The 144,179-nt window shown below is 33.9% G+C and overlaps 4 pseudogenes; all 4 read right to left on the reverse strand.

The window, feature by feature from the left end:
* Positions 1-37,810: 37,810 nt before the first annotated feature.
* LOC149373642 (IQ motif and ubiquitin-like domain-containing protein) lies at positions 37,811-56,539 on the reverse strand (annotated as a pseudogene).
* Positions 56,540-59,821: 3,282 nt separating this feature from the next.
* LOC149373643 (IQ motif and ubiquitin-like domain-containing protein) lies at positions 59,822-63,534 on the reverse strand (annotated as a pseudogene).
* An 18,031-nt stretch (positions 63,535-81,565) lies between these two features.
* LOC149373644 (IQ motif and ubiquitin-like domain-containing protein) lies at positions 81,566-100,292 on the reverse strand (annotated as a pseudogene).
* Positions 100,293-103,550: 3,258 nt separating this feature from the next.
* Positions 103,551-106,243, reverse strand: LOC149373645 (uncharacterized; annotated as a pseudogene).
* Positions 106,244-144,179: the final 37,936 nt, after the last annotated feature.

The following is a 144,179-nucleotide window of genomic DNA, read 5'->3' on the forward strand; positions in this document are numbered from 1 at the left end:
GAAAAAAATAGAAATTTTTGTACCGTGGGTGTAAAGTGCAGAAATCTTATTTAAAGGGGGGACCTTTGTATGCTTGTGTATGCAATAAAGATTACAAGGTTAAAAAAATAAATAAACCTACAAGTTTTGTCAATTTCCTTTTTTATCGATAACCAATCAAATTATATTTACCAGAACAGTTGGGGCTCTTAATATTTAGTTCTTCTGATTTGATATCACAAATAATCATAGTTTTTATACTTTTGAGCTACATTGTATTCGAAAGTCAGTATGTTTATCAAACGCAAAAAAAAAGTTTTCAAGTTAAAAAATACTTATTACAAAAACACATTATTCTCGAAAAATGTAGTAATAATCTTCACCCCCTTCTCTCTCAAAAAGTAAATTGTTAATTTTTCAAAAACTATAAAATTAATATACAAATTTCAGTATATTTTATGTTTAAATATTTAAAAGGCCTGGGGCTTGCGAGGGACCGTAGGGATATCTCGGTTAGATCTTGATTGTGTGGCGAAAGCTATTTTTTCTCTTTTAGACGTTTTTTCTAACCCTTGGACCTTTACTACGCCTGAGTGAGAAAATTAAAGATCGCATTTAGTGTGCATCTGACCAGAGCCTGGTGCTTGCCATGAAGACATAAACCACCAAATTTTAAATTACTATTTTCTCAACATGAGTGCAAACTCTCTGTGCCCTTCTAAAAAAAAAAAAAAACGTTTGCTCCTTGGGCACAAACATACAGAAACCTTGCTTTTTTGGTCAAATTTTTTTACTGAAATACCGATGGTACAAGAACTACTATTTTGCCTTTTTTATTTATTTGATTTAACTACACTGATAAATTGTGAGCCACAAATCACTAACCTACCCACCGAAGTTCGGAGAGGAACGCTTCTGAAAAAAAAGGGTGATAAGAGAGTTAGAAAAAATTAAAAATTTTCGTATAAAATCATTGTGCAACCATTTTTTTAAGAGCTAGGAGAGGTCATTTTCGCACTAACTAAGTAAAACAACTTATCTGTACGTTGTATGTACAGGATACTTCTGTTTATACATGCATTTAGATTTTACATCATTTCTGGAAACTTGAACTTCAAAAACTGAAAATTATAAATAATTACTTAACTTTGCAAAATTTAAGACTATGTATTTGTTAAGCCATTACAAACTGTTAAATATAGTCTAGGAGTCCTAGAAATTAAAGATCAAATTTTATAAAATTGCTTGACTATAACTACTAACATTTTTTTAAAATTTATAGATGTGCAATTTAGTTCTTTGTCATCGAAAATAGCGAAAATATCGCTGTATCTGACAGCATACATTATCATTTCAATGTATTCAGGCTGTTTCACAAGTTTTGTGACAGTTGACATACCACACGTACCATTTAGAAATGTTCAGGAATTTCTGGAGGATGGCACACACAAGTTGATCATTTTCAAAGGCTCTCAAAATTTAAAAATTTTTTCGGTTATTGAACTTAAATTTAATTTAAATTCTAAACATAATATAAAAAAACTTATTTCGTGATATTATTAGAGCTCCAAGGACGATGTAAATGAAAAATTGAGCTTATTGTTGAAGGATAAGGATAGTATGCCTTCAAACATGGATGAAGTCTTGGATCAGGTAATTTAAAATATTGAGTTTGAGTGTTAATTAATTTTTTTTAATATTTGGCAATGCACTATTTTTCGAAAAAGTATTCAAAAATTGTTTATAATACTCTTTTTATAACATTTTGTAATTTTTCTTAAAATAGCGGTAAAAGTATTTCTCTAAGAATAAACTTCTTACATTCTATTACAAAGAATGATTTTTGTCCCCAAGATCTATTTGAAAAAAATTATTTTAAATATCCAAAGAATTCTACTTGAAAAATAGTAATACAAAGACATTGTTAAATATTGCAATGTACTAGTTCCAAGCTGGTACACTAGTTACAGGCTGATACACATCCGAGCGATTCCCAAAAGTTTTTGAAAGCTACAAAGATATAATAAACTAAAAAAGATTATTTTTCAGTGTATGAATCATTTAAAGTTTGTTTAAAATTTTAGATTGTAACGAAAAGGTGGCTTATTATTCTACTGATATAATATCAAGCTCTGTTACTTTAAATTCACGTTGCAAAGTCTATGCTATTCCACTAGGTAATTCTAGAAAAAGAGGCCTTGCTTTAAAAAAAGAAGATCCAATCCATACATTTTTGAGTCATTTGTAAGTATTTGTGAGTAAAAAACTATTTTTCAAGAATTTTAACAATTGTTTTTTCAGCCTGCAGAAGAACTGGGAGAATGGAATAGTGTCTCGAAAGATAAAGGCTTTTCGTAGCAGAATAAATCTTGTTCAAAAAGAAGTTTCATTTACATCATTTGGCATTATTGAGCTCGCTCCACTGTTTGTATTTTTACTAAGTGGATTTGTCCTTAGCTTAATCATATTTTTATTTGAGAAGTATCACAAGCTGTTAATATTGTATTTAGTGAGGAAACCATGTAAGAAAATTAAGAAAATAAGGAAACCAAAAAAAACCAACCGTTTGTACAATGATGGAAAGCCATTTTCAGTTTACTCTCAGTACAGGGAAACGCAGCCACGTCCTTTGTGGCCTTATACCCCATAAGACGGTTAAATCAATACAGCAAACCACAAAAATAAATTTTCAGATTATATGATTTTAATAAGAGAATTTTCGCACAAACTTTTTTAAGCGATTGTTAAACAAATTAACAGTGTTTTCTAATTCACTGTTCGCAATTGATCCATAATGAGCCGTCTGTGTTAAGCTATGTTTGATCAATAAAGGGAAAAAATAAGGTTGGACTTCTTAAAATTCTACTCCTTCTTTTGTAAAAATGAAAAAGTTTTTATAAATAATTTCGAAAAGGAATAAAACATTACAATAACATTCTTAAAATTTGTTCTAATAAAATACGGAACTGTAACCATAAACTTTTAATGAGATGCCTTTTATTGGTATTATAAAATATAATTAAACTTATCAGACAATTGCGAGTAAAAATCAATGACATGATAACAAATGTAATATGAGAACTAAAAATTTATACTGCAGATGAACGCTAACAAAGTGTAATCGAATTTTGTTTGTTGGTCAGATCATTATAATACTTACTTATATAAGTGTTTGAACAAAATTTTTTTTTTCTTTCACTAGGAATTACGACGTTAAGTATAAACTTTCTCTAGCTACTCTCCCTTTATGTCCCGTCTCCGCTCTTTCTCTTCTACAGCTTCTCTTAATTAAAAAAAATGTTTAACAGCAAAACAAGGAAAAATTTTTTAGGACATTTTTCTACAAAGCTTACTACATAACAGGTATTTTTACAGTAGACTCTCAAGTTATGAGTATCTGAATTGCGTGTTGGACAACAAAATTGATCTTAACATTATTAAACAGTAAATGGACGACTGTCAAAAGTGGATCAATTATTTTATATTTTAAAAAGATTGAATTGTGTTTTCAACTTTAAGTTGATATGATTAAAACTATGAGATAAATAAAATTGTTTTACTTAATTATTTGTAAATAATATAGATTATATAATAAAACGTCATTATTTATTTTTTTTCTTGCTACATTTTCTTTTATTGCCTGTAACAATAACTCATTCGATATTTTTAATTTTTGTAACAATCTGAAACATCGACAACTGACTCGATTTTAGCAGGAATCCAGATACATAGAACTTCGTCAGAGCAAAGTCTTGCCTCAATGCTATCCACATCGCACTCATCTGGGATGTTATATTTTATAATGAGTTGTGGAAAAGCATTTACAGAGTCGTCGTCTTGTTCATTTTTTTTTATGCCCGTTACTGAAATGGATTCATCAGTGACCTAAAATTCAACATATTTTTTTATTAACACTTGGAAATGTTTACTCCCAAGCATCACGAGACGTAAAATTGTTTACGCACCACGTTCAGAGATTAAGAAAGGCTTTAGATTTCATATTTACTATTTATTTATATGAAGCCTGAAGCTTTTTTAACTCACTCGCAGAGTGCGTAATGTACTATAACTGTATGTTCATAAAATTTCAAATATTACGGATCCAGTATTATACAATCTTAACAAAATATTTAGTACAAATTCTAAATGTTGTGATGTGTAACGTTTCATCAGTTGGTCAACTAGAAGGAATCAAAAAATTGGCAGTCGAAGGGTAGGCTTGTGATCACCTTGCCTAGAGTATCGGAGTGTAGCTAAAGACGCCATTCGCGGGACCGCATGGATGAGAGAAGCAGTGGAAAGAAAAATGCAGATTCACACGCACATATCTACAACTATTTTTTGCAAATTACCACACAATGGTCCTCTACTTAAGATAGTCACTCAACACTTTGAAAAAAGATGAGGGAAGGGATGATGGGTGGCCTTCGGTTACTGGAAGGAGGATAAAAGGAAAATAGGCAATTGTGTTCGAGAAAGCCACCTTAGTAAATATTACTATACCTTAAAATCGTGCGAGGCAAGCCGCTCATAAGTTTGATCGTTGGCGGCCAATTTTTTATACTCCCTTATTTATGGAAATACTTACTCAATTAAGAGAAATATTGCCATATCAAAAAGTTTTCGATCATCATCGCAGGATTTTATGTAATTTAAAATTAAAAAAAAAAAAAAAAGAGAAAAAGATATAAACAAAGAACTTTATACTTACGACAACGTTAAGTGAATCCATGATAAATTTCGTGCAATCAATTTTTTTCACGTCCTGCAAATATACCACTTTATTAAGTATTCAAGGAACAAAAAAAATAATATTTATACGCCCCAAGGGGCAATAGTACGGTATAGTTTTATTGGGTCGTGTCAACACCCCGAATGTAATACCGCACTTTTACTCCGTGTAGCGTACTAAATTTTTTACCTCCCTTTAACAAAATTTTTAGAATAGAGAGCGTAGCAACCTTTGAAGTAAAATTCGCATCATGTGCTTTCTATGAAAATATTGTGGCTAAATCTGCGTATAAATTGTATCTAGAGCCGTGTGCCCAGGTAGCGAATATGCAATAGTAACAAAACACTTTTGTATGAGCAGAGAACGCAAGTTTTACAGAAAAGGAATGTTGCACTTTCGTTCTTGAAAACAGAGACGAAACGTCGTCTTTTGAAGGAGGGTCTAATAAATTCATATTTGAGTATCATAGCTCATGGCCTTACTTTAGCATTGTACTTTGATGACGAATCAACGCTGAGTTTAACATCCAAATTTCTTGATATGCTGCTGGGAGACGTGATCTGATGTTTTGTTCCCGTTAGCTTGGGATCGAAAAACATTACTGAAGGCAAAGGAGGTTGGTTCATAGGATTTTCTTCTGCCCGTCTACTTTTACCAGTAATCGGATCTTCCCAATCACTCATTTTTGTAAAACTACTAGAATTTAACAGCGCAAATGCTTGTTTGAAAAAGTCTAAAGAGTCACTGACGAAAACCAAAGTAGATTCTAGTGTTACTACGTGTCGCGTGCGTGACATCACTGCCGTATTTGGCAAGATGAAAGGCGTCGGAGTCGCCGGCGAAACACGATCGAGGACGATCAAGTCGTCCATTCGTCAGACTGTGAGTCGTCGCGAATACTTTTTATCGTGATTCATTGGATAAAGTGAAGGATATAGTGCGCCCCGTAAATATAAAGCAATGGCCACGAAACGAACAGGTATTAATTGGTGGAGGATAATCATCATCATCATCATCATTATCATCATTATTATTGTTATTGGGTTATTGTTATAAGACAAGAAAAAAAAGAAAAAAAAAAAAAAAAATTTTTTTATTCGAATGATTCCAAATTAGGGCTTATTTTGCTCTATCTCAATTACTTACGGAGATACGACTGTTTAAAGTTTTGGCCATTGTTTAAACTCGAAATCTTAGATTAAAGGTGTTTTTACGGGTTCGTGTATATTTGCTATGATGTTTTAGAGTGCCTGGACACTCAACTGATGTATATTAATAATTTTTTTTGTAGTCGTAAAGACTAAATACAAAAAAAAAAATAAAAAAAAAAGTCTTTTAAATTCAAATGATTCCAAATTATGGCTGATTTCGCTCTATCTTCATTATTAACGGAGATATGGCCGTTTGAAGTCTTGGCCATGCATGAAAGGCGTTGGAGTCGCCGGCGAAACACGATCGAAAACGATCTAGTCGTCCATTCGTCAGACCGTTAGTCGTCGCGAATACTTTTTAGCGTGTTCGGTTGGCCGCCGTTGGGGTGACAGCATTTCTTAAGTAAAATCATAGAGGTCGTTGAGTTAATAACCTGAGGAAAAACAATCAAGTGCTACCTGTTGTAAGTAGTATTCAGGTTTGATATAATACTAACAAGTTGCTTTGTTAATATATATTTATCCTTTGATACGACAATCCACAGGTACTTTATTCTCATTTTTTTTTATGTATAGCTCAAGGTGAACATTGCTAAAAGCCGTCTTGATACTTTCGTCTCCCTATCGAATAAAAACAAGAGCCTGAGTCTTGCGCCAAATTGTAGCAAGCATGTGCATCAAAATTTTAACCACACGGTCCTTGTTTTCCTCTTTTGCAAGGAGCAAACCCGACAAGACATTAGCGTACTCCTTGGACTCTAACGAGTTATCATTGATCCGTTACACCTCAGCTATTCTTTACATCAACTTGCGTATGAACGGCTGTCCCCAGTAAAACTTTCCATGAAAGGCTATTGGAAGGTGAAAATGACGTTTCTTAACAAAGTCGCTGCGGGCTTTTTTGTCGCTAGTGAGTTGCTCTACAAGTTCCCAGTGATTTACTCGCGAATGCATGCATGCATGAAAGGCGTCAGAGTCGCCGGTCAAAGAAGATGAAAAGAGATTGAATCGTCCTTATGTCCAAAGCCGAGTTTAAGCAACTAATTTTTAGCGTGTTTGGTTGGCCGGCATTGGGGTGGTAGCGCGCCGTATGTGAAAATTTTCCGACGGTACCCCCCCGTTTCGATGAGAATAGCGCCAATTGAACCCGACGCGGTAATAAACAACGGTCCAAATTAAACGACGTTGGATCAAGTGAGCGCACAAACGTTGGAAACGCAGAACACATCGATGCAGCCGTTGTTTGTTTTTTTTTTTTCCCCACTATTGAACCACCACCACCACCACAAAAAGACACCGTGCGTGAAGGAGCTTGTCGGGGCAGAGTGTCACCGTCGTCATCTTAAGGATGCTTGCGCAGAGCATTAGCCCGGAACAATAAGGAGCCAGTGGTTTAACTGGGCTATTAGGGTTAACGGGCTATTGGGTTATTGATAAATCAGTAGCCTCAGTCGCAAGCTTGTTTCGTGCTCTCAAGTTTTCTTACGTTTGTCAAAGCGAATTGCTTATTCGAAGTTCCCCCCTCTCCCCCCCCCACTTAACGTTTTTACCGCTGGCTATCATCGTAAGACTCACTCGCAAAGGTATTTAGCTTAGCTGTTTTCGGGTTATTTCGCTGAAACTTCTGCTATATTCAAGATTTTCGCTTTCTTTATAGAATGCGCCCTGATTGAGTCCAGTCGGACTGACTTGGAATCTGCAAGCCGAACCTTTTAAAAACTCATAATCTTAAAAAATATAAAGTTTTCCGTGTGTTTAGCCTGGCTGCTTTTTATAAATCTCGCTTCAATCGCCGCCATATTGAATAAATTGTTTAAAATTGATAACAGTAAGTTTATCATGGGCCATGATGCTTTGGACGGCCTTGCCAACTAACTTGTGCAATTTTTATTATTTTTTGTAAAGATGCAAGAGCCTGATATGATGAGAAAAAAAGAACAAAAAAATTTTTTAAACTTTGATGATCCATAATTTAGGCTTATACAGCTCTAACTCCATTATATACGAAGATACGTCCGTTTTTAGTTTTGGCCATCTTTTTAACCCCAACATTCATAATTTTAGCGTTTCTACAGGTTTGTGATCATTCGCTGAGTTGTTCTGGTCTACCTAGACACTCGAATCATACATTGACGATAATTTTTGTGGAGTTGCAAAAGCCTGATGAAAATCAAGAAAAAGAAAAAAAAATTTTTTTTTAATTTTAGTGATCTTAAATTAAGGCCTATTTAGCTCTATCTTAATTTTTTACGAAGATACACCCGTTTTAAGTTGAAGCCATCTTTATAACCTAAAAATTCAGGTTTTTAGCGCTTCGACGAGTTTGTAATCATAAGCTAAGGTGTTCTGGACTGCCTGGACACTTGAATAATACATTTATGATATTTTTTGTGTAGTTGCAAAAGCCTTATATAAAAAAAAAAAATTTTCAAAAATTTCAAAAATTTTTATGATCCCAAACTAAGGCTTAATTAGCTCTTTCTCCATTATTTACTAAGATACGGCCATTTTAAGTTTTGGCCTACTTTTAAAACCGAAATCTCAAATTTTTAACATTTTTACGGGTTTATGTCTACTTGCTTTGATGTTCCCAACTGCCTGGATGCTCAATAACTACAATTTTATCATTTTTTGTGGAGTTGCAAGGGCCTAATAAAAAAAAAAAAAAAAAAAATTTTTAATTTAGATGATTCTAAATTAAGGCTTATTTCGCGCCATCTCTATTATTTACAGAGATACGGCTGTTTTAAATTTTGGCCATTTTTGAAACCTAAAATCTTAGTTTTTAAGCGTTTTTATGGTTTTGGGTCTATTTGCTTTCATGTTCTAGACTGCTTGGACACTGAACCACTACAATATAATTTTTTTTTGTGTAGTTACAAAGGTCTAATTAAAAAAAAAAAAAAAAAATTTTAATTCTGATAATTCTAAATCGAGGCTTATTTTGCTCTATCTTCATTATTTACAGAGTTACGGCTATTTCAAGTTTTGGCCAACTTTTGAACCCAAAATCTTAGTTTGTAAGCATTTTCACGGGTTTTGGTCTATTTGCTTATATGTTCAAGACTGCCTAAAAATTCAACAACTTTGATTTCATTTTTTTTTGTAAAGTTGCAAAGGCCTTATTTAAAAAAAAAAAAATAAAAATTTTTATAATTTTAATGATTCCAAATTAAGGCTTATTCTGCTCTATCTTTATTATTTATGAAGATACGGCTTTTTGAGGTTTTAGCTAATTTTTAAACCCTAAATCTTAGAATTTAATCGTTTTCACGAGTTTGGGACTATTTTCTTTGATGTTATAGACTGCCTGGACACTAAACTACAACAATATAATTATTTTAGTGCAGTTGCAAAGGCCTGACATAAAAAAAAAAAAAAAAAAAAATTTCTATAAATTTTGATGATTTCAAATTAAGTCTTTCTTTGCTCTATCTTCATTATTTACGGAGATACTACCGTTTTGAGTTTTGGTTATGTTTAAAGCCCAAAATCTTAGTTTTCCGAAATACTTATAATTTGGAATCATTAAATTTTTTTTTTTTTTTTTATTTCTTTAGGCCTTGCTTTTAGAAAAATAATCCATATAATAAATTACACTTCCCAACAGTCAAATAAATTCCTTTTAACGACTACATGGCCTTGGCAAGATCCAAAATCCAAAATTTTTAGCTAAATCAATACCGAAAACTTTAAACGCCTGTATCTCCGTGAATAATAACGATAGAGCGTAATGAGCGATAATGTGGAATCATTGAAATTAATTTTTTTTATTTCTAATTACTTTAGGCCCTGCCTTGCTTTTTAAAGATTAATTCATATATTGAATTACCCTTCCCAACAAAAAAAAGATTCCTATGAACGACTACAAGGCCTTGGCATAATCCAAAATCCAAAATTTCAAGAAAAATCAATACCCAAAAATTTAAACGCCCGTATCTTCGATCAAATGCGTGATCATAAGAAAATATGTCGTAACAAAGAAACAATGCTTTATTTGCATTATTGAGAAAATAGCAGTTACGGTCGTAACACTTATGTACAAAAATCCTACCTCACAGAGACATTCCCGATTTCAAGGGGTACCTGACCATTGAGTCGAAGTAAAGTCTCGCCAGTGCATTCATCCTCCTGAGTTTGCAAACCAGTTCTCCGTCATAGGCATTCGGTGTGCCCGAGGAATCACTCGCGAGCACCTCGTGCATCTGAGGCTTTCGTCTTGTCCCCAACAGATTATTCCAGGGCGTCCAGGGCTTGCGAGGGTCAAGCCTCGCGAGCCGCAGTCACTCGAGCTCGTCACACCCCGAAAAAATCGAGCGCCCGTGCCATATGTCATTTACCAGGTAACCAACTGCCTTTGGACCCACGACAAACGCAAGGCTGCTGTAACCGTCTTGTCTGCGGTAAACGATAAGGGAATTGAAGTGGGAAAAAAAAAATAATTTGGGATGATTTAAAGGGTGGGGCTACCTAACAGCTTCGTGCCTTCGCAGCTCTCTGAGCAACCTCTCGTAGATTTCTGGGTAGTGGCCAGGTCGGCGCCCTGGCCTGAGAGCCGTGCAGTCGACACACTTTCTTGAGACCCGCTCGCGGTGATCGGTCTCGAAAGCATTGAGTCCCCTGAGATGCCCGCATGACGGGCACAGTTGCGTCCGCGTTGATTTCTGTGAATTCATTAAAATTATTTTTCCCCCTGTATTATAGATACATTTCTAAAAAACGTGTATCTATATTTGTAAAAAATCTGTCCATATCTGACCAAACTTGGACTCACACTACTTGAAATTGAATTTATAGGAATACTGATTAAAAAATATCCTCATGTCTGGCAAAACTTGGACTCGTACTACTTAAAATCGGTTTGATGTGAAAACTAGTTTGAAATTATTATCCTGACGAATCTTACTTGGACTTGCACTACTGAAAATCGGACTAACAGGAATACTGATTAAAAAATATTCTTTTATCTTACCAAACTGGGACTAGTACTACTTAAAATTCAATTTATAGGAATACTGATTGAAAAATTTTCTTATGTCTGACCAAACTTGGATTCGTACTACTTAGAAGCACTACTCAGGGCAACCGTGCGAGAGTTTAAAGCCAAGATAGATAAAAAAAGGGGAATAAAATATATGGTAAAAATATTTCGTCTCGAGATATCCCACGTAGATACGTATTACGAAAATACACGTTTGAAAATGTCAAAGTTGGGTGAGAAGTTGGTTTGGTATCTCATTTATTTATCAAAAGATTGTATCTCGATTTTGATGCTATTGTCTCAGAAGTAGTTCTCTTTTTCCACTGTTACCTATGTTTAAAGAGACTCTTTCCTGTCAGTTCACGGAGTAAATTAATTCCAAACATGATGAGAGGTGTACTATACTTTGTTGTCTAACGTCCAATGCAATTAATAATCACCTCTGAGCAGAACAGATCTCGCGAGCACATGGGGAAAGTTGGCACTTGCACGCTCGGCTCTTCTTCTAGCGATGCTGCTTCTCGAGCTTTCTATCGCCCGCAAAGCCTCGACCTCCTGCTCCAGCTTCCTTGCTCGTTCCACAATCCTCGACTCGGCTTCGTTGATTGACTCGCGGATTCTCGCTTCCTTGGTGACTCTCCAGTGCTACACTAAGCTCCGCAAAATCGCGAGATCCAAGGGCTTGATGACCCTATTATTGGTTGCCGCTGGATTATTCATCAAGTGGAGTTGGCTAATGTTTTTTAAAATCGACGGAATGGCTTGTTTGGTGCTGCAGTGCATCGAGAAGTTCAATTACTTTTGCTCAAACCATTCGGACTATTGATTGGACAAATGAAAAATCACAACTTTCTCGTAAGGACGTTTCATTTTTATCCTTCTATGATCCCTTTAAGACATCTTTTCTCGACCATTCAAGATGGTTTAAAAAAATTGTTTTTATTAATGTCTCCAAGCCTTTGTCGTTGCATGATTTTTATTGTCTTATGTATTTTCAAGGCGTAAAAGAAACACTAAAAACATTTTAGTTTTTATTAATATAAACATCAATTGTATGAAGACGATTGTAAAAAGTTCTGACTGTAAACTTTTTTATTTTTTAAGTGTGCTTTTTACACTTGTTTACACGTGCATTTTCGTTGAAGTAGTAACGTTTGTAGAAAAATAAGCAAAGGAACCTTAAAAATGTTTTTAAAATAAGACATGTATGTTGTCGTAAGATTTTTCAATTATATGTGCTCATTGTTTTGACAAAATAGAAAATACATCGCAATAAAAAATAATCATTGGAAAAAAAATTAAAGATATCAAAATTATAACTGAGCAATTTTGAAATTATTAATCTTACGATTGAAAAAGAGTTACGATTACCACTTTAAATTAATTTTAAAAGATATAAAAAAATCCTTTAAAATCTTTAAAAACTACCGTAAAAATGTGTCATATATTTTAAAAAATTATAAAACTCATCGTGAAAGACTCAACTGAAAAAACAAAAATCGAAGCACATCCTTGAGAGGGACGCATTAAAAAAATATCGAGACCGCCGATAATAATCCTTCAATGACTCGAGGGTAGAAAGGGACGATCAATTGTTGGCCGTAAGATCCTCGTTCCCATCATCCGCGTCGAGTTTTCCAGGTAAACAATTCGAGCCGTCGCCATCCTTGTTTGTCCTTGAAACGCTGCTGACGACCACGATAACCTCTGTAAATATTTTTATTATTATTATTCATCCTTTTTTTTTCTACTTCTTCTCCCTTCCGTAAGTGCACTTATTTTATGTCTAGGGACCCATCGTGTTATTAATTTCTGCAGGGCAGAAAAAAGATGGATGCTGTGGAACGAGTCGTGAGGATTCAGACATTCATCAATGGATAAGTGTATTTCTAAAAAAATTGGAGTACACGCGTACGTATATGGAGCATTGAAATAGTTGCGCATCTCCCTTCAACTTCGATATCGACGAAACAAACCAAACAGAATCCATTATAGACTACAATGTGAGATCCGATATCTTAGTACCTACATACTGGTGTAATATTGATCGAATAAAAAGGGGATCATTCTTTTCTTCAACCAAAATGATTCAACCATTTTTTTTAAAGAAAGAGTTAGTAAGCCAGCTGACATTTCACAAATAAACTCTCGCTGCCATAGTTTTGATAATTTTGATGTTCATTGAGATACTTATTCTTTCGGCCATAATGGTCAGTCAATTTTTTTTTTTTTTAATCATAATGTCTGTTTTTAAATTCAACCGTGAACTCTACATAGTGAAAATTTGACTTGGTTTAATAAAATGTTTCCACATCAGTATAAAATAAGTAAAATAAGAAAACAAGTATTATATCAAAGTCGTTAACAATAACAATTTGGGTATCTCTCACCCCTTAAAAAATGATAAAATGAAATAAAATCTTTAAATTAAAAATTCTCACGGTACATAAAATCGTATGATATTTAAAACTTTTAAAGGGCATTCCTATTTTCAAATTAGCAAAAATAGAATATACACTATATTACATGTCACAGATATCGGAAACATCTCGAGCGTCGAAGAAATGAAAATCTGAAAATTTTAAGCAAAAGTAATAATATACTGTCGATGCAACTGTTTTGTAATATAAACTTACTTGAACCAACTTGAGATAAATTATTTGAAATTAACTTTACATTGAGTCCAAAATTATAATACTTTTTTCCTTCGTTCCTTTTTTTTTTTTTTTTCTTCAAAAAATTTTAACGCTGCATAAAATTGATTGCACCGATATGTTTTCCTAAAAAGATAATAAGTTACTAAGTTATACCAGTGTTTAGTAGTATTTCCTATTTGGTACTTTGAATCTGGTAGTGATATCTTGACATCTTGAACGACTTCAGTTTTAATAAAAATTCGGAACTTCTAGCTCTTTTCGAAACATGTGTATCTTACAGAGGTTAAAGTTGATAAAAATTTGCAGAATAAAATTATTGATCATTTCATCTGTTCTGAGACAATAACTTGCGGAGAGCACTATTCATGTGATAACACGATATAATCACAAGTCAAAGTCAAGCGATTGAATCTTTTTTACTAACTAAATAGTAAAAATTTATCGACTGACATCATTCTCATTAGAAACGCTATGGTCATCCGTGGTCTTTACGTAGAATCTTAAAATCCCAAACGACTTCAGTTCTTAAAAATTCGGAACTTCGGACTAACATTCAAGTGTTCGTATCATCTAGAGGTTGAAGTTTGTAAAAGTTTACAAGATAAAATTATTGACTATTTCAAATAAGAATGTCCCTTTCCTATTTAAAGTCATACCTAATACTGCACACAAAATAAAAGATTCCATTACGGGTAGAAATGTCTGGACGTCTACTAAATTTTCGATTCCATAAACTATCTGCAACAAAATCTCTTTATTGTTAACTTTTTTACGTACTATACGCAAAAGATCAATACATCGTTTGTACGCTCATGAATAAGTAGCAGAAGAGGCCAAAAATATCCAAATCTTGTGGTGGCAGGGGAAAAGAGGCGCTTGGTCAACCCTACCTTCGTTGGCGCAGGGAAAGTAGGAGAAAAAAGCTATCGAGTTTGAGTAGATTGGCTGTCGTAGTTAAAGGATAGGAGCAACAGTAGCTTTTATTTGCTGCGAGTAGGTACGTGGCATTACTTTGCATTGTAATTGGTTGGAGCAATAAACTTCATGTTTTATCGGCCTAGTTTGGTGGTGGTAGTCATGATGTTAGGGGTGGCTCAATATATTATTTACTGCAAACTATGTCATTGACATTAAAAATCACTGACGCACACGTTGGTTTACTCGTTGGAATATTTTCCATTGTAAGCAGAGACCAAAGAAAGAAGTAAAGGTATAGAAAATAAAAAAATTACGATTTTCTTTATTTTTGTTTCAACTATATGCAAAAGGTCAAAAATTTGTGTACTCTAAAATTGATAGGATGCTATGGTTAAAATTTCTAAATTGGTTCCTAAAACTCCACATCTGGATAAACTAATTTTTTTCATATTCGAAATAAAAATAAGAAATCTGGAAGCATGGAAAAAAAAACACTCATTGGTTGCATCCAAAATTTTTACTTGCTTTTTGAGATGCAGTTCACTGAAAAATTAAACTGCGATAGAGATGAATGCATAAATATTTTTTCAAGCGTCAAAATCAAAACGAGAATATTTCATCCAACTTTATTCAACATGTGCTAAACAAAATGTTTAGGTGTGTCTTATTGTTTATTTTTTTTCAGTTTCTGGTCGATAACAAATATTGATTTTTATTACTTTTTCCTTACCAAAAAAACAACAACGTGCTCATCGAAGCACTACTACATTGACGTTAAATATAAAAATACATACACATCAAGAAACAACTAGCTTGTTTTTTTTTACCAACATCCAAAAATGGGCACTGGATCAATGACATAAAATATTTACCAGTGGTTCAGTACTGGAAGAGAAACAGATTAGAGGAAAGATAAACAAGAAGAAAAAACACGCGCAGGACATACACGAATAATTGTAAATATATTATAAGCATAGCTGCGTGGTAGAAGGTGGTAAAATTTTATTGTCATGCACATTAAACGCATCAGTACGGACACGCGCTATACTAGGAAATTAAGTATTCTTCCTTGGCTCAATTCTACACAGTCACTAGTTTATTTTATGCCAGAAAGTAAAGATGAGCCATCGGAATTTTTGGCCTTGGCAAGGAAAAGCTCGGAGAAACTTTTATAAAAGCCTATAATCATATGTCCCTAACCGCTGGAGTATAGGGTGCGTTGAGGGAGTTTTGTATACGTATGTGTTCGGAAAAGAGCCTTATTTTTACATTACTCTTTTTTTTATTTTTATTTATATCAGTTAAGCGATTCATTAAGAAATAGCTGAAATAGAAAATGATGCCTCAAATATTAATGCAACATTTGATTTAATGTCTGTCTTCAAATAATCTTGCTTGTATATACACTTATAGCACGCAGATACAAATTAGCACAGAAAATACGTTTACTCGATGTTTTACTTTTAGGAAATAAAAATTTAAAAAAAAAAAAGAAAAAAAAAACTACTCACTTGGCTCAATCTACTCAAGACCAAGTTATTATTTTTAGTTTCCTTTTAATATCTATAAGTATTAATGTTTTCATCCTAAGTTTTTTCCATAAGTAGATAATACTGAATTTCTTACAATTAAGACAATACAAACTAACCATATTACAATTTTCAAGTTTAAAGAAAACTCAGCGTAGTTTATTCTTTTAAATTATTAATTTATAAAATTCATTCATAAAAATAAAAATAGAAAGTGATTATCACTTAAAAGGTATTATATTTCTTATTTTCTGATTTTATTGTACTACTCAATTTTCTTCTTGCCATATGAAGATTAGCAACTGTGCACCGAACTGCTTCTTCACAATCCGAAATAAAGTATCTCTTACGTTTTGCAATTTTTACCGGAAACCAAGTAAAATACGCTTATTCTCTCAACTACCCAATGATATTTCATAAAAGAAGACTAAAAAACATAATCGTCCCTGCAGCAGTAATAGAACATCAAATTTCTAAATTGCATAAAAAATGGATAAATCATGTTTCGTACGAAAATTGGTGGCAGAAATTTCGGTCATTCAATAAATTTGGCAGGCTAAAAACCAATTAAAGTTTTTAAAAATTAGCAACATCAAACTTTTTTGAATGTACCAAATAAACTTTTATTAACATATTTAAATAATTAATTGTTTTATAAAATAACAAAGTAATTGAAAAGTAAATTGTTAAGAATACTGAATCTGTATTAAAGGGATTCAAAAATTTGTCATTTGTTAGTTTCATTGTAACCCGTCCTACATGGATTGACTTATAATTTTTTTGTTTCCAAAAATAAAGAAAAAAGAGGGGAAGTGTAGAAGGGATAGAGTATGTTGATGGGCGTGACATTCCTCCCACTTGATGGCCAGTAAGTTTTGGTAGTGGGAAATAGAATACCATACCCTTCAAGGCACAACCCCAAAACGACAGTCTGTCAGTGAGCCAGCTAGACAACACTTCAACATAAAGTGATTACCGCATACAATATTTCCGATTCAGTTTAACGAAGAAGCCTAGCTTTCAACTCTATAGTCATTGGCGAGAAGTGTCTTGCAAAGCTCAAAATACCAAAACTCCCAGCATCGAAAGAGAGTCTATTCCAGCCGTGCCTAACTTGGTCCAAGGAGTTCCGGAAAATCATTGTTTGCGTCACGAGTGTCAAGTTATCAAGTAAGTGCATGTTAAAGTCTTCTCTTTACAGAACTATATTCATCTCATCATTAGCGAAATCATATTGTTTTTTATTAACTGATATATCGTTTTAAAACAGAAGCAGCAAAATACTTCTCAATTCATTAAAAGCTATAATATGTTTGAGATGATATTGATGAGTAAATCTTTAATTTTTAAGTTATTGTTTCTTTGCTTATTTTTATTATTGATACCATTATAATCACCACTCACATTATTAATTATTATTACTATTACGATTCTTTTTTATTATTATAATTAATATCATTATTGTTATTATTATTTTTATAATGATTTAAAGTGTGCCTTGGCAGAAACAAACATAAGATTTTCTCTTTCTTTACCATAAGCATATGTCAAAAAAAAGTTTATTTGGCGCCAATTTCAACTATTAAAATGCAGTATTAGCATAGAAAAGCTTGAATTTTGTTATATACGATACATGCAGTTTTTTACACATTAACGTGCTTAATGCAAATTAAGTTATCCTTAAAAAATTTATTTTCTTTTAATAACACTGGTGCTTAATCTTTGCAAATCGGCGCTAAATTTGCTTAATTTTTTTTTTATGTAAGTTTACACACTTAAACAAGCTTTTCTTCAACAAGAGATTACATTCGATAAAAAAATGTTACCAAAAGCTAAGCAGATTCCGGCGAACCCGTTATCTTATTTTTTGCATCCTTAGTATTTAATTTCAATCCAGGTTTTTGTTTCTTTAATTTTTCATCATAGATTTACGATAAAATTAAAATACAAAGGATGATACAACTGACATTGAAAGTGATTAATCAAACTAACGAAAATTGACTTTTAAAAAAAATGCAAAATTCATCTCTTTTTACTTTATTGTAAATTGTTTATCTCAAAATGCCTGTTAAGGATTTTTAATTTCAATGATATACGTAACAATTTTGCTTTGCTCTAATTTTAGATGCATGTAACTGTCAATACACGGAACTTTATGATATTCTAAATAAAATGAAGTCAAGCATTTAAAAAAATTTCATTGCCTCTGTAGATAACTCTTACATTATACTAAGGCAAAAATATAGTAAAAAGGTTAAAAAAAGTTTTGAAATTTAATCTTAAATTACGTGTAAAATTTTATTGTCTTGTGAGTGTGTACGTGTGTGTGTATATCACCTTGCACGACATTTCCATTTCAGTTTGACGGAGGAGCCTACCTTTTAACTCCGTAGTCACTGGCAAGAAGTGTCTTGCGAAGCTCGAGACACCAAAACTCCCAGCATCGAAAGAGAGTCCCTTCCAACCGTGCCTAGCTTAATCTAAGGAATTCTTGAAAGTCACTGTTAGCATAACCAAAGTCAAATTATTACGTAAGTACATGCTCAAGTACTCTCTGTTGCAGAAATATAATGATCTCGTCATTAGCTAAATCATGCTGGTTTTTTTAGTATAACTAAATGCCAAAACAGGTATAATACTGCACAATTTGTATATCAAAGCTATCTTTGAAGTTATATAAATAAGTAAATAGTTGAAAAGCAATTTTTTTCCTATTAATAACAGTAGTACTGTATTTTTGTAAAAACTTTTTAATGTAACTTAATACGCATTACCAAACTATTGGTTAACCGAAAGATTCTACAAAATTCCAACCACATCATCCACTATTTTATTATTCCATTAAGTGTTGAGTAAATTTTATAACTTATCCATGATTTAAAAAAAAAGTTTCTCTGAAATAATTAAATACTAGCCTAACCTACATTTAAAGCAATAATATAGAAATGCGTATTTTACAATTTTCATGCCTAATTAACCTTGGACCATGTAATGAAAATAGTATAGTAGTACAAATTTTATATTCTCATTCAATTCAATATTTGTTTTACTATGCATTAGAAGTTACGCTCTCGGTAAATAGTATCGCTTTTGCTAAGTCGCATAAAATGCGTTGTTCTAGTAATTTATCTAGTCCTGTGAACTAACGTTTATATTCTCTTAATCTATTTTTAGATAAAAATGATGATGCTTACGGGTATTATTATTATGTTAACCACTATGCCATTGGTGACATGTCATGCAAGCGATAACATGGAAGGTGACATCCCATTAATTTTGGGGGTAAAAAATTTTTATAAAACGACTAGCATAGGCATCGTGTATAGAAGCAACGAAGGTGAGCAAAAGTAAAGTGTAAATAATTAAAGAGATAAATACCTAAAATTAACAATTTTCGTCCAAATATTACAGAAATTCATTCAGTAGTTAACATGGTGAAGGCATTTTCGAAAAAACAGGTTTACTCGGTCGCAGTGACCATAGCGGATCTTACCGTGAAATACCCCAAAATAAAAAATTACTCAAAAACACTCTTCGTTGTATTTTTAAAGAGCGACAATGATTTTAAAATATTCTCGCACTTCTCCGAGGATCATAACCTATCGCCACATGTTTGGCTATTATTATTCGAGTCAGCTGCCACTGGACAAATAAATGACATATGTCGACGTCCTAAAAAAAATTATTTCCACCTAAACGCATTAAGCGAGATTTTAGTTAAATGTGGAGGTAATAGCGACATCTTAGAATGGTTTACCTTCAGCTCTGGAAATAAATTACAAGTTAACAAATTATTCAAGTGGAGCAAGGAAAACGAATTAATCCTCGAAGACAATCGAGTTTTTACTGAGAGACGGAAGAATTTGACCGGAGCATCGGCTAAAATTTTTGGAAAGGTAACGAATTTATTAAATAGAACGTTGGTTTGTTTTGAAACAACAATTATTGCGTAAAAAAAATTAATTATTTTTTGGCAAATTTTGCAGCCTTCTTCTTTTTGTTCTGAAGTAGTTGAAGATTTTGCATCTGACTCTGGATTAGCATTTGAGTATAAAAACTTAAACATGAAAAAAAAATCAAATTCAAGTGTTAAAAATACGTCAATTAATTCCACAAAATTGTTAAATGAAAGTATTATTGTAACTGACGAATATTTAACTGTCGAAAATAGCAATAAGGCTAAGAGATCAATTGATATCATAGATTTTCAAAACTATTTATATTATAAATCACCTGATACCAAGGAAATTCCATGGACAGCATATTTTAAGGTATAAAAATTGAGAGTATAAAGTAATCATGACTTTACTTCTTTGTAACGTTTAATCTAATTTTTGTTGAAAAGGTTTTCAGCAAGTGTATCTGGTACTTCTTGGTTATAGTCGTAGTTGTTTCATTAATATTGTTTAGTTTAATTTTAGTATTACATAATGATAGAAGAGGATTTATCCAAAAACTTTCGGATGGCTTTTTAAACGTATGGCGAGTGTTCGTCCACCAGGAATATACAGGTAAAATGTTACGAAATTTCTAAAAATATTAAAGCACTAATACTTTCTTCACGTTATTAATACTAGATCGTACACGATTTGTATGACAATTTATTCCAAGTTATCTTTATCGTGTTTATTTTTTCTCTTATGTTTTTGAAACAAAAAGTATTATTCCTTAAAAAAAAAAGGTGATGATTGAAACAAACTTATTTGTAACTGATTTTTATATTTTTTTTTTTTTTATATTAAGTTACCATGACAGCCTATTGGCCCAGTCGCCGGGGCCACCCACTCACCACCTATGTGTCGGGGTGTACTGCCACACCCATTTTACCCCAAATTTTTTCTTTAACTGTTACCATACAAATCATACCATGGGCACAGTGGAAGTATCTTCGGTGTAACACACCTTGTCAGTTAAGCTGTCTCTTTGCACCGGGGGGAAGTGCATCGGGTCAACTCGCCACTGTGTAGCCTGGGTCCGAAGCATCGGATCCAGGCTAATTAGCATCCCCGGAGAAGCCCCATGTTTCAGGGGCCACTCCTCGCCAGTAAGGCCGGCGATCCCTGCCTGGCATCGGGCCCACTAATCCCTATCTATTAGGCCCTAACACTGTTTCGCATTCACCCAGGCCTAAAGACCTGTGGAGCAAGGAAAAAACCCTGGAATTACTCTGAAGGAAAATTCCACGAAAAAACCCACCCCGAAACAGCCAGGGTTACATAGGAACTTTTTCCGGTAAAAACAGTTTCTGAAAAAATCTGCACTCACCGAAAAACGAACCCACGACCCCTAGTACAGCGTTGTATCAGTAGCAAGCACGCTTACCACTGAGCCAACGCCGCTCCCCAACTTATTTTTTAATATATATTGATTCATTCCGAAGGAACACGTTATAACTGTTTTGGTACGCTCTACCTTTTTCAATCCCTTGAAATGGGGCTTATTCTATTGACCATGTCATGTATTATAAGGAAAAAATTTTGATCACAGGTTCAATCGGTGGTGACATCTTTTTTCTGTGATTTACTTGCTGATAATATACCTAAACACATTATCTATATGGATAAAATTTTAACATGTACATCGTAAATAAAGGTTGTCACCTTCACTGAATTCTGTTGGCAAATCTCTTGTCATATAAAATAATATAGAAATTTTTGTACCGTGGATGTAAAGTGCAAAAACTTTATTTAAAGGGGGGACCTTTGTATGCTTGTGTATGCAATAAAGATTACAAGGTTGAAAAAATAAATAAACCTACAAGTTTTGTCAATTTCCTTTTTTATCGATAACCAATCAAATTATATTTACCAGAACAGTTGGGGCTCTTAATATTTAGTTCTTCTGATTTAATATGACAAATAATCATAGTTTTTATACTTTTGGGCTACATTGTATTCGAAAGTCAGTATGTTTATCAAACGCAAAAAAAAAGTTTTTAAGTTAAAAAATACTTATTACAAAAACACTTTATTCTCGAAAAATGTAGTAATAATCTTCACCCCCTTCTCTCTCAAAAAGTAAATTGTTAATTTTTCAAAAACTATAAAATCAATATACAAATTTCAGTATATTTTATGTTTAAATATTCAAAAGGCCTCGGGCTTGCGAGGGACCGTAGGGATATCCCGGTTAGATCTTGATTGTGTGGCGAAAGCTATTTTTTCTCTCTTAAACGTTTTTTCTAACCCTTGGACCTTTACTACGCCTGAGTGAGGAAATTAAAGATCGCATTTAGTGTGCATCCGACCAGAGCCTGGTGCTTGCCATGAAGACATACACCACCAAATTTTAAATTACTATTTTCTCAACATGAGTGCAAACTCTCTGTGCCCTTCTAAAAAAAAAAAAAAACGTTTGCTCCTTGGGCACAAACATACATAAACCTTGCTTTTTTGGTCAAATTTTTTTACTGTATACCGATGGTACAAGAACTACTATTTTGCCTTTTTTATTTATTTGATTTAACTACACTGATAAATTGTAAGCCACAAAACACTAACCTACCCACCGAAGACCTACAGTTCGGAGAGGAACGCTTCTAAAAAAAAAGGGTGATAAGAGAGTTAGAAAAAATTAAAAATTTTCTTATAAAATCATTGTGCAACCATTTTTTTAAGAGCTAGGAGAGGTCATTTTCGCACTAACTAAGTGAAATAACTTATCTGTACGTTGTATGTACAGGATACTTCTGTTTATACATGCATTTAGATTTTACATCATTTCTGGAAACTTGAACTTCAAAAACTGAAAAGTATAAATAATTACTTAACGTTGCAAAATTTTAGACTATGTACTTGTTAAGCCATTACAAACTGTTAAATATAGTCTAGGAGTCCTAGAAATTGAAGATCAAATATTATAAAATTGCTTGACTATAACTACTTACATTTCTTTAAAATTTATAGATGTGCAATTCAGTTCTTTGTCATCGAAAATAGCGAAAATATCGCTGTATCTGACAGCATACATTATCATTTCAATGTATTCAGGCTGTTTCACAAGTTTTGTGACAGTTGACATACCACACGTACCATTTAGAAATGTTCAGGAATTTCTGGAGGATGGCACATACAAATTGATCATTTTCAAAGGCTCTCAAAATTTGAAAATTTTTTCGGTAATTAAACTTAAATTTCATTTAAATTCTAAACATAATATAAAAAAACTAATTTCGTGATATTATTAGAGCTCCAAGGACGATGTAAATGAAAATTTAAGCTTATTGTTGAAGGATAAGGATAGTATTCCTTCAAACATGGATGAAGTCTTGGATCAGGTAATTTAAAATATTGAGTTTAAGTGTTAATTAATTTTTTTTAATATTTGGCGATGCACTATTTTTCGAAAAAGTATTCGAAAATTGTTTATGATACTCTTTTTATAACATTTTGTAATTTTTCTTAAAATAGCGGTAAAAGTATTTCTCTAAGAATAAACTTCTTACATTCTATTACAAAGAATGATTTTTGTCCCCAAGATCTATTTGAAAAAAATTATTTCAAATATCCAAAGAATTTTACTTAAAAAATAGTAATACAAAGACATTGTTAAATATTGCAATGTACTAGTTACAAGCTGGTACACTAGTTACAGGCTAATACACATCCGAGCGATTCATAAAAGTTTTTGAAAGCTACAAAGATATAATGAATTAAAACAGATTATTTTTCAGTGTATGAATAATTTAAAGTTTTTTTAAAATTTTAGATATGCAACGAGAAAGTGGCTTATTATTCTGCTGATATAATATCAAGCTCTGTTACTTTAAATTCACGTTGCAAAGTCTATGCTATTCCACTAGGTAATTCTAGAAAAAGAGGCCTTGCTTTAAAAAAAGAAGATCCAATCCATACATTTTTGAGTCATTTGTAAGTATTTGTGAGTAAAAAACTATTTTTCAAGAATTTTAACAATCGTTTTTTCAGCCTGCAGAAGAACAGAGAGAATGGAATAATGTCTCGAAAGATAAAGGCTTTTCGTAGCAGAATAAATCTTGTTCAAAAAGAAGTTTCATTTACATCATTTGGCATTATTGAGCTCGCTCCACTGTTTGTATTTTGACTAAGTGGATTTGTCCTTAGCTTAATCATATTTTTATTTGAGAAGTATCACAAGCTGTTAATATTGTATTTAGTGAGGAAACCATGTAAGAAAATTAAGAAAATAAGGAAACCAAAAAAAACCAACCGTTTGTACAATGATGGAAAGCCATTTTCAGTTTACTCTCAGTACAGGGAAACGCAGCCACGTCCTTTGTGGCCTTATACCCCATAAGACGGTTAAATCGATACAGCAAACCACAAAAATAAATTTTTAGATTATATAATTTTAATAAGAGAATTCTCGCACAAACTTTTTTAAGCGATTGTTAAACAAATTAACAGTGTTTTTTAATTCACTGTTCGCAATTGATCCATAATGAGCCATTTGTGTGAAGCTATGTTTGATCAATAAAGGGAAAAAATAAGGTTGGACTTCCTAAAATTCTACTACTTCTTTTGTAAAGTTGAAAAAATTTTTATAAATAATTTCGAAAAGGAATGAAACATTACAATAACATTCTTAAAATTTATTCTAAAAAAATACGGAACTGTAACCATAAACTTTTAATGAGATGCCTTTTATTGGTATTATAAAATATATGTAAAATTATCAGACAATTGCAAGTAAAAATCAATGACATGATAACAGATGTAATCTGAGAACTAAAAATTTATACTGCTGATGAACGCTAACAAAGTGTATTAAAATTTTGTTTGTTGGTCAGATCATTATAATACTTTGTCACACTGCCTTTGTACCTGGAAATAAAAAGGGGGGGGGGTACGCAGGAAGTGGATTGCCTCGTCTCGTACGTCCTCCGGGTCCCTCGTCTTCTTGGATTCTGCTCCTGAAAAGGGGAGTTTGTACGGGATTTCTCCTCTCGTTCTACCAAGAGGAAATAATTTTGGAAAATGCTACCGTGTCTAGTAAGGAAATTGTTTATTGCACTCTCCACACGACTCTACACAACTCCTCCACGGCGCTACAGCGGTTTCGCCTCGCCGCGCGAACTGCGAGCGCACGTTCGGGGTCCTGAGACCAGGAGGGGCCGCTGCCCTAACGCTCCTAGCCACGTCACGCACGCCTACACACGCGCACCCTCACACGTAACCTATCGTCCCTGTCCTTTTTCCCGCCCGCTACACACCTGCTCTCTACTATCGCGCCCGTTTCTTCTCGTCCCTTGGCAACCTTTCTCACCCTGTCTTTCTCTCTCTCTCTCTCACACTTTCACTGTCCCTCGTTAACCTGCTCCTTATCCCCCTCAGTCCCTAGTCCCGGTCCTCTCTCTCTCTCTCTCTCTCTCTTTCTCTCTCTCGTCCTTTCTGCACACCTAGAGCGGAAAACGCGCGAACACCCCCAAGATTCGGCACTCCCGAGCATGCACCCGCGACTTCCCGTAACCTGGCTCTCTTTCTCTCTCTCTCTCTCTCTCTCTCAGTCCTCTGTATACTCCGGGACTTAGTCCCGGAGGTCTACCGGCGCTCGCGAGCCCTAGCACGACGCACAACAAGAATGGAGGAAAAACACGCTACCTTTCGGCTCTCTGACTCGCGACAACGGCGTATGGCGTCCGGCTGGGCCTCGGGCTGCCGGTGAGTCTGTGAAGCTGATGGTGGCGGTCCTACTCCCTCTATCTCGTCCTGTAGCCGCTCTGCTTCTCGTCTTCTCTCTCTCTCTCTCTCGTCCTGCAGTCGCTCTGCTTCTTGTCCTGGGTCTCCTCCTCGCGGTGATGATCTCCGACGACGGGGACACAGCAGCTTCCTCTTCTCTCTCTCTATCTCTTGATCTGCCACCACTTTCTCTCGCACCTTCTCTCTCTCTCTCTCTCTCTCTCTCTCTCTCTCTCTCGCTCACAATCTGGCTAATCCGCGCGCGAAGGCTCTCGACTCGAGACTAACTCTTCGTTCCCTTGCAACTACCGCCCGTACCTCTCGACTCTCACTTTCCTTCCTTCTCTCTCTCATACCCGAGGGCCGCCGCCGCGACCCGAACAGTCGTGCGCGCGCTCACGTGTATTCTTCTCGCCGCTGTTGCTACTGTGTCCCGTCGTCGCATCGTCCTCTTCTTCTTCTTTTCCGGGAGACAAAACAAAAGAAGAATTCCGGGAAGGTAAGTCTTTGCCGGTGATGTCATACGCGTTGCGGCAGCGAGAGCGACATGAGCCGGGAGGCTCAATTTGCCTCGTTACAAACCCTCCCCCCCTAGGCTAGAGCACTACCAGCTGCTCGAAAGCCGATCTGATTCGCTCTGTCTCTCTCTCTGACGCAGCACTATAAAAATGGAAAGAAGATGGAAAAATACTTACGTTGGCCTCGCGGCCCAGAGTCCCGAACCAGGCATGGCAAAGGCCGTATCCCGTTGGCTGGACTTAGCCACGGGAACCTGGTAGTAAGCTTGCTTCAGATCGATCTTCGACAAGTACTTGGCCTTCCGCAGCCTGTCCAGTATTGAGTCCATGCTTGGGAGTGGATAGGCGTCCCGTTTAGTCACCTCATTCAGGTCCCGGTAGTCTATGCAGAATCTGTACGTGCCGTCCGGTTTCCTTATCATCACCGGGGCACTAGAGTAATCGCTTGAAGATCTCTCGATTATTCCTTCTCGGGCCAAGCGATCAACCTCGAGAGTCGCTATCTCCAGCATTTTTGGGGACATGCGGCGAAGTCGGTGTCTTATGGGTGTTGGATCCTCTACGTCTATGACGTGCTCCGTCAAGGAAGTCCGTCCCACCTCGTCCGGGAATTTTGCCAATGTGTGCGAGACAAGCTGGTCTACCCTTTCTCGTTCCTCGAGATTCAGCTCGTGGATGCCAGCACATTCAGCTACGACTTCGGGTAGCCTTGTCCGTGATTCTCCCTCGAATTCATACCATACCCCGTCCATTAGTCTCCAATGTCCTTGGGCCAGTCGAGTTTTAAGTTCAAACGCCCGTATAAAGTCCATTCCTAGGATCATGTCCTCTTTGATGTTGTCCACTACACGCAGGATAAGGGGTTTGGACACCCCGGCTAACTCCACGTTGAGTTCTAGCAGTCCGCATATGGGGGTAATACCACCATTCACATTTTCGGTCGCCAAATTAGTTGCAACTAACCGTGACTGGAATAACTCCGCTAGGCGGCTTCCGCCAATAGAAGATTGCGCGCCACTGTCAAACAGCGCTCGAAATGTTTGTCCTCCGAGCACGACGATCATATAGTTTCTGGCCTCGGCTCTTATGTCCTCTACGCGGATTACACGTACCGCCTCTTCCCGGTATTCGTCCGATAAGCCCTCCAGCTCGCTGCCTGATGAAGAGCCGGAGCTCTCGGCATCGGATGTATCTCCAGACTGAGTTAGCCCTCCGATGTGCTGGATATAGTGGTCCTTGTCCTCGTCCGTCCCGATCAAGTCCCCTAACAACTCCTTCAACAGTACTGCGGGGGACGTGGATGAGTCTATCGAATCGAGTCCCCCGCCTTCCCGTTTCCCAATTTCTTCCTGGACTCCTCGCAATTCGGGCACGTCTTGAACGTGTACCCGGGGGTGTCGCAATTCTGACAGCTGTCCGAGGTCCCGATAATCCTTGTTGGGCATTGGCGGGCCAAATGACCCTTCTCGCTGCATATAAAACATTGTACCAGAGGGCACTGGGCAGAGCGGTGTCCTACTCCACGACATAGGAAGCATGCTCCAAGAAACGAGCTATCGGATTCCTTGGCGCCAGATTGCGCGGCCGTTCCCGTCGCGGGGCTTGTCGCTGGCCTCCACGCAGGCTTGTTACTCCAATCCGGCTTGGTCGTTCTAGGGAATAGTCCTGGGGATTGTCGTTGGCGGTTGGCATGGGCTTGGGCTCTTAGAGCAGCCAATTGCGCATAGGCGTCTTCATCAACCGGGTTGAGTAATACGGTGGCCAAAAGCGCGTCCTGTTCTGAAATCAGGGGAATACTCCCCTGATAGTCCTCGTTTTCAATGTTACCGCTAGGTGGAGTTCGATTCAACCCCTCCAGTCGTTCAGTCACTTCAGTTATTTCCGATATCCTGGTCCGTGGCGTTGGGTTCAGATAAGCCGCCCCCTGGACGTGCATGGTTTCCATGCCCGGGGGTGGGCGGTATCGTCCATCCAAGTCCTTCTGACTTTCCCAACGCCGTCCGTAGTTTTCTATGTCCTCCAGGTGGCAGATCACTTTGTCTGCCATGGCTCTTCGGTACTCCGGTAAGAGGTTCCGATAGGCCCTGTCGGCTAGAGTCCGTTCCGACAGGGGGATTTTTAGCTTGGAGGCAATGTATCGGAAATTGGTCAAGAATACAGAGATCCTCTCCGTCTTTCCTTGGGTCCGGGCGTACAAATCCTGGAGTAAGTCCTCCTCCTGGTATTCTCCACCAAACTGCCTCTTAAACGACTCGCAGAATACCTCCCAGGTTGCAAAGTCTCGTCGGTTCGTCCTGAACCAGCGCGCTGCTCGCTTAAGCAGAACGCACGGTAGCGCTCCTAAGAGAGCGCGGTCGCTTATTCCCACACTTGCCCGACAGTCCTCTAAACGGTCCAGAAATTCCTCGGGGTCCTCCGCACGTTCTTCGCCCGTATAACGCAGTCCCCAATTCTGCAGGGCTTTGACGGCCTTGGCTTGGGTGGCTTCCTCTCTGCAGTCACCATGCCGCAGTTGGTCCTCACGATTACCAGCCTGGGGTAAGGGTCTTTCCGGATCCATGCCTAGGTCAGCTGGGTGTTTCGGAAAGATACTGGCGTACCTTGGTCCTTGATTTTGCTGTTGTCGCGGAGGGGATCGGCTCCGGCGTTCCCCACCCGGAGTGGGCCAAAGGGGTTCGGGGTACCGTTCCTCCCTTGCTACTTCGGGACCCCTGCGGTTGTCGTGGTAACTGAGATTAGGGTTCCACCCCATATGGCTACCCCGCAAGCGATCCACTGGGGGTAGACTTATTCGGCTGGAAGTGTCGCTCTCCTCGCCATAATTTTCCTCCTTGGGGTTACGTGGGTCCGCTGGTAGACTGTCCTCCATAGCCCGCGTCCTTTCGGCCTGGAAGTCCTGCCAGGTCACCTTGGACTTCGTGGGTGGCCTCGGGTCCGCTCTAGATCGGGAGTCCCGGTTAAACTTACTCCAGTTTCTAGCAGTCCGGAAGTCCTCTTGTTCCGACTCCTCCCCAGACAAATCCCTGGGATGTTGCTCCCTGAGTTTGGGGCGCGAGTCCCTCAGTCCGGTGTCCATCTTCCGGCGTGGCATAGGAGTAGGTCTATTTGGTTCGTCCTTAGAGATCCGCGCACTTGTCCCTCCCACGGGTACGTCCGGAACTCCTTTTGGTGGGGCACGCGGATCCAACAGAAAGGCCGCGCTTCCAGCATATACCGATGTCTGGGCCTTGAACTGGGAGCCCACCAATCCCGGGATCCCAGTGTTCTGCATCACGGTGTTTAGGTGCTGCATTGAATAATATTCCATCCGGGGAGGGACCAGGAACTGGTCTCCGATCACCCGAGGTTTGGGGTACGGTGTAGAGTGAGTGTCCGGGGGTTTGAGAAGGTCTCCGAACGAGCCTATCTGCTGTATTCCTTGAGACGGAGTTGTGACTGGCCTGGTCATAGTGTATGTCGTCGTCGTGGCAGTAGACGTCGCGCACGAGGTTATGATCCCTGTCGGGGGGTACTCCCCTCGGACGTGGTGTTGGCCCTGCAGCTCCCTCACGCTTGTTTCTTTGCGTAGGCCCTGTCCCCAGGGGGGCTCTTCCCATCCCGGTAAGCCTAGGCTTGGTGGAAGGCGTCTTGTCCTGGATCCTGAGGGATCCCTTAAACTTCTAGGAGTGCCTCCACCCAGAGGTACATTCCCCCTTTCGTCCTCAGAACCTATGTCCTCGATCCCTGGGGGAGAGTGTCCGGTATGCTGACTTCTGTTCCTCCGGACCGGACTTTGTAGGCTGGTGTGGCTGGAGTCTTCCTCATGAGGTAGGGACTCATGTTCCTCCTCGGTGTTGCCGTCTAGCTGTTGCGACATCATGATGTCCCCGAAGTAGATCGGGATTTCCTCGCTGTGTGGGTACAACTCGAATAGCCGGTGTCTCAGTAGGCGATCTCGCACGGCGTCCTCGTCCCCACGGCCCGTGAGTTTTCGTGCACGCAGCTCGCGTTGAACCTTCAGAATAGACATATTCTGGATCGTGCGCCTTATAAACCGGCCCTCCCTAGATCTTCTCACAAATTCGTCCATGCCTTGACCTTGTGTCGCCATCTAGCGTCCTTTCGTCTAATAATTACTGGCCTTACGGAGACTCGGTGGACCAGCTGCGATAGCACAGTCGCACGGCTCACGTAAGTCCGTGTACGGAGAACTCGGGGATCCGCGATTCCTCCGCGAGATCAACCCGGCTCACGGACGTCCTGTTCCCTTCTCACTAGTCCGGGGATGTCACAACACTAAGGATAGTTTGGGTGTCCGCAATAGTGTCCACTATCAGCTTCTCACTTGGGAGCTACAAGGTCGTTCGCGACTCTATCGCGTTATCGACCGAGCTCACCGTCCCGATTGTGCAGCTGTCCACACTAATGCACAACTACGCGATTATTTCTACTAGTCCGTATATTATTATTATTATATATATATATAAATATAAATATAGTTACTACTTACTAGGGTCGCACTGTCGCTTAATTATTTTTATTGAAAATTGTAGGGCTCGCTCACCGTCGCCTGTGACACCTAGTCCACTAGCACACTTTCCTATCTACGTCCTGCACTACGCTCCCACTATATCACTCACTCGCGCCACCTGCCGCACGCTTGGGGGAAGCACTTCCTATAGGGAAAAATCACCAAGTCCCGCACCGGTCCCCACACTGGGATGCCATTTTGTCACACTGCCTTTGTACCTGGAAATAAAAAGGGGGGGGGGGGTACGCAGGAGGTGGATTGCCTCGTCTCGTACGTCCTCCGGGTCCCTCGTCTTCTTGGATTCTGCTACTGAAAAGGGGAGTTTGTACGGGATTTCTCCTCTCGTTCTACCGAGAGGCAATAATTTTGGGAAATGCTACCGTGTCTAGTAAGGAAATTGTTTATTGCACTCTCCACACGACTCTACACAACTCCTCGACGGCGCTACAGCGGTTCCGCCTCGCCGCGCGAACTGCGAGCGCACGTTCGGGGTCCTGAGACCAGGAGGGGCCGCTGCCCTAACGCTCCTAGCCACGTCACGCACGCCTACACACGCGCACCCTCACACGTAACCTATCGTCCCTGTCCTTTTTCCCGCCCGCTACACACCTGCTCTCTACTATCGCGCCCGTTTCTTCTCGTCCCTTGGCAACCTTTCTCACCCTGTCTTTCTCTCTCTCTCTCTCTCACACTATCACTGTCCCTCGTTAACCTGCTCCTTATCCCCCTCAGTCCCTAGTCCCGGTCCTCTCTCTCTCTCTCTCTCTCTCTCTCTCTCTCTCTCGTCCTTTCTGCACACCTAGAGCGGAAAACGCGCGAACACCCCCAAGATTCGGCACTCCCGAGCATGCACCCGCGACTTCCCGTAACCTGGCTCTCTCTCTCTCTCTCTCTCTCTCTCTCAGTCCTCTGTATACTCCGGGACTTAGTCCCGGAGGTCTACCGGCGCTCGCGAGCCCTAGCACGACGCACAACAAGAATGGAGGAAAAACACGCTACCTTTCGGCTCTCTGACTCGCGACAACGGCGTATGGCGTCCGGCTGGGCCTCGGGCTGCCGGTGAGTCTGTGAAGCTGATGGTGGCGGTCCTACTCCCTCTATCTCATCCTGTAGCCGCTCTGCTTCTCGTCTTCTCTCTCTCTCTCTCTCGTCCTGCAGTCGCTCTGCTTCTTGTCCTGGGTCTCCTCCTCGCGGTGATGATCTCCGACGACGGGGACACAGCAGCTTCCTCTTCTCTCTCTCTATCTCTTGATCTGCCAACACTTTCTCTCGCACCTTCTCTCTCTCTCTCTCTCTCTCTCTCTCTCTCTCTCTCTCTCGCTCACAATCTGGCTAATCCGCGCGCGAAGGCTCTCGACTCGAGACTAACTCTCCGTTCCCTTGCAACTACCGCCCGTACCTCTCGACTCTCACTTTCCTTCCTTCTCTCTCTCATACCCGAGGGCCGCCGCCGCGACCCGAACAGTCGTGCGCGCGCTCACGTGTATTCTTCTCGCCGCTGTTGCTACTGTGTCCCGTTGTCGCATCGTCCTCTTCTTCTTCTTTTCCGGTAGCCAAAACAAAAGAAGAATTCCGGGAAGGTAAGTCTTTGCCGGTGATGTCATACGCGTTGCGGCAGCGAGAGCGACATGAGCCGGGAGGCTCAATTTGCCTCGTTACAACTTACTTATATAAGTGTTTGAACAAAATTTTTTTTTTCTTTCACTAGGAATTTCGACGTTAAGTATAAACTTTTTCTAGCTACTCTCCCTTTATGTTCCGTCTCCACTCTTCCTCTTCTACAGCTTCTCTTCATTCAAAAAAATGTTTAACAGCAAAACAAGGAAAAATTTTTTAGGACATTTTTCTACAAGGATTACTACATAACAGGTACTTTTACAGTAGACTCTCAAGTTATGAATATCTGAATTGAGTGTTGGACAACAAAATTGATCTTAACATTATTAAACAGTAAATGGACGACTGTAAAAAGTGGATCAATTATTTTATATTATAAAAAGATTGAATTGTGTTTTCAACTTTAAGTTGATATGATTAAAACTATGAGATAAATAAAATTGTTTTAATTAATTATTTGTAAATAATATAGATTATATAATAAAACGTCATTATTTATTTTTTTTCTTGCTACATTTTCTTTTATCGCCTGTAACAATGACTCATTCGATATTTTTAATTTTTGTAACAATCTGGTACATCGACAACTGACTCGATTTTTACAGAAATCCAGATACATAGAACTTCGTCAGAGCAAAGTCTTGCCTAAATCCTATCCACATCGCACTCATCTGGGATGTTATATTTTATAATGAGTTGTGGAAAAGCATTTACAGAGTCGTCGTCTTGTTCATTTTTTTTTATGCCCGTTACTGAAATGGATTCATCAGTGACCTAAAATTCAACATATTTTTTTTTATTAACACTTGGAAATGTTTACTCCCAAGCATCACGAGACGTAAAATTGTTTACGCACCACGTTCGAAGATTGAGAAAGGCTCTAGATTTCATATTTACTATTTATTTATATGAAGCCTGAAGCTTTTTTAACTCACTCGCAAAGTGCGTAATGTACTATAACTGTATGTTCATAAAATTTCAAATATTACGGATCCAGTATTATACAATCTTAACAAAATATTTAGTACAAATTCTAAATGTTGTGATGTGTAACGTTTCATCAGTTGGTCAACTAGAAGGAATCAAAAAATTGGCAGTCGAAGGGTAGGCTTGTGATCACCTTGCCTAGAGTATCGGAGTGTAGCTAAAGACGCCATTCGCGGGACCGCATGGATGAGAGAAGCAGTGGAAAGAAAAACGCAGATTCACACGCACATATCTACAACTATTTTTTGCATATTACTACACAATGGTCCTCTACTTAAGATAGGCACTCAACACTTTGAAAAAAGATTAGGGAAGGGATGATGGGTGGCCTTCGGTTACTGGGAGGAGGATAAAAGGAAAATAGGCAATTGTGTTCGAGAAAGCCACCTTAGTAAATATTACTATACCTTAAAATCGTGCGAGGCAAGCTGCTCATAAGTTTGATCGTTGGCGGCCAATTTTTTATACCCCCTTATTTATAGAAATACTTACTCAATTAAGAGAAATATTGCCATATCAAAAAGTTTTCGATCATCATCGCAGGATTTTATATAATTAAAAATTAAAAAAAAAAAGAGAGAAAAAGATATAAACAAAGAACTTTATACTTACGACAACGTTAAATGAATCCATGATGAATTTCGTGCAATCAATTTTTTTCACGTCCTACAAATATACCACTTTATTAAGTATTCAAGGAACAAAAAAAATAATAGTTATACGCCCCAAGGGGCAATAGTACGGTATAGTTCCATTGGGTCGTGTCAACACCCCGAATGTGATACCGCACTTTTACTCCGTGTAGCGTACTAAATTTTTTACCTCCCTTTAACAAAATTTTTAAGATAGAGAGCGTAGCAACCTTTCAAGTAAAATTCGCATCATATGCTTTCTATAAAAGTATTGTGGCTAAATCTGCGTATAAATTGTATCTAGAGCCGTGGGCCCAGGTAGCGAATATGCTATAGTAACCAAAACACTTTTGTATGAGCAGAGAACGCAAGTTTTACCGAAAAGGAATGTTGCACTTTCGTTCTTGAAAACAGAGACGAAACGTCGTCCTTTGAAGGAGGGTCTAATGAATTCATATTTGAGTATCATAGCTCATGGCCTTACTTTAGCATTGTACTTTGATGACAAATCAACGCTGAGTTTAACATCCAAATTTCTTGATATGCTGCTGGGAGACGTGATCTGATGTTCTATTCCCAATAGGTTGCGATCGCGAAAAATTATTGCAGGCAAAGGTGGTTGGTTCATAGGATTTTCTACTGCCGGTCTACTTTCACTAGTAATCGGATCTTCCCAATCACTCATTTTTTTAAAACTACTAGAATTTAACAGCGCAAATGCTTGTTTGAAAAAGTCTGAAGAGTCACTGACGAAGACCAAAGTAGATTCTAGTGTTACTACGTGTCGCGTGCGTGACATCACTGCCGTATTTAGGAAGATACGTGCATCTGTATAGAGCCCACGAACAAAGAAAAACTAGTCAACACTATTCGATGCATAAAGGCTATTTTTTTAAATAAGTTAATTAAACAATAAGTTTGATGTGTCTTTAGATTTAAAAACTTGATTTATGTGTAGAAGAGAGCACGCTCTCTTCCATACATCATCGCCATGAATGATTTCTGAAATCAATAACGACGCAAAAAATTGCCGCTATCGAAAAGGAATTATAATTGTGCCGATTTGATCAAAACTTACATCAATTTTAGTGATATGATCGATTGAACCTGTAGGACAATTGTAGTACCTTGAAATGTTGCAGACTTACTATATTTACGAATTTTTTTTATCATTGATTAATGTTTTTTACCCAACAATTTTTTTTTTAATGATAACTTTCAGAAATTGTTAATGAACCTCAGGATCTATTATTGCTATATTATATTTTCCCACAATTTTCTTTTTTTTATAGCTGAAGATTATTTTAACAACAATTTTTTTCTAAATTTTGCATTTATTTCATAAGTGTTAAGAAAATCAGACATTTTTTAATCTTGTTCTTCATTTAATTTTTTTGTAACAGTAATTTTTGCTTAATTTTTAGATATACAGAAACATTTACTATTTTAAGACATTAACTTGAAAGTTACAGGATAATATAATAATAAGGTTTTATATTATAAAGAAAAATAAAGATCTAAAAAATATTATTCTAATACAGTTTTTATAATGTATAATGATTGTGACAACACCAGAATAATAGATAGTAAGGTAATACAAATCAAAAAAATTAAGTCATATTCTATTACTAGAGGGTTAAATAAATGTATATACCAGGGAGGTGGAGCCGTATATATGAATATATCGTTGAATTGCTTTTACTTATTTATTTTTCATTATGTTTTTTTAAATATATTATTTTCACAATACATAATTGGTAAACCTCTCGGTCACTCTCTTCCTTTCACTTATTTTTCGTTTTTGCTTGGTAAACCTGCACCTACTTTCGTTTTCCCTACAGTATCATCTAGAATCCGGTTATCGACCCCAGTGCATTTCTGCACTTAGAATAATTTTTATTTTTTCCATGATCATAGCTTCGTTTATCTCACTTACTTCGACTAGATGGAATCCCCAATCTTGTGCGTTTGAGTTGAAATACGTTACAATAAACTCTCTTAAACTGACCAATTGCTTGACGGCCTTAAAAAACCAGAGATCTTCCTATCAAGCGAGTATGATTGACCCTTATAGGTCCTGTGTTTTACTTACTTTGCCGTGCTCTCGTTTACGAATAGCGTGCTCGTTGTTTTTACCTCTATTTGCATAATTTTTTTCTTGTGCATGTACGCCAGTCTCTCGTCAGTTAAAACTAGTGATATTATTTTGACTTCTTCTGCAGATTAATCTACTTTCAAAATTATTTGTTAAGTACCCTTAAAAAATCAGATTTGTTTAATGATTATTGCCTGCTCCATGTTGATATGTATTAGGTCGTACCTCAATTAAAAAATCATAAAAAAAAAAGAAAACAAAGACTTCCACTTAAAGTCCATCCTCGCGACCCAAAAAGCTGAGCCTATCTTCCGTTTAAGATAGTCTGAGTAGTACTCCCCCCCACCCCCCAACGCAACAGTGGGCCTTAGCTTTGTCCTCTGTGAGCAGCACACAGTTTCAAGAACTCCAGGGCTGGTCGAGTTCGTAACGCGGAAAACCTAAATCTTCCAGCTCCGAGCTTTCCCTCAGCACCAAATGCCCGTGCCAGATGGTAAGCATCAAGTGTCGCCAGTCTGGCACCGAAACTGCATCGGCCAAGCCTTCGGGCTTATCTGTACGAATTGTGCGTAGGAGCCTCGCGAAAGGGCCCATGTCCAGAGGAATGCTCGAGTTGTCCTGCAATAGCACGCAGCCTGAATATTTAATTCATTTTTTATTAATTTTTTTTTTCTTCGGCCTTCTTAAAAAAATTAATAAACGATAATAAAACAAAATAAAATCTCAAAATTGATTATCGAGCACTCATAGAGCTGGTAGAAAATAACGGTCTAAAAAATAACATATAATAATCACATTTTTAGGCATGATGAGTACTCAGCGTGGATTAACATTTTAATGCATTAATCAGGAAAAAATAATTTATTAAAATAAAATTACAAAGTGATTATTACGTTTAGTGTATAAAGTAACATTTCTTATTTAGAGAATTTATTGTACAACTAAATTTTTTCTTTGCCATGTAAAGACTAACAACTGCACACTGAACTGCTCCCACACAATCTGCGGCAAATTATTACTCAATTTTTGAAATTTTTAACAAAAAACCGGGTAAAATACAATCCTTCTCTAAAACATATCTCAATTATTTCTAAAGTCTATCCTTGTGGTTCAATTATTAGATTGTATAAGATTCTTTGCTATACAAGATTGAAAATTTGTTTTGTTTGTACACTACAGCCACACAAATAATGCCAATTTAACTTGTTGAATGTACAGGACAGGTATTTAAAGGTGGAGGAGATAACTTTTATTTCTTGCTTCTAATCATGTAATAGTTCACAAAAAAATAATGAATATATAAGACTCATTTAGACTTCTTTATGAACATAAAGGAACTAAATTTGAACAAAAAAACTTTTTTCAGGCTACGTAGGAATCTCCGTTCTGCAACAAAAACTTGCGAAGAACACGATTCATGTAATAGCACGATATAATCAAAAGTTAAAAACATGTGCAAAATGCATTATGTTTTATTTCGAAAAAAAAAAAATTTTTTAATTTATAACAGAGTTGGATTTAAAATAAATACCAACTGTTATTTCATTATCCGCGATGCAACTGCTCTGCTGAAATAAAACTATTTCAGTGAAACATTGCATACCATACGTCGACTTATAATCAAATTAAGTTTAAAACTCTTGAATTGTTCATTTTGATATTTATATTTTTTATTTACCTGACAACATAATCATAGTCTTTACTGTTAATTTTTTTAATGTATCATCATGGTTCAGCATCAAATGCGTGATCATACAAAAATATGTCGTAACAAAGAAACAATGCTTCATTAGCATTATTGAAAAAATGGCAGTTACAATCGCAACACTTATGTAAAAAAATCCTACCTCACAGAGACATCCCCGGGTCCGAGTGGTATCTGACCATTGACTCAAAGTAAAGTCTCGCCAGTGCATTCATCTTCCTGAGTTTGCGAACCAGCTCTCCGTCGTAGGCATCCGGTGGGCCCGAGGAATCGCTCGCGAGCACCTCGTGCATCCGAGTCTCGCGTCTTGTCGCCAACAGATTATTCCAGGGTGTCCAGGGCTTGCGAGGGTCAAGCCTCGCGAGCCGCAGTCACTCAAGCTCGTCACACCCCGAAAAGATCGAGCGCCCGTGCCATATGTCATTTACCAGGTAAACAACTGCCTTTGGACCCACGACGAACGCAAGGCTGCTGTCACCGTCTCGTCTGCGGTAAACGAAAAGGGAATTGAAATGGGGAAAAAAAAAAAATTTGGGATGATTTAAAGGGTGGGGCTTCTTGCCTTCGCAGCTCTCTGAGCAACCTCTCGTAGATTTCTGGGTAGTGGCCAGGTCGGCGCCCTGGCCTTAGAGCCGTGCAGTCGACACACTTTCTCGAGACCCGCTCGCGGTGATCGGTCTCAAAATCCTCGAGTCCCCTGAGATGCCCGCATGACGGGCACAGTCGCGTCCGCGTTGATTCCTGCGAATTCATTAAAATTTTTTTTTTCCCTGTATTATAGATACATTTCTAAGAAACGTGTATCTATATTTTTAAAAAATCTGTCCATATCTGACCAAACTTGGACTCACACTACTTGAAATTGAATTTATAGGAATACTGATTAAAAAATATCCTCATGTCTGGCAAAACTTGGACTCGTACTACTTAAAATCGGTTTGATGTGAAATTTGATTTGAAATTATTTTCCTGCCTAATCTTACTTGGACTCGCACTACTAAAAATCGGACTAACAGGAAAACTGATTAAAAAATATTCTTTTATCTTACCAAACTGGGACTAGTACTACTTAAAATTAAATTTATAGGAATACTGATTGAAAAATTTCCTCATGTCTGACCAAACTTGGATTCGTACTACTTAGAATAGGTTTAATAGAAATACTGATTAAAAAATATTATCATGTTTGACTGAACTTGGGCTCGTACTACTTAGAATCGAATCGGTGGGGAAATTGATTTTAAAGTATTCTTCTATCTGGCCAAACTTAAACTTGGACTCCTACTACTTAAAATCAGAATGATAGGAATACTGATTTGAGAATATTCACCTGGCTGATCTTACTTGGACTCGCACTACTTAAAATCGGATGAACAGGACAACTGATTTAAAAATATTTTCCTGTCTAACCAAACTTGGACTCATACTACTAAAAATCGGATTGCTCACGGTTTTCTGATTCCAGACAAATTACCGTGTATACTGCACACTAGGTAAATTTTCGAAAGTTCCCTTACCTTGGCTCGATTGTCGTGGTGAGCCAAGGCGTTCCTAGCTAGGTTGAGAAAGGCGAGCCTCACTCGGCTCCTCAGGTGTCTCAATAGACGCCGCGGCTCGAGTCTCAAGGACGGTGAGGCAGCCTGCTCCAGCAGATACAGTTCCTGGTCTATTAAGTTTTTAAGGCTCGTCGAAGCTGCACATGTATGCTAGGACGCGATTCTTTTGACCAAGTACGGGAGCTCAACGCGGTTGTTCAGGTTGCACTGTTGCTCGTTATTATCGTCGTAGTCGTCCGGAGTCCGGAGGGCATCGTACACGTCCTTGAATTCGCGGGCTTGCTGGACGCTCAACGTGTCAATGCTTACTGGCTGCTTTCCTGCAATGTAACCTACAAGATTGTACTTTAGTGCTCGCAAGAAGGGACATTTTTGTTAAATTTGTCACTACGCTATAAATACACGGAAACGTTATTCTGAGAATTAACAAGCTTTATGTATTGAAACTCAATAGTGTTGAAAAATATTGAGTTGAAAGCAGATCAACACCTATAATGTGTTGCATTTGTTCATTTTTTTTCTTTGTGATCGTGCGTCAGCGTATGTGTGTATTGTATGCGTCCAACGTAGAAGTTATTTAATTTCACACTTCAAAGCAACCGTGCGAGAGTTCAAAGCCAAGATGGATAAAAAAAGGGGAATAAAAGATATGGTGGAAAAATATTTCGTCTCAAGATATCCCACGTAGATACGTAATACGAAAATACATGTTTGCAAATGTCAAAGTTGGGTGAGAAGTTGGTTTGGTATCTCATTTACTTATCAAAAAATTGTATCTCGATTCTGATGCTATTGTCTCAGAAGTAGTACTCTTTTTCCACTGTTACCTGTGTTTAAAGAGACTCTATCCTGTCAGTTCACGGAGCAAATCAATTCCAAACATAATAAGATGTGTACTACACTTTGTTGTCTAACGTCCAATGCAATCAATAATCACCTCTGAGCAGAACAGGTCTCGCGAGCACATGGAGAAAGTTGGCCCTTGCACGCTCGGCTCTTCTACTAGCGATGCTGCTTCTCGAGCTTTCTATCGCCCGCAAAGCCTCGACCTCCTGCTCCAGCTTTCTCGCTTGTTCCGCAATCCTCGACTCGGCTTCGTTGTAGGACTCGCGGATTCTCGCTTCCTCGGTGACGATCCAGTGCTCCACTAAGCTCCGCAAAACCGCGAGATTCAAGGGCTTGATGACCATATTATTGGTTGCCGCTGGATTATTCATCAAGTGGAGTTGGTTGCTGTTTTCTTGGATCGACGGAATGGCTTGTTTGGTGCTGCAGTGCATCGAGAAGTTCAATTACTTTTGCTCAAACTATTTGGACTATTGATTGGACATATGAAAAATGATAACAACTGTCTCGTAAGGACGTTTCATTTTCATCTTTCCATGATCCCTTTAAGACATATTTTCTCGACCATTTAAGATGGTTTGAAAAAATTATTTTTTTTAATGTCTCCAAGCCTTTGTCGTTGCATGATTTTTATTGTCTTATGTATTTTCAAGGCGTTAAAGAAGCACTATAAAGATTCTTGTTTTTATTATTACAAACATAAATTGTATGAAGACGATTGTAAAAAGTTCTGACTTTAAACTTTTTTTTTCTTTAAGTGTGCTTTTTACACTTGTATACACGTGCATTTTCGTTGAAGTAGTAACGTTTGTATAAAAATAAACAAAGGAACCTTAAAAAAATATTTTTTAAATAAGACATGTATGTTGTCGTAAGATTTTTTAATCATATGTGCTCATTGTTTTGACAAAATGAAAAATACATCGCAATAAAAAATAATCATTGGAAAAAAAATTAAAGATATCAAAGTTATAACTGAGCAATCTTGAAATTATTAATTTTTCGATTAAAAAAGAGTTACGATCACCACTTTAAATTAATTTTAAAAGATATAAAAAAAGCCTTAAAAATCTTTAAAAACTACCGTAAAAATGTGTAGTATATTTTAAAAAATTATAAAACTCATCGTGAAAAAATCAACTGAAACAACAAAAATCGAAACACATCCTTGAGAGGGACGCATTAAAAAAATATCGAGACCACCGATAATAATCCTCCAATGACCCGAGGGTAGAAAGGGACGATCGATCGTTGGCCGTAAGATCCTCGTTCCCATCATCCGCGTCGAGTTTTCCAGGTAAACAATTCGAGCCGTCGCCATCCTTGTTTGTCCTTGATACGCTGCCGACGACCACGATGAACTCTGTAAATATTTTTATTACTATTGTTTATCCCTTTTTTTCCTACTTCTCCTCTATTCCGTGAGTGCACTTATTTTATGTCTAGGGACCCATCGTGTTATTAATTTCTGCAGGGCAGAAAAGAGATGGATGCTGTGGAACGAGTCGTGAGGATGCAGACATCCATCAATTGATAGGTGTATTACGAGAAAAGTTGGAGTACACGCGTACGTATATGGAGCAATGAAATAGTTGCGCATCTCCCTTTAACTTCGATATCGACGAAACGAACCAAACAGAATCCATTATAGACTACAACGTGAGATCCGATGTCTTAGTACCTACATACTGGTGTAATATCGATCGAATAAAAAGGGGATCATTTGTTACTTCAACCAAAATGATTTAACCATTTTTTTAAAGAAAGAGTTAGTTAGCCAGCTGACCTTTCACAAATAAACTCTCGCTGCCATAGTTTAGATAATTTCGATGTTCATTGAGATACTTATTCTTTCAGCCATAATGGTCAGTCAATTTTTTTTTTTTTTTCAATCCTTATGTCTGTTTTTAAATTTAACCAAGAACTCTACATAGTGGCAATTTGATTTGGTTGAATAAAATGTTTCCACATCAGTATAAAATAGATAAAATAAAAAAACAAGTATTATATCGAAGTCGTTAACAATAACAATTTGGGTATCTCTCACCACTTAAAAAATGATAAAATGAAATAAAATCTCAAAATTGAAAATTCTCACGGTACATAAAATCGCATGATATTCAAAACTTTTGAAGGGCATTCCTATTTTCAAAAAAGCAAAAATAGAATATACACTATATTACATTTCACAGATATCGAGCACATCTCGAGCGTCGAAGAAATGAAGGTCTGAAAATTTTAAGCAAAAGTAATATACTGTCGATGCGATTGTTTTGTAATATAAACTTACTTCAACCAACTTGAGATAAATTATTCAAAATTAACTTTACATTTAGTCCAAAATTATGATACTTTTGTCCTTCGTTCCTTTTTTTTTTTTTTTTTTTTTTTTATTTTTCAAAAAATTTTAACGCTGCATGAAATTGATTGCACCGATGAGTTTCCCTAAAAAGATAATAAATTACTAAGTTATACCAGTGTTTAGTAGTATTTCCTATTCAGTACTTTGAATCTGGTGGTGATATCTTGACATCTTGAACGACTTCAGTTTTAATAAAAATTCGGAACTTCTAGCTCTTTTCGAAACATGTTTATTATCTAGAGGTTAAAGTTTATAAAAATTTGCAGAATAAGATAATTGACCATTTCGAATAAGAAATTCCCTTTTCTATTGAAAGTCATACCTAATACTACAAACAAGATAGGATATTCCAATACGGGTAGAAATGTCTGCACGTCTACTAAATTGTCGTTTCTATCAACCAACAGCAACAAAATCTCCTTATTGTTAACTATTTTTACGTATACGTACGTATACGTACGAGCGTATACGTACTATACGCCAAAGATCAATACATTGTTTGTACACTCATACATAAGTAGCAGAAGAGGCCAAAAACATCCAAATCTTGCGGTGGCAGGGGAAAAAAGGCGCTTGGGCAACCCTACCTTCGTTGGCGCAGGTAGTGTAGGAGAAAAAATTTATCGAGTTTGAGTAGATTGGCTGTCGTACTTAAAGGGTAGGAGCAACAGTAGCTCTTATTTGCTGCGAGTAGGTACGTGGCATTACTTTGCATTGTAATTGGTTGGAGCAATGGACTTCATATTCTATCGGCCTAGTTTGGTGGTGGTAGTCATGATGTTAGGGGTGGCTCAATATATTATTTACTTAAAACTATGGCATTGACATTGAAAATCACTGACGCACACGTTGGTTTACTCGATGGAATATTTCCCGTTGTAAGCAGAGACCAAAGAAAGAAGTAAAGGTATAGAAAATAAAGAAAATACGATTTTCTTTATTTTTATTTTAACCATATGCAAAAGGTCAAAAATTTGTGTACTCTAAAATTAATAGGATGCTATGGTTAAAATTTCTAAATTGATCCCTAAAAATCCATATCTGGATCACATTATCTTTTTCATATTAAAATAAAAATAAGAAATCTGGTACCATAGAAAAAGGAACACTCATTGGTTGCAACAAAAATTGTTACTTGCTTTTTGAGATGCAGTTCACTGAAAAATAAAACTACGATAGAGATGAATGGATAAATATTTTTTTAATCGTCAAAATGAAACGTGAATATTTCATTCAACTTTATTCAACATGTGTTGAACAAAATGTTTAGGTGTGTTTTATTGTTTATTTTTTTCAGTTTCTGGTCGATAACAAATATTGATTTTTTTTACTTTTTCCTTACCAGAAGAACAACAACGTGCTCATCGAAACATCACTACATTGACGTTAAATATAAAAATACATACACACCAACAAACAACTAGCTTGTTTTTTTCTACAAACATCCAAAAACGGGCACTAGATCAATGACATGTAGTATTTACCAGTGGCTTAGTGCTGATAAAGAAACAGATTATGGGAAAAATTAACGTGGAGTAAAAACACGCGCAGGACATACACGAATAATTATAAATATATTATAAGCATAGCTGCGTAGTAGAAGGTGGTAAAATTCTATTGTCATGCACATTGACCACATCAGTACGGACACGCGCTGTACTAGGGAATTGAATATTCTTTCTCGGCTGAATTCTACAGTCACTTGTTCATTTTATGCCAGAAAGTAAAGATGAGCCTTCGGAAATTTTGGCATTGGCAAGGAAAATCTCGGAGAAACTTTTATAAAAGCCTATAATTATATGTCCTTAACCGCTGGAGTATGTGGTGCGTTGAGGGAGATTAGTATACGTATGTGTTTAGAGTAAAGCCTTATTTTTACTTTCTTTTTTTTTTTTTATTTTTACTTAGATCAGTAAAGCGTTTCATGGAGAAATAGCTGAAATAGAAAATGATGCCTTAAATCTTAATGCAACATTTGATTTAATCCTTGTCTTCAAATAACCTTGCTTGTATATACACTTATAGCACGCAGATAAAAATTAGGCCATAAAATACGTTTCCTCGATGCTTTAACTTTAGAAAATAAACATTTAAAAGAAAAAAAAAGAAAAAAAACTACTCACTTGACTCAATCTACTCAAGACCAAGTTATTATTTTTAGTTTCCTATCAATATCTATAAGTATTAATATTTTCATTGTATTAATGTTTTCATCCTAAGTTTTTTTTATAAGTAGATAATACTGAATTTCTTACAATTAAGACAATATAAACTAACCATATTACAATTTTTAAGCCTAAATAATACTCAGCGTAGTTTATTTTTTTAAATTATTAATTTATAAAATTAATACATAAAAATTAAAAACAGTGAGCGATTATAACTTGAAAGGTATTTAATAATATTTCTAATTTTCTGATTTAATTGTACTACTCAATTTTCTCCTTGCAATATGGAGGTTAGCTAGTAGTACATCAAACTGCTCCCTCACAATCCGCGGAAAAGTATCTCTTACTTTTTGCAATTTCTATCTGAAACCAAGTAAAATACTCTTATTCTCTCAACTACCCAGTAATATTTCATAACAAAAAAACTAAAAAACATATTCGTACCTGCAGCAATAATTGAACATCAAATTTCTACAACGCATAAAAAATAGGGAAATCATGATTCGTACGAAAATTGGTTGTTACTTTAATTCAAACTCTATTAGTAAATCTATAATATATAGCGTAGTAAGCGTGTTATGTTATAGTTCATGTGAAGATAATTTGTCTTCAAGCAGAATTTAATTTAATACCAAGTAATAATAGAATATCTAGCCCTTATTGCACACAAGTTACAAAAAAAATAACTAAAATTTATGTTTTATGTTATACAGTAGGCTTAGAATAGTTAGAATTTGCTTGATACAGTAAAAATTTCAATTGCTAAATAAATTTGGGACGCTTAAAAACAACTAAAGTTTTTAAAAATTAGTAACATAAAACTACTTCAGACCCAAGAAATTATCTTTTAAAAACATATTTGAATAATTAAATATTTTGAAAAATAAGAATGTAATTAAAGAGTTACTTGTTATGAATTTGAATCTGTATTAAAAGGATTCAAGAATTTGTCATTTAATGGTTTTATTGTAACCCGTCCTACATGGATTGGCTTATAATTTTTTCGTTTCCAAAAATACAGAAAAAAGAGGGGAAGTCTGGAAGGGATAAAGTATGTTGATGGGCGTGACATTCCTCCCACTTGATGGCCAGTAAATTTTTGTAGTGGGAAATAGAATACCATACCCTTCAAGGCACAACCCCAACACGACACTGTATGTCAGTGCGCCAGCTAGACAACACTTCAACATAAAGTGAATACCTTGTACGATATTTCCAATTCAGTTTGACGAAGAAGCCTAGCTTTCAACTCCTTAGTCATTGGCGAGAAGTGTCCTGCGAAGCTTGAGAAACCAAAACCCCCAGCATCGAAAGAGAGTCTATTTCAGCCGTGCCCAATTTGGTCCAAGGAGTTCTTGGGAATTATTTTTTGCGCCACGAGTGTCAAGTTATCGAGTAAGTGCATGTTGAAGTCTTCTTTTTGCTGAAATAGATTTATCTCGCCCTTTGCGACATAATGTTGTTTCCTTTTAAGTGATATACCGTTTTAAAACAAAATCAGCAAAATACTTTTCAATTTATTAAAAGCTTTTATATCTTTGAATTTACATAAAAGAGTTAATATTTAATTTTACTGTAATTTTTGCGTTGTTTATTATTTCTGTAATTAGTCTTACGATTATTATCACTACTTACATTATTAATCATTATCACTTTAACGATTTTTTATTATTATTGTAATTGATATTATTATTATTATTATTATTATTATTATTATTATTTTTATTATAATTATTATTATAATCATTATAATTTTATGTGTGCCTTAGTGGAAACAAATATAAAATTTTCTCTTTTTTCCCTACAAGCATATATAAAAAAAAAATTTATTTGGTGTAAATTATGACAGTTAAAATGCAGTATTAGCATGGAAAAGTTTGGATTTTGCTATTCACCATATATGCAGTTTGTTGCATATTGGAATATTTAACGCATATTAAATATTCCTTTAAAAATTTCTTACCTACTAATAGAACTGGAGCTTAATTTTTACGAATCGGTGCTAACTTTGCTTAATTTTTCTTGACGTAATTTTACCCGCTTAACCAAGCTTTTTTTCAGCAAGAGAATACATTCGATAAAAAAATGTTACCAAAAGCTAAGCAGATTTCGGCAAACCCGTTATCTTATTTTTAGCATCCTTAGTATTTAATTTCAATCTAATTTTTTGTTTCTTTAATTTTTCATCATAGATTTACGATAAAATTAAAATGTTAAGAATGATACAACTCACATTGAAAGTGATTAATCAAACTTACGAAAATTGACTTTTAAAAAAAATGCAAGAACCATCATTTATAGTATAATATGAATTGCTTATCTTAAAATGCCTGTATCAGATTAAATTTCGATGATATACGTAACAATTTTGCTTTGCTCTTATTTTAGATGCATGTAACTGTCAATACACAGACCTTTTTGATATTCTAAATAAAGTGAAGTCAAGCTTTTAAAAAAATTTCATTGTCTCTGTAAATAACTCTTACATTATACTAAGGCAAAAATATAGTAAAAAGGCTAAAAAAAGTTTTTAAATTTAATTTTAAATTAAGTGTCAAATTGTACTGTCGTGTGTGTGTGTACGTATGTGTGTATGTCACCTTGTACGACATTTCCATTTCAGTTTGACGGAGGAGCCTAGCTTTCAACTCCGTAGTCATTGGCGAGAAGTGTCTTGCAAAGCTCGAGACACCAAAACTCACAGCATCGAAAGAGAGTCTATTCGAGCCGTGCCCAACTTGGTCCAAGGAGTTCTAGGGAATTATTTTTTGGGCCACGAGTGTCAAGTTATCAAGTAAGTGCATGTTGAAGTCTTCTCTCTGCAGAAATATATTCATCTCGTCATTATCGAAATCATATTGTTTTGTTTTAATGTAAAATAAAGTTGAAACTTAAAACAAGTATAACACTGCACAATTTGTATCTTAAAGCTATCTTTAAAGTTATATAAAGAAGTAAAGGGTTAAAAAGCAAAATTTTTTTCCTATCAATAAATATAGTGCTGAATTTTTGAACAAACTTTTCTTAACGTAACCTGACACGCATTACAAACCTTTTTTCAATCAAGATTCCCCAAAACTTGAAAAATATCACAAATAACTATAAAGACCTAAAAAAATGCTCGTAACATTTTACAGCTTGTTTTGTGCCCTTCAATTATTTTCTCAAATAATTCCCTATGACCTGTCGAAGTAACGTTACAAGCAAAATAACATTAACAATTGAATAATAGTTATAAATTTTTCTACTATTTACATCATATCAGTGTCCTAGAAAAATGTATGGGTTTTTAGAAAAAAGGTTAATGAAAAGCTCTTGACACAAACTTGAGTTCTATATATGAGACGTTTAAAGTAATGGTAAGCATAAAAAATTAGAGGTGGAAGTTAAAGTTGAAAGTTTAACATTTAAATAAAATTCGTCAATTCTTGTCTTACTTCGAATTCAGAAAGTAAGGCTTTTTTTAATCATTTCAATTGTCTTTTTAAATAACTATAACTTCCCACGACACACTCAGACATTCTATATGATAAAAATAATAAAGAAAAGTTGATTTGCAGTAAACTGTATTTATACGTATACCAAATCGTATAAAAATTTATGTGCTACAACCTAAATTATACAACCAAAGAATTAAACAAAATATACATGTTTTCATAAAAATTTTTATTTTTATTGGAATTTGTAACAGGAATCATCTAGATTTTTAAGTGCGTAAAATTCCAACCACATCATCCACTATTTTATAAAGTGTTGAGTACACTTTATAGTTTATCCATGATTTAAAAAAAAAGTTTCTCTGAAATAATTAAATACTAGCCTAACATACATTTAAAGCAATAATATAGAAATGCGTATTTTACAATTTTCATGCCTAATTAACCTTGGACCATGTAATGAAAATAGTATAGTAGTACAAATTTTATATTCTCATTCAATTCAATATTTGTTTTACTATGCATTAGAAGTTACGCTCTCGGTAAATAGTATCGCTTTTGCTAAGTCGCATAAAATGCGTTGTTCTAGTAATTTATCTAGTCCTGTGAACTAACGTTTATATTCTCTTAATCTATTTTTAGATAAAAATGATGATGCTTACGGGTATTATTATTATGTTAACCACTATGCCATTGGTGACATGTCATGCAAGCGATAACATGGAAGGTGACATCCCATTAATTTTGGGGGTACAAAATTTTTATAAAACGACTAGCATAGGCATCGTGTATAGAAGCAACGAAGGTGAGCAAAAGTAAAGTGTAAATAATTAAAGAGATGAATACCTAAAATTAATAATTTTCGTCCAAATATTACAGAAATTCATTCAGTAGTTAACATGGTGAAGGCATTTTCGAAAAAACAGGTTTACTCAGTCGCAGTGACCATAGCGGATCTTACCGTGAAATACCCCAAAATAAAAAATTACTCAAAAACACTCTTCGTTGTATTTTTAAAGAGCGACAATGATTTTAAAATATTCTCGCACTTCTCCGAGGATCATAACCTATCGCCACATGTTTGGCTATTATTATTCGAGTCAGCTGCCACTGGACAAATTAATGACATATGTCGACGTCCTAAAAAAAATTATTTCCACCTAAACGCATTAAGCGAGATTTTAGTTAAATGTGGAGGTAATAGCGACATCTTAGAATGGTTTACCTTCAGCTCTGGAAATAAATTACAAGTTAACAAATTATTCAAGTGGAGCAAGGCAAACGAATTAATCCTCGAAGACAATCGAGTTTTTACTGAGAGACGGAAGAATTTGACCGGAGCATCGGCTAAAATTTTTGGAAAGGTAACGAATTTATTAAATAGAACGTTGGTTTGTTTTGAAACAACAATTATTGCGTAGAAAAAATTAATTATTTTTTGGCAAATTTTGCAGCCTTCTTCTTTTTGTTCTGAAGTAGTTGAAGATTTTGCATCTGACTCTGGATTAGCATTTGAGTATAAAAACTTAAACATGAAAAAAAAATCAAATTCAAGTGTTAAAAATACGTCAATTGATTCCACAAAATTGTTAAATGAAAGTATTATTGTAACTGACGAATATTTAACTGTCGAAAATAGCAATAAGGCTAAGAGATCAATTGATATCATAGATTTTCAAGACTATTTATATTATAAATCACCTGATACCAAGGAAATTCCATGGACAGCATATTTTAAGGTATAAAAATTGAGAGTATAAAGTTTACATGACTTTACTTCTTTGTAACGTTTAATCTAATTTTTGTTGAAAAGGTTTTCAGCAAGTGTATCTGGTACTTCTTGGTTATAGTCGTAGTTGTTTCATCAATATTGTTTAGTTTAATTTTAGTATTACATAATGATAGAAGAGGATTTATCCAAAAACTTTCGGATGGCTTTTTAAACGTATGGCGAGTGTTCGTCCACCAGGAATATACAGGTAAAATGTTACGAAATTTCTAAAAATATTAAAGCACTAATACTTTCTTCACGTTATTAATACTAGATCGTACACGATTTGTATGACAATTTATTCCAAGTTATCTTTATCGTGTTTGTTTTTTCTCTTATGTTTTTGAAACAAAAAGTATTATTCCTTAAAAAAAAAAGGTGATGATTGAAACAAACTTATTTGTAACTGATTTTTATATTTTTTTTTTTTTTATATTAAGTTACCATGACAGCCTATTGGCCCAGTCGCCGGGGCCACCCACTCACCACCTATGTGTCGGGGTGTACTGCCACACCCATTTTACCCCAAATTTTTTCTTTAACTGTTACCATACAAATCATACCATGGGCACAGTGGAAGTATCTTCGGTGTAACACACCTTGTCGGTTAAGCTGACTCTTTGCACCGGGGGGAAGTGCATCGGGTCAACTCGCCACTGTGTAGCCTGGGTCCGAAGCATCGGATCCAGGCTAATTAGCATCCCCGGAGGAGCCCCATGTTTCAGGGGCCACTCCTCGCCAGTAAGGCCGGCGATCCCTGCCTGGCATCGGGCCCACTAATCCCTATCTATTAGGCCCTAACACTGTTTCGCATTCACCCAGGCCTAAAGACCTGTGGAGCAAGGAAAAAACCCTGGAATTACTCTGAAGGAAAATTCCACGAAAAAACCCACCCCGAAACAGCCAGGGTTACATAGGAACTTTTTCCGTTAAAAACAGTTTCTGAAAAAATCTGCACTCACCGGAAATCGAACCCACGACCCCTAGTACAGCGTTGTATCAGTAGCAAGCACGCTTACCACTGAGCCAACGCCGCTCCCCAACTTATTTTTTAATATATATTGATTCATTCCGAAGGAACACGTTACAACTGTTTTGGTACGCTGTACCTTTTTCAATCCCTTGAAATGGGGCTTATTTTATTGACCATGTCATGTATTATGAGGAAAAAATTTTGATCACAGGTTCAATCGGTGGTGACATCTTTTTTCTGTGATTTACTTGCTGATAATATACCTAAACACATTATCTATATGGATAAAATTTTAACATGTACATCGTAAAAAAAGGTTGTCACCTTCACTGAATTCTGTTGGCAAATCTCTTGTCATATAGAAGAATATAGAAATTTTTGTACCGTGGGTGTAAAGTGCAAAAACTTTATTTAAAGGGGGGACCTTTGTATGCTTGTGTATGCAATAAAGATTACAAGGTTGAAAAAATAAATAAACCTACAAGTTTTGTCAATTTCCTTTTTTATCGATAACCAATCAAATTATATTTACCAGAACAGTTAGGGCTCTTAATATTTAGTTCTTCTGATTTAATATGACAAATAATCATAGTTTTTATACTTTTGGGCTACATTGTATTCGAAAGTCAGTATGTTTATCAAACGCAAAAAAAAAGTTTTTAAGTTAAAAAATACTTATTACAAAAACACTTTATTCTCGAAAAATGTAGTAATAATCTTCACCCCCTTCTCTCTCAAAAAGTAAATTGTTAATTTTTCAAAAACTATAAAATTAATATACAAATTTCAGTATATTTTATGTTTAAATATTCAAAAGGCCTCGGGCTTGCGAGGGACCGTAGGGATATCCCGGTTAGATCTTGATTGTGTGGCGAAAGCTATTTTTTCTCTTTTAGACGTTTTTTCTAACCCTTGGACCTTTACTACGCCTGAGTGAGAAAATTAAAGATCGCATTAAGTGTGCATCCGACCAGAGCCTGGTGCTTGCCATGAAGACATACACCACCAAATTTTAAATTACTATTTTCTCAACATGAGTGCAAACTCTCTGTGCCCTTCTAAAAAAAAAAAAAAACGTTTGCTCCTTGGGCACAAACATACATAAACCTTGCTTTTTTGGTCAAATTTTTTTACTGTATACCGATGGTACAAGAACTACTATTTTGCCTTTTTTATTTATTTGATTTAACTAAACTGATAAATTGTAAGCCACAAAACACTAACCTACCCACCGAAGACCTACAGTTCGGAGAGGAACGCTTCTAAAAAAAAAGGGTGATAAGAGAGTTAGACAAAATTAAAAATTTTCTTATAAAATCATTGTGCAACCATTTTTTTAAGAGCTAGGAGAGGTCATTTTCGCACTAACTAAGTGAAATAACTTATCTGTACGTTGTATGTACAGGATACTTCTGTTTATACATGCATTTAGATTTTACATCATTTCTGGAAACTTGAACTTCAAAAACTGAAAAGTATAAATAATTACTTAACGTTGCAAAATTTTAGACTATGTACTTGTTAAGCCATTACAAACTGTTAAATATAGTCTAGGAGTCCTAGAAATTGAAGATCAAATATTATAAAATTGCTTGACTATAACTACTAACATTTCTTTAAAATTTATAGATGTGCAATTCAGTTCTTTGTCATCGAAAATTGCGAAAATATCGCTGTATCTGACAGCATACATTATCATTTCAATGTATTCAGGCTGTTTCACAAGTTTTGTGACAGTTGACATACCACACGTACCATTTAGAAATGTTCAGGAATTTCTGGAGGATGGCACATACAAATTGATCATTTTCAAAGGCTCTCAAAATTTGAAAATTTTTTCGGTAATTAAACTTAAATTTCATTTAAATTCTAAACATAATATAAAAAAACTAATTTCGTAATATTATTAGAGCTCCAAGGACGATGTAAATGAAAAATTAAGCTTATTGTTGAAGGATAAGGATAGTATGCCTTCAAACATGGATGAAGTCTTGGATCAGGTAATTTAAAATATTGAGTTTGAGTGTTAATTAATTTTTTTTAATATTTGGCGATGCACTATTTTTCGAAAAAGTATTCAAAAATTGTTTATAATACTCTTTTTATAACATTTTGTAATTTTTCTTAAAATAGCGGTAAAAGTATTTCTCTAAGAATAAACTTCTTACATTCTATTACAAAGAATGATTTTTGTCCCCAAGATCTATTTGAAAGAAATTATTTCAAATATCCAAAGAATTTTACTTGAAAAATAGTAATACAAAGACATTGTTAAATATTGCAATGTACTAGTTACAAGCTGGTACACTAGTTACAGGCTAATACACATCCGAGCGATTCCCAAAAGTTTTTGAAAGCTACAAAGATATAATAAATTAAAACAGATTATTTTTCAGTGTATGAATAATTTAAAGTTTTTTTAAAATTTTAGATATGCAACGAGAAAGTGGCTTATTATTCTGCTGATATAATATCAAGCTCTGTTACTTTAAATTCACGTTGCAAAGTCTATGCTATTCCACTAGGTAATTCTAGAAAAAGAGGCCTTGCTTTAAAAAAAGAAGATTCAATCCATACATTTTTGAGTCATTTGTAAGTATTTGTGAGTAAAAAACTATTTTTCAAGAATTTTAACAATTGTTTTTTCAGCCTGCAGAAGAACAGAGAGAATGGAATAATGTCTCGAAAGATAAAGGCTTTTCGTAGCAGAATAAATCTTGTTCAAAAAGAAGTTTCATTTACATCATTTGGCATTATTGAGCTCGCTCCACTGTTTGTATTTTTACTAAGTGGATTTGTCCTTGGCTTAATCATATTTTTATTTGAGAAGTATCACAAGCTGTTAATATTGTATTTAGTGAGGAAACCATGTAAGAAAATTAAGAAAATAAGGAAACCAAAAAAAACCAACCGTTTGTACAATGATGAAAGCCATTTTCAGTTTACTCTCAGTACAGGGAAGCGCAGCCACGTCCTTTGTGGCCTTATACCCCATAAGACGTTTAAATCGATACAGCAAACCACAAAAATAAATTTTTAGATTATATGATTTTGATAAGAGAATTCTCGCACAAACTTTTTTAAGCGATTGTTAAACAAATTAACAGTGTTTTTTAATTCACTGTTCGCAATTGATTCATAATGAGCCGTCTGTGTGAAGCTATGTTTGATCAATAAAGGGAAAAAATAAGGTTGGACTTCCTAAAATTCTACTCCTTCTTTTGTAAAAATGAAAAAATTTTTATAAATAATTTCGAAAAGAAATGAAACATTACAATAACATTCTTAAAATTTATTCTAAAAAAATACGGAACTGTAACCATAAACTTTTAATGAGATGCCTTTTATTGGTATTATAAAATATATTTAAAATTATCAGACAATTGCGAGTAAAAATCAATGACATGATAACAGATGTAATCTGAGAACTAAAAATTTATACTGCTGATGAACGCTAACAAAGTGTATTGAAATTTTGTTTGTTGGTCAGATCATTATAATACTTACTGATATAAGTGTTTGAACAAAATTTTTTTTTTCTTTTACTAGGAATTACGACGTTAAGTATAAACTTTCTCTAGCTACTCTCCCTTTATGTCCCGTCTCCACTCTTCCCCTTCTACAGCTTCTCTTCATTCAAAAAAATGTTTAACAGCAAAACAAGGAAAAATTTTTTAGGACATTTTTCTACAAGGATTACTACATAACAGGTATTTTTACAGTAGACTCTCAAGTTATTAATATCTGAATTGAGTGTTGGACAACAAAATTGATCTTAACATTATTAAACAGTAAATGGACGACTGTAAAAAGTGGATCAATTATTTTATATTATAAAAAGATTGAATTGTGTTTTCAACTTTAAGTTGATATAATTAAAACTATGAGATAAATAAAATTGTTTTAATTAATTATTTGTAAATAATATAGATTATATAATAAAACGTCATTATTTATTTTTTTTCTTGCTACATTTTCTTTTATCGCCTGTAACAATGACTCATTCGATATTTTTAATTTTTGTAACAATCTGGTACATCGACAACTGACTTGATTTTTACAGGAATCCAGATACATAGAACTTTGTCAGAGCAAAGTCTTGCCTCAATCCTATCCACATCGCACTCATCTGGGATGTTATATTTTATAATGAGTTGTGGAAAAGCATTTACAGAGTCGTCGTCTTGTTCATTTTTTTTTATGCCCGTTACTGAAATGGATTCATCAGTGACCTAAAATTCAACATATTTTTTTATTAACACTTGGAAATGTTTACTCCCAAGCATCACGAGACGTAAAATTGTTTACGCACCACGTTCGGAGATTAAGAAAGGCTTTAGATTTCATATTTACTATTTATTTATATGAAGCCTGAAGCTTTTTTAACTCACTCGCAGAGTGCGTAATGTACTATAACTGTATGTTCATAAAATTTCAAATATTACGGATCCAGTATTATACAATCTTAACAAAATATTTAGTACAAATTCTAAATGTTGTGATGTGTAACGTTTCATCAGTTGGTCAACTAGAAGGAATCAAAAAATTGGCAGTCGAAGGGTAGGCTTGTGATCACCTTGCCTAGAGTATCGGAGTGTAGCTAAAGACGCCATTCGCGGGACCGCATGGATGAGAGAAGCAGTGGAAAGAAAAACGCAGATTCACACGCACATATCTACAACTATTTTTTGCATATTACTACACAATGGTCCTCTACTTAAGATAGGCACTCAACACTTTGAAAAAAGATTAGGGAAGGGATGATGGGTGGCCTTCGGTTACTGGAAGGAGGATAAAAGGAAAATAGGCAATTGTGTTCGAGAAAGCCACCTTAGTAAATATTACTATACCTTAAAATCGTGCGTGGGAAGCTGCTCATAAGTTTGATCGTTGGCGGCCAATTTTTTATACTCCCTTATTTATGGAAATACTTACTCAATTAAGAGAAATATTGCCATATCAAAAAGTTTTCGATCATCATCGCAGGATTTTATATAATTAAAAATTAAAAAAAAAAAAGAGAAAAAGATATAAACAAAGAACTTTATACTTACGACAACGTTAAATGAATCCATGATGAATTTCGTGCAATCAATTTTTTTCACGTCCTACAAATATACCACTTTATTAAGTATTCAAGGAACAAAAAAAATAATAGTTATACGCCCCAAGGGGCAATAGTACGGTATAGTTCCATTGGGTCGTGTCAACACCCCGAATGTGATACCGCACTTTTACTCCGTGTAGCGTACTAAATTTTTTACCTCCCTTTAACAAAATTTTTAAGATAGAGAGCGTAGCAGCCTTTCAAGTAAAATTCGCATCATATGCTTTCTATAAAAGTATTGTGGCTAAATCTGCCTATAAATTGTATCTAGAGCCGTGGGCCCAGGTAGCGAATATGCTATAGTAACCAAAACACTTTTGTATGAGCAGAGAACGCAAGTTTTACCGAAAAGGAATGTTGCACTTTCGTTCTTGAAAACAGAGACGAAACGTTGTCTTTTGAAGGAGGGTCTAATGAATTCATATTTGAGTATCATAGCTCATGGCCTTACTTTAGCATTGTACTTTGATGACAAATCAACGCTGAGTTTAACATCCAAATTTCTTGATATGCTGCTGGGAGACGTGATCTGATGTTCTATTCCCAATAGGTTGCGATCGCGAAAAATTATTGCAGGCAAAGGAGGTTGGTTCATAGGATTTTCTACTGCCGGTCTACTTTCACCAGTAATCGGATCTTCCCAATCACTCATTTTTTTAAAACTACTAGAATTTAACAGCGCAAATGCTTGTTTGAAAAAGTCTGAAGAGTCACTGACGAAGACCAAAGTAGATTCTAGTGTTACTACGTGTCGCGTGCGTGACATCACTGCCGTATTTAGGAAGATACGTGCATCTGTATAGAGCCCACGAACGAAGAGAAACTAGTCAACACTATTCGATGCATAAAGGCTATTTTTTTAAATGAGTTAATTAAACAATAAGTTTGATGTGTCTTTAGATTTAAAAACTTGATTTATGTGTAGAAGAGAGCACGCTCTCTTCCATACATCATCGCCATAAATGATTTCTGAAATCAATAACGACGCAAAAAATTGCCGTTATCGAAAAGGAATTATAATTGTGCCGATTTGATCAAAACTTACATTAATTTTAGTGATATGATCGATTGAACCTGTAGGACAATTGTAGTACCTTTAAATGTTGCAGACTTACTATTTTTACGAATTTTTTTTATCATTGATTAATGTTTTTTACCCAACAATTTTTTTTTTAATGATAACTTTCAGAAATTGTTAATGAACCTCAGGATCTATTATTGCTATATTATATTTTCCCACAATTTTCTTTTTTTTATAGCTGAAGATTATTTTAACAACAATTTTTTTCTAAATTTTGCATTTATTTCATAAGTGTTAAGATAATCTGACATTTTTTAATCTTGTTCTTCATTTAATTTTTTTGTAACAGTAATTTTTGCTTAATTTTAAGATATACAGAAACACTTACTATTTTAAGACATTAACTTGAAAGTTACAGGATAATATAATAATAAGGTTTTATATTATAAAGAAAAATAAAGATCTAAAAAATATTATTCTAATACAATTTTTATAATGTATAATGATTGTGACAACACCAGAATAATAGATAGTAAGGTAATACAAATCAAAAAAATTAAGTCATATTCTATTACTAGAGGGTTAAATAAATATATATACCAGGGAGGTGGAGCCGTATATATGAATATATCGTTGAATTGCTTTTACTTATTTATTTTTTATTATGTTTTTTTAAATATATTATTTTCACAATACATAATTGGTAAACCTCTCGGTCACTCTCTTCCTTTCACTTATTTTTCGTTTTTGCTTGGTAAACCTGCACCTACTTTCGTTTTCCCTACAGTATCATCTAGAATCCGGTTCCCGACCCCAGTGCATTTCTGCACTTAGAATAATTTTTATTGTTTCCATGATCATAGCTTCGTTTATCTCACTTACTTCGACTAGATGGAATCCCCAATCTTGTGCGTTTGAGTTGGAATACGTTACAATAAACTCTTTTAAACTGACCAATTGCTCGACGGCCTTAAAAAAACCAGAGATCTTCCTATCAAGCGAGTATGATTGACCCTTATAGGTCCTGTGTTTTACTTACTTTGCCGTGCTCTCGTTTACGAATAGCGTGCTCGTTGTTTTTACCTCTATTTGCATAATTTTTTTCTTGTGCATAAACGCCAGTCTCTCGTCAGTTAAAACTAGTGATATTATTTTGACTTCTACTGCAGATTAATCTACTTTCGATATTATTTGTTAAGTACCCTTAAAAAATCAGATTTGTTTAATGATTATTGCCTGCTCCATGTTGATATGTATTAGGTCGTACCTCAATTAAAAAATCATAAAAAAAAAAGAAAACAAAGACTTCCACTTAAAGTCCATTCTCGCGACCCAAAAAGCTGAGCCTATCTTCCGTTTAAGATAGTCTGAGTAGTACTCCCCGCCACCCCCAAACGCAACAGTGGGCCTTAGCTTTGTCCTCTGTGAGCAGCACACAGTTTCAAGAACTCCAGGGCTGGTCGAGTTCGTAACGCGGAAAACCTAAATCTTTAAGCTCCGAGCTTTCCCTCAGCACCAAATGCCCGTGCCAGATGGTAAGCATGAAGTGTCGCCAGTCTGGCACCGAAACTGCATCGGCCAAGCCTTCGGGCTTATCTGTACGAATTGTGCGTAGGAGCCTCGCGAAAGGGCCCATGTCCAGAGGAATGCTCGAGTTGTCCTGCAATCGCACGCAGCCTGAATATTTAATTTATTTTTTATTAATTTTTTTTTTCTTCGGCCTTCTCAAAAAAATTAATAAACGATAATAAAACAAAATAAAATCTCAAAATTGATTATCGAGCACTCATAGAGCTGGTAGAAAATAACGGTCTAAAAAATAACATATAATAATCACATTTTTAGGCATGATAAGTACTCAGCGTGGATTAACATTTTAATGCATTAATCAGGAAAAAATAATTTATTAAAATAAAATTACAAAGTGATTCTTACGTTTAGTGTATAAAGTAACATTTCTTATTTAGAGGATTTATTGTACAACTAAATTTTTTCTTTGCCATGTAAAGACTAACAACTGCACACTGAACTGCTCCCACACAATCTGCGGCAAATTATTACTCAATTTTTTAAATTTTTAACAAAAAACCGGGTAAAATACAATCCTTCTCCAAAACATATCTCAATTATTTCTAAAGTCTATCCTTGTGGTTCAATTATTAGATTGTATAAGATTCTTTGCTATACAAGATTGAAAATTTGTTTTGTTTGTACACTACAGCCACACAAATAATGCCAATTTAACTTGTTGAATGTACAGGACAGGTATTTAAAGGTGAAGGAGATAACTTTTATTTCTTGCTTCTAATCATGTAATAGTTCACAAAAAAATAATGAATATATAAGACTCATTAAGACTTCTTTATGAACATAAAGGAATTAAATTTTAACAAAAAAACTTTTTTCAGGCTACGTAGAAATCTCCGTTCTGCAACAAAAACTTGCGAAGAACACGATTCATGTAATATAATTCATGTAATTCATGTAATAGCACGATATAATCAAAAGTTAAAAACATGTGCAAAATGCATTATGTTTTATTTCGAAAAAAAAAAAATATTTTTATTTATAACAGAGTTGGATTTAAAATAAATACCAACTGTTATTTCATTATCCGCGATGCAACTGCTCTGCTGAAATAAAACTATTTCGGTGAAACATTGCATACCATACGTCGACTTATAATCAAATTAAGTTTAAAACTCTTGAATTGTTCATTTTGATATTTATATTTTTTATTTACCTGACAACATAATCATAGTCTTTACTGTTAATTTTTTTAATGTATCATCATGGTTCAGCATCAAATGCGTGATCATACAAAAATATGTCGTAACAAAGAAACAATGCTTCATTAGCATTATTGAAAAAATGGCAGTTACAATCGCAACACTTATGTAAAAAAATCCTACCTCACAGAGACATCCCCGGGTCCGAGTGGTATCTGACCATTGACTCAAAGTAAAGTCTCGCCAGTGCATTCATCTTCCTGAGTTTGCGAACCAGCTCTCCGTCGTAGGCATCCGGTGGGCCCGAGGAATCGCTCGCGAGCACCTCGTGCATCCGAGTCTCGCGTCTTGTCGCCAACAGATTATTCCAGGGTGTCCAGGGCTTGCGAGGGTCAAGCCTCGCGAGCCGCAGTCACTCGAGCTCGTCACACCCCGAAAAGATCGAGCGCCCGTGCCATATGTCATTTACCAGGTAACCAACTGCCTTTGGACCCACGACAAACGCAAGGCTGCTGTCACCGTCTCGTCTGTGGTAAACGAAAAGGGAATTGAAATGGGGAAAGAAAAATAATTTGGGATGATTTAAAGGGTGGGGCTTCTTGCCTTCGCAGCTCTCTGAGCAACCTCTCGTAGATTTCTGGGTAGTGGCCAGGTCGGCGCCCTGGCCTTAGAGCCGTGCAGTCGACACACTTTCTCGAGACCCGCTCGCGGTGATCGGTCTCAAAATCCTCGAGTCCCCTGAGATGCCCGCATGACGGGCACAGTCGCGTCCGCGTTGATTCCTGCGAATTCATTAAAATTTTTTTTTTCCCTGTATTATAGATACATTTCTAAGAAACGTGTATCTATATTTTTAAAAAATCTGTCCATATCAGACCAAACTTGGACTCACACTACTTGAAATTGAATTTATAGGAATACTGATTAAAAAATATCCTCATGTCTGGCAAAACTTGGACTCGTACTACTTAAAATCGGTTTGATGTTAAATTTGATTTGAAATTATTTTCCTGCCTAATCTTACTTGGACTCGCACTACTAAAAATCAGACTAACAGGAAAACTGATTAAAAAATATTCTTTTATCTTACCAAACTGGGACTAGTACTACTTAAAATTGAATTTATAGGAATACTGATTGAAAAATTTCCTCATGTCTGACCAAACTTGGATTCGTACTACTTAGAATAGGTTTAATAGGAATACTGATTGAAAAATATTATCATGTTTGACTGAACTTGGGCTCGTACTACTTAGAATCGAATCGGTGGGGAAATTGGTTTTAAAATATTCTTCTATCTGGCCAAACTTAAACTTGGACTCCTACTACTTAAAATCAGAATGATAGGAATACTGATTTGAGAATATTCACCTGGCTGATCTTACTTGGACTTGCACTACTTAAAATCGGATGAACAGGACAACTGATTTAAAAATATTTTCCTGTCTAAACAAACTTGGACTCATACTACTAAAAATCGGATTGCTCACGGTTTTCTAATTCCAGACAAATTACCGTGTATACTGCACACTAGGTAAATTTTCGAAAGTTCCCTTACCTTGGCTCGATTGTCGTGGTGAGCCAAGGCGTTCCTAGCTAGGTTGAGAAAGGCGAGCCTCACTCGGCTCCTCAGGTGTCTCAATAGACGCCGCGGCTCGAGTCTCAAGGACGGTGAGGCAGCCTGCTCCAGCAGATACAGTTCCTGGTCTATTAAGTTTTTAAGGCTCGTCGAAGCTGCACATGTATGCTAGGACGCGATTCTTTTGACCAAGTACGGGAGCTCAACGCGGTTGTTCAGGTTGCACTGTTGCTCGTTATTGTCTTCGTAGTCGTCCGGAGTCCGGAGGGCATCGTACACGTCCTTGAATTCGCGGGCTCGCTGGACGCTCAATGTGTCAATGCTTACTGGCTGCTTTCCTGCGTTGTAACCTACAAGATTGTACTTTAGTGCTCGCAAGAAGGGACATTTTCGTTAAATTTGTCACTACGCTATAAATACACGGAAACGTTATTCTGAGAATTAACAAGCTTTATGTATTGAAACTCAATAGTGTTGAAAAATATTGAGTTGAAAGCAGATCATTACCTACAATGTCTTGCATTTGTTCATTTTTTTTCTTTGTGATCGTGCGTCAGCGTATGTGTGTATTGTATGCGTCCAACGTAGAAGTTATTCAATTTCACACTTCAGGGCAACCGTGCGAGAGTTCAAAGCCAAGATGGATAAAAAAAGGAAAATAAAAGATATGGTGGAAAAATATTTCGTCTCAAGATATCCCACGTAGATACGTAATACGAAAATACATGTTTGCAAATGTCAAAGTTGGGTGAGAAGTTGGTTTGCTATCTCATTTACTTATCAAAAGATTGTATCTCGATTCTGATGCTATTGTCTCAGAAGTAGTACTCTTTTTCCACTGTTACCTGTGTTTAAAGAGACTCTATCCTGTCAGTTCACGGAGCAAATCAATTCCAAACATAATAAGATGTGTACTATACTTTGTTGTCTAACGTCCAATGCAATTAATAATCACCTCTGAGCAGAACAGGTCTCGCGAGCACATGGAGAAAGTTGGCCCTTGCACGCTCGGCTCTTCTACTAGCGATGCTGCTTCTCGAGCTTTCTATCGCCCGCAAAGCCTCGACCTCCTGCTCCAGCTTCCTCGCTTGTTCCGCAATCCTCGACTCGGCTTCGTTGTAGGACTCGCGGATTCTCGCTTCCTCGGTGACGATCCAGTGCTCCACTAAGCTCCGCAAAACCGCGAGATCCAAGGGCTTGATGACCATATTATTGGTTGCCGCTGGATTATTCATCAAGTGGAGTTGGTTGCTGTTTTCTTGGATCGACGGAATGGCTTGTTTGGTGCTGCAGTGCATCGAGAAGTTCAATTACTTTTGCTCAAACTATTTGGACTATTGATTGGACAAATGAAAAATGATAACAACTGTCTCGTAAGGACGTTTCATTTTCATCTTTCCATGATCCCTTTAAGACATATTTTCTCGACCATTCAAGATGGTTTGAAAAAATTATTTTTTTTAATGTCTCCAAGCCTTTGTCGTTGCATGATTTTTATTGTCTTATGTATTTTCAAGGCGTTAAAGAAACACTATAAAGATTTTTGTTTTTATTAATACAAACATAAATTGTATGAAGACGATTGTAAATAGTTCTGAATTTAAACTTTTTTTTTTTTTAAGTGTGCTTTTTACACTTGTATACACGTGCATTTTCGTTGAAGTAGTAACGTTTGTATAAAAATAAACAAAGGAACCTTAAAAAAATATTTTTAAAATAAGACATGTATGTTGTCGTAAGATTTTTTAATCATATGTGCTCATTGTTTTGACAAAATGAAAAATACATCGCAATAAAAAATAATCATTGGAAAAAAAATTAAAGATATCAAAGTTATAACTGAGCAATCTTGAAATTATTAATTTTTCGATTAAAAAAGAGTTACGATCACCACTTTAAATTAATTTTAAAAGATATAAAAAAAGCCTTAAAAATCTTTAAAAACTACCGTAAAAATGTGTAGTATATTTTAAAAAATTATAAAACTCATCGTGAAAAAATCAACTGAAACAACAAAAATCGAAACACATCCTTGAGAGGGACGCATTAAAAAAATATCAAGACCACCGATAATAATCCTCCAATGACCCGAGGGTAGAAAGGGACGATTGATCGTTGGCCGTAAGATCCTCGTTCCCATCATCCGCGTCGAGTTTTCCAGGTAAACAATTCGAGCCGTCGCCATCCTTGTTTGTCCTTGATACGCTGCCGACGACCACGATAAACTCTGTAAATATTTTTATTACTATTGTTTATCCCTTTTTTTTCTACTTCTCCTCTATTCCGTGAGTGCACTTATTTTATGTCTAGGGACCCATCGTGTTATTAATTTCTGCAGGGCAGAAAAGAGATGGATGCTGTGGAACGAGTCGTGAGGATGCAGACATCCATCAATGGATAGGTGTATTACGAGAAAAGTTGGAGTACACGCGTACGTATATGGAGCAATGAAATAGTTGCGCATCTCCCTTTAACTTCGATATCGACGAAACGAACCAAACAGAATCCATTATAGACTACAACGTGAGATCCGATGTCTTAGTACCTACATACTGGTGTAATATCGATCGAACAAAAAGGGGATCATTTGTTACTTCAACCAAAATGATTTAACCATTTTTTAAAAGAAAGAGTTAGTTAGCCAGCTGACCTTTCACAAATAAACTCTCGCTGCCATAGTTTGGATAATTTCGATGTTTATTGAGATACTTATTCTTTCAGCCATAATGGTCAGTCAATTTTTTTTTTTTTTTTTAATCCTTATGTCTGTTTTTAAAGTCAACCAAGAACTCTACATAGTGGAAATTTAATTTGGTTGAATAAAATGTTTCCACATCAGTATAAAATAGATATAATAAAAAAACAAGTATTATATCGAAGTCGTTAACAATAACAATTTGGGTATCTCTCACCACTTAAAAAATGATAAAATGAAATAAAATCTTAAAATTGAAAATTCTCACGGTACATAAAATCGCATGATATTCAAAACTTTTGAAGGGCATTCCTATTTTCAAAAAAGCAAAAATAGAATATACACTATATTACATTTCACAGATATCGAGCACATCTCGAGCGTCGAAGAAATGAAGGTCTGAAAATTTTAAGCAAAAGTAATATACTGTCGATGCGATTGTTTTGTAATATAAACTTACTTCAACCAACTTGAGATAAATTATTTAAAATTAACTTTACATTTAGTCCAAAATTATGATACTTTTGTCCTTCGTTCCTTTTTTTTTTTTTTTTTTTTTTTTCAAAAAATTTTAACGCTGCATGAAATTGATTGCACCGATGAGTTTCCCTAAAAAGATAATAAATTACTAAGTTATACCAGTGTTTTGTAGTATTTCCTATTCAGTACTTTGAATCTGGTGGTGATATCTTGACATCTTGAACGACTTCAGTTTTAATAAAAATTCGGAACTTCTTGCTCTTTTCGAAACATGTTTATTATCTAGAGGTTAAAGTTTATAAAAATTTGCAGAATAAGAAAATTGACCATTTCGAATAAGAATTTCCCTTTTCTATTGAAAGTCATACCTAATACTACAAACAAGATAGGATATTCCAATACGGGTAGAAATGTCTGCACGTCTATTAAATTGTCGTTTCTATCAACCAACAGCAACAAAATCTCCTTATTGTTAACTATTTATACGTATACGTACGTATACGTACGAGCGTATACGTACTATACGCCAAAGATCAATACATTGTTTGTACACTCATAAATAAGTAGCAGAAGAGGCCAAAAACATCCAAATCTTGCGGTGGCAGGGGAAAAAAGGCGCTTGGGCAACCCTACCTTCGTTGGCGCAGGTAGTGTAGGAGAAAAAATTTATCGAGTTTGAGTAGATTGGCTGTCGTACTTAAAGGGTAGGAGCAACAGTAGCTCTTATTTGCTGCGAGTAGGTACGTGGCATTACTTTGCATTGTAATTGGTTGGAGCAATGGACTTCATATTCTATCGGCCTAGTTTGGTGGTGGTAGTCATGATGTTAGGGATGGCTCAATATATTATTTACTTAAAACTATGGCATTGACATTGAAAATCACTGACGCACACGTTGGTTTACTCGATGGAATATTTCCCGTTGTAAGCAGAGACCAAAGAAAGAAGTAAAGGTATAGAAAATAAAGAAAATACGATTTTCTTTATTTTTATTTTAACCATATGCAAAAGGTCAAAAATTTGTGTACTCTAAAATTAATAGGATGCTATGGTTAAAATTTCTAAATTGATCCCTAAAAATCCATATCTGGATCACATAATTTTTTTCATATTAAAATAAAAATAAGAAATCTGGTACCATAGAAAAAGGAACACTCATTGGTTGCAACAAAAATTGTTACTTGCTTTTTGAGATGCAGTTCACTGAAAAATAAAACTACGATAAAGATGAATGGATAAATATTTTTTTAATCGTCAAAATGAAACGTGAATATTTCATTCAACTTTATTCAACATGTGTTGAACAAAATGTTTAGGTGTGTTTTATTGTTTATTTTTTTCAGTTTCTGGTCGATAACAAATATTGATTTTTTTTACTTTTTCCTTACCAGAAGAACAACAACGTGCTCATCGAAACATCACTACATTGACGTTAAATATAAAAATACATACACACCAACAAACAACTAGCTTGTTTTTTTCTACAAACATCCAAAAACGGGCACTAGATCAATGACATGAAGTATTTACCAGTGGCTTAGTGCTGATAAAGAAACAAATTATGGGAAAAATGAACGTGGAGTAAAAACACGCGCAGGACATACACGAATAATTATAAATATATTATAAGCATAGCTGCGTAGTAGAAGGTGGTAAAATTCTATTGTCATACACATTGACCACATCAGTACGGACACGCGCTGTACTAGGGAATTAAATATTCTTTCTCGGCTGAATTCTAGCTGAAATAGAAAATGATGCCTCAAATCTTAATGCAACATTTGATTTAATCCTTGTCTTCAAATAACCTTGCTTGTATATACACTTATAGCACGCAGATAAAAATTAGGCCATAAAATACGTTTCCTCGATGCTTTAACTTTAGGAAATAAACATTTAAAAGAAAAAAAAAGAAAAAAAAACTACTCACTTGACTCAATCTACTCAAGACCAAGTTATTATTTTTAGTTTCCTATCAATATCTATAAGTATTAATATTTTCATTGTATTATTGTTTTCATCCTAAGTTTTTTTTATAAGTAGATAATACTGAATTTCTTACAATTAAGACAATATAAACTAACCATATTACAATTTTTAAGCTTAAATAATACTCAGCGTAGTTTATTTTTTTAAATTATTAATTTATAAAATTAATTAAAAAAAATTAAAAACAGTAAGCGATTATAACTTGAAAGGTATTTAATAATATTTCTAATTTTCTGATTTAATTGTACTACTCAATTTTCTCCTTGCAATATGGAGGTTAGCTAGTAGTACATCAAACTGCTCCCTCACAATCCGTGGCAAAGTATCTCTTACTTTTTGCAATTTCTATCTAAAACCAAGTAAAATACTCTTATTCTCTCAACTACCCAGTAATATTTCATAACAAAAAAACTAAAAAACATATTCGTACCTGCAGCAATAATTGAACATCAAATTTCTACAACGCATAAAAAATAGGGAAATCATGATTCGTACGAAAATTGGTTGTTACTTTAATTCAAACTCTATTAGTAAATCTATAATATATAGCGTAGTAAGCGTGTTATGTTATAGTTCATGTGAAGATAATTTGTCTTCAAGCAGAATTTAATTTAATACCAAGTAATAATAGAATATCTAGCCCTTATTGCACACAAGTTACAAAAAAAAATAACTAAAATTTATGTTTTATGTTATACAGTAGGCTTAGAATAGTTAGAATTTGCTTGATACAGTAAAAATTTCAATCGCTAAATAAATTTGGGACGCTTAAAAACAACTAAAGTTTTTAAAAATTAGTAACATAAAACTACTTCAGACCCAAGAAATTATCTTTTAAAAACATATTTGAATAATTAAATATTTTGAAAAATAAGAATGTCATTAAAGAGTTACTTGTTATGAATTTGAATCTGTATTAAAAGGATTCAAAAATTTGTCATTTAATGGTTTTATTGTAACCCGTCCTACATGGATTGGCTTATAATTTTTTCGTTTCCAAAAATACAGAAAAAAGAGGGGAAGTCTGGAAGGGATAAAGTATGTTGATGGGCGTGACATTCCTCCCACTTGATGGCCAGTAAATTTTTGTAGTGGGAAATAGAATACCATACCCTTCAAGGCACAACCCCAACACGACACTGTATGTCAGTGCGCCAGCTAGACAACACTTCAACATAAAGTGAATACCTTGTACGATATTTCCAATTTAGTTTGACGAAGAAGCCTAGCTTTCAACTCCTTAGTCATTGGCGAGAAGTGTCCTGCGAAGCTTGAGAAACCAAAACCCCCAGCATCGAAAGAGAGTCTATTCCAGCCGTGCCCAATTTGGTCCAAGGAGTTCTTGGGAATTATTTTTTGCGCCACGAGTGTCAAGTTATCGAGTAAGTGCATGTTGAAGTCTTCTTTTTGCTGAAATAGATTTATCTCGCCCTTAGCGACATAATGTTGTTTCCTTTTAAGTGATATACCGTTTTAAAACAAAATCAGCAAAATACTTTTCAATTTATTAAAAGCTTTTATATCTTTGAATTTACATAAAAGAGTTAATATTTAATTTTACTGTAATTTTTGCGTTGTTTATTATTTCTGTAATTAGTCTTACGATTATTATCACTACTTACATTATTAATCATTATCACTTTAACGATTTTTTATTATTATTGTAATTGATATTATTATTATTATTATTATTATTATTATTATTATTTTTATTATAATTATTATTATAATCATTATAATTTTATGTGTGCCTTAGTGGAAACAAATATTAAATTTTCTCTTTTTTCCCTACAAGCATATATAAAAAAAAAATTTATTTGGTGTAAATTATGACAGTTAAAATGCAGTATTAGCATGGAAAAGTTTGGATTTTGCTATTCACCATATATGCAGTTTGTTGCATATTGGAATATTTAACGCATATTAAATATTCCTTTAAAAATTTCTTACCTACTAATAGAACTGGAGCTTAATTTTTACGAATCGGTGCTAACTTTGCTTAATTTTTCTTGACGTAATTTTACACGCTTAACCAAGCTTTTTTTCAGCAAGAGATTACATTCGATAAAAAAATGTTACCAAAAGCTAAGCAGATTTCGGCAAACCCGTTATCTTATTTTTTGCATCCTTAGTATTTAATTTCAATCTAATTTTTTGTTTCTTTAATTTTTCATCATAGATTTACGATAAAATTAAAATGTGAAGAATGATACAACTCACATTGAAAGTGATTAATCAAACTTACGAAAATTGACTTTTAAAAAAAATGCAAAATCCATCATTTATAGTATATTATGAATTGCTTATCTTAAAATGCCTGTATCAGATTAAATTTCGATGATATACGTAACAATTTTGCTTTGCTCTAATTTTAGATGCATGTAACTGTCAATACACAGACCTTTTTGATATTCTAAATAAAGTGAAGTCAAGCTTTTAAAAAAATTTCATTGTCTCTGTAAATAACTCTTACATTATACTAAGGCAAAAATATAGTAAAAAGGCTAAAAAAAGTTTTTAAATTTAATTTTAAATTAAGTGTCAAATTGTACTGTCGTGTGTGTGTGTACGTATGTGTGTATGTCACCTTGTACGACATTTCCATTTCAGTTTGACGGAGGAGCCTAGCTTTCAACTCCGTAGTCATTGGCGAGAAGTGTCTTGCAAAGCTCGAGACACCAAAACTCACAGCATCGAAAGAGAGTCTATTCGAGCCGTGCCCAACTTGGTCCAAGGAGTTCTTGGGAATTATTTTTTGGGCCACGAGTGTCAAGTTATCAAGTAAGTGCATGTTGAAGTCTTCTCTCTGCAGAAATATATTCATCTCAACATTATCGAAATCATATTGTTTTGTTTTAATGTAAAATAAAGTTGAAACTTAAAACAAGTATAACACTGCACAATTTATATCTTAAAGCTATCTTTAAAGTTATATAAAGAAGTAAAGGGTTAAAAAGCAAAATTTTTTTCCTATCAATAAATATAGTGCTGAATTTTTGAACAAACTTTTCTTAACGTAACCTGACACGCATTACAAACCTTTTTTTAATCAAGATTCCCCAAAACTTGAAAAATATCACAAATAACTATAAAGACCTAAAAAAATGCTCGTAACATTTTACAGCTTGTTTTGTGCCCTTCAATTATTTCCTCAAATAATTCCCTATGACCTGTCGAAGTAACGTTACAAGCAAAATAACATTAACAATTGAATAATAGTTATAAATTTTTCTACTATTTACATCATATCAGTGTCCTAGAAAAATGTATGGGTTTTTAGAAAAAAGGTTAATGAAAAGCTCTTGACACAAACTTGAGTTCTATATATGAGACGTTTAAAGTAATGGTAAGCATAAAAAATTAGAGGTGGAAGTTAAAGTTAAAAGTTTAACATTTAAATAAAATTCGTCAATTCTTGTCTTACTTCGAATTCAGAAAGTAAGGCTTTTTTTAATCATTTCAATTGTCTTTTTAAATAACTATAACTTCCCACGACACACTCAGACATTCTATATGATAAAAATAATAAAGAAAAGTTGATTTGCAGTAAACTGTATTTATACGTATACCAAATCGTATAAAAATTTATGTGCTACAACCTAAATTATACAACCAAAGAATTAAACAAAATATACATGTTTTCATAAAAATTTTTATTTTTATTGGAATTTGTAACAGGAATCATCTAGATTTTTAAGTGCGTAAAATTCCAACCACATCATCCACTATTTTATAAAGTGTTGAGTACACTTTATAGTTTATCCATGATTTAAAAAAAAAGTTTCTCTGAAATAATTAAATACTAGCCTAACATACATTTAAAGCAATAATATAGAAATGCGTATTTTACAATTTTCATGCCTAATTAACCTTGGACCATGTAATGAAAATAGTATAGTAGTACAAAATTTATATTCTCATTTAATTCAATATTTGTTTTACTATGCATTAGAAGTTACGCTCTCGGTAAATAGTATCGCTTTTGCTAAGTCGCATAAAATGCGTTGTTCTAGTAATTTATCTAGTCCTGTGAACTAACGTTTATATTCTCTTAATCTATTTTTAGATAAAAATGATGATGCTTACGGGTATTATTATTATGTTAACCACTATGCCATTGGTGACATGTCATGCAAGCGATAACATGGAAGGTGACATCCCATTAATTTTGGGGGTACAAAATTTTTATAAAACGACTAGCATAGGCATCGTGTATAGAAGCAACGAAGGTGAGCAAAAGTAAAGTGTAAATAATTAAAGAGATGAATACCTAAAATTAATAATTTTCGTCCAAATATTACAGAAATTCATTCAGTAGTTAACATGGTGAAGGCATTTTCGAAAAAACAGGTTTACTCAGTCGCAGTGACCATAGCGGATCTTACCGTGAAATACCCCAAAATAAAAAATTACTCAAAAACACTCTTCGTTGTATTTTTAAAGAGCGACAATGATTTTAAAATATTCTCGCACTTCTCCGAGGATCATAACCTATCGCCACATGTTTGGCTATTATTATTCGAGTCAGCTGCCACTGGACAAATTAATGACATATGTCGACGTCCTAAAAAAAATTATTTCCACCTAAACGCATTAAGCGAGATTTTAGTTAAATGTGGAGGTAATAGCGACATCTTAGAATGGTTTACCTTCAGCTCTGGAAATAAATTACAAGTTAACAAATTATTCAAGTGGAGCAAGGCAAACGAATTAATCCTCGAAGACAATCGAGTTTTTACTGAGAGACGGAAGAATTTGACCGGAGCATCGGCTAAAATTTTTGGAAAGGTAACGAATTTATTAAATAGAACGTTGGTTTGTTTTGAAACAACAATTATTGCGTAGAAAAAATTAATTATTTTTTGGCAAATTTTGCAGCCTTCTTCTTTTTGTTCTGAAGTAGTTGAAGATTTTGCATCTGACTCTGGATTAGCATTTGAGTATAAAAACTTAAACATGAAAAAAAAATCAAATTCAAGTGTTAAAAATACGTCAATTGATTCCACAAAATTGTTAAATGAAAGTATTATTGTAACTGACGAATATTTAACTGTCGAAAATAGCAATAAGGCTAAGAGATCAATTGATATCATAGATTTTCAAGACTATTTATATTATAAATCACCTGATACCAAGGAAATTCCATGGACAGCATATTTTAAGGTATAAAAATTGAGAGTATAAAGTTTACATGACTTTACTTCTTTGTAACGTTTAATCTAATTTTTGTTGAAAAGGTTTTCAGCAAGTGTATCTGGTACTTCTTGGTTATAGTCGTAGTTGTTTCATCAATATTGTTTAGTTTAATTTTAGTATTACATAATGATAGAAGAGGATTTATCCAAAAACTTTCGGATGGCTTTTTAAACGTATGGCGAGTGTTCGTCCACCAGGAATATACAGGTAAAATGTTACGAAATTTCTAAAAATATTAAAGCACTAATACTTTCTTCACGTTATTAATACTAGATCGTACACGATTTGTATGACAATTTATTCCAAGTTATCTTTATCGTGTTTGTTTTTTCTCTTATGTTTTTGAAACAAAAAGTATTATTCCTTAAAAAAAAAAGGTGATGATTGAAACAAACTTATTTGTAACTGATTTTTATATTTTTTTTTTTTTTATATTAAGTTACCATGACAGCCTATTGGCCCAGTCGCCGGGGCCACCCACTCACCACCTATGTGTCGGGGTGTACTGCCACACCCATTTTACCCCAAATTTTTTCTTTAACTGTTACCATACAAATCATACCATGGGCACAGTGGAAGTATCTTCGGTGTAACACACCTTGTCGGTTAAGCTGACTCTTTGCACCGGGGGGAAGTGCATCGGGTCAACTCGCCACTGTGTAGCCTGGGTCCGAAGCATCGGATCCAGGCTAATTAGCATCCCCGGAGGAGCCCCATGTTTCAGGGGCCACTCCTCGCCAGTAAGGCCGGCGATCCCTGCCTGGCATCGGGCCCACTAATCCCTATCTATTAGGCCCTAACACTGTTTCGCATTCACCCAGGCCTAAAGACCTGTGGAGCAAGGAAAAAACCCTGGAATTACTCTGAAGGAAAATTCCACGAAAAAACCCACCCCGAAACAGCCAGGGTTACATAGGAACTTTTTCCGTTAAAAACAGTTTCTGAAAAAATCTGCACTCACCGGAAATCGAACCCACGACCCCTAGTACAGCGTTGTATCAGTAGCAAGCACGCTTACCACTGAGCCAACGCCGCTCCCCAACTTATTTTTTAATATATATTGATTCATTCCGAAGGAACACGTTACAACTGTTTTGGTACGCTGTACCTTTTTCAATCCCTTGAAATGGGGCTTATTTTATTGACCATGTCATGTATTATGAGGAAAAAATTTTGATCACAGGTTCAATCGGTGGTGACATCTTTTTTCTGTGATTTACTTGCTGATAATATACCTAAACACATTATCTATATGGATAAAATTTTAACATGTACATCGTAAAAAAAGGTTGTCACCTTCACTGAATTCTGTTGGCAAATCTCTTGTCATATAGAAGAATATAGAAATTTTTGTACCGTGGGTGTAAAGTGCAAAAACTTTATTTAAAGGGGGGACCTTTGTATGCTTGTGTATGCAATAAAGATTACAAGGTTGAAAAAATAAATAAACCTACAAGTTTTGTCAATTTCCTTTTTTATCGATAACCAATCAAATTATATTTACCAGAACAGTTAGGGCTCTTAATATTTAGTTCTTCTGATTTAATATGACAAATAATCATAGTTTTTATACTTTTGGGCTACATTGTATTCGAAAGTCAGTATGTTTATCAAACGCAAAAAAAAAGTTTTTAAGTTAAAAAATACTTATTACAAAAACACTTTATTCTCGAAAAATGTAGTAATAATCTTCACCCCCTTCTCTCTCAAAAAGTAAATTGTTAATTTTTCAAAAACTATAAAATTAATATACAAATTTCAGTATATTTTATGTTTAAATATTCAAAAGGCCTCGGGCTTGCGAGGGACCGTAGGGATATCCCGGTTAGATCTTGATTGTGTGGCGAAAGCTATTTTTTCTCTTTTAGACGTTTTTTCTAACCCTTGGACCTTTACTACGCCTGAGTGAGAAAATTAAAGATCGCATTAAGTGTGCATCCGACCAGAGCCTGGTGCTTGCCATGAAGACATACACCACCAAATTTTAAATTACTATTTTCTCAACATGAGTGCAAACTCTCTGTGCCCTTCTAAAAAAAAAAAAAAACGTTTGCTCCTTGGGCACAAACATACATAAACCTTGCTTTTTTGGTCAAATTTTTTTACTGTATACCGATGGTACAAGAACTACTATTTTGCCTTTTTTATTTATTTGATTTAACTAAACTGATAAATTGTAAGCCACAAAACACTAACCTACCCACCGAAGACCTACAGTTCGGAGAGGAACGCTTCTAAAAAAAAAGGGTGATAAGAGAGTTAGACAAAATTAAAAATTTTCTTATAAAATCATTGTGCAACCATTTTTTTAAGAGCTAGGAGAGGTCATTTTCGCACTAACTAAGTGAAATAACTTATCTGTACGTTGTATGTACAGGATACTTCTGTTTATACATGCATTTAGATTTTACATCATTTCTGGAAACTTGAACTTCAAAAACTGAAAAGTATAAATAATTACTTAACGTTGCAAAATTTTAGACTATGTACTTGTTAAGCCATTACAAACTGTTAAATATAGTCTAGGAGTCCTAGAAATTGAAGATCAAATATTATAAAATTGCTTGACTATAACTACTAACATTTCTTTAAAATTTATAGATGTGCAATTCAGTTCTTTGTCATCGAAAATTGCGAAAATATCGCTGTATCTGACAGCATACATTATCATTTCAATGTATTCAGGCTGTTTCACAAGTTTTGTGACAGTTGACATACCACACGTACCATTTAGAAATGTTCAGGAATTTCTGGAGGATGGCACATACAAATTGATCATTTTCAAAGGCTCTCAAAATTTGAAAATTTTTTCGGTAATTAAACTTAAATTTCATTTAAATTCTAAACATAATATAAAAAAACTAATTTCGTAATATTATTAGAGCTCCAAGGACGATGTAAATGAAAAATTAAGCTTATTGTTGAAGGATAAGGATAGTATGCCTTCAAACATGGATGAAGTCTTGGATCAGGTAATTTAAAATATTGAGTTTGAGTGTTAATTAATTTTTTTTAATATTTGGCGATGCACTATTTTTCGAAAAAGTATTCAAAAATTGTTTATAATACTCTTTTTATAACATTTTGTAATTTTTCTTAAAATAGCGGTAAAAGTATTTCTCTAAGAATAAACTTCTTACATTCTATTACAAAGAATGATTTTTGTCCCCAAGATCTATTTGAAAGAAATTATTTCAAATATCCAAAGAATTTTACTTGAAAAATAGTAATACAAAGACATTGTTAAATATTGCAATGTACTAGTTACAAGCTGGTACACTAGTTACAGGCTAATACACATCCGAGCGATTCCCAAAAGTTTTTGAAAGCTACAAAGATATAATAAATTAAAACAGATTATTTTTCAGTGTATGAATAATTTAAAGTTTTTTTAAAATTTTAGATATGCAACGAGAAAGTGGCTTATTATTCTGCTGATATAATATCAAGCTCTGTTACTTTAAATTCACGTTGCAAAGTCTATGCTATTCCACTAGGTAATTCTAGAAAAAGAGGCCTTGCTTTAAAAAAAGAAGATTCAATCCATACATTTTTGAGTCATTTGTAAGTATTTGTGAGTAAAAAACTATTTTTCAAGAATTTTAACAATTGTTTTTTCAGCCTGCAGAAGAACAGAGAGAATGGAATAATGTCTCGAAAGATAAAGGCTTTTCGTAGCAGAATAAATCTTGTTCAAAAAGAAGTTTCATTTACATCATTTGGCATTATTGAGCTCGCTCCACTGTTTGTATTTTTACTAAGTGGATTTGTCCTTGGCTTAATCATATTTTTATTTGAGAAGTATCACAAGCTGTTAATATTGTATTTAGTGAGGAAACCATGTAAGAAAATTAAGAAAATAAGGAAACCAAAAAAAACCAACCGTTTGTACAATGATGAAAGCCATTTTCAGTTTACTCTCAGTACAGGGAAGCGCAGCCACGTCCTTTGTGGCCTTATACCCCATAAGACGTTTAAATCGATACAGCAAACCACAAAAATAAATTTTTAGATTATATGATTTTGATAAGAGAATTCTCGCACAAACTTTTTTAAGCGATTGTTAAACAAATTAACAGTGTTTTTTAATTCACTGTTCGCAATTGATTCATAATGAGCCGTCTGTGTGAAGCTATGTTTGATCAATAAAGGGAAAAAATAAGGTTGGACTTCCTAAAATTCTACTCCTTCTTTTGTAAAAATGAAAAAATTTTTATAAATAATTTCGAAAAGAAATGAAACATTACAATAACATTCTTAAAATTTATTCTAAAAAAATACGGAACTGTAACCATAAACTTTTAATGAGATGCCTTTTATTGGTATTATAAAATATATTTAAAATTATCAGACAATTGCGAGTAAAAATCAATGACATGATAACAGATGTAATCTGAGAACTAAAAATTTATACTGCTGATGAACGCTAACAAAGTGTATTGAAATTTTGTTTGTTGGTCAGATCATTATAATACTTACTGATATAAGTGTTTGAACAAAATTTTTTTTTTCTTTTACTAGGAATTACGACGTTAAGTATAAACTTTCTCTAGCTACTCTCCCTTTATGTCCCGTCTCCACTCTTCCCCTTCTACAGCTTCTCTTCATTCAAAAAAATGTTTAACAGCAAAACAAGGAAAAATTTTTTAGGACATTTTTCTACAAGGATTACTACATAACAGGTATTTTTACAGTAGACTCTCAAGTTATTAATATCTGAATTGAGTGTTGGACAACAAAATTGATCTTAACATTATTAAACAGTAAATGGACGACTGTAAAAAGTGGATCAATTATTTTATATTATAAAAAGATTGAATTGTGTTTTCAACTTTAAGTTGATATAATTAAAACTATGAGATAAATAAAATTGTTTTAATTAATTATTTGTAAATAATATAGATTATATAATAAAACGTCATTATTTATTTTTTTTCTTGCTACATTTTCTTTTATCGCCTGTAACAATGACTCATTCGATATTTTTAATTTTTGTAACAATCTGGTACATCGACAACTGACTTGATTTTTACAGGAATCCAGATACATAGAACTTTGTCAGAGCAAAGTCTTGCCTCAATCCTATCCACATCGCACTCATCTGGGATGTTATATTTTATAATGAGTTGTGGAAAAGCATTTACAGAGTCGTCGTCTTGTTCATTTTTTTTTATGCCCGTTACTGAAATGGATTCATCAGTGACCTAAAATTCAACATATTTTTTTATTAACACTTGGAAATGTTTACTCCCAAGCATCACGAGACGTAAAATTGTTTACGCACCACGTTCGGAGATTAAGAAAGGCTTTAGATTTCATATTTACTATTTATTTATATGAAGCCTGAAGCTTTTTTAACTCACTCGCAGAGTGCGTAATGTACTATAACTGTATGTTCATAAAATTTCAAATATTACGGATCCAGTATTATACAATCTTAACAAAATATTTAGTACAAATTCTAAATGTTGTGATGTGTAACGTTTCATCAGTTGGTCAACTAGAAGGAATCAAAAAATTGGCAGTCGAAGGGTAGGCTTGTGATCACCTTGCCTAGAGTATCGGAGTGTAGCTAAAGACGCCATTCGCGGGACCGCATGGATGAGAGAAGCAGTGGAAAGAAAAACGCAGATTCACACGCACATATCTACAACTATTTTTTGCATATTACTACACAATGGTCCTCTACTTAAGATAGGCACTCAACACTTTGAAAAAAGATTAGGGAAGGGATGATGGGTGGCCTTCGGTTACTGGAAGGAGGATAAAAGGAAAATAGGCAATTGTGTTCGAGAAAGCCACCTTAGTAAATATTACTATACCTTAAAATCGTGCGTGGGAAGCTGCTCATAAGTTTGATCGTTGGCGGCCAATTTTTTATACTCCCTTATTTATGGAAATACTTACTCAATTAAGAGAAATATTGCCATATCAAAAAGTTTTCGATCATCATCGCAGGATTTTATATAATTAAAAATTAAAAAAAAAAAAGAGAAAAAGATATAAACAAAGAACTTTATACTTACGACAACGTTAAATGAATCCATGATGAATTTCGTGCAATCAATTTTTTTCACGTCCTACAAATATACCACTTTATTAAGTATTCAAGGAACAAAAAAAATAATAGTTATACGCCCCAAGGGGCAATAGTACGGTATAGTTCCATTGGGTCGTGTCAACACCCCGAATGTGATACCGCACTTTTACTCCGTGTAGCGTACTAAATTTTTTACCTCCCTTTAACAAAATTTTTAAGATAGAGAGCGTAGCAGCCTTTCAAGTAAAATTCACATCATATGCTTTCTATAAAAGTATTGTGGCTTAATCTGCCTATAAATTGTATCTAGAGCCGTGGGCCCAGGTAGCGAATATGCTATAGTAACCAAAACACTTTTGTATGAGCAGAGAACGCAAGTTTTACCGAAAAGGAATGTTGCACTTTCGTTCTTGAAAACAGAGACGAAACGTCGTCTTTTGAAGGAGGGTCTAATGAATTCATATTTGAGTATCATAGCTCATGGCCTTACTTTAGCATTGTACTTTGATGACAAATCAACGCTGAGTTAAACATCCAAATTTCTTGATATGCTGCTGGAAGACGTGATCTGATGTTCTATTCCCAATAGGTTGCGATCGCGAAAAATTATTGCAGGCAAAGGAGGTTGGTTCATAGGATTTTCTACTGCCGGTCTACTTTCACCAGTAATCGGATCTTCCCAATCACTAATTTTTTTAAAACTACTAGAATTTAACAGCGCAAATGCTTGTTTGAAAAAGTCTGAAGAGTCACTGACGAAGACCAAAGTAGATTCTAGTGTTACTACGTGTCGCGTGCGTGACATCACTGCCGTATTTAGGAAAATACGTGCATCTGTATAGAGCCCACGAACGAAGAAAAACTAGTCAACACTATTCGATGCATAAAGGCTATTTTTTTAAATGAGTTAATTAAACAATAAGTTTGATGTGTCTCTAGATTTAAAAACTTAATTTATGTGTAGAAGAGAGCACGCTCTCTTCCGTACATCATCGCCATAAATGATTTCTGAAATCAATAACGACGCAAAAAATTGCCGTTATCGAAATGGAATTATAATTGTGCCGATTTGATCAAAACTTACATCAATTTTAGTGATATGATTGATTGAACCTGTAGGACAATTGTAGTACCTTTAAATGTTGCAGACTAACTATTTTTACGAATTTTTTTTATCATTGATTAATGTTTTTTACCCAACAATTTTTTTTTAATGATAACTTTCAGAAATTGTTAATGAACCTCAGGATCTATTATTGCTATATTATATTTTCCCACAATTTTCTTTTTTTTATAGCTGAAGATTATTTTAACAACAATTTTTTTCTAAATTTTGCATTTATTTCATAAGTGTTAAGAAAATCTGACATTTTTTAATCTTGTTCTTCATTTAATTTTTTTGTAACAGTAATTTTTGCTTAATTTTAAGATATACAGAAACACTTACTATTTTAAGACATTAACTTGAAAGTTACAGGATAATATAATAATAAGGTTTTATATTATAAAGAAAAATAAAGATCTAAAAAATATTATTCTAATACAATTTTTATAATGTATAATGATTGTGACAACACCAGAATAATAGATAGTAAGGTAATACAAATCAAAAAAATTAAGTCATATTCTATTACTAGAGGGTTAAATAAATATATATACCAGGGAGGTGGAGCCGTATATATGAATATATCGTTGAATTGCTTTTACTTATTTATTTTTTATTATGTTTTTTTAAATATATTATTTTCACAATACATAATTGGTAAACCTCTCGGTCACTCTCTTCCTTTCACTTATTTTTCGTTTTTGCTTGGTAAACCTGCACCTACTTTCGTTTTCCCTACAGTATCATCTAGAATCCGGTTCCCGACCCCAGTGCATTTCTGCACTTAGAATAATTTTTATTGTTTCCATGATCATAGCTTCGTTTATCTCACTTACTTCGACTAGATGGAATTCCTTATCTTGTGCGTTTGAGTTGAAATACGTTACAATAAACTCTTTTAAACTGACCAATTGCTCGACGGCCTTAAAAAAACCAGAGATCTTCCTATCAAGCGAGTATGATTGACCCTTATAGGTCCTGTGTTTTACTTACTTTGCCGTGCTCTCGTTTACGAATAGCGTGCTCGTTGTTTTTACCTCTATTTGCATAATTTTTTTCTTGTGCATAAACGCCAGTCTCTCGTCAGTTAAAACTAGTGATATTATTTTGACTTCTACTGCAGATTAATCTACTTTCGATATTATTTGTTAAGTACCCTTAAAAAATCAGATTTGTTTAATGATTATTGCCTGCTCCATGTTGATATGTATTAGGTCGTACCTCAATTAAAAAATCATACAAAAAAAAGAAAACAAAGACTTCCACTTAAAGTCCATTCTCGCGACCCAAAAAGCTGAGCCTATCTTCCGTTTAAGATAGTCTGAGTAGTACTCCCCGCCACCCCCAAACGCAACAGTGGGCCTTAGCTTTGTCCTCTGTGAGCAGCACACAGTTTCAAGAACTCCAGGGCTGGTCGAGTTCGTAACGCGGAAAACCTAAATCTTTAAGCTCCGAGCTTTCCCTCAGCACCAAATGCCCGTGCCAGATGGTAAGCATGAAGTGTCACCAGTCTGGCACCGAAACTGCATCGGCCAAGCCTTTGGGCTTATCTGTACGAATTGTGCGTAGGAGCCTCGAGAAAGGGCCCATGTCCAGAGGAATGCTCGAGTTGTCCTGCAATTGCACGCAGCCTGAATATTTAATTCATTTTTTATTAATTTTTTTTTTCTTCGGCCTTCTCAAAAAAATTAATAAACGATAATAAAACAAAATAAAATCTCAAAATTGATTATCGAGCACTCATAGAGCTGGTAGAAAATAACGGTCTAAAAAATAACATATAATAATCACATTTTTAGGCATGATAAGTACTCAGCGTGGATTAACATTTTAATGCATTAATCAGGAAAAAATAATTTATTAAAATAAAATTACAAAGTGATTCTTACGTTTAGTGTATAAAGTAACATTTCTTATTTAGAGGATTTATTGTACAACTAAATTTTTTCTTTGCCATGTAAAGACTAACAACTGCACACTGAACTGCTCCCACACAATCTGCGGCAAATTATTACTCAATTTTTTAAATTTTTAACAAAAAACCGGGTAAAATACAATCCTTCTCCAAAACATATCTCAATTATTTCTAAAGTCTATCCTTGTGGTTCAATTATTAGATTGTATAAGATTCTTTGCTATACAAGATTGAAAATTTGTTTTGTTTGTACACTACAGCCACACAAATAATGCCAATTTAACTTGTTGAATGTACAGGACAGGTATTTAAAGGTGAAGGAGATAACTTTTATTTCTTGCTTCTAATCATGTAATAGTTCACAAAAAAATAATGAATATATAAGACTCATTTAGACTTCTTTATGAACATAAAGGAATTAAATTTTAACAAAAAAACTTTTTTCAGGCTACGTAGGAATCTCCGTTCTGCAACAAAAACTTGCGAAGAACACGATTCATGTAATAGCACGATATAATCAAAAGTTAAAAACATGTGCAAAATGCATTATGTTTTATTTCGAAAAAAAAAAAATATTTTTAATTATAACAGAGTTGGATTTAAAATAAATACCAACTGTTATTTTATTATCCGCGATGCAACTGCTCTGCTGAAATAAAACTATTTCAGTGAAACATTGCATACCATACGTCGACTTATAATCAAATTAAGTTTAAAACTCTTGAATTGTTCATTTTGATATTTATATTTTTTATTTACCTGACAACATAATCATAGTCTTTACTGTTAATTTTTTTAATGTATCATCATGGTTCAGCATCAAATGCGTGATCATACAAAAATATGTCGTAACAAAGAAACAATGCTTCATTAGCATTATTGAAAAAATGGCAGTTACAATCGCAACACTTATGTAAAAAAATCCTACCTCACAGAGACATCCCCGGGTCCGAGTGGTATCTGACCATTGACTCAAAGTAAAGTCTCGCCAGTGCATTCATCTTCCTGAGTTTGCGAACCAGCTCTCCGTCGTAGGCATCCGGTGGGCCCGAGGAATCGCTCGCGAGCACCTCGTGCATCCGAGTCTCGCGTCTCGTCGCCAACAGATTATTCCAGGGTGTCCAGGGCTTGCGAGGGTCAAGCCTCGCGAGCCGCAGTCACTCGAGCTCGTCACACCCCGAAAAGATCGAGCGCCCGTGCCATATGTCATTTACCAGGTAACCAACTGCCTTTGGACCCACGACAAACGCAAGGCTGCTGTCACCGTCTCGTCTGCGGTAAACGAAAAGGGAATTGAAATGGGGAAAAAAAAATAATTTGGGATGATTTAAAGGGTGGGGCTTCTTGCCTTCGCAGCTCTCTGAGCAACCTCTCGTAGATTTCTGGGTAGTGGCCAGGTCGGCGCCCTGGCCTTAGAGCCGTGCAGTCGACACACTTTCTCGAGACCCGCTCGCGGTGATCGGTCTCAAAATCCTCGAGTCCCCTGAGATGCCCGCATGACGGGCACAGTCGCGTCCGCGTTGATTCCTGCGAATTCATTAAAATTTTTTTTTCCCCTGTATTATAGATACATTTCTAAGAAACGTGTATCTATATTTTTAAAAAATCTGTCCATATCTGACCAAACTTGGACTCACACTACTTGAAATTGAATTTATAGGAATACTGATTAAAAAATATCCTCATGTCTGGCAAAACTTGGACTCGTACTACTTAAAATCGGTTTGATGTGAAATTTGATTTGAAATTATTTTCCTGCCTAATCTTACTTGGACTCGCACTACTAAAAATCGGACTAACAGGAAAACTGATTAAAAAATATTCTTTTATCTTACCAAACTGGGACTAGTACTACTTAAAATTGAATTTATAGGAATACTGATTGAAAAATTTCCTCATGTCTGACCAAACTTGGATTCGTACTACTTAGAATAGGTTTAATAGGAATACTGATTAAAAAATATTATCATGTTTGACTGAACTTGGGCTCGTACTACTTAGAATCGAATCGGTGGGGAAATTGGTTTTAAAATATTCTTCTATCTGGCCAAACTTAAACTTGGACTCCTACTACTTAAAATCAGAATGATAGGAATACTGATTTGAGAATATTCACCTGGCTGATCTTACTTGGACTCGCACTACTTAAAATCGGATGAACAGGACAACTGATTTAAAAATATTTTCCTGTCTAAACAAACTTGGACTCATACTACTAAAAATCGGATTGCTCACGGTTTTCTGATTCCAGACAAATTATTGTGTATACTGCACACTAGGTAAATTTTCGAAAGTTCCCTTACCTTGGCTCGATTGTCGTGGTCAGCCAAGGCGTTCCTAGCTAGGTTGAGAAAGGCGAGCCTTACTCGGCTCCTCAGGTGTCTCAATAGACGCCGCGGCTCGAGTCTCAAGGACGGTGAGGCAGCCTGCTCCAGCAGATACAGTTCCTGGTCTATTAAGTTTTTAAGGCTCGTCGAAGCTGCACATGTATGCTAGGACGCGATTCTTTTGACCAAGTACGGGAGCTCAACGCGGTTGTTCAGGTTGCACTGTTGCTCGTTATTGTCTTCGTAGTCGTCCGGAGTCCGGAGGGCATCGTACACGTCCTTGAATTCGCGGGCTCGCTGGACGCTCAATGTGTCAATGCTTACTGGCTGCTTTCCTGCGTTGTAACCTACAAGATTGTACTTTAGTGCTCGCAAGAAGGGACATTTTTGTTAAATTTGTCACTACGCTATAAATACACGGAAACGTTATTCTGAGAATTAACAAGCTTTATGTATTGAAACTCAATAGTGTTGAGAAATATTGAGTTGAAAGCAGATCAACACCTACAATGTCTTGCATTTGTTCATTTTTTTTCTTTGTGATCGTGCGTCAGCGTATGTGTTTATTGTATGCGTCCAACGTAGAAGTTATTCAATTTCACACTTCAGGGCAACCGTGCGAGAGTTCAAAGCCAAGATGGATAAAAAAAGGGGAATAAAAGATATGGTGGAAAAATATTTCGTCTCAAGATATCCCACGTAGATACGTAATACGAAAATACATGTTTGCAAATGTCAAAGTTGGGTGAGAAGTTGGTTTGGTATCTCATTTACTTATCAAAAGATTGTATCTCGATTCTGATGCTATTGTCTCAGAAGTAGTACTCTTTTTCCACTGTTACCTGTGTTTAAAAAGACTCTATCCTGTCAGTTCACGGAGCAAATCAATTCCAAACATAATAAGATGTGTACTATACTTTGTTGTCTAACGTCCAATGCAATTAATAATCACCTCTGAGCAGAACAGGTCTCGCGAGCACATGGAGAAAGTTGGCCCTTGCACGCTCGGCTCTTCTACTAGCGATGCTGCTTCTCGAGCTTTCTATCGCCCGCAAAGCCTCGACCTCCTGCTCCAGCTTCCTCGCTTGTTCCGCAATCCTCGACTCGGCTTCGTTGTAGGACTCGCGGATTCTCGCTTCCTCGGTGACGATCCAGTGCTCCACTAAGCTCCGCAAAACCGCGAGATCCAAGGGCTTGATGACCATATTATTGGTTGCCGCTGAATTATTCATCAAGTGGAGTTGGTTGCTGTTTTCTTGGATCGACGGAATGGCTTGTTTGGTGCTGCAGTGCATCGAGAAGTTCAATTACTTTTGCTCAAACTATTTGGACTATTGATTGGACAAATGAAAAATGATAACAACTGTCTCGTAAGGACGTTTCATTTTTATCTTTCCATGATCCCTTTAAGACATATTTTCTCGACCATTCAAGATGGTTTGAAAAAATTATTTTTTTTAATGTCTCCAAGCCTTTGTCGTTGCATGATTTTTATTGTCTTATGTATTTTCAAGGCGTTAAAGAAACACTATAAAGATTTTTGTTTTTATTAATACAAACATAAATTGTATGAAGACGATTGTAAAAAGTTCTGAATTTAAACTTTTTTTTTTTTTAAGTGTGCTTTTTACACTTGTATACACGTGCATTTTCGTTGAAGTAGTAACGTTTGTATAAAAATAAACAAAGGAACCTTAAAAAAATATTTTTAAAATAAGACATGTATGTTGTCGTAAGATTTTTTAATCATATGTGCTCATTGTTTTGACAAAATGAAAAATACATCGCAATAAAAAATAATCATTGGAAAAAAAATTAAAGATATCAAAGTTATAACTGAGCAATCTTGAAATTATTAATTTTTCGATTAAAAAAGAGTTACGATCACCACTTTAAATTAATTTTAAAAGATATAAAAAAAGCCTTAAAAATCTTTAAAAACTACCGTAAAAATGTGTAGTATATTTTAAAAAATTATAAAACTCATCGTGAAAAAATCAACTGAAACAACAAAAATCGAAACACATCCTTGAGAGGGACGCATTAAAAAAATATCGAGACCACCGATAATAATCCTCCAATGACCCGAGGGTAGAAAGGGACGATTGATCGTTGGCCGTAAGATCCTCGTTCCCATCATCCGCGTCGAGTTTTCCAGGTAAACAATTCGAGCCGTCGCCATCCTTGTTTGTCCTTGATACGCTGCCGACGACCACGATAAACTCTGTAAATATTTTTATTACTATTGTTTATCCCTTTTTTTTCTACTTCTCCTTTATTCCGTGAGTGCACTTATTTTATGTCTAGGGACCCATCGTGTTATTAATTTCTGCAGGGCAGAAAAGAGATGGATGCTGTGGAACGAGTCGTGAGGATGCAGACATCCATCAATGGATAGGTGTATTACGAGAAAAGTTGGAGTACACGCGTACGTATATGGAGCAATGAAATAGTTGCGCATCTCCCTTTAACTTCGATATCGACCAAACGAACCAAACAGAATCCATTATAGACTACAACGTGAGATCCGATGTCTTAGTACCTACATACTGGTGTAATATCGATCGAATAAAAAGGGGATCATTTGTTACTTCAACCAAAATGATTTAACCATTTTTTTAAAGAAAGAGTTAGTTAGCCAGCTGACCTTTCACAAATAAACTCTCGCTGCCATAGTTTGGATAATTTCGATGTTCATTGAGATACTTATTTTTTCAGCCATAATGGTCAGTCAATTTTTCTTTTTTTTTTTAATCCTTATGTCTGTTTTTAAATTCAACCAAGAACTCTACATAGTGGAAATTTGATTTGGTTGAATAAAATGTTTCCACATCAGTATAAAATAGATAAAATAAAAAAACAAGTATTATATCGAAGTCGTTAACAATAACAATTTGGGTATCTCTCACCACTTAAAAAATGATAAAATGAAATAAAATCTTAAAATTGAAAATTCTCACGGTACATAAAATCGCATGATATTCAAAACTTTTAAAGGGCATTCCTATTTTCAAAAAAGCAAAAATAGAATATACACTATATTACATTTCACAGATATCGAGCACATCTCGAGCGTCGAAGAAATGAAGGTCTGAAAATTTTAAGCAAAAGTAATATACTGTCGATGCGATTGTTTTGTAATATAAACTTACTTCAACCAACTTGAGATAAATTATTTAAAATTAACTTTACATTTAGTCCAAAATTATGATACTTTTGTCCTTCGTTCCTTTTTTTTTTTTTTTTTTTTTTTCAAAAAATTTTAACGCTGCATGAAATTGATTGCACCGATGAGTTTCCCTAAAAAGATAATAAATTACTAAGTTATACCAGTGTTTAGTAGTATTTCCTATTCAGTACTTTGAATCTGGTGGTGATATCTTGACATCTTGAACGACTTCAGTTTTAATAAAAATTCGAAACTTCTAGCTCTTTTCGAAACATGTTTATTATCTAGAGGTTAAAGTTTATAAAAATTTGCAGAATAAGATAATTGACCATTTCGAATAAGAATTTCCCTTTTCTATTGAAAGTCATACCTAATACTACAAACAAGATAGGATATTCCAATACGGGTGGAAATGTCTGCACGTCTACTAAATTGTCGTGTCTATCAACCAACAGCAACAAAATCTCCTTATTGTTAACTATTTATACGTATACGTACGTATACGTACGAGCGTATACGTACTATACGCCAAAGATCAATACATTGTTTGTACACTCATAAATAAGTAGCAGAAGAGGCCAAAAACATCCAAATCTTGCGGTGGCAGGGGAAAAAAGGCGCTTGGGCAACCCTACCTTCGTTGGCGCAGGTAGTGTAGGAGAAAAAATTTATCGAGTTTGAGTAGATTGGCTGTCGTACTTAAAGGGTAGGAGCAACAGTAGCTCTTATTTGCTGCGAGTAGGTACGTGGCATTACTTTGCATTGTAATTGGTTGGAGCAATGGACTTCATATTCTATCGGCCTAGTTTGGTGGTGGTAGTCATGATGTTAGGGGTGGCTCAATATATTATTTACTTAAAACTATGGCATTGACATTGAAAATCACTGACGCACACGTTGGTTTACTCGATGGAATATTTCCCGTTGTAAGCAGAGACCAAAGAAAGAAGTAAAGGTATAGAAAATAAAGAAAATACGATTTTCTTTATTTTTATTTTAACCATATGCAAAAGGTCAAAAATTTGTGTACTCTAAAATTAATAGGATGCTATGGTTAAAATTTCTAAATTGATCCCTAAAAATCCATATCTGGATCACATTATCTTTTTCATATTAAAATAAAAATAAGAAATCTGGTACCATAGAAAAAGGAACACTCATTGGTTGCAACAAAAATTGTTACTTGCTTTTTGAGATGCAGTTCACTGAAAAATAAAACTACGATAGAGATGAATGGATAAATATTTTTTTAATCGTCAAAATGAAACGTGAATATTTCATTCAACTTTATTCAACATGTGTTGAACAAAATGTTTAGGTGTGTTTTATTGTTTATTTTTTTCAGTTTCTGGTAGATAACAAATATTGATTTTTTTTACTTTTTCCTTACCAGAAGAACAACAACGTGCTCATCGAAACATCACTACATTGACGTTAAATATAAAAATACATACACACCAACAAACAACTAGCTTGTTTTTTTCTACAAACATCCAAAAACGGGCACTAGATCAATGACATGAAGTATTTACCAGTGGCTTAGTGCTGATAAAGAAACAGATTATGGGAAAAATGAACGTGGAGTAAAAACACGCGCAGGACATACACGAATAATTATAAATATATTATAAGCATAGCTGCGTAGTAGAAGGTGGTAAAATTCTATTGTCATGCACATTGACCACATCAGTACGGACACGCGCTGTACTAGGGAATTAAATATTCTTCCTCGGCTGAATTCTACAGTCACTTGTTCATTTTATGCCAGAAAGTAAAGATGAGCCTTCGGAAATTTTGGCATTGGCAAGGAAAATCTCGGAGAAACTTTTATAAAAGCCTATAATTATATGTCCTTAACCGCTGGAGTATGTGGTGCGTTGAGGGAGATTAGTATACGTATGTGTTTAGAGTAAAGCCTTATTTCTACTTTCTTTTTTTTTTTTATTTTTACTTAGATCAGTAAAGCGTTTCATGGAGAAATAGCTGAAATAGAAAATGATGCCTCAAATCTTAATGCAACATTTGATTTAATCCTTGTCTTCAAATAACCTTGCTTGTATATACACTTATAGCACGCAGATAAAAATTAGGCCATAAAATACGTTTCCTCGATGCTTTAACTTTAGGAAATAAACATTTAAAAGAAAAAAAAAGAAAAAAAAACTACTCACTTGACTCAATCTACTCAAGACCAAGTTATTATTTTTAGTTTCCTATCAATATCTATAAGTATTAATATTTTCATTGTATTAATGTTTTAATCCTAAGTTTTTTTTATAAGTAGATAATACTGAATTTCTTACAATTAAGACAGTATAAACTAACCATATTACAATTTTTAAGCTTAAATAATACTCAGCGTAGTTTATTTTTTTAAATTATTAATTTATAAAATTAATTAATAAAAATTAAAAACAGTAAGCGATTATAACTTGAAAGCTATTTAATAATATTTCTAATTTTCTGATTTAATTGTACTACTCAATTTTCTCCTTGCAATATGGAGGTTAGCTAGTAGTACATCAAACTGCTCCCTCACAATCCGCGGAAAAGTATCTCTTACTTTTTGCAATTTCTATCTGAAACCAAGTAAAATACTCTTATTCTCTCAACTACCCAGTAATATTTCATAACAAAAAAACTAAAAAACATATTCGTACCTGCAGCAATAATTGAACATCAAATTTCTACAACGCATAAAAAATAGGGAAATCATGATTCGTACGAAAATTGGTTGTTACTTTAATTCAAACTCTATTAGTAAATCTATAATATATAGCGTAGTAAGCGTGTTATGTTATAGTTCATGTGAAGATAATTTGTCTTCAAGCAGAATTTAATTTAATACCAAGTAATAATAGAATATCTAGCCCTTATTGCACACAAGTTACAAAAAAAAATAACTAAAATTTATGTTTTATGTTATACAGTAGGCTTAGAATAGTTAGAATTTGCTTGATACAGTAAAAATTTCAATTGCTAAATAAATTTGGGACGCTTAAAAACAACTAAAGTTTTTAAAAATTAGTAACATAAAACTACTTCAGACCCAAGAAATTATCTTTTAAAAACATATTTGAATAATTAAATATTTTGAAAAATAAGAATGTAATTAAAGAGTTACTTGTTATGAATTTGAATCTGTATTAAAAGGATTCAAAAATTTGTCATTTAATGGTTTTATTGTAACCCGTCCTACATGGATAAGCTTATAATTTTTTTTGTTTCCAAAAATACAGAAAAAAGAGGGGAAGTCTGGAAGGGATAAAGTATGTTGATGGGCGTGACATTCCTTCCACTTGATGGCCAGTAAATTTTTGTAGTGGGAAATAGAATACCATACCCTTCAAGGCACAACCCCAACACGACACTGTATGTCAGTGCGCCAGCTAGACAACACTTCAACATAAAGTGAATACCTTGTACGATATTTCCAATTCAGTTTGACGAAGAAGCCTAGCTTTCAACTCCTTAGTCATTGGCGAGAAGTGTCCTGCGAAGCTTGAGAAACCAAAACCCCCAGCATCGAAAGAGAGTCTATTCCAGCCGTGCCCAATTTGGTCCAAGGAGTTCTTGGGAATTATTTTTTGCGCCACGAGTGTCAAGTTATCGAGTAAGTGCATGTTGAAGTCTTCTTTTTGCTGAAATAGATTTATCTCGCCCTTAGCGACATAATGTTGTTTCCTTTTAAGTGATATACCGTTTTAAAACAAAATCAGCAAAATACTTTTCAATTTATTAAAAGCTTTTATATCTTTGAATTTACATAAAAGAGTTAATATTTAATTTTACTGTAATTTTTGCGTTGTTTATTATTTCTGTAATTAGTCTTACGATTATTATCACTACTTACATTATTAATCATTATCACTTTAACGATTTTTTATTATTATTGTAATTGATATTATTATTATTATTATTATTATTATTATTATTATTTTTATTATAATTATTATTATAATCATTATAATTTTATGTGTGCCTTAGTGGAAACAAATATTAAATTTTCTCTTTTTTCCCTACAAGCATATATAAAAAAAAAATTTATTTGGTGTAAATTATGACAGTTAAAATGCAGTATTAGCATGGAAAAGTTTGGATTTTGCTATTCACCATATATGCAGTTTGTTGCATATTGGAATATTTAACGCATATTAAATATTCCTTTAAAAATTTCTTACCTACTAATAGAACTGGAGCTTAATTTTTACGAATCGGTGCTAACTTTGCTTAATTTTTCTTGACGTAATTTTACACGCTTAACCAAGCTTTTTTTCAGCAAGAGATTACATTCGATAAAAAAATGTTACCAAAAGCTAAGCAGATTTCGGCAAACCCGTTATCTTATTTTTTGCATCCTTAGTATTTAATTTCAATCTAATTTTTTGTTTCTTTAATTTTTCATCATAGATTTACGATAAAATTAAAATGTGAAGAATGATACAACTCACATTGAAAGTGATTAATCAAACTTACGAAAATTGACTTTTAAAAAAAATGCAAAATCCATCATTTATAGTATATTATGAATTGCTTATCTTAAAATGCCTGTATCAGATTAAATTTCGATGATATACGTAACAATTTTGCTTTGCTCTAATTTTAGATGCATGTAACTGTCAATACACAGACCTTTTTGATATTCTAAATAAAGTGAAGTCAAGCTTTTAAAAAAATTTCATTGTCTCTGTAAATAACTCTTACATTATACTAAGGCAAAAATATAGTAAAAAGGCTAAAAAAAGTTTTTAAATTTAATTTTAAATTAAGTGTCAAATTGTACTGTCGTGTGTGTGTGTACGTATGTGTGTATGTCACCTTGTACGACATTTCCATTTCAGTTTGACGGAGGAGCCTAGCTTTCAACTCCGTAGTCATTGGCGAGAAGTGTCTTGCAAAGCTCGAGACACCAAAACTCACAGCATCGAAAGAGAGTCTATTCGAGCCGTGCCCAACTTGGTCCAAGGAGTTCTTGGGAATTATTTTTTGGGCCACGAGTGTCAAGTTATCAAGTAAGTGCATGTTGAAGTCTTCTCTCTGCAGAAATATATTCATCTCAACATTATCGAAATCATATTGTTTTGTTTTAATGTAAAATAAAGTTGAAACTTAAAACAAGTATAACACTGCACAATTTATATCTTAAAGCTATCTTTAAAGTTATATAAAGAAGTAAAGGGTTAAAAAGCAAAATTTTTTTCCTATCAATAAATATAGTGCTGAATTTTTGAACAAACTTTTCTTAACGTAACCTGACACGCATTACAAACCTTTTTTCAATCAAGATTCCCCAAAACTTGAAAAATATCACAAATAACTATAAAGACCTAAAAAAATGCTCGTAACATTTTACAGCTTGTTTTGTGCCCTTCAATTATTTCCTCAAATAATTCCCTATGACCTGTCGAAGTAACGTTACAAGCAAAATAACATTAACAATTGAATAATAGTTATAAATTTTTCTACTATTTACATCATATCAGTGTCCTAGAAAAATGTATGGGTTTTTAGAAAAAAGGTTAATGAAAAGCTCTTGACACAAACTTGAGTTCTATATATATGAGACGTTTAAAGTAATGGTAAGCATAAAAAATTAGAGGTGGAAGTTAAAGTTGAAAGTTTAACATTTAAATAAAATTCGTCAATTCTTGTCTTACTTCGAATTCAGAAAGTAAGGCTTTTTTTAATCATTTCAATTGTCTTTTTAAATAACTATAACTTCCCACGACACACTCAGACATTCTATATGATAAAAATAATAAAGAAAAGTTGATTTGCAGTAAACTGTATTTATACGTATACCAAATCGTATAAAAATTTATGTGCTACAACCTAAATTATACAACCAAAGAATTAAACAAAATATACATGTTTTCATAAAAATTTTTATTTTTATTGGAATTTGTAACAGGAATCATCTAGATTTTTAAGTGCGTAAAATTCCAACCACATCATCCACTATTTTATAAAGTGTTGAGTACACTTTATAGTTTATCCATGATTTAAAAAAAAAGTTTCTCTGAAATAATTAAATACTAGCCTAACATACATTTAAAGCAATAATATAGAAATGCGTATTTTACAATTTTCATGCCTAATTAACCTTGGACCATGTAATGAAAATAGTATAGTAGTACAAAATTTATATTCTCATTCAATTCAATATTTGTTTTACTATGCATTAGAAGTTACGCTCTCGGTAAATAGTATCGCTTTTGCTAAGTCGCATAAAATGCGTTGTTCTAGTAATTTATCTAGTCCTGTGAACTAACGTTTATATTCTCTTAATCTATTTTTAGATAAAAATGATGATGCTTACGGGTATTATTATTATGTTAACCACTATGCCATTGGTGACATGTCATGCAAGCGATAACATGGAAGGTGACATCCCATTAATTTTGGGGGTACAAAATTTTTATAAAACGACTAGCATAGGCATCGTGTATAGAAGCAACGAAGGTGAGCAAAAGTAAAGTGTAAATAATTAAAGAGATAAATACCTAAAATTAATAATTTTCGTCCAAATATTACAGAAATTCATTCAGTAGTTAACATGGTGAAGGCATTTTCGAAAAAACAGGTTTACTCGGTCGCAGTGACCATAGCGGATCTTACCGTGAAATACCCCAAAATAAAAAATTACTCAAAAACACTCTTCGTTGTATTTTTAAAGAGCGACAATGATTTTAAAATATTCTCGCACTTCTCCGAGGATCATAACCTATCGCCACATGTTTGGCTATTATTATTCGAGTCAGCTGCCACTGGACAAATTAATGACATATGTCGACGTCCTAAAAAAAATTATTTCCACCTAAACGCATTAAGCGAGATTTTAGTTAAATGTGGAGGTAATAGCGACATCTTAGAATGGTTTACCTTCAGCTCTGGAAATAAATTACAAGTTAACAAATTATTCAAGTGGAGCAAGGCAAACGAATTAATCCTCGAAGACAATCGAGTTTTTACTGAGAGACGGAAGAATTTGACCGGAGCATCGGCTAAAATTTTTGGAAAGGTAACGAATTTATTAAATAGAACGTTGGTTTGTTTTGAAACAACAATTATTGCGTAGAAAAAATTAATTATTTTTTGGCAAATTTTGCAGCCTTCTTCTTTTTGTTCTGAAGTAGTTGAAGATTTTGCATCTGACTCTGGATTAGCATTTGAGTATAAAAACTTAAACATGAAAAAAAAATCAAATTCAAGTGTTAAAAATACGTCAATTGATTCCACAAAATTGTTAAATGAAAGTATTATTGTAACTGACGAATATTTAACTGTCGAAAATAGCAATAAGGCTAAGAGATCAATTGATATCATAGATTTTCAAGACTATTTATATTATAAATCACCCGATACCAAGGAAATTCCATGGACAGCATATTTTAAGGTATAAAAATTGAGAGTATAAAGTAATCATGACTTTACTTCTTTGTAACGTTTAATCTAATTTTTGTTGAAAAGGTTTTCAGCAAGTGTATCTGGTACTTCTTGGTTATAGTCGTAGTTGTTTCATCAATATTGTTTAGTTTAATTTTAGTATTACATAATGATAGAAGAGGATTTATCCAAAAACTTTCGGATGGCTTTTTAAACGTATGGCGAGTGTTCGTCCACCAGGAATATACAGGTAAAATGTTACGAAATTTCTAAAAATATTAAAGCACTAATACTTTCTTCACGTTATTAATACTAGATCGTACACGATTTGTATGACAATTTATTCCAAGTTATCTTTATCGTGTTTGTTTTTTCTCTTATGTTTTTGAAACAAAAAGTATTATTCCTTAAAAAAAAAGGTGATAATTGAAACAAACTTATTTGTAACTGATTTTTATATTTTTTTTTTTTTTATATTAAGTTACCATGACAGCCTATTGGCCCAGTCGCCGGGGCCACCCACTCACCACCTATGTGTCGGGGTGTACTGCCACACCCATTTTACCCCAAATTTTTTCTTTAACTGTTACCATACAAATCATACCATGGGCACAGTGGAAGTATCTTCGGTGTAACACACCTTGTCAGTTAAGCTGACTCTTTGCACCGGGGGGAAGTGCATCGGGTCAACTCGCCACTGTGTAGCCTGGGTCCGAAGCATCGGATCCAGGCTAATTAGCATCCCCGGAGAAGCCCCATGTTTCAGGGGCCACTCCTCGCCAGTAAGGCCGGCGATCCCTGCCTGGCATCGGGCCCACTAATCCCTATCTATTAGGCCCTAACACTGTTTCGCATTCACCCAGGCCTAAAGACCTGTGGAGCAAGGAAAAAACCCTTGAATTACTCTGAAGGAAAATTCCACGAAAAAACCCACCCCGAAACAGCCAGGGTTACATAGGAACTTTTTCCGGTAAAAACAGTTTCTGAAAAAATCTGCACTCACCGGAAATCGAACCCACGGCCCCTAGTACAGCGTTGTATCAGTAGCAAGCACGCTCACCACTGAGCCAACGCCGCTCCCCAACTTATTTTTTAATATATATTGATTCATTCCGAAGGAACACGTTACAACTGTTTTGGTACGCTGTACCTTTTTCAATCCCTTGAAATGGGGCTTATTCTATTGACCATGTCATGTATTATGAGGAAAAAATTCTGATCACAGGTTCAATCGGTGGTGACATCTTTTTTCTGTGATTTACTTGCTGATAATATACCTAAACACATTATCTATATGGATAAAATTTTAACATGTACATCGTAAAAAAAGGTTGTCACCTTTACTAAATTCTGTTGGCAAATCTCTTGTCATATAGAATAATATAGAAATTTTGTACCGTGGGTGTAAAGTGCAAAAACTTTATTTAAAGGGGGGACCTTTGTATGCTTGTGTATGCAATAAAGATTACAAGGTTGAAAAAATAAATAAACCTACAAGTTTTGTCAATTTCCTTTTTTATCGATAACCAATCAAATTATATTTACCAGAACAGTTAGGGCTCTTAATATTTAGTTCTTCTGATTTAATATGACAAATAATCATAGTTTTTATACTTTTGGGCTACATTGTATTCGAAAGTCAGTATGTTTATCAAACGCAAAAAAAAAGTTTTTAAGTTAAAAAATACTTATTACAAAAACACTTTATTCTCGAAAAATGTAGTAATAATCTTCACCCCCTTCTCTCTCAAAAAGTAAATTGTTAATTTTTCAAAAACTATAAAATTAATATACAAATTTCAGTATATTTTATGTTTAAATATTCAAAAGGCCTCGGGCTTGCGAGGGACCGTAGGGATATCCCGGTTAGATCTTGATTGTGTGGCGAAAGCTATTTTTTCTCTTTTAGACGTTTTTTCTAACCCTTGGACCTTTACTACGCCTGAGTGAAAAAATTAAAGATCGCATTTAGTGTGCATCCAACCAGAGCCTGGTGCTTACCATGAAGACATACACCACCAAATTTTAAATTACTATTTTCTCAACATGAGTGCAAACTCTCTGTGCCCTCCTAAAAAAAAAAAAAAAACGTTTGCTCCTTGGGCACAAACATACATAAACCTTGCTTTTTTGGTCAAATTTTTTTACTGTATACCGATGGTACAAGAACTACTATTTTGCCTTTTTTATTTATTTGATTTAACTAAACTGATAAATTGTAAGCCACAAAACACTAACCTACCCACCGAAGACCTACAGTTCGGAGAGGAACGCTTCTAAAAAAAAGGGTGATAAGAGAGTTAGAAAAAATTAAAAATTTTCTTATAAAATCATTGTGCAACCATTTTTTGAAGAGCTAGGAGAGGTCATTTTCGCACTAACTAAGTGAAATAACTTATCTGTACGTTGTATGTACAGGATACTTCTGTTTATACATGCATTTAGATTTTACATCATTTCTGGAAACTTGAACTTCAAAAACTGAAAAGTATAAATAATTACTTAACGTTGCAAAATTTTAGACTATGTACTTGTTAAGCCATTACAAACTGTTAAATATAGTCTAGGAGTCCTAGAAATTGAAGATCAAATATTATAAAATTGCTTGACTATAACTACTAACATTTCTTTAAAATTTATAGATGTGCAATTCAGTTCTTTGTCATCGAAAATTGCGAAAATATCGCTGTATCTGACAGCATACATTATCATTTCAATGTATTCAGGCTGTTTCACAAGTTTTGTGACAGTTGACATACCACACGTACCATTTAGAAATGTTCAGGAATTTCTGGAGGATGGCACATACAAATTGATCATTTTCAAAGGCTCTCAAAATTTGAAAATTTTTTCGGTAATTAAACTTAAATTTCATTTAAATTCTAAACATAATATAAAAAAACTAATTTCGTGATATTATTAGAGCTCCAAGGACGATGTAAATGAAAAATTAAGCTTATTGTTGAAGGATAAGGATAGTATGCCTTCAAACATGGATGAAGTCTTGGATCAGGTAATTTAAAATATTGAGTTTGAGTGTTAATTAATTTTTTTTAATATTTGGCGATGCACTATTTTTCGAAAAAGTATTCAAAAATTGTTTATGATACTCTTTTCATAACATTTTGTAATTTTTCTTAAAATAGCGGTAAAAGTATTTCTCTAAGAATAAACTTCTTACATTCTATTACAGAGAATGATTTTTGTCCCCAAGATCTATTTGAAAAAAATTATTTCAAATATCCAAAGAATTTTACTTGAAAAATAGTAATACAAAGACATTGTTAAATATTGCAATGTACTAGTTACAAGCTGGTACACTAGTTACAGGCTAATACACATCTGAGCGATTCCCAAAAGTTTTTGAAAGCTACAAAGATATAATAAATTAAAACAGATTATTTTTCAGTGTATGAATAATTTAAAGTTTTTTTAAAATTTTAGATATGCAACGAGAAAGTGGCTTATTATTCTGCTGATATAATATCAAGCTCTGTTACTTTAAATTCACGTTGCAAAGTCTATGCTATTCCACTAGGTAATTCTAGAAAAAGAGGCCTTGCTTTAAAAAAAGAAGATCCAATCCATACATTTTTGAGTCATTTGTAAGTATTTGTGAGTAAAAAACTATTTTTCAAGAATTTTAACAATTGTTTTTTCAGCCTGCAGAAGAACAGAGAGAATGGAATGATGTCTCAAAAGATAAAGGCTTTTCGTAGCAGAATAAATCTTGTTCAAAAAGAAGTTTCATTTACATCATTTGGCATTATTGAGCTCGCTCCACTGTTTGTATTTTTACTAAGTGGATTTGTCCTTAGCTTAATCATATTTTTATTTGAGAAGTATCACAAGCTGTTAATATTGTATTTAGTGAGGAAACCATGTAAGAAAATTAAGAAAATAAGGAAACCAAAAAAAACCAACCGTTTGTACAATGATGGAAAGCCATTTTCAGTTTACTCTCAGTACAGGGAAACGCAGCCACGTCCTTTGTGGCCTTATACCCCATAAGACGGTTAAATCGATACAGCAAACCACAAAAATAAATTTTTAGATTATATGATTTTAATAAGAGAATTCTCGCACAAACTTTTTTGAGCGATTGTTAAACAAATTAACAGTGTTTTTTAATTCACTGTTCGCAATTGATCCATAATGAGCCGTCTGTGTGAAGCTATGTTTGATCAATAAAGGGAAAAAATAATGTTGGACTTCCTAAAATTCTACTCCTTCTTTTGTAAAAATGAAAAAATTTTTATAAATAATTTCGAAAAGGAATGAAACATTACAATAACATTCTTAAAATTTATTCTAAAAAAATACGGAACTGTAACCATAAACTTTTAATAAGATGCCTTTTATTGGTATTATAAAATATATTTAAAATTATCAGACAATTGCGAGTAAAAATCAATGACATGATAACAGATGTAATCTGAGAACTAAAAATTTATACTGCTGATGAACGCTAACAAAGTGTATTGAAATTTTGTTTGTTGGTCAGATCATTATAATACTTACTGATATAAGTGTTTGAACAAAATTTTTTTTTTCTTTTACTAGGAATTACGACGTTAAGTATAAACTTTCTCTAGCTACTCTCCCTTTATGTCCCGTCTCCACTCTTCCTCTTCTACAGCTTCTCTTCATTCAAAAAAATGTTTAACAGCAAAACAAGGAAAAATTTTTTAGGACATTTTTCTACAAGGATTACTACATAACAGGTATTTTTACAGTAGACTCTCAAGTTATGAATGTCTGAATTGAGTGTTGGACAACAAAATTGATCTTAACATTATTAAACAGTAAATGGACGACTGTAAAAAGTGGATCAATTATTTTATATTATAAAAAGATTGAATTGTGTTTTCAACTTTTAGTTGATATAATTAAAACTATGAGATAAATAAAATTGTTTTAATTAATTATTTGTAAATAATATAGATTATATAATAAAACGTCATTATTTATTTTTTTTCTTGCTACATTTTCTTTTATCGCCTGTAACAATGACTCATTCGATATTTTTAATTTTTGTAACAATCTGGTACATCGACAACTGACTTGATTTTTACAGGAATCCAGATACATAGAACTTCGTCAGAGCAAAGTCTTGCCTCAATCCTATCCACATCGCACTCATCTGGGATGTTATATTTTATAATGAGTTGTGGAAAAGCATTTACAGAGTCGTCGTCTTGTTCATTTTTTTTATGCCCGTTACTGAAATGGATTCATCAGTGACCTAAAATTCAACATATTTTTTTATTAACACTTGGAAATGTTTACTCCCAAGCATCACGAGACGTAAAATTGTTTACGCACCACGTTCGGAGATTAAGAAAGGCTTTAGATTTCATATTTACTATTTATTTATATGAAGCCTGAAGCTTTTTTAACTCACTCGCAGAGTGCGTAATGTACTATAACTGTATGTTCATAAAATTTCAAATATTACGGATCCAGTATTATACAATCTTAACAAAATATTTAGTACAAATTCTAAATGTTGTGATGTGTAACGTTTCATCAGTTGGTCAACTAGAAGGAATCAAAAAATTGGCAGTCGAAGGGTAGGCTTGTGATCACCTTGCCTAGAGTATCAGAGTGTAGCTAAAGACGCCATTCGCGGGACCGCATGGATGAGAGAAGCAGTGGAAAGAAAAACGCAGATTCACACGCACATATCTACAACTATTTTTTGCATATTACTACACAATGGTCCTCTACTTAAGATAGGCACTCAACACTTTGAAAAAAGATTAGGGAAGGGATGATGGGTGGCCTTCGGTTACTGGAAGGAGGATAAAAGGAAAATAGGCAATTGTGTTCGAGAAAGCCACCTTAGTAAATATTACTATACCTTAAAATCGTGCGAGGCAAGCTGCTTATAAGTTTGATCGTTGGCGGCCAATTTTTTATACTCCCTTATTTATGGAAATACTTACTCAATTAAGAGAAATATTGCCATATCAAAAAGTTTTCGATCATCATCGCAGGATTTTATATAATTAAAAATAAAAAAAAAAAAAAAGAGAAAAAGATATAAACAAAGAACTTTATACTTACGACAACGTTAAATGAATCCATGATGAATTTCGTGCAATCAATTTTTTTCACGTCCTACAAATATACCACTTTATTAAGTATTCAAGGAACAAAAAAAATAATAGTTATACGCCCCAAGGGGCAATAGTACGGTATAGTTCCATTGGGTCGTGTCAACACCCCGAATGTGATACCGCACTTTTACTCCGTGTAGCGTACTAAATTTTTTACCTCCCTTTAACAAAATTTTTAAGATAGAGAGCGTAGCAGCCTTTCAAGTAAAATTGGCATCATATGCTTTCTATAAAAGTATTGTGGCTAAATCTGCCTATAAATTGTATCTAGAGCCGTGGGCCCAGGTAGCGAATATGCTATAGTAACCAAAACACTTTTGTATGAGCAGAGAACGCAAGTTTTACCGAAAAGGAATGTTGCACTTTCGTTCTTGAAAACAGAGACGAAACGTCGTCTTTTGAAGGAGGGTCTAATGAATTCATATTTGAGTATCATAGCTCATGGCCTTACTTTAGCATTGTACTTTGATGACAAATCAACGCTGAGTTTAACATCCAAATTTCTTGATATGCTGCTGGGAGACGTGATCTGATGTTCTATTCCCAATAGGTTGCGATCGCGAAAAATTATTGCAGGCAAAGGAGGTTGGTTCATAGGATTTTCTACTGCCGGTCTACTTTCACCAGTAATCGGATCTTCCCAATCACTCATTTTTTTAAAACTACTAGAATTTAACAGCGCAAATGCTTGTTTGAAAAAGTCTGAAGAGTTACTGACGAAGACCAAAGTAGATTCTAGTGTTACTACGTGTCGCGTGCGTGACATCACTGCCGTATTTAGGAAGATACATGCATCTGTATAGAGCCCACGAACGAAGAAGAACTAGTCAACACTATTCGATGCATAAAGGCTATTTTTTTAAATGAGTTAATTAAACAATAAGTTTGATGTGTCTTTAGATTTAAAAACTTGATTTATGTGTAGAAGAGAGCACGCTCTCTTCCATACATCATCGCCATAAATGATTTCTGAAATCAATAACGACGCAAAAAATTGCCGTTATCGAAAAGGAATTATAATTGTGCCGATTTGATCAAAACTTACATCAATTTTAGTGATATGATCGATTGAACCTGTAGGACAATTGTAGTACCTTTAAATGTTGCAGACTTACTATTTTTACGAATTTTTTTTATCATTGATTAATGTTTTTTACCCAACAATTTTTTTTTTAATGATAACTTTCAGAAATTGTTAATGAACCTCAGGATCTATTATTGCTATATTATATTTTCCCACAATTTTCTTTTTTTTATAGCTGAAGATTATTTTAACAACAATTTTTTTCTAAATTTTGCATTTATTTCATAAGTGTTAAGAAAATCTGACATTTTTTAATCTTGTTCTTCATTTAATTTTTTGTAACAGTAATTTTTGCTTAATTTTAAGATATACAGAAACACTTACTATTTTAAGACATTAACTTGAAAGTTACAGGATAATATAATAATAAGGTTTTATATTATAAAGAAAAATAAAGATCTAAAAAATATTATTCTAATACAATTTTTATAATGTATAATGATTGTGACAACACCAGAATAATAGATAGTAAGGTAATACAAATCAAAAAAATTAAGTCATATTCTATTACTAGAGGGTTAAATAAATATATATACCAGGGAGGTGGAGCCGTATATATGAATATATCGTTGAATTGCTTTTACTTATTTATTTTTTATTATGTTTTTTTAAATATATTATTTTCACAATACATAATTGGTAAACCTCTCGGTCACTCTCTTCCTTTCACTTATTTTTCGTTTTTGCTTGGTAAACCTGCACCTACTTTCGTTTTCCCTACAGTATCATCTAGAATCCGGTTCCCGACCCCAGTGCATTTCTGCACTTAGAATAATTTTTATTGTTTCCATGATCATAGCTTCGTTTATCTCACTTACTTCGACTAGATGGAATCCCCAATCTTGTGCGTTTGAGTTGGAATACGTTACAATAAACTCTTTTAAACTGACCAATTGCTCGACGGCCTTAAAAAAACCAGAGATCTTCCTATCAAGCGAGTATGATTGACCCTTATAGGTCCTGTGTTTTACTTACTTTGCCGTGCTCTCGTTTACGAATAGCGTGCTCGTTGTTTTTACCTCTATTTGCATAATTTTTTTCTTGTGCATAAACGCCAGTCTCTCGTCAGTTAAAACTAGTGATATTATTTTGACTTCTACTGCAGATTAATCTACTTTCGATATTATTTGTTAAGTACCCTTGAAAAATCAGATTTGTTTAATGATTATTGCCTGCTCCATGTTGATATGTATTAGGTCGTACCTCAATTAAAAAATCATAAAAAAAAAAGAAAACAAAGACTTCCACTTAAAGTCCATTCTCGCGACCCAAAAAGCTGAGCCTATCTTCCGTTTAAGATAGTCTGAGTAGTACTCCCCGCCACCCCCAAACGCAAGAGTGGGCCTTAGCTTTGTCCTCTGTGAGCAGCACACAGTTTCAAGAACTCCAGGGCTGGTCGAGTTCGTAACGCGGAAAACCTAAATCTTTAAGCTCCGAGCTTTCCCTCAGCACCAAATGCCCGTGCCAGATGGTAAGCATGAAGTGTCGCCAGTCTGGCACCGAAACTGCATCGGCCAAGCCTTCGGGCTTATCTGTACGAATTGTGCGTAGGAGCCTCGCGAAAGGGCCCATGTCCAGAGGAATGCTCGAGTTGTCCTGCAATCGCACGCAGCCTGAATATTTAATTCATTTTTTATTAATTTTTTTTTTCTTCGGCCTTCTCAAAAAAATTAATAAACGATAATAAAACAAAATAAAATCTCAAAATTGATTATCGAGCACTCATAGAGCTGGTAGAAAATAACGGTCTAAAAAATAACATATAATAATCACATTTTTAGGCATGATGAGTACTCAGCGTGGATTAACATTTTAATGCATTAATCAGGAAAAAATAATTTATTAAAATAAAATTACAAAGTGATTATTACGTTTAGTGTATAAAGTAACATTTCTTATTTAGAGGATTTATTGTACAACTAAATTTTTTCTTTGCCATGTAAAGACTAACAACTGCACACTGAACTGCTCCCACACAATCTGCGGCAAATTATTACTCAATTTTTGAAATTTTTAACAAAAAACCGGGTAAAATACAATCCTTCTCCAAAACATATCTCAATTATTTCTAAAGTCTATCCTTGTGGTTCAATTATTAGATTGTATAAGATTCTTTGGTATACAAGATTGAAAATTTGTTTTGTTTGTACACTACAGCCACACAAATAATGCCAATTTAACTTGTTGAATGTACAGGACAGGTATTTAAAGGTGAAGGAGATAACTTTTATTTCTTGCTTCTAATCATGTAATAGTTCACAAAAAAATAATGAATATATAAGACTCATTAAGACTTCTTTATGAACATAAAGGAATTAAATTTTAACAAAAAAACTTTTTTCAGGCTACGTAGGAATCTCCGTTCTGCAACAAAAACTTGCGAAGAACACGATTCATGTAATAGCACGATATAATCAAAAGTTAAAAACATGTGCAAAATGCATTATGTTTTATTTCGTAAAAAAAAAAATATTTTTAATTATAACAGAGTTGGATTTAAAATAAATACCAACTGTTATTTCATTATCCGCGATGCAACTGCTCTGCTGAAATAAAACTATTTCAGTGAAACATTGCATACCATACGTCGACTTATAATCAAATTAAGTTTAAAACTTTTGAATTGTTCATTTTGATATTTATATTTTTTATTTACCTGACAACATAATCATAGTCTTTACTGTTAATTTTTTTAATGTATCATCATGGTTCAGCATCAAATGCGTGATCATACAAAAATATGTCGTAACAAAGAAACAATGCTTCATTAGCATTATTGAAAAAATGGCAGTTACAATCGCAACACTTATGTAAAAAAATCCTACCTCACAGAGACATCCCCGGGTCCGAGTGGTATCTGACCATTGACTCAAAGTAAAGTCTCGCCAGTGCATTCATCTTCCTGAGTTTGCGAACCAGCTCTCCGTCGTAGGCATCCGGTGGGCCCGAGGAATCGCTCGCGAGCACCTCGTGCATCCGAGTCTCGCGTCTTGTCGCCAACAGATTATTCCAGGGTGTCCAGGGCTTGCGAGGGTCAAGCCTCGCAAGCCGCAGTCACTCGAGCTCGTCACACCCCGAAAAGATCGAGCGCCCGTGCCATATGTCATTTACCAGGTAACCAACTGCCTTTGGACCCACGACAAACGCAAGGCTGCTGTCACCGTCTCGTCTGCGGTAAACGAAAAGGGAATTGAAATGGGGAAAAAAAAATAATTTGGGATGATTTAAAGGGTGGGGCTTCTTGCCTTCGCAGCTCTCTGAGCAACCTCTCGTAGATTTCTGGGTAGTGGCCAGGTCGGCGCCCTGGCCTTAGAGCCGTGCAGTCGACACACTTTCTCGAGACCCGCTCGTGGTGATCGGTCTAAAAATCCTCGAGTCCCCTGAGATGCCCGCATGACGGGCACAGTCGCGTCCGCGTTGATTCCTGCGAATTCATTAAAATTTTTTTTTCCCCTGTATTATAGATACATTTCTAAGAAACGTGTATCTATATTTTTAAAAAATCTGTCCATATCTGACCAAACTTGGACTCACACTACTTGAAATTGAATTTATAGGAATACTGATTAAAAAATATCCTCATGTCTGGCAAAACTTGGACTCGTACTACTTAAAATCGGTTTGATGTGAAATTTGATTTGAAATTATTTTCCTGCCTAATCTTACTTGGACTCGCACTACTAAAAATCGGACTAACAGGAAAACTGATTAAAAAATATTCTTTTATCTTACCAAACTGGGACTAGTACTACTTAAAATTGAATTTATAGGAATACTGATTGAAAAATTTCCTCATGTCTGACCAAACTTGGATTCGTACTACTTAGAATAGGTTTAATAGGAATACTGATTAAAAAATATTATCATGTTTGACTGAACTTGGGCTCGTACTACTTAGAATCGAATCGGTGGGGAAATTGGTTTTAAAATATTCTTCTATCTGGCCAAACTTAAACTTGGACTCCTACTACTTAAAATCAGAATGATAGGTATACTGATTTGAGAATATTCACCTGGCTGATCTTACTTGGACTCGCACTACTTAAAATCGGATGAACAGGACAACTGATTTAAAAATATTTTCCTGTCTAAACAAACTTGGACTCATACTACTAAAAATCGGATTGCTCACGGTTTTCTGATTCCAGACAAATTACCGTGTATACTGCACACTAGGTAAATTTTCGAAAGTTCCCTTATCTTGGCTCGATTGTCGTGGTGAGCCAAGGCGTTCCTAGCTAGGTTGAGAAAGGCGAGCCTCACTCGGCTCCTCAGGTGTCTCAATAGACGCCGCGGCTCGAGTCTCAAGGACGGTGAGGCAGCCTGCTCCAGCAGATACAGTTCCTGGTCTATTAAGTTTTTAAGGCTCGTCGAAGCTGCACATGTATGCTAGGACGCGATTCTTTTGACCAAGTACGGGAGCTCAACGCGGTTGTTCAGGTTGCACTGTTGCTCGTTATTGTCTTCGTAGTCGTCCGGAGTCCGGAGGGCATCGTACACGTCCTTGAATTCGCGGGCTCGCTGGACGCTCAATGTGTCAATGCTTACTGGCTGCTTTCCTGCGTTGTAACCTACAAGATTGTACTTTAGTGCTCGCAAGAAGGGACATTTTTGTTAAATTTGTCACTACGCTATAAATACACGGAAACGTTATTCTGAAAATTAACAAGCTTTATGTATTGAAACTCAATAGTGTTGAAAAATATTGAGTTGAAAGCAGATCAACACCTACAATGTCTTGCATTTGTTCATTTTTTTTCTTTGTGATCGTGCGTCAGCGTATGTGTGTATTGTATGCGTCCAACGTAGAAGTTATTCAATTTCACACTTCAGGGCAACCGTGCGAGAGTTCAAAGCCAAGATGGATAAAAAAAGGGGAATAAAAGATATGGTGGAAAAATATTTCGTCTCAAGAAATCCCACGTAGATACGTAATACGAAAATACATGTTTGCAAATGTCAAAGTTGGGTGAGAAGTTGGTTTGGTATCTCATTTACTTATCAAAAGATTGTATCTCGATTCTGATGCTATTGTCTCAGAAGTAGTACTCTTTTTCCACTGTTACCTGTGTTTAAAGAGACTCTATCCTGTCAGTTCGGGGAGCAAATCAATTCCAAACATAATAAGATGTGTACTATACTTTGTTGTCTAACGTCCAATGCAATTAATAATCACCTCTGAGCAGAACAGGTCTCGCGAGCACATGGAGAAAGTTGGCCCTTGCACGCTCGGCTCTTCTACTAGCGATGCTGCTTCTCGAGCTTTCTATCGCCCGCAAAGCCTCGACCTCCTGCTCCAGCTTCCTCGCTTGTTCCGCAATCCTCGACTCGGCTTCGTTGTAGGACTCGCGGATTCTCGCTTCCTCGGTGACGATCCAGTGCTCCACTAAGCTCCGCAAAACCGCGAGATCCAAGGGCTTGATGACCATATTATTGGTTGCCGCTGGATTATTCATCAAGTGGAGTTGGTTGCTGTTTTCTTGGATCAACGGAATGGCTTGTTTGGTGCTGCAGTGCATCGAGAAGTTCAATTACTTTTGCTCAAACTATTTGGACTATTGATTGGACAAATGAAAAATGATAACAACTGTCTCGTAAGGACGTTTCATTTTTATCTTTCCATGATCCCTTTAAGACATATTTTCTCGACCATTCAAGATGGTTTGAAAAAATTATTTTTTTTAATGTCTCCAAGCCTTTGTCGTTGCATGATTTTTATTGTCTTATGTATTTTCAAGGCGTTAAAGAAACACTATAAAGATTTTTGTTTTTATTAATACAAACATAAATTGTATGAAGACGATTGTAAAAAGTTCTGAATTTAAACTTTTTTTTTTTTTAAGTGTGCTTTTTACACTTGTATACACGTGCATTTTCGTTGAAGTAGTAACGTTTGTATAAAAATAAACAAAGGAACCTTAAAAAAATATTTTTAAAATAAGACATGTATGTTGTCGTAAGATTTTTTAATCATATGTGCTCATTGTTTTGACAAAATGAAAAATACATCGCAATAAAAAATAATCATTGGAAAAAAAATTAAAGATATCAAAGTTATAACTGAGCAATCTTGAAATTATTAATTTTTCGATTAAAAAAGAGTTACGATCACCACTTTAAATTAATTTTAAAAAATATAAAAAAAGCCTTAAAAATCTTTAAAAACTACCGTAAAAATGTGTAGTATATTTTAAAAAATTATAAAACTCATCGTGAAAAAATCAACCGAAACAACAAAAATCGAAACACATCCTTGAGAGGGACGCATTAAAAAAATATCGAGACCACCGATAATAATCCTCCAATGACCCGAGGGTAGAAAGGGACGATTAATCGTTGGCCGTAAGATCCTCGTTCCCATCATCCGCGTCGAGTTTTCCAGGTAAACAATTCGAGCCGTCGCCATCCTTGTTTGTCCTTGATACGCTGCCGACGACCACGATAAACTCTGTAAATATTTTTATTACTATTGTTTATCCCTTTTTTTTCTACTTCTCCTCTATTCCGTGAGTGCACTTATTTTATGTCTAGGGACCCATCGTGTTATTAATTTCTGCAGGGCAGAAAAGAGATGGATGCTGTGGAACGAGTCGTGAGGATGCAGACATCCATCAATGGATAGGTGTATTACGAGAAAAGTTGGAGTACACGCGTACGTATATGGAGCAATGAAATAGTTGCGCATCTCCCTTTAACTTCGATATCGACGAAACGAACCAAACAGAATCCATTATAGACTACAACGTGAGATCCGATGTCTTAGTACCTACATACTGGTGTAATATCGATCGAATAAAAAGGGGATCATTTGTTACTTCAACCAAAATGATTTAACCATTTTTTTAAAGAAAGAGTTAGTTAGCCAGCTGACCTTTCACAAATAAACTCTCGCTGCCATAGTTTGGATAATTTCGATGTTCATTGAGATACTTATTCTTTCAGCCATAATGGTCAGTCAATTTTTTTTTTTTTTTTTAATCCTTATGTCTGTTTTTAAATTCAACCAAGAACTCTACATAGTGGAAATTTGGTTTGGTTGAATAAAATGTTTCCTCATCAGTATAAAATAGATAAAATAAAAAAACAAGTATTATATCGAAGTCGTTAACAATAACAATTTGGGTATCTCTCACCACTTAAAAAATGATAAAATGAAATAAAATCTTAAAATTGAAAATTCTCACGGTACATAAAATCGCATGATATTCAAAACTTTTGAAGGGCATTCCTATTTTAAAAAAAGCAAAAATAGAATATACACTATATTACATTTCACAGATATCGAGCACATCTCGAGCGTCGAAGAAATGAAGGTCTGAAAATTTTAAGCAAGAGTAATATACTGTCGATGCAATTGTTTTGTAATATAAACTTACTTCAACCAACTTAAGATAAATTATTTAAAATTAACTTTACATTTAGTCCAAAATTATAATACTTTTGTCCTTCGTTCCTTTTTTTTTTTTTTTTTTTTTTTTTTTTCAAAAAATTTTAACGCTGCATGAAATTGATTGCACCGATGAGTTTCCCTAAAAAGATAATAAATTACTAAGTTATACCAGTGTTTAGTAGTATTTCCTATTCAGTACTTTGAATCTGGTGGTGATATCTTGACATCTTGAACGACTTCAGTTTTAATAAAAATTCGGAACTTCTTGCTCTTTTCGAAACATGTTTATTATCTAGAGGTTAAAGTTTATAAAAATTTGCAGAATAAGAAAATTGACCATTTCGAATAAGAATTTCCCTTTTCTATTGAAAGTCATACCTAATACTACAAACAAGATAGGATATTCCAATACGGGTAGAAATGTCTGCACGTCTACTAAATTGTCGTTTCTATCAACCAACAGCAACAAAATCTCCTTATTGTTAACTATTTATACGTATACGTACGTATACGTACGAGCGTATACGTACTATACGCCAAAGATCAATACATTGTTTGTACACTCATAAATAAGTAGCAGAAGAGGCCAAAAACATCCAAATCTTGCGGTGGCAGGGGAAAAAAGGCGCTTGGGCAACCCTACCTTCGTTGGCGCAGGTAGTGTAGGAGAAAAAATTTATCGAGTTTGAGTAGATTGGCTGTCGTACTTAAAGGGTAGGAGCAACAGTAGCTCTTATTTGCTGCGAGTAGGTACGTGGCATTACTTTGCATTGTAATTGGTTGGAGCAATGGACTTCATATTCTATCGGCCTAGTTTGGTGGTGGTAGTCATGATGTTAGGGGTGGCTCAATATATTATTTACTTAAAACTATGGCATTGTTATTGAAAATCACTGACGCACACGTTGGTTTACTCGATGGAATATTTCCCGTTGTAAGCAGAGACCAAAGAAAGAAGTAAAGGTATAGAAAATAAAGAAAATACGATTTTCTTTATTTTTATTTTAACCATATGCAAAAGGTCAAAAATTTGTGTACTCTAAAATTAATAGGATGCTATGGTTAAAATTTCTAAATTGATCCCTAAAAATCCATATCTGGATCACATTATCTTTTTCATATTAAAATAAAAATAAGAAATCTGGTACCATAGAAAAAGGAACACTCATTGGTTGCAACAAAAATTGTTACTTGCTTTTTGAGATGCAGTTCACTGAAAAATAAAACTACGATAGAGATGAATGGATAAATATTTTTTTAATCGTCAAAATAAAACGTGAATATTTCATTCAACTTTATTCAACATGTGTTGAACAAAATGTTTAGGTGTGTTTTATTGTTTATTTTTTTTAGTTTCTGGTAGATAACAAATATTAATTTTTTTTACTTTTTCCTTACCAGAAGAACAACAACGTGCTCATCGAAACATCACTACATTGACGTTAAATATAAAAATACATACACACCAACAAACAACTAGCTTGTTTTTTTCTACAAACATCCAAAAACGGGCACTAGATCAATGACATGAAGTATTTACCAGTGGCTTAGTGCTGATAAAGAAACAGATTATGGGAAAAATGAACGTGGAGTAAAAACACGCGCAGGACATACACGAATAATTATAAATATATTATAAGCATAGCTGCGTAGTAGAAGGTGGTAAAATTCTATTGTCATGCACATTGACCACATCAGTACGGACACACGCTGTACTAGGAAATTAAATATTCTTTTTCGGCTGAATTCTACAGTCACTAGTTCATTTTATGCCAGAAAGTAAAGATGAGCCTTCGGAAATTTTGGCATTGGCAAGGAAAATCTCGGAGAAACTTTTATAAAAGCCTATAATTATATGTCCTTAACCGCTGGAGTATGTGGTGCGTTGAGGGAGATTAGTATACGTATGTGTTTAGAGTAAAGCCTTATTTTTACTTTCTTTTTTTTTTTTTATTTTTACTTAGATCAGTAAAGCGTTTCATGGAGAAATAGCTGAAATAGAAAATGATGCCTCAAATCTTAATGCAACATTTGATTTAATCCTTGTCTTCAAATAACCTTGCTTGTATATACACTTATAGCACGCAGATAAAAATTAGGCCATAAAATACGTTTCCTCGATGCTTTAACTTTAGGAAATAAACATTTAAAAGAAAAAAAAAGAAAAAAAAACTACTCACTTGACTCAATCTACTCAAGACCAAGTTATTATTTTTAGTTTCCTATCAATATCTATAAGTATTAATATTTTCATTGTATTAATGTTTTCATCCTAAGTTTTTTTTATAAGTAGATAATACTGAATTTCTTACAATTAAGACAATATAAACTAACCATATTACAATTTTTAAGCTTAAATAATACTCAGCGTAGTTTATTTTTTTAAATTATTAATTTATAAAATTAATTAATAAAAATTAAAAACAGTAAGCGATTATAACTTGAAAGGTATTTAATAATATTTCCAATTTTCTGATTTAATTGTACTACTCAATTTTCTCCTTGCAATATGGAGGTTAGCTAGTAGTACATCAAACTGCTCCCTCACAATCCGCGGAAAAGTATCTCTTACTTTTTGCAATTTCTATCTGAAACCAAGTAAAATACTCTTATTCTCTCAACTACCCAGTAATATTTCATAACAAAAAAACTAAAAAACATATTCGTACCTGCAGCAATAATTGAACATCAAATTTCTACAACGCATAAAAAATAGGGAAATCATGATTCGTACGAAAATTGGTTGTTACTTTAATTCAAACTCTATTAGTAAATCTATAATATATAGCGTAGTAAGCGTGTTATGTTATAGTTCATGTGAAGATAATTTGTCTTCAAGCAGAATTTAATTTAATACCAAGTAATAATAGAATATCTAGCCCTTATTGCACACAAGTTACAAAAAAAAATAACTAAAATTAATGTTTTATGTTATACAGTAGACTTAGAATAGTTAGAATTTGCTTGATACAGTAAAAATTTCAATTGCTAAATAAATTTGGGACGCTTAAAAACAACTAAAGTTTTTAAAAATTAGTAACATAAAACTACTTCAGACCCAAGAAATTATCTTTTAAAAACATATTTGAATAATTAAATATTTTGAAAAATAAGAATGTCATTAAAGAGTTACTTGTTATGAATTTGAATCTGTATTAAAAGGATTCAAAAATTTGTCATTTAATGGTTTTATTGTAACCCGTCCTACATGGATTGGCTTATAATTTTTTTTGTTTCCAAAAATACAGAAAAAAGAGGGGAAGTCTGGAAGGGATAAAGTATGTTGATGGGCGTGACATTCCTTCCACTTGATGGCCAGTAAATTTTTGTAGTGGGAAATAGAATACCATACCCTTCAAGGCACAACCCCAACACGACACTGTATGTCAGTGCGCCAGCTAGACAACACTTCAACATAAAGTGAATACCTTGTACGATATTTCCAATTCAGTTTGACGAAGAAGCCTAGCTTTCAACTCCTTAGTCATTGGCGAGAAGTGTCCTGCGAAGCTTGAGAAACCAAAACCCCCAGCATCGAAAGAGAGTCTATTCCAGCCGTGCCCAATTTGGTCCAAGGAGTTCTTGGGAATTATTTTTTGCGCCACGAGTGTCAAGTTATCGAGTAAGTGCATGTTGAAGTCTTCTTTTTGCTGAAATAGATTTATCTCGCCCTTAGCGACATAATGTTGTTTCCTTTTAAGTGATATACCGTTTTAAAACAAAATCAGCATAATACTTTTCAATTTATTAAAAGCTTTTATATCTTTGAATTTACATAAAAGAGTTAATATTTAATTTTACTGTAATTTTTGCGTTGTTTATTATTTCTGTAATTAGTCTTACGATTATTATCACTACTTACATTATTAATCATTATCACTTTAACGATTTTTTATTATTATTGTAATTGATATTATTATTATTATTATTATTATTATTATTATTTTTATTATAATTATTATTATAATCATTATAATTTTATGTGTGCCTTAGTGGAAACAAATATAAAATTTTCTCTTTTTTCCCTACAAGCATATATAAAAAAAAAATTTATTTGGTGTAAATTATGACAGTTAAAATGCAGTATTAGCATGGAAAAGTTTGGATTTTGCTATTCACCATATATGCAGTTTGTTGCATATTGGAATATTTAACGCATATTAAATATTCCTTTAAAAATTTCTTACCTACTAATAGAACTGGAGCTTAATTTTTACGAATCGGTGCTAACTTTGCTTAATTTTTCTTGACGTAATTTTACACGCTTAACCAAGCTTTTTTTCAGCAAGAGATTACATTCGATAAAAAAATGTTACCAAAAGCTAAGCAGATTTCGGCAAACCCGTTATCTTATTTTTTGCATCCTTAGTATTTAATTTCAATCTAATTTTTTGTTTCTTTAATTTTTCATCATAGATTTACGATAAAATTAAAATGTGAAGAATGATACAACTCACATTGAAAGTGATTAATCAAACTTACGAAAATTGACTTTTAAAAAAAATGCAAAATCCATCATTTATAGTATATTATGAATTGCTTATCTTAAAATGCCTGTATCAGATTAAATTTCGATGATATACGTAACAATTTTGCTTTGCTCTAATTTTAGATGCATGTAACTGTCAATACACAGACCTTTTTGATATTCTAAATAAAGTGAAGTCAAGCTTTTAAAAAAATTTCATTGTCTCTGTAAATAACTCTTACATTATACTAAGGCAAAAATATAGTAAAAAGGCTAAAAAAAGTTTTTAAATTTAATTTTAAATTAAGTGTCAAATTGTACTGTCGTGTGTGTGTGTACGTATGTGTGTATGTCACCTTGTACGACATTTCCATTTCAGTTTGACGGAGGAGCCTAGCTTTCAACTCCGTAGTCATTGGCGAGAAGTGTCTTGCAAAGCTCGAGACACCAAAACTCACAGCATCGAAAGAGAGTCTATTCGAGCCGTGCCCAACTTGGTCCAAGGAGTTCTTGGGAATTATTTTTTGGGCCACGAGTGTCAAGTTATCAAGTAAGTGCATGTTGAAGTCTTCTCTCTGCAGAAATATATTCATCTCAACATTATCGAAATCATATTGTTTTGTTTTAATGTAAAATAAAGTTGAAACTTGAAACAAGTATAACACTGCACAATTTATATCTTAAAGCTATCTTTAAAGTTATATAAAGAAGTAAAGGGTTAAAAAGCAAAATTTTTTTCCTATCAATAAATATAGTGCTGAATTTTTGAACAAACTTTTCTTAACGTAACCTGACACGCATTACAAACCTTTTTTCAATCAAGATTCCCCAAAACTTGAAAAATATCACAAATAACTATAAAGACCTAAAAAAATGCTCGTAACATTTTACAGCTTGTTTTGTGCCCTTCAATTATTTCCTCAAATAATTCCCTATGACCTGTCGAAGTAACGTTACAAGCAAAATAACATTAACAATTGAATAATAGTTATAAATTTTTCTACTATTTACATCATATCAGTGTCCTAGAAAAATGTATGGGTTTTTAGAAAAAAGGTTAATGAAAAGCTCTTGACACAAACTTGAGTTCTATATATGAGACGTTTAAAGTAATGGTAAGCATAAAAAATTAGAGGTGGAAGTTAAAGTTAAAAGTTTAACATTTAAATAAAATTCGTCAATTCTTGTCTTACTTCGAATTCAGAAAGTAAGGCTTTTTTTAATCATTTCAATTGTCTTTTTAAATAACTATAACTTCCCACGACACACTCAGACATTCTATATGATAAAAATAATAAAGAAAAGTTGATTTGCAGAAAACTGTATTTATACGTATACCAAATCGTATAAAAATTTATGTGCTACAACCTAAATTATACAACCAAAGAATTAAACAAAATATACATGTTTTCATAAAAATTTTTATTTTTATTGGAATTTGTAACAGGAATCATCTAGATTTTTAAGTGCGTAAAATTCCAACCACATCATCCACTATTTTATAAAGTGTTGAGTACACTTTATAGTTTATCCATGATTTAAAAAAAAAGTTTCTCTGAAATAATTAAATACTAGCCTAACATACATTTAAAGCAATAATATAGAAATGCGTATTTTACAATTTTCATGCCTAATTAACCTTGGACCATGTAATGAAAATAGTATAGTAGTACAAATTTTATATTCTCATTCAATTCAATATTTGTTTTACTATGCATTAGAAGTTACGCTCTCGGTAAATAGTATCGCTTTTGCTAAGTCGCATAAAATGCGTTGTTCTAGTAATTTATCTAGTCCTGTGAACTAACGTTTATATTCTCTTAATCTATTTTTAGATAAAAATGATGATGCTTACGGGTATTATTATTATGTTAACCACTATGCCATTGGTGACATGTCATGCAAGCGATAACATGGAAGGTGACATCCCATTAATTTTGGGGGTACAAAATTTTTATAAAACGACTAGCATAGGCATCGTGTATAGAAGCAACGAAGGTGAGCAAAAGTAAAGTGTAAATAATTAAAGAGATAAATACCTAAAATTAATAATTTTCGTCCAAATATTACAGAAATTCATTCAGTAGTTAACATGGTGAAGGCATTTTCGAAAAAACAGGTTTACTCGGTCGCAGTGACCATAGCGGATCTTACCGTGAAATACCCCAAAATAAAAAATTACTCAAAAACACTCTTCGTTGTATTTTTAAAGAGCGACAATGATTTTAAAATATTCTCGCACTTCTCCGAGGATCATAACCTATCGCCACATGTTTGGCTATTATTATTCGAGTCAGCTGCCACTGGACAAATTAATGACATATGTCGACGTCCTAAAAAAAATTATTTCCACCTAAACGCATTAAGCGAGATTTTAGTTAAATGTGGAGGTAATAGCGACATCTTAGAATGGTTTACCTTCAGCTCTGGAAATAAATTACAAGTTAACAAATTATTCAAGTGGAGCAAGGCAAACGAATTAATCCTCGAAGACAATCGAGTTTTTACTGAGAGACGGAAGAATTTGACCGGAGCATCGGCTAAAATTTTTGGAAAGGTAACGAATTTATTAAATAGAACGTTGGTTTGTTTTGAAACAACAATTATTGCGTAGAAAAAATTAATTATTTTTTGGCAAATTTTGCAGCCTTCTTCTTTTTGTTCTGAAGTAGTTGAAGATTTTGCATCTGACTCTGGATTAGCATTTGAGTATAAAAACTTAAACATGAAAAAAAAATCAAATTCAAGTGTTAAAAATACGTCAATTGATTTCACAAAATTGTTAAATGAAAGTATTATTGTAACTGACGAATATTTAACTGTCGAAAATAGCAATAAGGCTAAGAGATCAATTGATATCATAGATTTTCAAGACTATTTATATTATAAATCACCTGATACCAAGGAAATTCCATGGACAGCATATTTTAAGGTATAAAAATTGAGAGTATAAAGTAATCATGACTTTACTTCTTTGTAACGTTTAATCTAATTTTTGTTGAAAAGGTTTTCAGCAAGTGTATCTGGTACTTCTTGGTTATAGTCGTAGTTGTTTCATCAATATTGTTTAGTTTAATTTTAGTATTACATAATGATAGAAGAGGATTTATCCAAAAACTTTCGGATGGCTTTTTAAACGTATGGCGAGTGTTCGTCCACCAGGAATATACAGGTAAAAAGTTACGAAATTTCTAAAAATATTAAAGCACTAATACTTTCTTCACGTTATTAATACTAGATCGTACACGATTTGTATGACAATTTATTCCAAGTTATCTTTATCGTGTTTGTTTTTTCTCTTATGTTTTTGAAACAAAAAGTATTATTCCTTAAAAAAAAAAGGTGATGATTGAAACAAACTTATTTGTAACTGATTTTTATATTTTTTTTTTTTTTATATTAAGTTACCATGACAGCCTATTGGCCCAGTCGCCGGGGCCACCCACTCACCACCTATGTGTCGGGGTGTACTGCCACACCCATTTTACCCCAAATTTTTTCTTTAACTGTTACCATACAAATCATACCATGGGCACAGTGGAAGTATCTTCGGTGTAACACACCTTGTCAGTTAAGCTGACTCTTTGCACCGGGGGGAAGTGCATCGGGTCAACTCGCCACTGTGTAGCCTGGGTCCGAAGCATCGGATCCAGGCTAATTAGCATCCCCGGAGAAGCCCCATGTTTCAGGGGCCACTCCTCGCCAGTAAGGCCGGCGATCCCTGCCTGGCATTGGGCCCACTAATCCCTATCTATTAGGCCCTAACACTGTTTCGCATTCACCCAGGCCTAAAGACCTGTGGAGCAAGGAAAAAACCCTTGAATTACTCTGAAGGAAAATTCCACGAAAAAACCCACCCCGAAACAGCCAGGGTTACATAGGAACTTTTTCCGGTAAAAACAGTTTCTGAAAAAATCTGCACTCACCGGAAATCGAACCCACGACCCCTAGTACAGCGTTGTATCAGTAGCAAGCACGCTCACCACTGAGCCAACGCCGCTCCCCAACTTATTTTTTAATATATATTGATTCATTCCGAAGGAACACGTTACAACTGTTTTGGTACGCTGTACCTTTTTCAATCCCTTGAAATGGGGCTTATTCTATTGACCATGTCATGTATTATGAGGAAAAAATTTTGATCACAGGTTCAATCGGTGGTGACATCTTTTTTCTGTGATTTACTTGCTGATAATATACCTAAACACATTATCTATATGGATAAAATTTTAACATGTACATCGTAAAAAAAGGTTGTCACCTTTACTGAATTCTGTTGGCAAATCTCTTGTCATATAGAATAATATAGAAATTTTGTACCGTGGGTGTAAAGTGCAAAAACTTTATTTAAAGGGGGGACCTTTGTATGCTTGTGTATGCAATAAAGATTACAAGGTTGAAAAAATAAATAAACCTACAAGTTTTGTCAATTTCCTTTTTTATCGATAACCAATCAAATTATATTTACCAGAACAGTTAGGGCTCTTAATATTTAGTTCTTCTGATTTAATATGACAAATAATCATAGTTTTTATACTTTTGGGCTACATTGTATTCGAAAGTCAGTATGTTTATCAAACGCAAAAAAAAAGTTTTTAAGTTAAAAAATACTTATTACAAAAACACTTTATTCTCGAAAAATGTAGTAATAATCTTCACCCCCTTCTCTCTCAAAAAGTAAATTGTTAATTTTTCAAAAACTATAAAATTAATATACAAATTTCAGTATATTTTATGTTTAAATATTCAAAAGGCCTCGGGCTTGCGAGGGACCGTAGGGATATCCCGGTTAGATCTTGATTGTGTGGCGAAAGCTATTTTTTCTCTTTTAGACGTTTTTTCTAACCCTTGGACCTTTACTACGCCTGAGTGAAAAAATTAAAGATCGCATTTAGTGTGCATCCAACCAGAGCCTGGTGCTTGCCATGAAGACATACACCACCAAATTTTAAATTACTATTTTCTCAACATGAGTGCAAACTCTCTGTGCCCTCCTAAAAAAAAAAAAAAACGTTTGCTCCTTGGGCACAAACATACATAAACCTTGCTTTTTTGGTCAAATTTTTTTACTGTATACCGATGGTACAAGAACTACTATTTTGCCTTTTTTATTTATTTGATTTAAATAAACTGATAAATTGTAAGCCACAAAACACTAACCTACCCACCGAAGACCTACAGTTCGGAGAGGAACGCTTCTAAAAAAAAGGGTGATAAGAGAGTTAGAAAAAATTAAAAATTTTCTTATAGAATCATTGTGCAACCATTTTTTTAAGAGCTAGGAGAGGTCATTTTCGCACTAACTAAGTGAAATAACTTATCTGTACGTTGTATGTACAGGATACTTCTGTTTATACATGCATTTAGATTTTACATCATTTCTGGAAACTTGAACTTCAAAAACTGAAAAGTATAAATAATTACTTAACGTTGCAAAATTTTAGACTATGTACTTGTTAAGCCATTACAAACTGTTAAATATAGTCTAGGAGTCCTAGAAATTGAAGATCAAATATTATAAAATTGCTTGACTATAACTACTAACATTTCTTTAAAATTTATAGATGTGCAATTCAGTTCTTTGTCATCGAAAATTGCGAAAATATCGCTGTATCTGACAGCATACATTATCATTTCAATGTATTCAGGCTGTTTCACAAGTTTTGTGACCGTTGACATACCACACGTACCATTTAGAAATGTTCAGGAATTTCTGGAGGATGGCACATACAAATTGATCATTTTCAAAGGCTCTCAAAATTTGAAAATTTTTTCGGTAATTAAACTTAAATTTCATTTAAATTCTAAACATAATATAAAAAAACTAATTTCGTGATATTATTAGAGCTCCAAGGACGATGTAAATGAAAAATTAAGCTTATTGTTGAAGGATAAGGATAGTATGCCTTCAAACATGGATGAAGTCTTGGATCAGGTAATTTAAAATATTGAGTTTGAGTGTTAATTAATTTTTTTTAATATTTGGCGATGCACTATTTTTCGAAAAAGTATTCAAAAATTGTTTATGATACTCTTTTCATAACATTTTGTAATTTTTCTTAAAATAGCGGTAAAAGTATTTCTCTAAGAATAAACTTCTTACATTCTATTACAAAGAATGATTTTTGTCCCCAAGATCTATTTGAAAAAAATTATTTCAAATATCCAAAGAATTTTACTTGAAAAATAGTAATACAAAGACATTGTTAAATATTGCAATGTACTAGTTACAAGCTGGTACACTAGTTACAGGCTAATACACATCTGAGCGATTCCCAAAAGTTTTTGAAAGCTACAAAGATATAATAAATTAAAACAGATTATTTTTCAGTGTATGAATAATTTAAAGTTTTTTTAAAATTTTAGATATGCAACGAGAAAGTGGCTTATTATTCTGCTGATATAATATCAAGCTCTGTTACTTTAAATTCACGTTGCAAAGTCTATGCTATTCCACTAGGTAATTCTAGAAAAAGAGGCCTTGCTTTAAAAAAAGAAGATCCAATCCATACATTTTTGAGTCATTTGTAAGTATTTGTGAGTAAAAAACTATTTTTCAAGAATTTTAACAATTGTTTTTTCAGCCTGCAGAAGAACAGAGAGAATGGAATAATGTCTCGAAAGATAAAGGCTTTTCGTAGCAGAATAAATCTTGTTCAAAAAGAAGTTTCATTTACATCATTTGGCATTATTGAACTCGCTCCACTGTTTGTATTTTTACTAAGTGGATTTGTCCTTAGCTTAATCATATTTTTATTTGAGAAGTATCACAAGCTGTTAATATTGTATTTAGTGAGGAAACCATGTAAGAAAATTAAGAAAATAAGGAAACCAAAAAAAACCAACCGTTTGTACAATGATGGAAAGCCATTTTCAGTTTACTCTCAGTACAGGGAAACGCAGCCACGTCCTTTGTGGCCTTATACCCCATAAGACGGTTAAATCGATACAGCAAACCACAAAAATAAATTTTTAGATTATATGATTTTAATAAGAGAATTCTCGCACAAACTTTTTTGAGCGATTGTTAAACAAATTAACAGTGTTTTTTAATTCACTGTCCGCAATTGATCCATAATGAGCCGTCTGTGTGAAGCTATGTTTGATCAATAAAGGGAAAAAATAAGGTTGGACTTCCTAAAATTCTACTCCTTCTTTTGTAAAAATGAAAAAATTTTTATAAATAATTTCGAAAAGGAATGAAACATTACAATAACATTCTTAAAATTTATTCTAAAAAAATACGGAACTGTAACCATAAACTTTTAATGAGATGCCTTTTATTGGTATTATAAAATATATTTAAAATTATCAGACAATTGCGAGTAAAAATCAATGACATGATAACAGATGTAATCTGAGAACTAAAAATTTATACTGCTGATGAACGCTAACAAAGTGTATTGAAATTTTGTTTGTTGGTCAGATCATTATAATACTTACTGATATAAGTGTTTGAACAAAATTTTTTTTTTCTTTTACTAGGAATTACGACGTTAAGTATAAACTTTCTCTAGCTACTCTCCCTTTATGTCTCGTCTCCACTCTTCCTCTTCTACAGCTTCTCTTCATTCAAAAAAATGTTTAACAGCAAAACAAGGAAAAATTTTTTAGGACATTTTTCTACAAGGATTACTACATAACAGGTATTTTTACAGTAGACTCTCAAGTTATGAATATCTGAATTGAGTGTTGGACAACAAAATTGATCTTAACATTATTAAACAGTAAATGGACGACTGTAAAAAGTGGATCAATTATTTTATATTATAAAAAGATTGAATTGTGTTTTCAACTTTTAGTTGATATAATTAAAACTATGAGATAAATAAAATTGTTTTAATTAATTATTTGTAAATAATATAGATTATATAATAAAACGTCATTATTTATTTTTTTTCTTGCTACATTTTCTTTTATCGCCTGTTACAATGACTCATTCGATATTTTTAATTTTTGTAACAATCTGGTACATCGACAACTGACTTGATTTTTACAGGAATCCAGATACATAGAACTTCGTCAGAGCAAAGTCTTGCCTCAATCCTATCCACATCGCACTCATCTGGGATGTTATATTTTATAATGAGTTGTGGAAAAGCATTTACAGAGTCGTCGTCTTGTTCATTTTTTTTTATGCCCGTTACTGAAATGGATTCATCAGTGACCTAAAATTCAACATATTTTTTTATTAACACTTGGAAATGTTTACTCCCAAGCATCACGAGACGTAAAATTGTTTACGCACCACGTTCAGAGATTAAGAAAGGCTTTAGATTTCATATTTACTATTTATTTATATGAAGCCTGAAGCTTTTTTAACTCACTCGCAGAGTGCGTAATGTACTATAACTGTATGTTCATAAAATTTCAAATATTACGGATCCAGTATTATACAATCTTAACAAAATATTTAGTACAAATTCTAAATGTTGTGATGTGTAACGTTTCATCAGTTGGTCAACTAGAAGGAATCAAAAAATTGGCAGTCGAAGGGTAGGCTTGTGATCACCTTGCCTAGAGTATCAGAGTGTAGCTAAAGACGCCATTCGCGGGACCGCATGGATGAGAGAAGCAGTGGAAAGAAAAACGCAGATTCACACGCACATATCTACAACTATTTTTTGCATATTACTACACAATGGTCCTCTACTTAAGATAGGCACTCAACACTTTGAAAAAAGATTAGGGAAGGGATGATGGGTGGCCTTCGGTTACTGGAAGGAGGATAAAAGGAAAATAGGCAATTGTGTTCGAGAAAGCCACCTTAGTAAATATTACTATACCTTAAAATCGTGCGAGGCAAGCTGCTTATAAGTTTGATCGTTGGCGGCCAATTTTTTATACTCCCTTATTTATGGAAATACTTACTCAATTAAGAGAAATATTGCCATATCAAAAAGTTTTCGATCATCATCGCAGGATTTTATATAATTAAAAATAAAAAAAAAAAAAAAAGAGAAAAAGATATAAACAAAGAACTTTATACTTACGACAACGTTAAATGAATCCATGATGAATTTCGTGCAATCAATTTTTTTCACGTCCTACAAATATACCACTTTATTAAGTATTCAAGGAACAAAAAAAATAATAGTTATACGCCCCAAGGGGCAATAGTACGGTATAGTTCCATTGGGTCGTGTCAACACCCCGAATGTGATACCGCACTTTTACTCCGTGTAGCGTACTAAATTTTTTACCTCCCTTTAACAAAATTTTTAAGATAGAGAGCGTAGCAGCCTTTCAAGTAAAATTGGCATCATATGCTTTCTATAAAAGTATTGTGGCTAAATCTGCCTATAAATTGTATCTAGAGCCGTGGGCCCAGGTAGCGAATATGCTATAGTAACCAAAACACTTTTGTATGAGCAGAGAACGCAAGTTTTACCGAAAAGGAATGTTGCACTTTCGTTCTTGAAAACAGAGACGAAACGTCGTCTTTTGAAGGAGGGTCTAATGAATTCATATTTGAGTATCATAGCTCATGGCCTTACTTTAGCATTGTACTTTGATGACAAATCAACGCTGAGTTTAACATCCAAATTTTTTGATATGCTGCTGGGAGACGTGATCTGATGTTCTATTCCCAATAGGTTGCGATCGCGAAAAATTATTGCAGGCAAAGGAGGTTGGTTCATAGGATTTTCTACTGCCGGTCTACTTTCACCAGTAATCGGATCTTCCCAATCACTCATTTTTTTAAAACTACTAGAATTTAACAGCGCAAATGCTTGTTTGAAAAAGTCTGAAGAGTTACTGACGAAGACCAAAGTAGATTCTAGTGTTACTACGTGTCGCGTGCGTGACATCACTGCCGTATTTAGGAAGATACGTGCATCTGTATAGAGCCCACGAACGAAGAAAAACTAGTCAACACTATTCGATGCATAAAGGCTATTTTTTTAAATGAGTTAATTAAACAATAAGTTTGATGTGTCTTTAGATTTAAAAACTTGATTTATGTGTAGAAGAGAGCACGCTCTCTTCCATACATCATCGCCATAAATGATTTCTGAAATCAATAACGACGCAAAAAATTGCCGTTATCGAAAAGGAATTATAATTGTGCCGATTTGATCAAAACTTACATTAATTTTAGTGATATGATCGATTGAACCTGTAGGACAATTGTAGTACCTTTAAATGTTGCAGACTTACTATTTTTACGAATTTTTTTTATCATTGATTAATGTTTTTTACCCAACAATTTTTTTTTTAATGATAACTTTCAGAAATTGTTAATGAACCTCAGGATCTATTATTGCTATATTATATTTTCCCACAATTTTCTTTTTTTTATAGCTGAAGATTATTTTAACAACAATTTTTTTCTAAATTTTGCATTTATTTCATAAGTGTTAAGAAAATCTGACATTTTTTAATCTTGTTCTTCATTTAATTTTTTGTAACAGTAATTTTTGCTTAATTTTAAGATATACAGAAACACTTACTATTTTAAGACATTAACTTGAAAGTTACAGGATAATATAATAATAAGGTTTTATATTATAAAGAAAAATAAAGATCTAAAAAATATTATTCTAATACAATTTTTATAATGTATAATGATTGTGACAACACCAGAATAATAGATAGTAAGGTAATACAAATCAAAAAAATTAAGTCATATTCTATTACTAGAGGGTTAAATAAATATATATACCAGGGAGGTGGAGCCGTATATATGAATATATCGTTGAATTGCTTTTACTTATTTATTTTTTATTATGTTTTTTTAAATATATTATTTTCACAATACATAATTGGTAAACCTCTCGGTCACTCTCTTCCTTTCACTTATTTTTCGTTTTTGCTTGGTAAACCTGCACCTACTTTCGTTTTCCCTACAGTATCATCTAGAATCCGGTTCCCGACCCCAGTGCATTTCTGCACTTAGAATAATTTTTATTGTTTCCATGATCATAGCTTCGTTTATCTCACTTACTTCGACTAGATGGAATCCCCAATCTTGTGCGTTTGAGTTGAAATACGTTACAATAAACTCTTTTAAACTGACCAATTGCTCGACGGCCTTAAAAAAACCAGAGATCTTCCTATCAAGCGAGTATGATTGACCCTTATAGGTCCTGTGTTTTACTTACTTTGCCGTGCTCTCGTTTACGAATAGCGTGCTCGTTGTTTTTACCTCTATTTGCATAATTTTTTTCTTGTGCATAAATGCCAGTCTCTCGTCAGTTAAAACTAGTGATATTATTTTGACTTCTACTGCAGATTAATCTACTTTCGATATTATTTGTTAAGTACCCTTAAAAAATCAGATTTGTTTAATGATTATTGCCTGCTCCATGTTGATATGTATTAGGTCGTACCTCAATTAAAAAATCATACAAAAAAAAGAAAACAAAGACTTCCACTTAAAGTCCATTCTCGCGACCCAAAAAGCTGAGCCTATCTTCCGTTTAAGATAGTCTGAGTAGTACTCCCCGCCACCCCCAAACGCAAGAGTGGGCCTTAGCTTTGTCCTCTGTGAGCAGCACACAGTTTCAAGAACTCCAGGGCTGGTCGAGTTCGTAACGCGGAAAACCTAAATCTTTAAGCTCCGAGCTTTCCCTCAGCACCAAATGCCCGTGCCAGATGGTAAGCATGAAGTGTCGCCAGTCTGGCACCGAAACTGCATCGGCCAAGCCTTCGGGCTTATCTGTACGAATTGTGCGTAGGAGCCTCGCGAAAGGGCCCATGTCCAGAGGAATGCTCGAGTTGTCCTGCAATCGCACGCAGCCTGAATATTTAATTCATTTTTTATTAATTTTTTTTTTCTTCGGCCTTCTCAAAAAAATTAATAAACGATTATAAAACAAAATAAAATCTCAAAATTGATTATCGAGCACTCATAGAGCTGGTAGAAAATAACGGTCTAAAAAATAACATATAATAATCACATTTTTAGGCATGATGAGTACTCAGCGTGGATTAACATTTTAATGCATTAATCAGGAAAAAATAATTTATTAAAATAAAATTACAAAGTGATTATTACGTTTAGTGTATAAAGTAACATTTCTTATTTAGAGGATTTATTGTACAACTAAATTTTTTCTTTGCCATGTAAAGACTAACAACTGCACACTGAACTGCTCCCACACAATCTGCGGCAAATTATTACTCAATTTTTGAAATTTTTAACAAAAAACCGGGTAAAATACAATCCTTCTCCAAAACATATCTCAATTATTTCTAAAGTCTATCCTTGTGGTTCAATTATTAGATTGTATAAGATTCTTTGCTATACAAGATTGAAAATTTGTTTTGTTTGTACACTACAGCCACACAAATAATGCCAATTTAACTTGTTGAATGTACAGGACAGGTATTTAAAGGTGAAGGAGATAACTTTTATTTCTTGCTTCTAATCATGTAATAGTTCACAAAAAAATAATGAATATATAAGACTCATTTAGACTTCTTTATGAACATAAAGGAATTAAATTTTAACAAAAAAACTTTTTTCAGGCTACGTAGGAATCTCCGTTCTGCAACAAAAACTTGCGAAGAACACGATTCATGTAATAGCACGATATAATCAAAAGTTAAAAACATGTGCAAAATGCATTATGTTTTATTTCGTAAAAAAAAAAATATTTTTAATTATAACAGAGTTGGATTTAAAATAAATACCAACTGTTATTTCATTATCCGCGATGCAACTGCTCTGCTGAAATAAAACTATTTCAGTGAAACATTGCATACCATACGTCGACTTATAATCAAATTAAGTTTAAAACTCTTGAATTGTTCATTTTGATATTTATATTTTTTATTTACCTGACAACATAATCATAGTCTTTACTGTTAATTTTTTTAATGTATCATCATGGTTCAGCATCAAATGCGTGATCATACAAAAATATGTCGTAACAAAGAAACAATGCTTCATTAGCATTATTGAAAAAATGGCAGTTACAATCGCAACACTTATGTAAAAAAATCCTACCTCACAGAGACATCCCCGGGTCCGAGTGGTATCTGACCATTGACTCAAAGTAAAGTCTCGCCAGTGCATTCATCTTCCTGAGTTTGCGAACCAGCTCTCCGTCGTAGCCATCCGGTGGGCCCGAGGAATCGCTCGCGAGCACCTCGTGCATCCGAGTCTCGCGTCTTGTCGCCAACAGATTATTCCAGGGTGTCCAGGGCTTGCGAGGGTCAAGCCTCGCGAGCCGCAGTCACTCGAGCTCGTCACACCCCGAAAAGATCGAGCGCCCGTGCCATATGTCATTTACCAGGTAACCAACTGCCTTTGGACCCACGACAAACGCAAGGCTGCTGTCACCGTCTCGTCTGCGGTAAACGAAAAGGGAATTGAAATGGGGAAAAAAAAATAATTTGGGATGATTTAAAGGGTGGGGCTTCTTGCCTTCGCAGCTCTCTGAGCAACCTCTCGTAGATTTCTGGGTAGTGGCCAGGTCGGCGCCCTGGCCTTAGAGCCGTGCAGTCGACACACTTTCTCGAGACCCGCTCGTGGTGATCGGTCTAAAAATCCTCGAGTCCCCTGAGATGCCCGCATGACGGGCACAGTCGCGTCCGCGTTGATTCCTGCGAATTCATTAAAAATTTTTTTTCCCCTGTATTATAGATACATTTCTGAGAAACGTGTATCTATATTTTTAAAAAATCTGTCCATATCTGACCAAACTTGGACTCACACTACTTGAAATTGAATTTATAGGAATACTGATTAAAAATTATCCTCATGTCTGGCAAAACTTGGACTCGTACTACTTAAAATCGGTTTGATGTGAAATTTGATTTGAAATTATTTTCCTGCCTAATCTTACTTGGACTCGCACTACTAAAAATCGGACTAACAGGAAAACTGATTAAAAAATATTCTTTTATCTTACCAAACTGGGACTAGTACTACTTAAAATTGAATTTATAGGAATACTGATTGAAAAATTTCCTCATGTCTGACCAAACTTGGATTCGTACTACTTAGAATAGGTTTAATAGGAATACTGATTAAAAAATATTATCATGTTTGACTGAACTTGGGCTCGTACTACTTAGAATCGAATCGGTGGGGAAATTGGTTTTAAAATATTCTTCTATCTGGCCAAACTTAAACTTGGACTCCTACTACTTAAAATCAGAATGATAGGTATACTGATTTGAGAATATTCACCTGGCTGATCTTACTTGGACTCGCACTACTTAAAATCGGATGAACAGGACAACTGATTTAAAAATATTTTCCTGTCTAAACAAACTTGGACTCATACTACTAAAAATCGGATTGCTCACGGTTTTCTGATTCCAGACAAATTACCGTGTATACTGCACACTAGGTAAATTTTCGAAAGTTCCCTTACCTTGGCTCGATTGTCGTGGTGAGCCAAGGCGTTCCTAGCTAGGTTGAGAAAGGCGAGCCTCACTCGGCTCCTCAGGTGTCTCAATAGACGCCGCGGCTCGAGTCTCAAGGACGGTGAGGCAGCCTGCTCCAGCAGATACAGTTCCTGGTCTATTAAGTTTTTAAGGCTCGTCGAAGCTGCACATGTATGCTAGGACGCGATTCTTTTGACCAAGTACGGGAGCTCAACGCGGTTGTTCAGGTTGCACTGTTGCTCGTTATTGTCTTCGTAGTCGTCCGGAGTCCGGAGGGCATCGTACACGTCCTTGAATTCGCGGGCTCGCTGGACGCTCAATGTGTCAATGCTTACTGGCTGCTTTCCTGCGTTGTAACCTACAAGATTGTACTTTAGTGCTCGCAAGAAGGGACATTTTTGTTAAATTTGTCACTACGCTATAAATACACGGAAACGTTATTCTGAAAATTAACAAGCTTTATGTATTGAAACTCAATAGTGTTGAAAAATATTGAGTTGAAAGCAGATCAACACCTACAATGTCTTGCATTTGTTCATTTTTTTTCTTTGTGATCGTGCGTCAGCGTATGTGTGTATTGTATGCGTCCAACGTAGAAGTTATTCAATTTCACACTTCAGGGCAACCGTGCGAGAGTTCAAAGCCAAGATGGATAAAAAAAGGGGAATAAAAGATATGGTGGAAAAATATTTCGTCTCAAGAAATCCCACGTAGATACGTAATACGAAAATACATGTTTGCAAATGTCAAAGTTGGGTGAGAAGTTGGTTTGGTATCTCATTTACTTATCAAAAGATTGTATCTCGATTCTGATGCTATTGTCTCAGAAGTAGTACTCTTTTTCCACTGTTACCTGTGTTTAAAGAGACTCTATCCTGTCAGTTCACGGAGCAAATCAATTCCAAACATAATAAGATGTGTACTATACTTTGTTGTCTAACGTCCAATGCAATTAATAATCACCTCTGAGCAGAACAGGTCTCGCGAGCACATGGAGAAAGTTGGCCCTTGCACGCTCGGCTCTTCTACTAGCGATGCTGCTTCTCGAGCTTTCTATCGCCCGCAAAGCCTCGACCTCCTGCTCCAGCTTCCTCGCTTGTTCCGCAATCCTCGACTCGGCTTCGTTGTAGGACTCGCGGTTTTACGCTTCCTCGGTGACGATCCAGTGCTCCACTAAGCTCCGCAAAACCGCGAGATCCAAGGGCTTGATGACCATATTATTGGTTGCCGCTGGATTATTCATCAAGTGGAGTTGGTTGCTGTTTTCTTGGATCGACGGAATGGCTTGTTTGGTGCTGCAGTGCATCGAGAAGTTCAATTACTTTTGCTCAAACTATTTGGACTATTGATTGGACAAATGAAAAATGATAACAACTGTCTCGTAAGGACGTTTCATTTTTATCTTTCCATGATCCCTTTAAGACATATTTTCTCGACCATTCAAGATGGTTTGAAAAAATTATTTTTTTTAATGTCTCCAAGCCTTTGTCGTTGCATGATTTTTATTGTCTTATGTATTTTCAAGGCGTTAAAGAAACACTATAAAGATTTTTGTTTTTATTAATACAAACATAAATTGTATGAAGACGATTGTAAAAAGTTCTGAATTTAAACTTTTTTTTTTTTTAAGTGTGCTTTTTACACTTGTATACACGTGCATTTTCGTTGAAGTAGTAACGTTTGTATAAAAATAAACAAAGGAACCTTAAAAAAATATTTTTAAAATAAGACATGTATGTTGTCGTAAGATTTTTTAATCATATGTGCTCATTGTTTTGACAAAATGAAAAATACATCGCAATAAAAAATAATCATTGGAAAAAAAATTAAAGATATCAAAGTTATAACTGAGCAATCTTGAAATTATTAATTTTTCGATTAAAAAAGAGTTACGATCACCACTTTAAATTAATTTTAAAAGATATAAAAAAAGCCTTAAAAATCTTTAAAAACTACCGTAAAAATGTGTAGTATATTTTAAAAAATTATAAAACTCATCGTGAAAAAATCAACCGAAACAACAAAAATCGAAACACATCCTTGAGAGGGACGCATTAAAAAAATATCGAGACCACCGATAATAATCCTCCAATGACCCGAGGGTAGAAAGGGACGATTGATCGTTGGCCGTAAGATCCTCGTTCCCATCATCCGCGTCGAGTTTTCCAGGTAAACAATTCGAGCCGTCGCCATCCTTGTTTGTCCTTGATACGCTGCCGACGACCACGATAAACTCTGTAAATATTTTTATTACTATTGTTTATCCCTTTTTTTTCTACTTCTCCTCTATTCCGTGAGTGCACTTATTTTATGTCTAGGGACCCATCGTGTTATTAATTTCTGCAGGGCAGAAAAGAGATGGATGCTGTGGAACGAGTCGTGAGGATGCAGACATCCATCAATGGATAGGTGTATTACGAGAAAAGTTGGAGTACACGCGTACGTATATGGAGCAATGAAATAGTTGCGCATCTCCCTTTAACTTCGATATCGACGAAACGAACCAAACAGAATCCATTATAGACTACAACGTGAGATCCGATGTCTTAGTACCTACATACTGGTGTAATATCGATCGAATAAAAAGGGGATCATTTGTTACTTCAACCAAAATGATTTAACCATTTTTTTAAAGAAAGAGTTAGTTAGCCAGCTGACCTTTCACAAATAAACTCTCGCTGCCATAGTTTAGATAATTTCGATGTTCATTGAGATACTTATTCTTTCAGCCATAATGGTCAGTCAATTTTTTTTTTTTTTTTAATCCTTATGTCTGTTTTTAAATTCAACCAAGAACTCTACATAGTGGAAATTTGATTTGGTTGAATAAAATGTTTCCACATCAGTATAAAATAGATAAAATAAAAAAACAAGTATTATATCGAAGTCGTTAACAATAACAATTTCGGTATCTCTCACCACTTAAAAAATGATAAAATGAAATAAAATCTTAAAATTGAAAATTCTCACGGTACATAAAATCGCATGATATTCAAAACTTTTGAAGGGCATTCCTATTTTAAAAAAAGCAAAAATAGAATATACACTATATTACATTTCACAGATATCGAGCACATCTCGAGCGTCGAAGAAATGAAGGTCTGAAAATTTTAAGCAAAAGTAATATACTGTCGATGCGATTGTTTTGTAATATAAACTTACTTCAACCAACTTAAGATAAATTATTTAAAATTAACTTTACATTTAGTCCAAAATTATAATACTTTTGTCCTTCGTTCCTTTTTTTTTTTTTTTTTTTTTTTTTTTCAAAAAATTTTAACGCTGCATGAAATTGATTGCACCGATGAGTTTCCCTAAAAAGATAATAAATTACTAAGTTATACCAGTGTTTAGTAGTATTTCCTATTCAGTACTTTGAATCTGGTGGTGATATCTTGACATCTTGAACGACTTCAGTTTTAATAAAAATTCGGAACTTCTAGCTCTTTTCGAAACATGTTTATTATCTAGAGGTTAAAGTTTATAAAAATTTGCAGAATAAGATAATTGACCATTTCGAATAAGAATTTCCCTTTTCTATTGAAAGTCATACCTAATACTACAAACAAGATAGGATATTCCAATACGGGTAGAAATGTCTGCACGTCTACTAAATTGTCGTTTCTATCAACCAACAGCAACAAAATCTCCTTATTGTTAACTATTTATACGTATACGTACGTATACGTACGAGCGTATACTTACTATACGCCAAAGATCAATACATTGTTTGTACACTCATAAATAAGTAGCAGAAGAGGCCAAAAACATCCAAATCTTGCGGTGGCAGGGGAAAAAAGGCGCTTGGGCAACCCTACCTTCGTTGGCGCAGGTAGTGTAGGAGAAAAAATTTATCGAGTTTGAGTAGATTGGCTGTCGTACTTAAAGGGTAGGAGCAACAGTAGCTCTTATTTGCTGCGAGTAGGTACGTGGCATTACTTTGCATTGTAATTGGTTGGAGCAATGGACTTCATATTCTATCGGCCTAGTTTGGTGGTGGTAGTCATGATGTTAGGGGTGGCTCAATATATTATTTACTTAAAACTATGGCATTGACATTGAAAATCACTGACGCACACGTTGGTTTACTCGATGGAATATTTCCCGTTGTAAGCAGAGACCAAAGAAAGAAGTAAAGGTATAGAAAATAAAGAAAATACGATTTTCTTTATTTTTATTTTAACCATATGCAAAAGGTCAAAAATTTGTGTACTCTAAAATTAATAGGATGCTATGGTTAAAATTTCTAAATTGATCCCTAAAAATCCATATCTGGATCACATTATCTTTTTCATATTAAAATAAAAATAAGAAATCTGGTACCATAGAAAAAGGAACACTCATTGGTTGCAACAAAAATTGTTACTTGCTTTTTGAGATGCAGTTCACTGAAAAATAAAACTACGATAGAGATGAATGGATAAATATTTTTTTAATCGTCAAAATGAAACGTGAATATTTCATTCAACTTTATTCAACATGTGTTGAACAAAATGTTTAGGTGTGTTTTATTGTTTATTTTTTTTAGTTTCTGGTAGATAACAAATATTAATTTTTTTTACTTTTTCCTTACCAGAAGAACAACAACGTGCTCATCGAAACATCACTACATTGACGTTAAATATAAAAATACATACACACCAACAAACAACTAGCTTGTTTTTTTCTACAAACATCCAAAAACGGGCACTAGATCAATGACATGAAGTATTTACCAGTGGCTTAGTGCTGATAAAGAAACAGATTATGGGAAAAATGAACGTGGAGTAAAAACACGCGCAGGACATACACGAATAATTATAAATATATTATAAGCATAGCTGCGTAGTAGAAGGTGGTAAAATTCTATTGTCATGCACATTGACCACATCAGTACGGACACACGCTGTACTAGGAAATTAAATATTCTTTTTCGGCTGAATTCTACAGTCACTAGTTCATTTTATGCCAGAAAGTAAAGATGAGCCTTCGGAAATTTTGGCATTGGCAAGGAAAATCTCGGAGAAACTTTTATAAAAGCCTATAATTATATGTCCTTAACCGCTGGAGTATGTGGTGCGTTGAGGGAGATTAGTATACGTATGTGTTTAGAGTAAAGCCTTATTTTTACTTTCTTTTTTTTTTTTTATTTTTACTTAGATCAGTAAAGCGTTTCATGGAGAAATAGCTGAAATAGAAAATGATGCCTCAAATCTTAATGCAACATTTGATTTAATCCTTGTCTTCAAATAACCTTGCTTGTATGTACACTTATAGCACGCAGATAAAAATTAGGCCATAAAATACGTTTCCTCGATGCTTTAACTTTAGGAAATAAACATTTAAAAGAAAAAAAAAGAAAAAAAAACTACTCACTTGACTCAATCTACTCAAGACCAAGTTATTATTTTTAGTTTCCTATCAATATCTATAAGTATTAATATTTTCATTGTATTAATGTTTTAATCCTAAGTTTTTTTTATAAGTAGATAATACTGAATTTCTTACAATTAAGACAATATAAACTAACCATATTACAATTTTTAAGCTTAAATAATACTCAGCGTAGTTTATTTTTTTAAATTATTAATTTATAAAATTAATTAATAAAAATTAAAAACAGTAAGCGATTATAACTTGAAAGGTATTTAATAATATTTCTAATTTTCTGATTTAATTGTACTACTCAATTTTCTCCTTGCAATATGGAGGTTAGCTAGTAGTACATCAAACTGCTCCCTCACAATCCGTGGCAAAGTATCTCTTACTTTTTGCAATTTCTATCTAAAACCAAGTAAAATACTCTTATTCTCTCAACTACCCAGTAATATTTCATAACAAAAAAACTAAAAAACATATTCGTACCTGCAGCAATAATTGAACATCAAATTTCTACAACGCATAAAAAATAGGGAAATCATGATTCGTACGAAAATTGGTTGTTACTTTAATTCAAACTCTATTAGTAAATCTATAATATATAGCGTAGTAAGCGTGTTATGTTATAGTTCATGTGAAGATAATTTGTCTTCAAGCAGAATTTAATTTAATACCAAGTAATAATAGAATATCTAGCCCTTATTGCACACAAGTTACAAAAAAAAATAACTAAAATTAATGTTTTATGTTATACAGTAGACTTAGAATAGTTAGAATTTGCTTGATACAGTAAAAATTTCAATTGCTAAATAAATTTGGGACGCTTAAAAACAACTAAAGTTTTTAAAAATTAGTAACATAAAACTACTTCAGACCCAAGAAATTATCTTTTAAAAACATATTTGAATAATTAAATATTTTGAAAAACAAGAATGTAATTAAAGAGTTACTTGTTATGAATTTAAATCTGTATTAAAAGGATTCAAAAATTTGTCATTTAATGGTCTTATTGTAACCCGTCCTACATGGATTGGCTTATAATTTTTTTTGTTTCCAAAAATACAGAAAAAAGAGGGGAAGTCTGGAAGGGATAAAGTATGTTGATGGGCGTGACATTCCTCCCACTTGATGGCCAGTAAATTTTTGTAGTGGGAAATAGAATACCATACCCTTCAAGGCACAACCCCAACACGACACTGTATGTCAGTGCGCCAGCTAGACAACACTTCAACATAAAGTGAATACCTTGTACGATATTTCCAATTCAGTTTGACGAAGAAGCCTAGCTTTCAACTCCTTAGTCATTGGCGAGAAGTGTCCTGCGAAGCTTGAGAAACCAAAACCCCCAGCATCGAAAGAGAGTCTATTCCAGCCGTGCCCAATTTGGTCCAAGGAGTTCTTGGGAATTATTTTTTGCGCCACGAGTGTCAAGTTATCGAGTAAGTGCATGTTGAAGTCTTCTTTTTGCTGAAATAGATTTATCTCGCCCTTAGCGACATAATGTTGTTTCCTTTTAAGTGATATACCGTTTTAAAACAAAATCAGCAAAATACTTTTCAATTTATTAAAAGCTTTTATATCTTTGAATTTACATAAAAGAGTTAATATTTAATTTTACTGTAATTTTTGCGTTGTTTATTATTTCTGTAATTAGTCTTACGATTATTATCACTACTTACATTATTAATCATTATCACTTTAACGATTTTTTATTATTATTGTAATTGATATTATTATTATTATTATTATTATTATTATTATTATTTTTATTATAATTATTATTATAATCATTATAATTTTATGTGTGCCTTAGTGGAAACAAATATAAAATTTTCTCTTTTTTCCCTACAAGCATATATAAAAAAAAAATTTATTTGGTGTAAATTATGACAGTTAAAATGCAGTATTAGCATGGAAAAGTTTGGATTTTGCTATTCACCATATATGCAGTTTGTTGCATATTGGAATATTTAACGCATATTAAATATTCCTTTAAAAATTTCTTACCTACTAATAGAACTGGAGCTTAATTTTTACGAATCGGTGCTAACTTTGCTTAATTTTTCTTGACGTAATTTTACACGCTTAACCAAGCTTTTTTTCAGCAAGAGATTACATTCGATAAAAAAATGTTACCAAAAGCTAAGCAGATTTCGGCAAACCCGTTATCTTATTTTTTGCATCCTTAGTATTTAATTTCAATCTAATTTTTTGTTTCTTTAATTTTTCATCATAGATTTACGATAAAATTAAAATGTGAAGAATGATACAACTCACATTGAAAGTGATTAATCAAACTTACGAAAATTGACTTTTAAAAAAAATGCAAAATCCATCATTTATAGTATATTATGAATTGCTTATCTTAAAATGCCTGTATCAGATTAAATTTCGATGATATACGTAACAATTTTGCTTTGCTCTAATTTTAGATGCATGTAACTGTCAATACACAGACCTTTTTGATATTCTAAATAAAGTGAAGTCAAGCTTTTAAAAAAATTTCATTGTCTCTGTAAATAACTCTTACATTATACTAAGGCAAAAATATAGTAAAAAGGCTAAAAAAAGTTTTTAAATTTAATTTTAAATTAAGTGTCAAATTGTACTGTCGTGTGTGTGTGTACGTATGTGTGTATGTCACCTTGTACGACATTTCCATTTCAGTTTGACGGAGGAGCCTAGCTTTCAACTCCGTAGTCATTGGCGAGAAGTGTCTTGCAAAGCTCGAGACACCAAAACTCACAGCATCGAAAGAGAGTCTATTCGAGCCGTGCCCAACTTGGTCCAAGGAGTTCTTGGGAATTATTTTTTGGGCCACGAGTGTCAAGTTATCAAGTAAGTGCATGTTGAAGTCTTCTCTCTGCAGAAATATATTCATCTCAACATTATCGAAATCATATTGTTTTGTTTTAATGTAAAATAAAGTTGAAACTTAAAACAAGTATAACACTGCACAATTTATATCTTAAAGCTATCTTTAAAGTTATATAAAGAAGTAAAGGGTTAAAAAGCAAAATTTTTTTCCTATCAATAAATATAGTGCTGAATTTTTGAACAAACTTTTCTTAACGTAACCTGACACGCATTACAAACCTTTTTTCAATCAAGATTCCCCAAAACTTGAAAAATATCACAAATAACTATAAAGACCTAAAAAAATGCTCGTAACATTTTACAGCTTGTTTTGTGCCCTTCAATTATTTCCTCAAATAATTCCCTATGACCTGTCGAAGTAACGTTACAAGCAAAATAACATTAACAATTGAATAATAGTTATAAATTTTTCTACTATTTACATCATATCAGTGTCCTAGAAAAATGTATGGGTTTTTAGAAAAAAGGTTAATGAAAAGCTCTTGACACAAACTTGAGTTCTATATATATGAGACGTTTAAAGTAATGGTAAGCATAAAAAATTAGAGGTGGAAGTTAAAGTTGAAAGTTTAACATTTAAATAAAATTCGTCAATTCTTGTCTTACTTCGAATTCAGAAAGTAAGGCTTTTTTTAATCATTTCAATTGTCTTTTTAAATAACTATAACTTCCCACGACACACTCAGACATTCTATATGATAAAAATAATAAAGAAAAGTTGATTTGCAGTAAACTGTATTTATACGTATACCAAATCGTATAAAAATTTATGTGCTACAACCTAAATTATACAACCAAAGAATTAAACAAAATATACATGTTTTCATAAAAATTTTTATTTTTATTGGAATTTGTAACAGGAATCATCTAGATTTTTAAGTGCGTAAAATTCCAACCACATCATCCACTATTTTATAAAGTGTTGAGTACACTTTATAGTTTATCCATGATTTAAAAAAAAAGTTTCTCTGAAATAATTAAATACTAGCCTAACATACATTTAAAGCAATAATATAGAAATGCGTATTTTACAATTTTCATGCCTAATTAACCTTGGACCATGTAATGAAAATAGTATAGTAGTACAAATTTTATATTCTCATTCAATTCAATATTTGTTTTACTATGCATTAGAAGTTACGCTCTCGGTAAATAGTATCGCTTTTGCTAAGTCGCATAAAATGCGTTGTTCTAGTAATTTATCTAGTCCTGTGAACTAACGTTTATATTCTCTTAATCTATTTTTAGATAAAAATGATGATGCTTACGGGTATTATTATTATGTTAACCACTATGCCATTGGTGACATGTCATGCAAGCGATAACATGGAAGGTGACATCCCATTAATTTTGGGGGTACAAAATTTTTATAAAACGACTAGCATAGGCATCGTGTATAGAAGCAACGAAGGTGAGCAAAAGTAAAGTGTAAATAATTAAAGAGATAAATACCTAAAATTAATAATTTTCGTCCAAATATTACAGAAATTCATTCAGTAGTTAACATGGTGAAGGCATTTTCGAAAAAACAGGTTTACTCGGTCGCAGTGACCATAGCGGATCTTACCGTGAAATACCCCAAAATAAAAAATTACTCAAAAACACTCTTCGTTGTATTTTTAAAGAGCGACAATGATTTTAAAATATTCTCGCACTTCTCCGAGGATCATAACCTATCGCCACATGTTTGGCTATTATTATTCGAGTCAGCTGCCACTGGACAAATTAATGACATATGTCGACGTCCTAAAAAAAATTATTTCCACCTAAACGCATTAAGCGAGATTTTAGTTAAATGTGGAGGTAATAGCGACATCTTAGAATGGTTTACCTTCAGCTCTGGAAATAAATTACAAGTTAACAAATTATTCAAGTGGAGCAAGGCAAACGAATTAATCCTCGAAGACAATCGAGTTTTTACTGAGAGACGGAAGAATTTGACCGGAGCATCGGCTAAAATTTTTGGAAAGGTAACGAATTTATTAAATAGAACGTTGGTTTGTTTTGAAACAACAATTATTGCGTAGAAAAAATTAATTATTTTTTGGCAAATTTTGCAGCCTTCTTCTTTTTGTTCTGAAGTAGTTGAAGATTTTGCATCTGACTCTGGATTAGCATTTGAGTATAAAAACTTAAACATGAAAAAAAAATCAAATTCAAGTGTTAAAAATACGTCAATTGATTCCACAAAATTGTTAAATGAAAGTATTATTGTAACTGACGAATATTTAACTGTCGAGAATAGCAATAAGGCTAAGAGATCAATTGATATCATAGATTTTCAAGACTATTTATATTATAAATCACCTGATACCAAGGAAATTCCATGGACAGCATATTTTAAGGTATAAAAATTGAGAGTATAAAGTAATCATGACTTTACTTCTTTGTAACGTTTAATCTAATTTTTGTTGAAAAGGTTTTCAGCAAGTGTATCTGGTACTTCTTGGTTATAGTCGTAGTTGTTTCATCAATATTGTTTAGTTTAATTTTAGTATTACATAATGATAGAAGAGGATTTATCCAAAAACTTTCGGATGGCTTTTTAAACGTATGGCGAGTGTTCGTCCACCAGGAATATACAGGTAAAAAGTTACGAAATTTCTAAAAATATTAAAGCACTAATACTTTCTTCACGTTATTAATACTAGATCGTACACGATTTGTATGACAATTTATTCCAAGTTATCTTTATCGTGTTTGTTTTTTCTCTTATGTTTTTGAAACAAAAAGTATTATTCCTTAAAAAAAAAAGGTGATGATTGAAACAAACTTATTTGTAACTGATTTTTATATTTTTTTTTTTTTTATATTAAGTTACCATGACAGCCTATTGGCCCAGTCGCCGGGGCCACCCACTCACCACCTATGTGTCGGGGTGTACTGCCACACCCATTTTACCCCAAATTTTTTCTTTAACTGTTACCATACAAATCATACCATGGGCACAGTGGAAGTATCTTCGGTGTAACACACCTTGTCAGTTAAGCTGACTCTTTGCACCGGGGGGAAGTGCATCGGGTCAACTCGCCACTGTGTAGCCTGGGTCCGAAGCATCGGATCCAGGCTAATTAGCATCCCCGGAGAAGCCCCATGTTTCAGGGGCCACTCCTCGCCAGTAAGGCCGGCGATCCCTGCCTGGCATCGGGCCCACTAATCCCTATCTATTAGGCCCTAACACTGTTTCGCATTCACCCAGGCCTAAAGACCTGTGGAGCAAGGAAAAAACCCTGGAATTACTCTGAAGGAAAATTCCACGAAAAAACCCACCCCGAAACAGCCAGGGTTACATAGGAACTTTTTCCGGTAAAAACAGTTTCTGAAAAAATCTGCACTCACCGGAAATCGAACCCACGACCCCTAGTACAGCGTTGTATCAGTAGCAAGCACGCTCACCACTGAGCCAACGCCGCTCCCCAACTTATTTTTTAATATATATTGATTCATTCCGAAGGAACACGTTACAACTGTTTTGGTACGCTGTACCTTTTTCAATCCCTTGAAATGGGGCTTATTCTATTGACCATGTCATGTATTATGAGGAAAAAATTTTGATCACAGGTTCAATCGGTGGTGACATCTTTTTTCTGTGATTTACTTGCTGATAATATACCTAAACACATTATCTATATGGATAAAATTTTAACATGTACATCGTAAAAAAAGGTTGTCACCTTTACTGAATTCTGTTGGCAAATCTCTTGTCATATAGAATAATATAGAAATTTTGTACCGTGGGTGTAAAGTGCAAAAACTTTATTTAAAGGGGGGACCTTTGTATGCTTGTGTATGCAATAAAGATTACAAGGTTGAAAAAATAAATAAACCTACAAGTTTTGTCAATTTCCTTTTTTATCGATAACCAATCAAATTATATTTACCAGAACAGTTAGGGCTCTTAATATTTAGTTCTTCTGATTTAATATGACAAATAATCATAGTTTTTATACTTTTGGGCTACATTGTATTCGAAAGTCAGTATGTTTATCAAACGCAAAAAAAAAGTTTTTAAGTTAAAAAATACTTATTACAAAAACACTTTATTCTCGAAAAATGTAGTAATAATCTTCACCCCCTTCTCTCTCAAAAAGTAAATTGTTAATTTTTCAAAAACTATAAAATTAATATACAAATTTCAGTATATTTTATGTTTAAATATTCAAAAGGCCTCGGGCTTGCGAGGGACCGTAGGGATATCCCGGTTAGATCTTGATTGTGTGGCGAAAGCTATTTTTTCTCTTTTAGACGTTTTTTCTAACCCTTGGACCTTTACTACGCCTGAGTGAAAAAATTAAAGATCGCATTTAGTGTGCATCCAACCAGAGCCTGGTGCTTGCCATGAAGACATACACCACCAAATTTTAAATTACTATTTTCTCAACATGAGTGCAAACTCTCTGTGCCCTCCTAAAAAAAAAAAAAAACGTTTGCTCCTTGGGCACAAACATACATAAACCTTGCTTTTTTGGTCAAATTTTTTTACTGTATACCGATGGTACAAGAACTACTATTTTGCCTTTTTTATTTATTTGATTTAACTAAACTGATAAATTGTAAGCCACAAAACACTAACCTACCCACCGAAGACCTACAGTTCGGAGAGGAACGCTTCTAAAAAAAAGGGTGATAAGAGAGTTAGAAAAAATTAAAAATTTTCTTATAAAATCATTGTGCAACCATTTTTTTAAGAGCTAGGAGAGGTCATTTTCGCACTAACTAAGTGAAATAACTTATCTGTACGTTGTATGTACAGGATACTTCTGTTTATACATGCATTTAGATTTTACATCATTTCTGGAAACTTGAACTTCAAAAACTGAAAAGTATAAATAATTACTTAACGTTGCAAAATTTTAGACTATGTACTTGTTAAGCCATTACAAACTGTTAAATATAGTCTAGGAGTCCTAGAAATTGAAGATCAAATATTATAAAATTGCTTGACTATAACTACTAACATTTCTTTAAAATTTATAGATGTGCAATTCAGTTCTTTGTCATCGAAAATTGCGAAAATATCGCTGTATCTGACAGCATACATTATCATTTCAATGTATTCAGGCTGTTTCACAAGTTTTGTGACAGTTGACATACCACACGTACCATTTAGAAATGTTCAGGAATTTCTGGAGGATGGCACATACAAATTGATCATTTTCAAAGGCTCTCAAAATTTGAAAATTTTTTCGGTAATTAAACTTAAATTTCATTTAAATTCTAAACATAATATAAAAAAACTAATTTCGTGATATTATTAGAGCTCCAAGGACGATGTAAATGAAAAATTAAGCTTATTGTTGAAGGATAAGGATAGTATGCCTTCAAACATGGATGAAGTCTTGGATCAGGTAATTTAAAATATTGAGTTTGAGTGTTAATTAATTTTTTTTAATATTTGGCGATGCACTATTTTTCGAAAAAGTATTCAAAAATTGTTTATGATACTCTTTTCATAACATTTTGTAATTTTTCTTAAAATAGCGGTAAAAGTATTTCTCTAAGAATAAACTTCTTACATTCTATTACAAAGAATGATTTTTGTCCCCAAGATCTATTTGAAAAAAATTATTTCAAATATCCAAAGAATTTTACTTGAAAAATAGTAATACAAAGACATTGTTAAATATTGCAATGTACTAGTTACAAGCTGGTACACTAGTTACAGGCTAATACACATCTGAGCGATTCCCAAAAGTTTTTGAAAGCTACAAAGATATAATAAATTAAAACAGATTATTTTTCAGTGTATGAATAATTTAAAGTTTTTTTAAAATTTTAGATATGCAACGAGAAAGTGGCTTATTATTCTGCTGATATAATATCAAGCTCTGTTACTTTAAATTCACGTTGCAAAGTCTATGCTATTCCACTAGGTAATTCTAGAAAAAGAGGCCTTGCTTTAAAAAAAGAAGATCCAATCCATACATTTTTGAGTCATTTGTAAGTATTTGTGAGTAAAAAACTATTTTTCAAGAATTTTAACAATTGTTTTTTCAGCCTGCAGAAGAACAGAGAGAATGGAATAATGTCTCGAAAGATAAAGGCTTTTCGTAGCAGAATAAATCTTGTTCAAAAAGAAGTTTCATTTACATCATTTGGCATTATTGAACTCGCTCCACTGTTTGTATTTTTACTAAGTGGATTTGTCCTTAGCTTAATCATATTTTTATTTAAGAAGTATCACAAGCTGTTAATATTGTATTTAGTGAGGAAACCATGTAAGAAAATTAAGAAAATAAGGAAACCAAAAAAAACCAACCGTTTGTACAATGATGGAAAGCCATTTTCAGTTTACTCTCAGTACAGGGAAACGCAGCCACGTCCTTTGTGGCCTTATACCCCATAAGACGGTTAAATCGATACAGCAAACCACAAAAATAAATTTTTAGATTATATGATTTTAATAAGAGAATTCTCGCACAAACTTTTTTGAGCGATTGTTAAACAAATTAACAGTGTTTTTTAATTCACTGTTCGCAATTGATCTATAATGAGCCGTCTGTGTGAAGCTATGTTTGATCAATAAAGGGAAAAAATAAGGTTGGACTTCCTAAAATTCTACTCCTTCTTTTGTAAAAATGAAAAAATTTTTATAAATAATTTCGAAAAGGAATGAAACATTACAATAACATTCTTAAAATTTATTCTAAAAAAATACGGAACTGTAACCATAAACTTTTAATGAGATGCCTTTTATTGGTATTATAAAATATATTTAAAATTATCAGACAATTGCGAGTAAAAATCAATGACATGATAACAGATGTAATCTGAGAACTAAAAATTTATACTGCTGATGAACGCTAACAAAGTGTATTGAAATTTTGTTTGTTGGTCAGATCATTATAATACTTACTGATATAAGTGTTTGAACAAAATTTTTTTTTTCTTTTACTAGGAATTACGACGTTAAGTATAAACTTTCTCTAGCTACTCTCCCTTTATGTCCCGTCTCCACTCTTCCTCTTCTACAGCTTCTCTTCATTCAAAAAAATGTTTAACAGCAAAACAAGGAAAAATTTTTTAGGACATTTTTCTACAAGGATTACTACATAACAGGTATTTTTACAGTAGACTCTCAAGTTATGAATATCTGAATTGAGTGTTGGACAACAAAATTGATCTTAACATTATTAAACAGTAAATGGACGACTGTAAAAAGTGGATCAATTATTTTATATTATAAAAAGATTGAATTGTGTTTTCAACTTTTAGTTGATATAATTAAAACTATGAGATAAATAAAATTGTTTTAATTAATTATTTGTAAATAATATAGATTATATAATAAAACGTCATTATTTATTTTTTTTCTTGCTACATTTTCTTTTATCGCCTGTAACAATGACTCATTCGATATTTTTAATTTTTGTAACAATCTGGTACATCGACAACTGACTTGATTTTTACAGGAATCCAGATACATAGAACTTCGTCAGAGCAAAGTCTTGCCTCAATCCTATCCACATCGCACTCATCTGGGATGTTATATTTTATAATGAGTTGTGGAAAAGCATTTACAGAGTCGTCGTCTTGTTCATTTTTTTTTATGCCCGTTACTGAAATGGATTCATCAGTGACCTAAAATTCAACATATTTTTTTATTAACACTTGGAAATGTTTACTCCCAAGCATCACGAGACGTAAAATTGTTTACGCACCACGTTCGGAGATTAAGAAAGGCTTTAGATTTCATATTTACTATTTATTTATATGAAGCCTGAAGCTTTTTTAACTCACTCGCAGAGTGCGTAATGTACTATAACTGTATGTTCATAAAATTTCAAATATTACGGATCCAGTATTATACAATCTTAACAAAATATTTAGTACAAATTCTAAATGTTGTGATGTGTAACGTTTCATCAGTTGGTCAACTAGAAGGAATCAAAAAATTGGCAGTCGAAGGGTAGGCTTGTGATCACCTTGCCTAGAGTATCAGAGTGTAGCTAAAGACGCCATTCGCGGGACCGCATGGATGAGAGAAGCAGTGGAAAGAAAAACGCAGATTCACACGCACATATCTACAACTATTTTTTGCATATTACTACACAATGGTCCTCTACTTAAGATAGGCACTCAACACTTTGAAAAAAGATTAGGGAAGGGATGATGGGTGGCCTTCGGTTACTGGAAGGAGGATAAAAGGAAAATAGGCAATTGTGTTCGAGAAAGCCACCTTAGTAAATATTACTATACCTTAAAATCGTGCGAGGCAAGCTGCTTACAAGTTTGATCGTTGGCGGCCAATTTTTTATACTCCCTTATTTATGGAAATACTTACTCAATTAAGAGAAATATTGCCATATCAAAAAGTTTTCGATCATCATCGCAGGATTTTATATAATTAAAAATAAAAAAAAAAAAAAAAGAGAAAAAGATATAAACAAAGAACTTTATACTTACGACAACGTTAAATGAATCCATGATGAATTTCGTGCAATCAATTTTTTTCACGTCCTACAAATATACCACTTTATTAAGTATTCAAGGAACAAAAAAAATAATAGTTATACGCCCCAAGGGGCAATAGTACGGTATAGTTCCATTGGGTCGTGTCAACACCCCGAATGTGATACCGCACTTTTACTCCGTGTAGCGTACTAAATTTTTTACCTCCCTTTAACAAAATTTTTAAGATAGAGAGCGTAGCAGCCTTTCAAGTAAAATTCGCATCATATGCTTTCTATAAAAGTATTGTGGCTAAATCTGCCTATAAATTGTATCTAGAGCCGTGGGCCCAGGTAGCGAATATGCTATAGTAACCAAAACACTTTTGTATGAGCAGAGAACGCAAGTTTTACCGAAAAGGAATGTTGCACTTTCGTCCTTGAAAACAGAGACAAAACGTCGTCTTTTGAAGGAGGGTCTAATGAATTCATATTTGAGTATCATAGCTCATGGCCTTACTTTAGCATTGTACTTTGATGACAAATCAACGCTGAGTTTAACATCCAAATTTCTTGATATGCTGCTGGGAGACGTGATCTGATGTTCTATTCCCAATAGGTTGCGATCG

Source organism: Copidosoma floridanum, unplaced genomic scaffold (genome assembly GCF_036245765.1).
Source record: "Copidosoma floridanum isolate Cflo_tuat_1 unplaced genomic scaffold, Cflo_Japanese_pri ptg000030l, whole genome shotgun sequence".
Classification (NCBI taxonomy): Eukaryota; Metazoa; Arthropoda; class Insecta; order Hymenoptera; family Encyrtidae; genus Copidosoma; species Copidosoma floridanum.